Below are 117,660 nucleotides of genomic sequence, written 5' to 3'. Positions count from 1 at the left end.
CATTTTGTCAAGAAAGACAGAAGACATAGTTGAAGTAAACTGGTGTCATTTATGTGGAGTTCAAACCTTCCTTATAGTTTGATTTCATTTGTATTAAAAAAGTAAACACTGACCCACTTTCTCTTCTGCTCAGAGTTTGTGGAATCAGTTACGGGGCAGCCTTTGTGCACTTCTCTGGGGATTCTCCTTGCTGAAATGCATGAAGAGAAAGATGGATGCCTGCACCCTTTTTAAGCTATTAAGAGAGCGAGCAAACATCCCTTGAAACCCTTTAAAATGTCAAGGCAACGCCTCCCCGCCCCCCACCTCCACGAAAAATAAGCAAATAATCTCTCCTGTTCTTCCTTACTTTCCTCATTTCTCTTGCTCTGTCATCCCTTCTTTTAATTACAGTCAGAACATTTGGAGGGAAGACAGTACATCAGCATCCATCAGATGACCCCTGAACTTCAGTTGCCGTTGAAGTGGTTTCATCAGCGGGAACAAATCGCGATGACATTTCACGGCGGACACAGGAAGCTTTGAGGAGATCATTACTGCTTTAATGGAAGAAATACACGGACACTCGAGAATGTGCTTGTGCGGCAGCATTTAAACTGTTGAGTTAATTTGATCACTGTGATTGGTGGCAGCAGGACCTCACTTAGATCTTAAAAGGGACCATAGTATATAAGCTTATTGTGAAGAAGTGAGTTCCTCAGGGAGGGGAATTTATAGCGATCTTGTAAGCATTTAGTAACCTGGGGGGCTCATTGTCACACAAATAGCCACTTTCTGAGCCTCTCTGTTTAAGAGAGGAGCTGAAAAATACATGGAAATAAGAGATCGGCAAAGGGAAATTTGACTCTGCCTGTCAGAGATCTGTTACTGTCAAAACTATGGCTCCCGCGCGCGTGTGTGTGTGTGTGTGTGTGTGTGTGTGTGTGTGTTTCTCTCTGGGACGAATTTACGGATAAGTTTATTCATGACCCTCATAGTGAGGTGTGAGTGAGTGGTGTTTGGCAGGTTGGGATACCCTTATCCTGAAGTGAGCTTTGCAGGTCAAAAGTGAATGCCTTAGCTCTGTTATTTGCAGATATCACACTCCATTCTCCCCTCCATGATTCTCAGATCAAGTTTGCATGGTTGGAACGCTGCGCCGCGACGCTGACGTTCTTTGATAGAACACAGCACATGCGGCATTGTAAAATGGAGGAATTGTATCACTGCGGGATTTTCGTGGTTTCCTTTTTCGGTGCTTGGGCATTGGGCATATATCTTTACGGCTGCATGAGTGACTGGCGGTGGGCAGGTGGCCAGCCAAAACACACTGAGGAAATCAATTAGATGGACGTCACAATGTGAATCCGCCAGTTGTCCTGATAATACAGTGTGTATGCAAGGTCACATATAAAAGGGCCAAAAGCATTAAATCAAAACATGTAGTTTATAACACATATTGACATTTTGCATCCTCTCGACCCCGACCCAAGACATCACGATGCCCGGTCACCTAAAGTGAAATCTAATCGTCTATCTGAGCTGAGCTCATAAGTCTCGTCTTGACCCCCCCCCAAAAAATGCATTCTGAATAAGGGAAAGTGTCTGGTAAAAATTCAAGGTCCACAAATCAAACGCACACAAAATCTACAAATCATTAAGAGTAAAGACACATGCGTACACACACACGCGCGCACACACACACACTCACTTACACAGATGCATTTCAGATTGCAGATCAGAAGACATAATGTCCTTATATGGTTGTAGTGTGAATCACTCTCTCAGGTCTGCTGGCTTCGCTCTCTTGGAGAGGTCTTTGACAAAAGTCTGAAAACACGGTTTAGCTCAGAAGCTGGAAAGGCAGAACAAGCAAAAACAAAGTAGAATAGCTACTTCTGGAGATTGTTTTTAATCTTTTTGGTAACAATCGCGGAAGTCAAGTGTCAGCACTTTGATTTGTTTTTGTGTTTTTTGTCTTTTTTTTTTAACCGGAGGAGCACACAAAAGTGCAAACACTCACAGACGGCAAACTAGGGCGGGGTGATGTTTTTTCCGAATGTCCGCCGTCCGTTAAACATTGCCGGAATATTTGAGCAGGTGCCGATCTGGGGAGTAGACATCTGGTCCAGAACCACTTTTTATAAAGATGCATAACTGACAACAAAAATATACGAACAGACTTGCAACAGGAGAGGCTATTGATATCAAACAAATAGGATTACTCCCCTTTTGCACTTGTAAGCCGCAGGGTCTTATGAGTTTGCTCCTTCTTTGATTTATTACAATTTCCTCACCAATTATGAATGATTGTATTATCTTATATTTCGAATATAAAAAGAAAATCAAGACGAAGGGGGGCAAGGATTACCGTGGAGTTTGTCGAGAGGAGTGTTTGAAGCAAGTTGAAGTGATCGGGGTCATTTCTGGCAAAGCGTCCGTCTCTTGCTGTGTCTTCAAGTAAAGCCTGTTAAACCAACATCGCTGCCTGTGGATTATTTATCACGTTTTAATTGTCAAAGCAGGTTCACAATTAAAGAAGCAATTAAAAAAAAATCTTAATCACAGCACAGTATGTTACAATTGAGCAGATGAATTTTATGAGTCATTTTCAGCGAGTTCGGATTTTCTCTCCGCTCTCCCCGGTATCTTCTAAAACCCTTCAAGGACAGGATGTTCAGCGGTTCAACTCTGGAGATTAAACCAATCCAAACTAGCTATAAAGCCCAAATGATCCCCGCATTCTCCGTCGAATCCTGATCCGGACAAAAAAAAAAAAAAAAAAGTTGAAGAAAACTTTTTTTTTTTCTGCCTAAGTACAGCTTATAATAGTTCTCCTCATGGCGTCTCACAGTCGTCCTGTGAAAGCCCCTCATCTTATCCCTACAATTGCCATTGACGGTGTTGAGACATCTGTCCCTCACACTGGCAGAATATATTCAGGAGAATGTATTTTTGCGTCCAAAAGTGGGCACATGAATATGTACATCGGGGTGAAGCAGAGACGGGTCTTAATATCGTGTCTCCGTCTGTGGATGCTTAGGAATCAGTTAAATACCTTCGCCTGGAGCTCAGCATGCACTGGACGGCCATTACTGAGCCATTGCAAAGAGGTATGTTATCCTGAATTATAACCAAGATGCACTAAGTAAACTTTAATGTCTGCTTTTAAAGCCCTTACTATAAACCCACTCTCTTTTTCTATTACTGTGGTTCTCAGAAATGAGTTCAATGGCCAAAAAGAAAAAAAAAAAAGAAAAAAAAATGCAATTGGTTCTGTGCGTCCAACGACCATCCTCTATGGAAAAGATTCAGTCATTGTCGAATTTGCTGTCTGTGAATGCAGTCACGTTTTTTGAAAGATGAAATAATGTATTCTTTGACGTAATCTTATTTTGTGTCATCATCTTCCTTCTTTCCTGTCTTCTCTTCCTGTTTTGGAGTTCCATCAGTGTAGCATGGGAAATGCAGGCCATGACAAAAAGTGACACGTTGCTAGTTACAGAGATTTGTGATGTGCAAACTTCAGCCAATTTAAGTTTTGCTTCCTCAACTGGCTGAATATTGCAAATGTTGAGGTTCAGGGAAAACAGGCTGAGCATTTGAGACCAACTCTCCGAAGAGATCCGACCGAAAATAGATGAACACATGTTGTCTCAGACTCTTTGGCATTAATATATATCAGAAAACGCAGATTTGTGACCAGCTTACCATTGTTTTAAACAAATGCACGCATATGCCTAACCCACAAATCAGAAACTGGTCATGTTTTTGTGTAACTCTGATTTACCACCACCTGCATAAGTTATTGCATTTTCCCTGTGTCTTCTTGCCAAGTGCGTATTTCTTGCTTGCCCTGTTTTGATTTTATTTTACTTTTTTTCCTCCAATGATTGTTGTTCTTTGAACAATGCGTTACGGCTGACAATTGCGATTCACAGAGCACATAAAATCACATGCCTGGAGGAAATCGCTTTTGGAGGAACGCGGAGGATAAAATGTATGAATTAGATACATTATGTGACAGTTTATCATTTAATGTGAGAACGTCACGTTCTCTCAAACTAGCTCAGAGGCTGGAGGAATTACTGGAGTCCTTGAACGTTGAAACGTTGCTTTGCATCTGGATTCTCGAAGTAATAAGCATCTGTTTCATGTTGCCGATGCCGCGGGGCTTCGTGATTTCACAGGTACATCGCGGTCAACCCGCCAATGCTCATTGAACAAATTATGTTCTGATTTTCTCAAGTAGTGGGAAACGTATAGTATGTGATTTACAACAGAAGTCAACTGTTTGAAGCTAATTGCGGCATATTTCATAAAAAGAACCCTGGTAACATTATGAAATGTGGATCGTGTGGACTATTTTTTGCTGACTTTTTTACTTAAATAAGTTTGGTGTTTTAGGTGGCTTTCGTTTTTCCCAAAGTCCATCATCCCTGCATCCCCCTTAAACATTTTGTTTTGTGACCCTCAAACTCTAATCCCAAATGACGCGTCTCTCTGTACCCAGGAGGTTAGCCAAGACCCGGACTCAAATATCAAACAAAGACCATACCCAATGTAGCTACTCGAAAGAAACAAATAAAAACCATCGCCGTTTGACTCTCTTTCCTTCCCTTTTGATTGGAATGATTCATTTGCAGTAATTTGTCACGTCATTGTAAATGGCTCGCAGAGCTCTGACTTATAAATTGGATCTACCTCACTTGGCCTCGGCTGGGTTCATGGTAGCCAACTGAGAACCCCGCAGAGAAATCATCCACACTCACATATGGCCAACATGCAAACAAGTAAATCAATGAAGGAAAAGATTGTCCTCTTCACCACAAGAAGGCCCACAGGAAAACTAAAGATGAGAAGAAGACAGCGTGCATCTTTGAAAAGGAAAGTGGGCCTGTGCAAAGAAGAGCCACAGCTTAGTTTCACTCTAATAACATCCCTGACTTAAATAATTTAGAAGTAGGGAGAATGAGGGCAATAACAAAGAGAGAGATCAGTGTTGCCTCATGACTTATTCATAATCATGGCGTTGAGGGTTCGAGTCCCAAGGGACGAATTGATCGCACAGTATAAACAAGAGGCCAAGTGCAACGCCCTTTAACATGTCCGGCGCCGTGTGAAACCTTCCGAAGGTCCATGTGGACCGCGATCTGACCTCCAGTGACCTGCAACAACAAACCCAAGTTAGACTGCACAGGATGCTTCTCCAAATCTGCGAGGACTTAGGAAGAGTTTCGCATGTTCTCCGAATTACTTGTGTGGATGAAGCAATCTTTGTTCAACTTCTATTCATTGGTGTCATTTCTGGGAAAATCAAACAAAGCCAACATCAAAAGTGGGCATTGCTTGTTTAGAAAACAAAACCATGTCCCATCATTGGCTGCAGGTTGCGGCACAATTGCCTGGACATCAGCCCTGTGATCGCAATGAGATGTAGACTGTGACAATCCAAACCATATCCTGCAGAGAAAGGCAGGAGAAGGGAGCTCGCTCGAATGACATTAGCAGATGGATATAATTCATATTGTGGCAGCTCCCATGGCCGACACTGAACGCTTAAATATGGATTCAAACAGCTCTTGGTCCGACTCCAGCGGCACTGAGGCTTCGGCGCTTTCTGACCCAATGAGAATTATAATGGGGGAATTGTGGTGTTGGTGTGGTGTCAGATTGTCTCACTTTAGTGTGGTAACAATTCATTATTTTGGGGACTACTCCGCTCGCTCAGGTGATGCTGCTCTGCTGATTGTTTAACTACTGGCGAGGAGGAAATACAAACACAACTACCGACAAGAGTTGCCGGTATTCCTCACAGTTAGTTTGCGTATCAGTTTGGGTTTGACTTTTCTATGCGGCGGCACTGTGGTTAGCCAGGCCGCTAACACAAGCGAGAATTTAACCAGAAACCAAGAAATGTAAATGAACAGGCACATTTTTTGTTGTCAGCTTTTGATCGATGGATCGCACACTTTGGTAGAAAGGATATTCAAACTGCTGATGGCTGAAACTCCCCGGGAAAAGTGGATTATCCAAAGACCTATGTGTTATAAATCAACATAGGAAATCTGAATATGAACAGCCAATCAGAAACTTTTCTTCAGAGTTTTGTCATCAATTAATAAGTAATTCATTAGTACCTTCAAATCTTAACTTAAAGTTATCACAGGCACATCCTTTGAGATCAACAGGTTTGCCCCTAGTGGCGGACAGGAGATACTTCTAGTCCTGCTCTCCAGACCCAGTTCTTTCCGAAAAACTTGCCCTCATCGTGTCAACGGGGATGTTTTCTGTTGCTGTAGTCGTTGTCACAACAAAGATGGCCAACTTCAGCACAATCAGCCGGCGCTCGCCGTGCCAAGGCTTTCAGCGGCAATCTTATCGGAATGGAAAACAGAACAGAACACTATTAGCTGGTTTAGGGAGAATGCAGCGTATTGAAATTACTGTAAAAATTGAAAAAGGTCCGGCGAAAACGAATGAAAGGATGAATTGTGGCAAAACGATCTAATTGTGTTTTGTCCGTCCTGTGCGATTACAGGTGCAGCACGACGGGTTTTTGGAATGAGCTCCAAATCTCTATCGAGATGTAAACTGATCATTCAAAGCATTGGCTAATTCTAAGTTTCCAGTTATTATACACACATGAGAACATAGTTAGGATTATTATATTCAATCTTTTGTCAGTAGACCATCTCTGTGTCCCGTGACTGTAACGCAGACATATTGAATTGTTTTGAATCCTCCCTTTTTGCCGACTGATGAGAGCGCAAGTGGCTGACGATGCGGTTCACATAAACAAAAGCACATCGACGCCGACTGTATAAACACTGGGAAATATCTAACTCTGTTTCTCATGGAAGAGTTACATTCTGTTTCTCCGATTGTTCACACTTAAAAGGCTGATGAGGTCAGCTTGCGATGCATTTAATTGAGTTCTAAGAAAAAGAGGAGAGCGATACCATTATATTAGATGATGTTGGCGCGACAGAAGAAGATGTGGAGGATAGGACAAGATGGAAACAGATGACCCGCTGGGGCAAATGAAGAAGAAGGAGAGTAGACTGTTATTAGACGGTATTTGGGACACACATCACACCGTACTCTCCGGTCACCAGGGGTTACAGACTTTCCCTCTCGATACACCATCCTCTGACGCTGCAGGATGAGCAGATCAGGATTTGGGTTTCCAATCCAGCGGGTGGCCTCCCTTCAATCGGGCTCTATACTGCTTGTTATTTCCCAGCTGGGCTCTCTGATAAAGTCTTAACTTTGATGTCTTCTTCTTTTGTGTGGGTTTTACAGCAGCTGTGAGAAAGTACTCTACCAAGTAACGGTAAGGTCACACAGGCAAAGCGACGTGACATTTTCGCAGCCTCTGGGACACTGTAGCGTTACGCAGGTAAAGTGATAATATATGGTCATCTTAAAGCTATGATATGATAAAACAGCCTGTAAATGTAAGCACCACGCCGGGTCCATTTTTCTGAAGTGCCATTTTTAAAGCGCAGCATGGTAAGCTACAATTAAGTTACTTGTAATTCCATAAAGAAAATATATGAGGCCATGAAAACAAGGTAAAAATACATTTCATGGCATACCTGTTAAAAACAAACCCAAATGTAACATGTGAGAGGGCTTGTTTTTGGCCTTTACAAGGGACATTTTAAGCCGTAACACCACAGGACACTTTTATTCGCAACCAGAGAGAGTGAACTAGGGGAGTAAATTGTAGCCCACTCAGAGCTGAGCGGACCCTCTGAAGCTCACACAAAGTAACAATAAAAGGAATCTGCAAAGGACAGGAGATACAGCAGAAAAGTGGAATAAGAAAGAAGGATGGATAAAAAGAAAGACAATAAAAGAGTTCAGGAGTGATCTTTATTTAGTTTAGGACTCAGACTCTAAAGTGAAAGCAGATGGGACTTTAGTCAGGAATAGTTTCCACTTGAAGTCTTGGACTCATGTTTGCTCTGCTCTCTGTTTCTGAGCCCGATCCAGCTTTCTTTAACCTGTGTTCTAGGCCTCAGACAAAAGGTACTGAACCACAGATAGCGGCGCGCACACACACAAATCACACTTCAAATCCAATACATCTGAGCATTTCCTGGAATATGTGCACCGATGTGTAGTCATAATGCCTCATAGCAAAACCAGACGAGGCGATGAGAAGTTATCCGGGCAACTCCAGGACGCTGATCGTGACACCAAACCTCCAAGTTGAAAAAAAAAAAAAAATGAAAAAAAATAAGATCGCTGCCTCGGCAATCACGCCAAACAATGTTGCGTGACATTCTGAGGAAGTCAAGACAGAGTTGCTGAGCTGGCAAACAATAATTTACAATAACAGCTTGCTCTGTTTACGCCGTTATTATGTTTTAGATGGCAAAAGACCCGAGAAGGTTGTTTGCATCATACACATCTGTAATGTGACTCAGACAAGCCAGGTTTGGCAAATAAATGATCGTGCTGTTTATCTTTTTTGCAAATTCACAATGCTGTTTGGCATCGATCGACAAAACTGCAAACTGCATGCGTGCTCAGAATTAATACCCAGAGCAAGTGAGTTTAGTTTCCACGCAGTCAAATGTGAAGATTTGCTGCAGGGCCCGTGTAGTATATACATGTGCACTCAACAGGTGTGGTACAAATGATCTGCTTTGTTGTGTTGGGTGTTTGCAGAAAAAGCAGTCTATTGTCCATTTTATTGCTAATGTTGTTAGCGCTATTCAGTGAAGACTTTAAAAAAGCTATACGCTAACGTAGTATCTTCGTGGCAACACAGCCATGAGGGAAGATGTCACACACATGCAAAGAGAATATTAGGTTGATATGACAACCTATCGGGGGAACTTTGCAAGTCAGAGCTCTGAGGCTTTCTTTTAATTTTCCTCAGTAAAGTATTGCTGCTACCCAACCTGCCTTTGCAGATCCTTCTATGATTTTACTTATTCACTGTTTTTTCTGCTCATCCTGCACTTGGGGTCTCAGTGGGGCCCCGGAGCCGAGCCCAGCTGATGTTGTGTGGGAGGCAGGGTTCACCCCGGGCCGGTCGCCAGTTGATCAAATAAAATCATTCGCACATCTGGGCAATTTGCATCATTTTGCTGCATGCTTGATTGAGTGAGGAATCATGCAGACCAGGGGGGGAAACATGCAAACTCCGCACAGAAAGACCCCTGCCGGAACAGCGCCAAGAACATTCTTGATGTGGGTTGGGAATTTTTCACCACCGCATCACCGCCAATCACTTGATCATTCAGAGAAAACATGACAGCGGGACATTGGTAGTGCAAAATGGCCACCGTGTAATAGTAGCAGACTATTTGAGAACATTAAAGGGGCATCTGGGGGAGCAGAAATGTTTTAAATAATTTATAATCTGGAAATAGACGAGCGCATCGACACAAGCATGCTGTCTGACGGCCAAGTGAGTAATGCGTGCTTCAGTGTTGACAGGATCTATTATGGGCCTCATAGGGCTTGAGTGACAGGCTCAAATAACATCAATTAACGCACTCAAATTTTATAATCCACAAAAATAAAACAATACTTGCAAACCATGGGGCGCATTTATTGAAACTCTACACCACATGTGTCAAACTCAAGGCCCGCGGGCCAAAAGTGGGCCCCACTCATTTTATGTGGCCCTCCAGAACATCTTATAAGGTCTGATTGTATCGAAGTAAATAAATCAAAAGCGTGCATTGAACACAAAATAAATTTCCCGCAATTCATCCCGATGATGTTATACACGAGTGACGGCATCCTGCCATTAGATTGCAGTGTATCCTCAAGTGGAATTGAGAAATACAAACGATCCCTGATGTCCAGGAAGAGAAAAGTTGATACAGATAGAAGGTTGTTACAAGAAAGATGGGAAGGCGAATATATGTTCGTGCTTCAAGGAGAAAAAAAAAAGCATTTCTTTTGTGTTATGAGGCAGTGTCAGTTGTCAAAGAGTACAATCTATGTCAGCGTTTTGACACCAAACACAGAGCTAAGTATGCCAAAGTTATCCTTCCACAAAAACTGAAAATTGATATTAATATAAAATGATATTTTTCTTTATTCACTTGGCTAGTCTGATCATTGATTGATGGAGTAATGTCGGTTCCTTAACCTGACAATATTGAAGCCAGTCACGAATGTTGGGGTTTATGTTTATGCTCATTTTCTGTGTGATTTTGGTGTTGCTGGGACTTTTGTGTGTGTGGTTTGGGGTGCGAGGAATTCTGTTTTTTTTTTTACCTGGAATTGAGCGGGAACAGTTAGTTGTATCGCAGACTTGTGTGGCGTGGCTGTGGCCAACAACAGTTATTACTTATTAAACGGACGTTTTACCGTCAACCAGGTGTTTTCCCTGACTAAAAAGCTACAATGTAAAAGGACTTATGTTGTAACAGCAACTAGTAAACATGTTTTTTATGTTTTTTTGTCTATGCAAATGCATATGTAGCATTTTGGATTTGAATAAGTCACAATTTCAGTTATTTAACAATAAGGAGTAGTTACATTTATTTTACATTAAATGCATGATGTCAGTTTTTTTCATTTGTCACGTTGCTAAATGCTGCTGGAACCGGCACAAAAGTGGAAGGGAAAAAACATGGGTTTTATCCACGGTGATGATGAGCAGGTGGGTCGGGTGATGCGGCAGGAGAGGGAAGGGAAGCTAAACAAACTCAATAAAGAGAGGGGATCTTGGGAGATAAAATCCATGGTAAAAAAAAGGGAAAGGGGGAAACATAAGAACACAAGAGGAATTATAATGATGCTAAACTCGCAGGAGAGCAAACTCAGCTCCAAGAACAGTTCTGTGAAGCAGAACCTACGATGGCAGCATTGTAGCCGCATCGTCATCACGCACGCCATCCGTTGTATATCTCCAGATATGCATCATACCAACTGTGGTTAATTATAATATTGAAATCCTCTGAAGATTGAAAAAACCTGCAACTTTCAACATCACATCATAGAAAGTAAAAAGTTGTTTACTCTGAAAGAATAGGGGGAAAAAAAAATACATTTGTTCACTTTGACAAGCCTCTGTAGAGAAATGGAATTCTCACCTCATCCATTTTATTCCAGCATGCAATCTCTGGGGCCTTTTTTTCCTTATGCTTTCTGTCCTTTATTCCTCTCTCGCTTGCCTTGACATCTCACTGTTCCTCCAAGTGACATGCGAAGCTGCCAGGAATCCTGATGATCTGAACTATGCACACAACCACAAACTATCCTTTGCACCCTGGAAAGTCACACAGTGGGGGGGCCAAGAGAAGCACTAGAAAAAAAAGAGGTTTGAAATTGTTGAATCGGCCTATTGTTCCAGTTGCTCTGTGTAGTTCTCCATCTTGTGTTTTTATTTATGTCCCCGTCATGAGAAAACCAAGTATGTCAACCGACAGAAACTGTTTGTGCGGAACAGAACCACCCAGACTGGTGTCTCACAACATAGACGTGGCCAGAATTATATTCAACATCACGTGTGTTTTTTATTTATCCGTGCAATATTGCGTGGTCGTCATGAAGACAAAAAAAAAAAATAAAATGTGGCTGTTGTTTTAAAAGCATGTGGTTCTCAAAGTTAGGGGCCGCAATTCTTTTGTTTTGTTTTTCTTTTCCCCCTTCCTGGATTGATCTGAGCGCCAATCAATTCTGAATTGAATTGATAAAAGGATTGTTTGTGTTGGGTTTCCCTCATTCAAATTTACCTCAAATTGAAAAAAAGAAAAATCAGCAAAACAAAATCTATTCAAGTGCTCTCTAATTTCAGTTTAATTGCAGAAGTGTTTTTTCAATAAAAAGGGTACAGGTTGAAGCCCGCAAAGCCCATATGCTTATGTTATGGTTTGCAAGAAACATATGTTCTCATATGACGACTCATGTAGAATGAAAGGTCAGAGCTTGGCGGGTCTTCAGTGATGAAGATGCCAATCAGTGGTGTCTTGATCAGCCCCGATCCCAAACTTACAGAGCAGAGCTGGGTTTCCTTGTCTTGAAGTAACATACCACCAGATTGGGTGGCATCATTGACAATGGCAAGGCACGCTTGGCAGTAAGTGTACAAGTCATCTTTGGAATAGTATTCCAAAGCCTTTCCTATCCATCCTGCACTTATGTACCTTCATCAGTGCCTGACAGTAACCTCACATCTTCTCCAGAGTCCATTGGCTCCTTCTATTTTCAGGTAACCAGTGTCTAGAGGTAGTGGTAGAGTTGACTAGATTACTCAACAGTTTCTTAGAGAGTGAGAGGATGCCTGAGGAATGGAGACAAAGTGTGATGGTGCCCATTTTTAAGAATCAGAGGGATGTGCAGAATTTCAGCAACTTTAGAGGGATAAAGTTGATGAGCCATTCATTGAAGTTATGGGAAAGAGTAGTGGAAACTAGACTGAGAGCAAAAGTCAGCATTTGTGAACAGCAGTATGGCTTCATGCCTAGATAGGGCACTACAGATGCAATATTTGCATGGAGAATGCTAATAGAGAAGTACAGAGAAGGCCAGAGGGAGCTGCGTTGTGTTTTTGTAGACCTAGAAAATATGTTAGGTTGCCAAGAGAGGAACTCTGGTATTGTATGAGGAACTCTGGAGTGGCCGAGACGTATGTTAGACTGGTGCAGGACATGTATGCTAGCTGTGAGACAGTGGTGTGGTGTGCCGCAGGAGTAATGGAGAAATTCAAGGTGGAGGCAGGACTCCATCAAGGATCAGCTTTGAGCCCCTTCTTGTTTGCAGTGGTGATGGACAGGCTGACAGATGAGATTAGACAGGAATCTCCATGGACCATGATGTTTGCAGATGACAGTGTGATCGAGCAGAGAACAGGTTGAGGAAATCTAGAGAGGTGGAGGTATGCTCTGGAAAGGAGAGGAATGAAAGTTAATTGCAGCAAGACAGGCTATATGTGTGTGAATGAGAGGACCTCGGCTGGAACGGTGAAACTACAGGGAGTGGAGATCAAGAAGCTGGAGGATTTCAGGTACTTGGGGTCAACAGTCCAGAGCAGCGGAGAGTGTGGAAAAGAGGTGAAGAGACGGGTCCAAGAAGGTTGGAATGGGTGGAGAAAAGTGTCAGGGGTACTATGTGATAGAAGACTATCAGCCAGAATGAAAGGAAAGGTGTACAAGACAGTGGTGAGACCAGCGATGCTGTATGGACTAGAAACAGTTACAATGACGAAAAGACAGACGGCAGAGCTAGAGGTTGCAGAGATGAAGATGTTGAGGTTCTCTTTTGGAGTGACCAGGATGGATAGGATCAGGAATGAGTCTATCAGAGGAACGGCACATGTTAGATGTTTTGGAGAGAAGCTCAGAGAAGCCAGACTGAGATGGTTGGGTCATGTACAGAGGAGGAATAGTGAATATATTGGTAGATGGATTCTGGAATTGGAGCTGCCAGGCAGGAGGTCTCGATGAAGACCAAAGAGAAGATTTACAGACGTAGCGAGAAAGGATATGAAGGTAGAGGAGGATACAGAGAATAGGGTTAGATGGAGAAGGTTGATTCGCTTTGAAAAGCCGAAAGGAGAAGAAGAAGAAGAAGAAGAAGGGGGGCATGGCTTGGGCCCTCCACCATTGTTATTTCTTTATGAATATCGAAGGTAATGATGTATTATTTCAGCTATCGGCAGGCTGTTGTTATTGCTAGTTCCTGCCTCTCAACCCTCATACCCCCTTCTGTCTTGGTCACACTTTTGCTTTCTATCTCTCTCTCGCTCTCTCTCTTTCCACCCCGGCCGGTCGAGGCAGAAGGCCGCCCACATGGAGCTGGGGATCTGTCCAAAAAGTTTCCACATCGGTATGATGCCGTTGTTTCCTCGCCCCTGTTGCCAAGCGCTTCCCAACAGAGGGAACGTGTGGTTTCTGTTCATTTTAAAGAGTGCGGTCCAGACGTGCTCGACGTGGAAAGCGTCATCAGACAACCGTGTTGTACGGTGAAACTTTATCAATAAAACCTGATTCGAGTGATTTCGAAACCGGTGCCCCTTTTAAAAACTGCCTCGCTTGGCCCTATTTGAACACAGCAACCACACTCAGATGAGGGGAAAAAAAAATAAGCAAAGTGAAGTTGCCTAGAAACATTAGTCTTGGCTCAACTCCTGGTGATAAACAATACAAGTGAACCTTAGAGGCTGAAATGATTGATGAGATACTGGTTTTTCTTGAAAATAGTTTACTACATCAACTAACAATGTTATGTCGCACAATCCCTGTACTATGGAATGATGTTTTTCATCTTTGCCGTACATAAAACATCTCTTCAATGCGGCGGACGAGGAATTCCTCTTCTGACACTCTTTCAGAGGAGTTTTCCTTTTTTCACGCGAGCGTTTCAAGAATGTCATATCTGGTGCAGAGACCGGAGTCCCACGAGGCAAATTAATGATTTGTGATTGCGAAAGAGGCTTGACAAGACACGTGTACTATTTATGCTTTACTATTAAATCCCTAAATTGTTCTCATTTTTCCTGTGGAAAAACTCACCGTGCAGCCATTAGTCACAGCGACTTTGAAATGTACACCTTGAAGCATCGTCCCCTTTCGTGTGCAAGTACTTGAATAAATAAATGAATAAATAGATAAATGAATAATAACAGACATGGAAAAGTGAGGAGAAACGACTGTCAAGCTTCTCCGGTCCATTAAAAGATACCTATGATGAAAAATCGTGGTTTCAGCAAACACCCTTAATATTTTCTAGGATTCCTTGCTTGTTCTTCAACACCCATTAACATTTTTCTGTCACACAATGGAAGATCTAAAATGACAGTTGGGAGTTAAGTGTGATAGAAAGGGGTTTTGGAAAAAACAGCAACAACCCCAATACATGAATCTACATTTTCTTTGACCTCAAGTTTAGGCGGTGGGTGGGGGGTGGGGGGGTTGAGGGCGCGAAGGTCATCAGCAGTAGCGAATGCGGCGGAGGAGGTGCCGGCGATGAGACTGAACTCTGGTGTCGAGGTCACGGAGAGGCTCTTGTTTATAGACGTGGCAGGAAACATGGGAGCCACGGGAGACACCTCCCAAATATCTATAGGGCCCTAACTCATCTTAATCACTCACAGCTCACTTTGCATGATATCTGTATTATGTTGTCTTTGGCTGTCACCTGCTAAAAAGCCCCCAAACCGCTTCTTTCCAGTCGGACCATTCGCCATAACAGTACAGCTCCAAAAAAATAAAATGAAATAAAACAAAAGTGTCGTTTTAATGAAGCTCATTGTCTCAACATTTACACCGGCTAATAAAGAGGGTACGAGCTGTACGGAGCCCTCCGACGTCTCGGGCTTGAAAAACGGCTGCAGAATAAGCATCACGCAAAGTTTAACGCCGCTATAAATCAATGAACGTTAACCAGGGTTTTATCAGCCAGAGAACAACATTTTTTGGAAGCGGCAAATCCGAACCTTGTTAATTTATATCATTTCACGTCCCCCCCCGGAGTACCTCCATCCCTCTCTCATTCTCTCCTTTCCGTGCAAGCGAGAAGAAATGTGGTTTCATTATTCAAACGGGCCAAAAGAGCTTGTTTTTTTTTTGTTTTTTTTCCTCCTTCTCCTTATTTTCTCCACAGAAACAGCCCGCGAGAGACACCCTGAGAGACATGTGGAGTCCCGAGACACGGGGTTATAATCAAACACAGAAGCCGCAGGATCCTGACTCGGCTACTACTACTACTACTGGCAGCTGCAGTGACTCAGACTTTTCAAATAAATACTTTGCTGTCATTTACTGTAATGATTTATTATACAGTCAGAGCACCGGGCCACTTGGTTTTCCTGCTGATTTTCTTAAAAGGTAGTTCAAAATAACACTCTGCATCAACAGTCTCATGACATACTACATTAAAAACAACGTGTTGAACAAGTGTGTGTTTTAATTGCGCTCGCCGAGCTCGGCCCGAGCTCACTGGAATCTTAAAAACACCGAAAGCAGACTGGAATTCCACAAAATATATCACATGCCACTTTTGTCCAATGATTCCCATTTCAGCGTCAAATTCTACCTCAGTTCACATGTCTGTCAAAGAAACCTATAATAAAAATTAAAAAAAAAATTGAGGTTAATATATAAACCGTGCTGCTTAGCAATACTTTTCACTTCAACTTAGTCAAAACAAAGTGTTCAGCACATTTCAGCCGCACCTAAAAAAGTGTTTAAGCAGCCCGAGGCTTAAAAATTGAGAGACAAGCAGTTGGCTGGGCTCGGTGATAAGCCTGATCCATGCCTCCTCCTGGCCTGCATTATATAACCAATCTTCCTCTTATTGTAAATACTGCCTAATTCCCCTGTTTTACTTCCACACTCAAAACTGACTTGTTTGACTTGAAGAGCCATCTGCATTCGAGACAGGAAGATGGAGAGGTGGACGAGGCAGGTTTGTTGATCTTTTCAGTGTAAAAAAAAAAAATTAAAAAATTAATGATCAAATGAATGAATTAACAAATAAACAGATAAATAGGTTTGAAAGCAAAAAAAGCTGTTTTATCCCCAACTTAAAAATAGCCGTTTGACCAGGAAGGAGAGCTTTGTCTATTCAGGAGACACAAAACATCTAGTTCCATTCAGTCCTTCTTAAACGCATTGTGGAAAATGGATTTTAGCTCAAGCACAATTTTCCGGGTATCTGTGTGGGCTGCAGCCCGTCCAATATATCTAAATATATTTTTTTAGCAAATTTAAAAATATCTGACCGCACTCTGGCGTCCAGTTCAACCCTGTAACTCCTGGTGGACGCCGATGACATGCACTTTCCATGAAAAGGAGGGAAATGAATTCCCTGTTGCTAAAGGCCAAGGGATTAAAAAACAGAGGGAAGCTTTTATTGAGCTTTCCATTATTGGGTCCTTTCAGGGAACGGACGATAAGATGCTAAAAATACCTCACCTGGGGAAAAAATAACACCAGCGAGAAGTGATTCTCTGAAGATCTGAATGGAAAACATGGAATGTTTAACTTTCTTTTAACGTACACTTCAATCCATAATGGTGCTAGTAAATGGTAAAAAACTTGAAGTAGAATGAATCCCTGATCTTAATAAAAGGTTCAAACGCACCTCGCGGGCCCCCCTACTCGAGCAAACAACAATCCACCCCCTGCACCCTTGCATTAAACCTTATATCAAATGCAGAAGTAAATGTTGCCAGTGAGCATAAATTGCATCTGTTGAATTGAACTTGACTTCAAGAGACGTGGATTTGGAGAGACAAGGAAAAAAAAAAAAAAAATGCTCAGAAAAAGAAGAGAGTGAATGAAAACATCTGCTTCAGGGGGAAGTGACTAATTTTGAAGCGTTAAGTGTTACAAGTAAATTTGAATGCAAGTCATTGAAAACATCAGCCTGATGCCGGACCTTTTACCCTCTTCCTCGCTGGCAGAGAACGGGCTCTGTGCAAGTCTGCAGTTTATATTTGAAACATTCAGAGCATGAAGTACAAAAGGTGGTTCAGAACATGAGCCAAACACTTTTTTTTTTGTTTGCCATGGCAACACCAAGGGTTTATTTATTTTGAACTGGATCAGGAAGTAGAGAAATAAACATTGGAGAAACTGGACAAAAAGAATATGCGGCGGTCTATTCTTTGGTTGCAATTGGTGATTAACACGTAACGCAACAACAGCGGCCTGCGCTTCGCACGTGCATCCGGCGGTTTCCACGATGAAACGGCGAGAACACGGGCGTTTAACTCCGATTGTTTCGAACCCAAAGCCGTTGAGCGGAACACAAACGTGCCACGAAGCGAACCAATTTCAAATCATGATTATGAGAATGCACTGATCTGCCAACTGGATCTATTAATGTGCGTTTGGCAAGAGATGCAGCTGAATAGTTGCGCTGTGATTCCAGCAATAAAACCGCTCCGGTCTTAAGAGTCTCCTGGAGATACTCTCGCGTCAAGCCGACAGGCATATGAAGGCCGGGGTTGTAAATTTACATGTTCAGAGAGATTGAAAGAGAGATACTCTAATGCTTGAATAAATCAAAAGTATCTGGAAACGAGTCATAAGAGGACATAAAAGCAGTTGCCATCCAAACCGCTGTGAGCTTCTCCCTCGGAGCTCAGCATCCAAAGGCCTGAGCCTCGCTCAGGAAATTCTCATTGGTTAACAGTCATGGAGATTAAAACGAACTGGGATTTTGGATAAAAACTGTCCTTGCAAAGACTACGGTAACATTGAAAAGCACTCCTTTCTCGCTCCTTTAACCGCTGATACCAATGGATGCTCTGAATGAATCCGCCATGAAAGGTCTACGTGCACGTGATGCTCTGGTAGCAGCAGATGCATAATCTTGCTGGAATGCCGGTTGTATCCGGACGAGCAAAGCTCATTCTTATTTATTTATGTTTTTTTTTACCTGAGAAATCTGCAGAGGATAACGCCTGACGTTCCCTTGGCAGCGAGAGGTCAGAGATCCGCTCTGGGCTCTGCTCGCCGCACACACGAAAAACATCAGGTGTGCACGTGACGTCCAGAGCCGTGGGGAAAAACACGAGGGCAACAGAGGTCTCCAAAAATACTTTAAATACCTGTTTCATTCTTAACTCCAGACAGCATTCAAAGCAATGAAACTATTGATCGTAAATCGCGATCGTGGCTCGCGATGTGAAATTTTAATCGCCGCTGCGGTCGCAATTCCTCTCTGCTCAAAGATCCACGCAACCCAAGTTCCTTCATCCTGTTCCTTTTCTTTTATTGTTGATTTAACCTTCGTGGTTGACGGCACAAAAAAAAAAAAATTCTCAGAGGATGATCTCGGGGTTTCCAAAACCTGCGCTGTCTTTACCCTATTTTGAGATAGAAATGATTACAAGGGACAGAAAAATACTGGAATCATTTGAGCAACTGTGGAAGGATCCCCCGGGTATTTGCCCACCGGAAGGAGTTGTTTTTATGACTTAGTGTGTGACAGCTGTACTTATAGGCTCTGCACATCGACTTTTTCCTTTTTTTGGACTCCAACCAGACCGCAAGAGAAAACTATGAAATGGCAACACGGCCGTGACATAGCTCATGAAAATATTGCAACATTAGACATACACTACATCCACAGCGAACCTGAGCCGTTAGCCGCAAACTTCTTTATTTTGGTTCCGATAGCTTTATTTTATTAATCAGTTTCAAAAAAGAAAGTCAGCTGCCACGGTATCAGTGGTCAGTTTATTCGCAGTAATGTGACCACTACATTTGCTATTGTCAATGTGCAATGAAGTGTTGCTTTACCATATTCTCAGTAAAAATCTGTATCGATGCATAAATAGTAGCGCGTTCATCGCTTTTCTATTACGAAATGTTATACGATGCTGTGAGCCTGTCAGACATTGCAGCCGTTATTTGGGTACCGATCCCAAAACATCATGGTATTTCAGAGATACTGGAATCAATCTAACATTTGGATGTCTCCATCAAACATTTGGCTCACATGTTGATGATTTGTGGAGAAGGAAAGGATACGATAGCAGGATGGTTATTGTCAAACCTGCCTGGATTGCGAAGAACCCGACGAATGGACATTGAAAGGAAACATAAAAACTGTTTTAAATTAAAAAAGATGGGTCTGTTACAACCCCGACCCTTTATTTGAACAAAGAAGGAGCTGCAGTTGACGTTCCGACATACCTCACCGGCTAACAGGCCGAGGGTTCGGAGGATGGAGTTCATAAGCGGTTTGAGCGCTGGCCCCTTTCCTCCAGTCTGTCCATCTGGGTGCCATCCATTCAACCCAGTCTTTGCCATATTTCTTAATTCATGCAAATCAAAGAATTACACAAGAAAGGCAACTCAACGTAAGCCATGTTTTGGCCGGCGGAAACACAACCTGCGCAGGTTCAGCCTCAAAGCATGAGATCATGTGTAAATGGTTTACCTCGCTTTCCTCTTGGAAATCAGGAGAGGCAGCGGACGCTTACTCTACAGGATTGTAATGTCGGATATTGAATCTCTTCGGCCCAAGAAACCTCACGTATCTCTGCAAAACTCCGATCATTTATTTCTGCGCTGAACATTGACTTTCTATCCCGTGTGGGGATAGATCGCTCGCTGACTGTGCACATATAGCGCAGCCTCAAACAAGGAAATAAAGCATTTGGACTATCTCATGCTACGCAGGACCGGTGTATCAATGGCACCCTCGCTTTAATCCATTGGCGTTACATTTGCTGAGAAAATCGAAATATATTTCTCCAAAATCTTGTTTTGTTTTTTTATACTTTGGTCATCCCAATGACCAGAGTCGGAAGATGTGAATCTTGAAATCAGTCCGCCTTTATGGATCATAAGAAACATTTGGTGGACAGGCCAATCAAAGAAACTCCATTACCGAAATGCATCTTGATCCCGTTGCCCGGTGACGGCAGATCATCCTTTATCGGACATGCGGTCCGTCTCACAACCATAATTGCAGATAATGTTAACCTAATTGTCTTCTTTGTAATATTGCACAATTTTGTGGGTGGGAAAGGCTAGCTCAGTCCTCTGCATGTGTGAAACATAAGGCAGCTAATTGACAACTAAATTGACTTTATCTACATAACTGCCTCTTGTGCATGCGGGGGCGCTCGAGCCATTCTCAGCAATCATTGGGCGATAAGCTGGGTCCCCCCTCCACCGGTCACCAATCAATCACGGGCCCACATTTAGAGAGAAACAAACAAAAGTCTCGACAAATTAGGGTCTCCAGTGAACCTCCTCCATGTTTCTGGACTATTGGAGGAAACCCACAGCAGACACGGGGAGAACATGGAAACTCCACAGGAGGAAACCTGCTGGATTTGGCCTTCTTGCACCGAGGAAGCAGTGCTAACCACCGTGCCGCTAAGAGCTCAGGCTGGTCGACACACCGACCCAAACTCTTAGTTCAAGCAAATTCCGATTAGCATGGGTGCGTGTTAATTGATAATGTATATGTTTTATTATTTTAGAATGTTACAACCAATTTCTTATGCGTATGTTTGTGTTGGAGGACTTGGAGAGCTATAGGGAGACACTGATTGAATGACCGTGAACTGGCATGTATGGTCTCTCAGCAAGTATTATGATGCCTGCAGTCTCACATGGAAACCATTCTGTGTTTTTTTTTTTTTCCCCCCTCTGTGCAGAAATCCAGAGTGAGATTTATTTTTCTAACATTTAAAAAGTTGATTAATGTTGCTATTTCCAAACAACGTACAAACAACATCCATGAAACATGGCAATTAGCGGAGGCCGAAATGGCACCGGCGTCCCCGTGGATTTGTTTCCCGCATTTTCTGCAGTTTCTCAACTAATGAACAAAGTCACAGAGTTCAAGAACTAACCTGATATTTTGGCGCCGCATCACAAAATATGATTCTCCAGAAACACAATGCGGTAAACTTGCCATACTCTCCTCCGCGTCGCTCTCCATCCCCACTTCAATGCAAAAATGAGTTTCACTCCGGTGCGGGAGCCCTATAACGCAGGGTCAGATGAAATGAGAAGCAGGCCCTTTTCTAAACTCAGCTGGCTGCGCTCTCCTGTCAAGTGAAAACCTTAGACAGCGCCAGAAACCGTTCTCCCTCTGCGTATCCTGTTCGTCACGCAAGTGGCAAGACATAAAAAGGAGGGGAGAAATTAACTGTATTGATTTAGGTTGCAATGTATCGGGAAAAAAAAAAATTCAACACCCAGCGCAAAACGGTAAATTAGGTGGTCTCTATATCAAAACCGAGACCACAGGCAGCAGCAGAATGTAAATCAAAGATGACATTGTAATGTGGGTTTTTTTTTTTCACATCACAAAATGGGAAACAATTTTAAAATCTACATGCAGGACTGGATCTTTGTTAAAAAAAAAAAAAAAAGAGAGATCTGGTATCACAGAGTCCAAATGACCATGAATGCATACATCCCTGCAGAGACATTGAAAGGCTACATATCGGTCAATATGGACGTTTTTCTACCCCTCTGTAGATTAACTTGACTAACTTCAAGCTGCATTACCCACAAATGAATTGCATCTAAACAATGAGTCTTTCATAACAATGTTTCACGGAGAGGCTTCTTCAGCGTGCATCTGAATACACACCAATATCATCGGGTTGTGGGGGAAAAAAATAGAATAAACCCCAACCATTAAAATCTGATTGCTATTGGCTAAAATTTATGCAGAAAGATCAGATAAGGGGACAAATATCACAACATTAGAAAGCTGTGAAGTTTCCTCCAAAAGTCTAATTTTTCAAAATTTGCATATTGGAACAAAACAGTCATTTTAATGATGCAACACATTTGAAAATGTATTTCATCTTCCAAGGTCACCAGAACTATTCAACTGCTAGATTTACATTGCACAAATTTCAATGTATTACTTGGTTTCTGTAAGCCCAGCCAGGATCATACTCCCCTTACAGCACATACCAGTGACGTGCAGTCAGTAGAGGCAGGGGAGGCCGGGCCTCCCCTGTCATCATGGGAAGAAAAAAAGGCAAAATGAAAAAATAAATGGTTATATTTATTCAGTGAATTGTACTATAAAAATATTTTCCAGGTAGCTTCACCATTTTTAGTTTTTTTTTTCCAAAATTGCTTGAAAAAAAATTCAGATTTCCGTTCAAATATGAAGAGACGTGCGGTGACACGGCAACCAGCTGAGCCCACTATGGATTGTGCAATGATTCTGCTAGCTGTGCTAGCATGCTATGCACTGAGACCGTATTGCTGTCTCTGTGGAGGTTACTATTAAAAAAAACACTTAATATATGAATTAGATTTCCATAGTTTAGCTGATGTGTCTAATGTTTTTCATCAACAACTGTAATGTGTTTCTCATAATCATACGAGTGCGAAGGGACCTTAATTGAGGCCCGCAGTGACAGTGCCTCATGGTAGGGGGCGCTGCTGATCCCAGGGATCCTTCAGAATAATAGAATTAGCAATTGCAAGCTACACTTAACAGTTAGCAAGTCAAGTGCAGCCATCCAGCTACTCTTTGCCGATCTCATCGGGCTGTATAGCTCACAAACAGTGAGGGATGAATGTAAATCTCCTGGTCAGCTTCTCAACTTTTTGGCCCAGAAGGATCCCATTCAAACTGTTCCTGAGGTGACAAAGTTGCTCCAGCAGGTTACTGTTCCGGCTACGACAGCAGCGGCGTAGCGCTCATTCTCAGCACTGAAAAGACTCAAAACATACAGTTGGAACAGGACCGATCAAGGACGACTGTCTTCACTGGCAGTGATTTCCATTGAGACAGAGAGACTTTAAAAATTGAAGAAAGAAAACAGAAGACAAGTAAGTTATCGATACTTCAGAAGGACGCCGCGGCGCATGGACTTCATTTATAAATAAAGGCAAGAGATACCCCCTTTTTTTTTTTACATGCGCTTTTTTTTAATGGTACAGTTTGTATATGTAAAGAATATGCGGATGTGATATTTTAAACAAAACACGTCAACTGCTGCCAATAAAATGGTGAATAAGTTCCTCTGTAGGGTTCATATGTTTGTAAATCGGACTGTGATGACGTCAGTGCCTCACCAGCCATAAACCTCACGTCACTGGCACACACACACAGGCTGTTTACCATTAACTGCATTTTGATAAAGTCTATTTTCTTACATAACACGACCGCATGTCCGCGTCAATATAAGGCAGCGCAGCTTCAGACCGCCGCACACGTATCGCATTGTCCCAAAACACACATTGGTAACAGCCTCGCACACATTGTCCTTACATAGTCGGTGGAAAACGGTCCGAGGCCTTTCCTCTTGCCAGCAGAGATAACAACTGATAAACAGCGTGAAACCAGATCTTGGCACGGAGGCACGGCTGAGAGCCTTTAAATGTCACTCTGCGGGGATGTATGCATTCATGGTAATTTGGACTGGGTGATACCAGAGAGGCGGGGGGCGGCTCCCCGTGGGCCCCACCTGACCTCGGAGCAGAAGCCGCTCCAGCCAACTTCCAGAGGGCCCGTCAGGTTCGGGGACTTCAAAGAAATTCCAGGGCGAACCAGACATGAATCAAACCTTAAGTCAGATATCCAACCTTTCACGGAACTCGCTCACTGTTGACTTAAATCAAGGGCCAAAGTAATTGTTTTAAGTCATTCTGAAAATGTATTTGTAATGTTTTACTTTGAATTTTATGGCTATATCAAGTGAAATATTTATTGTGCAGAGAACTTTGTGCAGGTGAATTATTTGCAGATCCAGACTTGATAAACTTAATCGCAGAAGAATGGCCAAAAGCTAGGGAGAAGAGGCTGCAACATTCCAGACTGTTAATCCCGATTGCCAGCTGCAACCTCCCTCCGCTTCCTCTGACTTCAACATTTGTCAATACGAGCTTCCCACTGAAGGCTGGGACGTTCTAACACAGAAAACCTCAAGCATTAGGAAATTATTTTCAACTACACAGATTCAAATGTGCCCTTAATAGGACTAAAGTCAAAACACAGGGAAGCAACTGGCGACATACTGGTGACAAATGAAAAGATGTTTTTGGATAGAAATTGAACACAGAGCTTTGATCAGCAGATCAACAACAACCAGTCATCCATGGCGGTAACAAAAAAAAAGAAAAAATTAAATAAAGCAAACAAGATTTGATAAGCAAGTACAATCAGTGTGATGATTTTATCTGCAAGCGTCGGTACAACCTGGGCAAAACATTACAGGAGAAGCTTAAGATTTCAACAATAACATTACTTACGTGTAAAAGTTATTAACCCCAGGTCTTACATACCGCAAACATGGGTTGATTTTCTAAGAGGAGGCTGCTGCACTTTTCACGGCTTTCATTTTTATGAAATATTTCCTCTACAGCAGACCTGGGCATGTTACGGCCTGTGGGCCACATCCGGCCCCTCACACAATTTTTGGGGAATATTTTAAGAAGTATTTTCAATCAATAATGAATTTAAAAACTCCTTTAGTATATATGATTACATTTAAAATAATATCATTATGTTTATATGATCATTAATGATTTTAAAGTTGAAATAAAATTTCAAAATAATGTAAATGTTTTAAATTGCAATTTTCATTTTGTTCAATTCACATGATGCCTAGTTGGCCAGTGCATAAAAATTAAATAAGAAATGTGGCCCACCAGCCAAAATAATTGCCCACCCCTGCTCCACAGGATACACAGTACCTTATCGCTGCAGCTGCAGAGCCGATGTTGTAGCAGCAGTACATTCAGATGCAAGTACGCAGTCACTATTTAATGAAGCCAAACTAATTAAAGTCCAAATGAAAAGCACCTGATGCTCATTGTCGCAGAACCAAGTTTGACATGTTTGCAGACCCCATTCCCAGAGAGTGCAGCTGCAGGTTACTCCAGACAGCGGGAGAGCAAACGCTGTCTCTGCGCTCATCAGAGACTTTCTGAGGACGAAAGCTTGCAGGGCCGCTTCGTCAACGCGCTTAATCGTGTTTCCCTCGAAGCCTCCACCTCTGCGCCGCTCTCTAGGGGTGACTTGTGCAATTAAATTAAATTCCAGATGCTGTCAAACAAACCGATCTTCCCTTGAACTATTGGATTTACATTATAATAATGGCATCCTACTTTAATTAGTGATAAAATGTTACTCACATAATGTGATACTGTGGAGAGCATTTTTTTTGTTGAGCAATTAAATCTGCATGAGTTCCAGCTGAAACAAAAACATCTTGTTTTTCTCCTTGTTAAAACATTTGAATGTCCATGGAGCAGGAGTCACAGCTTAATGAAGATTTTGCATTCATTCGAAGTGTGCAATCGCAAGCCACATGAGAAGGTCTTCAACAGGCAACATCACGCATAGTCAGTCATTTTCAAATATTCATTCATTACCTACGCTACTTATCCTGCACTTGGTGTCTAAACTGTACAAAAACAAACAAAAAAACAAAAAACAAATCTCTGCTGTCAAATGTCACTGTACCTTTTAGTTTACATTACATTACATTACATTGCATTTGGCAGACGCTTTTATCCAAAGCGACTTACAATAGAATAGAATAGTTTAATGTTTACTGTTTGATGTAACAGTACAATTGACTGTTAGTTTGCACTCTATTATTATTATTATTATTATTTTGTTAATTTCATGTCACCTTGGGTTGATTCCTCTCTATGACCAGTCCATGCTAATTGCTAATAAACAATTACTAATAATGCTAACTTTGGCTTTATCACAGCTGTCATTGGATGAGAGGTGGGGCTCAAGCTGGAAGGATCTGGACAATTTAAGTTCTCCAATGAACCTCCTCAGGAGGAAACCCACATAGATGCAGGGAACCTGGAGACTTCATAAGGAAAGCCTCCAACCAGGGATCTTCTTCCTGTGAGGCGGAAGCTACTTCGCCGCAGTGGCGACCCATCGTCCAATGTTCGAGTGGAAAACTGGAACCTTAATTGATAAACTGGTAATTTTTTAAAGTAAGCTTGCATGAAGTAATTTCAAATGAGCAACAAGGAAAAAGGAGTTTTGAGATTCTCAACCTTACAAAAAAAAACAAGGATACTACTGGTTTTAAGTATCTTAAAATAGGCTTGTTTGGAATTATTGATTAATAAATCCCAGACCCCATAACCACTTCAGCTGTTGACCAATGTTATATTAGCGCCTTGTGTGTGCGATGCACAAACGTATCTTGCCCTTCCAATTCACATTATTCACATTTGGGTCGAAACACCCATGCGCGCGCAAATATTTTCATGTGGTTTCATGTTTGGCTTACAATGTCTCCAACTGAATGGAAGTTTTCTCCAGACAGATTTCTCCCAGATTTTTCAGCTCAAAATCTTGCCAAGTATGCGCCTAAAGGAGCTGGAGCCCGGCCAATGTCAGCTGGGGAGATGGTTGCGGGCCGTGCGTGTCGTCGCTGCGCAGGCTCCATGTATGTGCATGTGAGTGAGGGTGCGAGTGATTATGTGGAGGTTGTGTGAAGCAGTGTGGGAGCAGCGTCGGTCCAGCAGGGCTGTAAACACAGCTGTGTGTTGAGGTGGACCTATAAATGCAGGCAGTAGCTTTTTTCTTTTTTTTTTTCTCAGCGGTAGCTATCATTTAGTACCAAGGCCTGTTAATGAACCGGCTGTTTGTGAAACATAGAATCTGAGAAAATGCAGGAGTGTTTGGAATATGAAACTACGCCGCTGCCTTGGTTTCTTGCAGCTCATTGCAATTTATCTCTGATTTTCTTTGTACAAAACACAGCAAAACTACACAGATTTCTGTGTCGAACAAATGAAGCAGAAATCCCCAGCAGCTATGCAAACATACCTGTGTTCCATCTGCAAGTACGATCATTTTATTCGGATATATCAGCGCATATAGGCTGCAAATACCGATTCCGGCCAACAACGAACTGGATCGAACTGGATTTTATTTCCACGCCCCGAGTCAGTTGGACTGCAATTAAGAGAAGAGAAAGAGTTTACAATTCCAAAGCAGTAATCATATCACAGCTAATAACCCCAAATAATAAAACCCGAATTACTTCATCTCCAGGACCCTTTCTTTTCCTGGCCTGCGTCGTCTGTCCACCGGTGACGAGCGTGCAAACGAACGAGATCCTGCTGCTTTACAGCCCAGCGAAGAGAATGAACAAAGGGCTGAGGCTCAGGAAGACATACAGTGGATGCAGTTTGTGTCGCTGTTAGTCCAGTAGGGGTGAAATTAAAAATATATAGTTCACGGTTTACTGCGACCCGCTATGATTGGCCGAGTTCCCCTTTCTTCCGTTGATATTATTGTATCAAAACACTGCGTACAAGTTAGATGGGTGGTCTGTCTGCATTTGCGTTTGAATATCATTATTACTTCATGTCGTATCTATGATTTTGTGCATTGTAGAAATGATACGTCTCTCTTCTGATGTCTCAATGTTGTGATTTAGAGGTTGAAATGAGTTGATTAATTGAAAACACGAGTAGATATTGTGCATTGCTGGGTTATTATCGGCTTATCTTGAAAGTCAGATGACGAACATAACAGATGTACGCCTCTGTCCCCGGGCTCCATGAGCCAATCCGCTGAAAGTCTGCCAAGATCGCTCTTCCCTTTAGCGAAAAATCTTCTCATAAATGACTTAAAATAAATGAATCTGACTGTCGACGTTCAATTCACAACGTTTTTGACGGCTTCACTTTAAACTTTCATCACTCTTCAACAAGATGCTTCAAAGTTTCGGTCAAAAAAAAAAAAGGAAGGCTTGGTCTCATTTGTCAAAAGAGAGCAATAGGAATTTATTATTTGCTTTAAATATATGTACAGCTCTTTGCTTTTTTTTTTTTTTGTCATTGCTCCACTGGTCGGTCACGGACAGTCACTTCAGACTGTTTCTCAAAAGGAGGTCCTCTCACACCAAAATGCTAAAACGAAAAATTAGTCATAATAAAGAACGCGTTGTGCTGGAGTCAGGTTCGTTTCTTCGCAGCGTCAAGCTGGGTCGAGGCCGTTCTCGCATGAAGACTGACTGCGGGCAAAGTCGAAGCCGTCACTCGGAAAAGCACATCCAGTATTGTTAATTACCCCGATAAATTGCATAATAGACAAATATGACAGACAAAACGATCTAGCCTCATTATCCGTATCTAAATAATGATTACAAATAGAGCGCGAGTGCGGACGATGAGTAAAACACAAGAGAACCTGAAATCCACTTCATGTTAGTGATGATTTGTAAATCAAAGGAATAACGCGCCGAACAGGGATGCACCACGTCAATACTGGACTAGTCGCTACATCCTTCTACATTCATCTGGACTTCTGCATTCAGGCTTTTGCTTCCGTTCTGTCTGGCTCACGTGCACCAGTTCACCGGGCGATGGTGAACTGTCTTATGAGTATCCTGTCCTGTTCGTTGCATTATTCCCTTCTTCGGTTGAGATGAAAGAGTTCACAGTTAAATACAGTTCAGTTCAGGAAAAGTTGATACAGATGACTTTTAGGAAGCACTTATCTTTCAAAGACACAGAGGTGATCAGCAAATTGAATTGTCCCTGAATCACAAAGGGAGTATGCTGTTGTGTGTAACGGCTCACCACGACAGAGTGCTCGACTACCGGAGAAGCAGGCATTAATAGCAAACTAGGGTTTTCATCAGTTCCTGTTTTGAAACCGGGGTGACGGACCAAAAAAAAAAAAAAAAAAAAAGGTTTTAATGTGACAGCACATCATTGCGTTACCTGTGCTTGGCGCCCCTCTGTCGTCACCGGGCAACAAGTCCTCATTTTATATAAATAATGCTAAAAACACAAGTATCTCTTACTCACTCACTCCAGAACTGTCACAGTCTCTAAAAATCTAGGAGACACATACGTACAGTAGCATAGCCTACATACATACAAATATACATATATGGAAATGCACAAAACATGGGTTCAAATAATAATCTTATATAAAAATATATAAAAAATAAATGAAAAAGACGTGTCATTTCCGTCGGCGGGAATACAATAATTTTCATTGCTGCTCAACTGCGTGATGCATTGATGTTCTACGAAACGCTGTCCATGGGATCGACACACAAGTCCAGAGATCATTTTCAAAGCAGCCATTAGATGAGTTTAATACTGGAGTGTAAAAAATATCCACAGACACAAAGAGAGGCACAAGGTCCCAGGCTCTCTGGCCAGCCAGTGAGGTAACAAGAAAACTACACTTTGTCTATGTACACACTAAGGGATCTCTGACTGAGGGGCATGCTTAGTGCACATTTCCACGAAGAGGTTGGTTTATCTCAAAGCCCTGATCAGTTCATAGAGACCTGCGTCACTGTGGACATGAGGGAGTGGCATAGTCCTATCATCATGTCCTGCTTTAGGGAAATGGTGTAATACTATTGGTCCATGGAGGTACAACTACCAGGTGATAATTACAAATGTTGTAGTGTCTCTTCATTGTCCAAACAAATGTTTGTATGCAGACATCCATTTTATGATCAAACCACGGCCACGACGTTCACTTTAACTTGCTTTTCGACATTTCACAGAAAGGAATACGTAAAATCCTCTACCGTGCCTTCACGTGTAACCGTCTGAAGGTTCAATTGTACATTACTGTCTAACTTTGCGGTCATATCCTCATCTCGTGATCAGGACTCTGCTCCAGCGAGGGCTCCCTTGTGCTGATCATGGACGTCGAGGGTCCTTGGTTTACTCCGAAGGGAGAAACAGCCGGAGATCGCGCTGCCAGCGGGGATAGGGAAGGCGAGAAGCTGGGGGACATTGCCGCGGAGGAAATTGACCCCTCGTGACTTATGGGCGACCTGCGGAGTGAGGCCAAATGGGGAAATGTCCGACCGATCACCGGGACTTTTGGGGGAACTGACATTGCGCCTGGGTGGGCCACGGACGTGATGAGCGGGGGAGGATCGATCCTGGGTTTGGGATCCATTTTGGGTTTGGGCTGGAAGGGTTGGCGAGGGTTCTGGCTCTGCTGAGCTGTTTCGTCTTTCAGCCTTGCGATCTCCGTGAAGACGTTAGCCAGGGGTTGGAACTGGGGACACCAGTTAAGCAAGTAATCCCAATTATAGCTTCCGCGAAGCTCTTCGTCACTGGCGACAATTGCTGTGAGGGAACCGTCAACTGAAGGTTTACCGTCTTCAGGAAAGGCGTAATCTTTGGGGAGCGAAATGTTCAGTCCACGGCCCACTCCCAGGTACCCGCCTCCTTCATCCCTGTAGACTGGGAGCTGGCCTGAGAGCAAAGTTCCACTAAGACTGCTTCCCAGTTTCTTTCCTTTGAACCAAGTGCTGCCCTCCAAAGCTGCAGGCTCACAGGAGATATCGGAGAGCTGGTCAGCATCTTGTTGAATTCCAGAGTCTGGTCCCCTGGCTGAGATGTGCTCCTGCATGGACGAGGTGATGGAGGCAACACGGGGATACTCGTTGATCATCCTTATTTCATCATCTTCCGCTGCCTCTGCAGATCCCCTTCCACTGGAGTGGGAAGGATCCAGAGAGCCACCTCTAGTGTAGGGTCCCCCACCGGCTCCACCTTGATCGCCAACGTAGCCTGGCAAGGCCTGATGATAAATCCTCTCGCCCCCTTGTCCCGAGTTGCATTCATCTAGTTTCTGCAGAGCAGTTCCCGAGGCGACGTCTCTGTTCCCGTTGTCCTGGCTTTTCTTCCTCCTGCGTGACTTGACCAAGAAGACCACTATGGCCATCACCACAAGCAACACAATGACACCCAGGGACACGGCGATGATGCTAATCAGTAAAATGTTGACGTCTGGGGCCAGACCAAAGTTGGTGCTCGTGACATCGATGGAGATTTGGGCCGTCGTGGTCCGAGATGTTTCCAGAGGGCTGTGTGCTCTCACCTCCAGCGTCATAAGCCTGGTTTCTCTTTTGCCACGGCCTGACCCACCGGTGCCGGTGCTGCCCGAATTGTCCACCTTGAGGAAAATCACCCCGGAGGTTTTGTTTACGTCAAAGTATGGCGAAGTGGTTGGGAGTGAGTAGAGAATAATACCATCCACCCCTCCGTCTTCATCATCGGCCTGGACCTGGCCGATGCTCTGGCCTTTCTTCGCCTCTTCGGGGACCTCGAAGGAGAAATCCGAGGATGTGAAGAGTGGGTCGTATTCATCTTCGCCTGTGACAAATATCTGCACTGTGACCGTGGCGGAGTGGTTTCCCGAGTCTAGCGCCAAAGCTACAAAGTTGAAGGAATTGACCTTCTCAAAGTCAAAGGGAATTCTGCTTCTTATTTCTCCAGAGTTTTGGTCCACAGAAAAGCTGCTCGTTCCAGGCCCAGACTGCTCCAGCACAGAGTACTTCAGTTGGCCGAAAACCCCAGTGTCGTGGTCAATGGCATGAAGAACAGTCACAGCAGAATTCGCCGGTTGGTTTTCTCTAATGCTGGCGGTCAGAACCTCGACGGGGAAGAAGGGATGATTGTCATTTATATCCTTTACCTCAATAATGACTGGCGCGAGCGCAAAGTGACCGTGTCCATCTGTGGCTTGGATGATGACAACATGAGTGGACTGGTGCTCACGGTCCAGTGCTTTCTGAAGGCGCAAGGCTCCCGTCCATTTGTCCACAGCTAATAAGTTCACTTCATCCCCGGAGCTGATGGTATACTGAATCTCTGCATTAGGAGTCGAGTCTGGATCTGAGAAATGACGTGAAGAAAAGACAATGTCAATAAAACAAGCAACTTGAGAGGGGAACATCGATAAACTTCACACAACAAGGACTCAAGCCGGTTTCCGCCACCTGTTGCGGTCAGCCGTATGATCTCCGTGCCAGAAGGAGCTCCTTCGCTGAGTGACACGGTGTATTCTGCCCTGCTGAACACCGGAGGGTTGTCATTCACATCACCCACTGTAATCACAGCGGCGACACTGGAGCTTCTCTGGGGCACGCCACGATCTGACACCACCACGGTGAGGTTGTAAAGGGACTTGGTTTCAAAATCGATCCCCTCGGCCAAAAGCAGGGTCCCGACAGTTTGGAAGCCCTTCCCCTCAAGGAAACGCACGCTGCTTTCGATTTGGAACGCATTCCCTTCGTTCCCGTTGGCAATAGCGAAGTCAAAGCCGGCGTTTTCTCGAGAGAGGTCACTGTCAAAGGCCTCAAAGGTCAGAACCGTTGACCCTGGGATGGTATCCTCCGGCACGGTTGCCCTGTAAGACATTGCATCTGTAAAGGAAACCGTCGAGGTTTCGATTAACATTAATCGAGAGCCCGAAACACAATTTACTGACCTGTACTCTGATTGGTGGAACGCCGGCGCGTTGTCGTTGACATCGGAAATTTGAATCTGGACAGTGGTCAGGGAGGACAGTGAAGGCGAACCCCCATCACGAGCTTCAATCACAACACTGAGTGAGGGACCTTCGGGGTCAAACTCAGCTCTGTGATCGATGAACAAAGTTCCTGGACGGCGACAATGAGTCGGATAATGTCAAGATACTTTGTAGCTAAAATGACAGGATTTAGCGAGTAACAAATTACCATTGTTGGGGTCAATGTAGAAACCCTCGGGAGTTGATGACAGCACTCTGTAGGTGATCTTTCCATTCTCCCCAAAGTCCCTGTCAGTCGCTGTTACTGTGACAACTGCACTCCCTGGTGGTGTGTGCTCAGGTAAGGTTACCTACGGCGACAGACTACATTTCAGTGGCTGATGGTGAGAGCAATGGAAGCGTTCAAAGCAACAGGGACGGAGACATGCAAGATACAACAATGTTCACACAACGTTGGTAAAAGGTCAGTCGCCAGCAGTGAAGCAAAGACATACATCTTTGTATCAAGGTTCTTGTTTTATAAAAAAATGTTTTCAAATCCTGACATTTTCTAAGATAGAGAAGTTAATAAGTTCTCCACAGCCTTCCTTTTCTATGGTCAAAACACGAGTAATTCGCTTCCATATGTTGTGCATGTTGTGCCTGTCTTTTATCCACCTACCTACCTTTTGAAACTTTGTAATGTATAAAACTTGAAAATGAAACGTGCATGGATACACAATTTATCTCTTGACGCTCATGAAAACTTGATTCGAATCTATCCTACCTGGTAGAGATCATGGGTGAACGCAGGCATGTTGTCATTAATATCCTCCACCAGTACGGTGATGTTAGCCTCGGTTTGGTGCTGGCTGTCCGTGGCTCGGACGATCAGGGTGTACCAGGTCTTCTCCTCGAAGTCCAGAGGGGCAGTGAGAGATACACCTCCGCTGTAGCGATGAATCCCAAACTTCCCCATGGCCGTCGAGTCGAGGTGCAGGGAGTAGGAAAGGGCCGGACTGGAGTCGACATCGTTGCCCGTCACAAGAGTGATCTCCGTGCCGATCAGCGTATCTAACAAACAGAGGATGACAATCCAAAAGAAAAAAGATAGTTGGCAAATTCCAGTCGCACGTACCCTGATACCATGGGTGGGCAATTATTTTGGCTGGCGGGCCACATTTCTTTTTTAATTTTTATGCCCGGGCTAACTAGGTGGCATGTAAGTTGAACAAAATGAAAAATGTGATTAAAATATTTCAATTTTTTTGGCATTTTATTTCAACATTAAATTCCTTAATGATCATATAAATATACCGACATTATTTTGGATGTAATCATCCATACAAAATTAAACAAAAGGAAAAAATAAGGAGAGTCTAAATTCAATATCGATTGAAGATACTTATTTAAATATTCAAAGAAAATAGTTTGACGGGCCGGATGAAAAAGCAAAACAGGCCATAAAAATGCCCAGGTCTTCCTTATACGCTTGAACAGTTACTGCGTATTTGCGTTTTGAATATGACAAATTTATGGGAAATTAAGACACGGAAACTCGAAATGATCACAGTGCGTAAATCCCGCAGACATAAATACTTACTCTCTGGGATTCGTATTTCCCGGGGCAAAGGAATAGTCGGGCTGTTGTCATTCTGGTCAACAATGATCACTGTTAGTGTGGCAGAACCAGCCAAGCGTGGACTTCCTCGATCGGTCGCTGTAACAATGAGCCTGTGGGTGGGCAGAAAAAGCTTTTCCTTTGTGCGCTTGTTACATTTATTACACGTGTAAAACTAAAACCTCAATTTCCCCATTAGAAATGATTTAGAAAAAAAAAAAAGAAAAGATTACAAAGCATCTACAGTATGTAGTTTTATAAATCTGACGATTTGAAAGAGGAAAACAAAACAACGCTGACAATGTTCCAACAGGCGCCGGCCGATTTATTGAGTCTGAAATTGCAGATTTGCTATGTAATACATCTGGCATGCAGATTGAATCGCACCAGTGCATTTTTCACTGAAGAAGGACCCTCCCATTTCCATTCTGTCTAAACACCAATTTGTTCAGTGAGCATGATTCACAATGTGTGAGTCCAGCCTCTTTTCTTCATCACATATTTACCACCGCGTACGTGTTCCGCCCTTTTTACTCGATAACACGGCATATCGCCTCAAAAGTACAGCGCTGCCTCCATATATCCCTATGCTCATAAGAAAAGTGAGATTTATCGATCCTTAGATCTCGCCTTACTTGGTCTGGGTAAAAATCTCACGGTCCATGATGGCCGCCGTGGTGATGCTCCCTGTCACCGGATCGATCTTGAACAGGCCGCTGTTGCCGGATGACTGGATGGAGTAGGTCACCTGACCATTCTGGCCCTGATCCACATCTTCAGCCACCACCTGAAACAGAACAGACAGGAGAAGAGTGTTATTTTGAAGCTTCTTAAAACCTCAATCCACCGACATCTGTTTTAATTTAGCATTTTTATTCTTCGCAATATCAACGACGATAGGAGGCACCTGTATAATGGGCATTTCATATCCCTGTGCTTCTTTCATGTAAGCTACGTAATTCTGCAGCCGAAAGCGAGGGAGGTTGTCGTTGACGTCCTGCAGGATCAAGTTAATGGCCATGAACGACGTGGAGGTCATAGTCTCAGCTTTCACGACTAAACGCAGTCTCGGGGTGTCTTCGAAGTCCAGGCCGTTGGAGCTATGCACAAATATTTCACCTGAGGACCGTACGGATAAAGAAAGATATAAGTGGAAATCAGATGACATCTAAAAAAGGGATTCCTCCACGGTGAAATTAACGATCGAGAAAATCGTTGAGGTCGTTTTTTGTCGAAATCTTCTTTGTGATTTTCACCTGTGGAGGAGCTGATACGAAAGGACTGCTTTCTGTTCCCGCTGAAGAGGCTGTAACTGATACCCTTCCGAGTGCCATCTGGGTGTTGAGCCTGAGCGTGAGCCACAGCTGTGCCTGAATTGGAGCAGAACGCAGAAAACACTTTCTTTTAGTGAAGTGATTTCCTCCAAGTGCACGGAGGCACACATTACCGGAGATAATGACAGTAATCCCAAATTGCAACGTATTAATGCCTGACCTTTTGCGGCGTTCTCCTGTATGCTGACATCTCTGGCGTTCCTCGAAAAGCGAATCCCGTTGTACTCCACCTCCTTCACGTAGATCACCACCACACCCTGTGCGGACTGGGCCGGGGTGCCCTGGTCCATGGCTTCCACGATCAGCGTCCTCTGAGCCTGGCTCAGTTCAGCCAACGGCTCCGTCGCCTGGATCTCCCCAGTCAGAGAGTTAATGCTGAATCCTTTCACCGCGGTCGCAAAACGATAGAACACCGAGCCGTTGGCTCCGAAGTCCTTGTCGTCGGCCTTCATTGTAGCCAGAACCCGCTGGGAGCGCCTGCTCGACACTTCGATGACCAGAGGATCTTGTATGAAGACGGGAGTGTTGTCGTTGACATCCGTGATCGTAACTTTTACCTGTATCGATGATTTGACCGATGTTAACGATAAAATCTGCCGCATGTGATCACCATTAAATATAAATTGCTGTTTCATGTCTTGGCTGCACAGTTGAGTGACAGTGTACATGCAGGAGTACAGGACTTTTAAACCAAGTAATCAGGTTTACAGATGTACTTTTCAGCAAAACTGAACATATTGTTATTCACTTCATGTACAGCTAAACTTGCACTCCGTAAAAAGAACAGCTTTTTGAGTGCATTTATTTTAAGAGTAGTGTTAATCTTTGGATTATTTTACAGTCACATCATTGCCAATTCTAAGGACGTCCATTGGGACATTGCTGAGTTGTTGGGATCACAAGAAAGAAACAGATGCTCAGAAAAATCACCATGAAAAATCAAAAAAGTACATAATGTAAAATTGCGAGTAACGTGCCGTCTACCTGAGCAGAGGCGTTTCTCGGTGCAGCCGGTGACAGGTCGACGGCAAAGACTTGGAAAGTGTATGATGCCAGTTTTTCCCGGTCCAAAGCCGCCGATGTGGTGATAGAACCGGAGCTCTCGTCTATATTGAATGCTCCCAGTGCCTCCTGGCTGAGGAAATACATGATCTTCCCATTTAGATCATCATCGGCATCCGTAGCCGACACCTGGAAACAAGCAATTACGTGTATATTATTATTGTATACCCGGTTGATGCTAAAAAAAAAAAAAAAAAAATCCAAAACTTTTTCAGTTGGGATGTAATTGGTAGCGGAAAAATGTATTAAAATAATCTTCTGATGTTTTCTCATCTCTTGCAGACCAGACCCATGGATTTCAGTCTTTGTAATGTGGCTTTGAATAATTTGAAAAGTAGCCAGAAGACTTTGCTGTTTCTTCAAAAAATCTTTCCATGCACCAAGAAAAAAGGTAAGTCTTTGGTAAAACCTATTACGTAAATGTCCAAGTTTTTTTTTTTTTCATTTGTTTCTTTATAAATATGTCTGAGTGTGTTTTGTACAGTTGTCAAGTGTCCTCAACCTCCAAAGCTTAATCCGTCCCGTCTTTGGTCCAAGGAAAAACTTTTCGTATCGAATTTCACGTGTTATTAAATCACCAGTTTGGACCAGTAGATGTCACTGCCGAGTATAATGTCACAATCTAGACTGGAACCGTTCATCACGAATTCATTTAAACAGCTAATACTGTATCAGTGCAGTCAGCTGAAGTGAGATAAGACATGTAAGACATTGCGGCACGTCTGCATCTATACCTTTGAGTTAAAGGGTTGCAAAAAGTTGCAAAGAAAGAAAGAAAACAAGAACATAAAAAATATGACAAATGCAAAGTAACATATATGGGATGGGTACTCATCGCTAGAAAAAACTGATAGTGATACCTCCAGGACTTTGGATCCTTCCGCAGCATCCTCTGACACATCAACAGAGTATGTACTACTGCCGAAAACAGGGCTGTTGTCATTGACATCTAAGACTTTGACCTCGACCGTTACGGTGGTGCTGAGAGCGGGACTGCCCCGGTCTGCCGCGACCACTTCCAGGATGTACTCGGACCTGGACTCCCTGTCTAAGCCGCGTGAGGTGGACAGGGCTCCCGTTTTGCCGTTGAGTTGGAAATCTCCATCAGGGTCCCCGGCTGGATGGAAGCGTTGGAAAAGAGAAGAAAAATCTTAAAGTATTCAAGGGGAACACCTGTGCCAACTCTGCACTTAAGTTAAGACTTCAAGAGGTAAGAGGGAGTGTACTGTTTTTGGCAGAAAGTGGGAAAAAGTCAAAAGCAGGACCCCGGTCAGTATGTGAAGATCTGTTGTTTTTTTTCATATGTGTGGGATAGCGCATCGCCAAAAGGGATATATCATTCTAAAACTTGAGAATCGCCCTCTGTCTGGTTGTCTTCGGGGTTTTTCTTCATCGGCGCTAAAGTCGAGAATCTGGCCCAAAGATTACAAAAAAATCACTAGCTTCCCAAAAATGTTGTCATTTTCACAGTATCCCCAGTCACTGTTTTGGCAAACAAAGTTCAACTCGAAATCTCGTTTTACTGGAAATACTTGGGTAAGACACACGACACAGCTCTCACCAGTGATCCGGTACTCCAGTTCTCCACCTGGACCCGAGTCCGGATCCGTGGCCTTAAGAAAGCAAAGCTCGACAGGAGCCTGGTTTTCTGGAATCTCCAGCGAATACCACGGCTTTGCGAAGACCGGAGAATTATCGTTCATATCCTGCACCTCCACCCGCACTACGGCCTTGGCAAAGTTAGGTGGCAGCCCTCCATCCTTGGCATACACTGGGAAAACATCAACATTATATATAAGTGAACACAAAATTTGATTTACTTTTATCTCTTGCGGAAAAAAGAAAACCATCTGATGTTATTAATGAGCTTAATTTGAGGTGGAATCCAGTAAAAAAAAGTGCGATGGTGTGATGAATCAATGTTACCAGTGAGTGTGTAGTGATCCTGCTCCTCTTTGTCCAGCTCCTTGCTGGTAGTGATGACCCCGGTCACCGGGTTAATGATGAAACCTTCCTCTGTTAACCCGCCAAACGTCACCTGACCATTTGAGCCTGTATTCGAACACACGGAAAAAAGAAAGAGTCAAGCAAAATAAGCAACCGGCTACATTTGACTTGATATGGAACAGATTTTGATTGGCACGGTGTAGAACCACTGTCAAGGCCCCAATGCAGGCCTAGAAGCGCTGCAGCGAGGGCTGTAACCACACATTTTTTATAGGCTTAACTTTCGTATTCTTTTTTTCAGTTATTTGATCAAAACCATTAGAGTCTCCACGTCGCTACATTCTTTGGCCATCCATGTATATTATTCTTCCCCACTTAATTCTTTTTCGGTTTTTCGCTAGCCAAATAAACAAATTTAGGTCTGGCATGACCTTATGAAAAAGACATTCCATTTATTTTGTGGAATTATGGTATCAGGCAGAGTATATGAGGGGATGCGATCCAATTCCTGGACTAAAATAGTATATTATTCAAGCAGAACGCAACAGAAAGGGCTTTCGCGCCTCGAGCAATGTGTGCCAATCCAGTACACAAACATTGAATGATTTACAGGTTGAACACTAAATAAACATATTTAAAACCCACCTTGATCTCTGTCCGTAGCAAACACCGTCAGCACTGTCGTGCCCGGTCCTTGATTTTCCATCACCTGGGACTCAAACTCAGCCCTCTGGAAAACCGGAGCTTCATCGTTGACGTCGATCACCTGCACGCACAGCACCTGAGAGGTGGACAGCGGCGGAAACCCGTGATCCTCCGCTACGATAGTCAGATTGAAGACCTCCTGCTCCTCTCGGTCGAGGGCTTTAAGAATGGAAAGAGAGCCTACGAGAAAAAGAAAGATGACATGAGCCGTGAAAAATAAAAGATACGTAACCTATTTTTGACACAAGAGTGGATGCGCGGCAAGGCCGGCCAACCGATCTATGCATATGTTTCCTTATTTTTGCCGTTTTGTATGTCAAGCTATGGTAACCTTTATATCTGCGACATGCGTGCTTTTTAAGTAGATAGAGCTTGTTTTGATAAAGATGTTCTGTGAACCCGGCTAACACTTCTCAGCCTCCGGCTCAGTCTCACCCCCTCCTTCATGTCTACACCCCGAGGTCCTGTCATCAGCTGCGCTACGCCGGGGATCGGCCAAAGTGGGAGGAAACATGAGATGTTTGTGTTCTTATTGCAAACTTTGGCGTAAAAATGTTACTTGTAAATTCCAAAGCGTGCCACAAATACACATGGCATTATTACTTTGCCGTGTGGTGAAGTGTGCAAGGATTTTTTAGGTCTCTTTAAAAGAAATGCAGACAGACGCCCCAAAAGTATGGTTTCATCCTGCTCTGGAGACCATTAATGTTTCTGGTAAAGAACCAAGTACATGTAAGTCCATGGATGCCCCTTCTCTCCATGTTTCAAATGATGAAATACTCTAATTCTGCTCCGATCCTGGCAACAATATATTTCAGAGGTGGGAAAAGCTTTTCTTAAAAACAAGCGTTTTAATGCCAGTAGTCTGACAGCATTACTAATGTAGAGAAACACTGCCATAGAATACCCTAGACGTCGCGGTCAATCTGCATTAAGGACAAAACTTGTATGTTTAAGCAGTTATTTGCAGCAACACCCCAATAATATGAAATAACAACTAAAACAGACATACCAATCCTAAATAGTAATCTGGCTAATGACTGTCCCGCATTAGCTGCAAAACTTTGTAAATGTCCGTTATACAACGCAAAATAAACTGCTATTACAGCAATTATTAGCTCGAAGCTCAGCGGCATCACACAGTCTCAGAAACAAACCAGAAGTGAAATCATGTCTCGCTAATGCATCAGTCACTTTGACAGTACAGAGGCATATATACTTTTCTTTTCCCCATCTGGAATCTCTATTAAGGATCTTATAGTTTCTAATCCCATCTCAGCCTGAGCCGAGCAAACCCGCAAGAGCCGGCTCGGACGGGTTTGAGATTACCCACTCATACGTCAGGTATATATAAACAACCGAAGGCTATCCATCTCCCGCCTAAATAAAGAATCTCATAAAACTTACAGAGAGCACAAATGAAGATCAGCTCCCTTGCAGAAAATCCATCAAGAAAATGGGAACAAAGTATAATTCGGAGTGAAATATCGCTCCGTAGGCTCAAGATCATCTAGTAAAGAAGGTTATGAGACTTATGAGTATTTCAACAGTTGAGACCCGTGAGCGGGTACTCGAGTGGGTAATTACGGCCTTCTGGAAAATTTTTCGGCCATCCTGGGCGCTTCCACGGTCGCAATGCCGATGATCTATCGATCACACTCAGCAGAATAAGGGCTGCTACTTTCACTGTTAAACCGTTCAATGCAGCACTGCGGTCCGTACAAATGATTTGGCGAACCGTACTCTAATCATTTCATGATGGACTGTAAATTGAATATTCAAGGGAAAGGCTGAATCTCTCCAGATGTTGCCTTATTAACAGAAGAATGAAGTATTTTCATACGTTTATCGTCAACAGACAATAAGCTTACCAGTGTTGGGGTTCAGGTTAAACAGGCCGGCGCTGTTGCCCGCCTGGATTCTGTAAAATACTCGGCCATTATCTCCTTCATCGTCATCTTGAGCCATCACATACAGAATCACAAAGCTGGGAAGAAACACGGATTAACAATTTCAGTCATTTGGTTGTTGTGTCCTTAATTTAATCCCTTAACAAAAAGCCCACGATTATCCTTGACTATAAAAGAAACAAAGGAGGAGTGGACAGCCTGGACAAGCTGACAGCCACCTTCACTTGCCAGCGTACGACCAGAAGATGGCCCACGATATTTTGTGTTATGACCTGTTCTGTGTTTCAGTCTGTTCATTTTAAAGTTCTTTTGCTGACATTTTTTTGTTTTTTTTGCATTTTCTTGAAGAAAATATATATGGGTTGAAAATGACCCATAACACCATAGATGTTACTATAGTTATTAAATGTAATGTGAAAAAAAATAAATCGACAAATTCATTTCAGAGATGTGTTCTATACCCCTTACCAATATTCTAGTGACACAACATCCTTTAATTTATTTATATTATTCTCTCGAGGTTCATTTTTCTGTTTTTTATTGAAATCGAGAGGTATACTAATGACAATAAAAAGGCCCAGAGAACCACAACAAAAATTTTTAAACCCAATATTTTCATGTATAAGGAAGCCTAACGAGGTAACCAAGAGATGAGAAAAAGAATTGGAGTTTAAGTTTTTAATTTTAGTGTATTTTAAAGCTGATTTAAGACACGGGTCGAAACCGACCCGTTAACACCGGGGATGCTACCAGAAAACTAACACAGGAGGAAGGTTAAATAAACATGTAGTTATGATCTAGGAACGACGGATTCTTCTTCATCACGTTCTTCCGCCGTGATCCGAAAGGCATGCGACTATCGCAAGAGACGCCACTGACCCGACCGGCTGGTCCTCCATGACACTGACGGCAGATGGAGAGCTGAAGACCGGAGCGTTATCATTCTCATCCGTTACAAACACTCGGGCGGTGACTGAACCCCAGCGGCGCTTTGACGGGTCCACCGCCTGGTCTGTGGCCCGCACCACCAGATAAAGCGACGGCGTGGATTCACGATCCAACTTCCGCCCCAGGGTCAGGACTCCGCTGATGAGGTCCAGTGTGAGGAGGTCAGGGATTTCTGGCCAGTAGTGCTCAATTGAGTAATGTAGCTCACTATTGGGTCCACTTCCATCCTGCAAAAAACATATATGAATTAGACTGAACAATTTTAATTGGACAATGACAGTTGGTCAATCTCACCAGTAGTCAACAGGAAAGGGCTGTTAGTAGTGGATTCTTTTGTGAATTACCTGATCGATTGCCTGGAAAGTGTACATCGAGGCCCCAGACTCCATATTTTCTGGGATCACAATAGTTATGGGGTCCTCTGTGAAGTGCGGGGAATGATCATTGCTATCCTGCACGTCGATAGTCAGATGCACCAGGTGGCTGCTGGGAAAGGCCCGAGAGAAGTCCGACACCTCGATGTGGAGCATGTACCTCGACCCTTTCTCGTAGTCCAGCTCTCGCACGAGGTACACGTCGCCTTTTAAACGGTCCACCATGAAAGTTCCGTCGCGATCCGTCCCCCCAACGACCAGATAGGTTACTTGACCTTCCAGGAACGCGGCTTCGGGTCGGTCGTTTGTGCGAACTGAACCGATGACGGAGCCGGGGTCGGCTCCCTCCACTGTGTTCAGGGTCATGGATAGTACGTTGGGTTTAGGGTCCGCCTTGGAGGAACTGAGAACCTGGGGTGAAAAAAAAAACCAAAACAAACAGTGCTCGATAGTTCATTCTAAAATAACTTACAACTTGACATTTAAAATGATTTCAGCCAAGCATGGAGGAAACGCGCGAGGAAGACTGATGTGTGGTCTGTACGACAGTATAAGATTTCCTTTGATATTCAAAAGACAATGCAGCAAACTGGCTCAAACCCATTTGTCTGCCAATCCCTAAACATAGCCTTGGGTTTAAATCTGTTTCTGTTTTGTTGTTATTAGGATAATAACCCTCAAGCATTCTCATTGTACATCAGGATGTTATATACAGTACAGGCTTAAAGCTGACGGCCGGACTTTGCGACCGGTGACGAAATAATGGTGGGTGCGATGGGAATAAAGAATACTTATTCGGTTTCAAAGGAGGCAGAGCAATGAGCACGGCCCGCTTCTTCTGCAGTCCATTCAGATGGGAAATAAATGCTCCCAAGGGAGCTTTAGCCCTGAAGACGGCAAACATCAGCAAATTTTAACCTGGTCTGGTTTCATCATCACAAAATCCGTTCCCCGCCAGTTGTCCTCGGTTTAAAATTAGCATCAACTTTCCGCTACCTGATTTAAGACAAACAGCAAGACTTGCTTAAACCACCGGGAGCCGGCGATACCGGCACAACATTCGGCACAAGTGTATCAAAGTACGCAGTGGAAAACAATAAGAAAGTGATTCTCATCTGAATGCATTTAATTGAAATTTTCAGATGCTTTACTGACACGGATTATTAAAATGTTTTGCCAGTGATTTTGCAAGGCCTCGGCTATCGTGAACATGATGGTGTCCACATGGTGTCGGCTACTCCGCTCCTGCCAAAATGAACAGTCCATTTTTTTAACTTTCGCCAGTTATTCCCCGGAGCTCCTTTTTTTATTTGACTCCATGTGCGCCGCTATGGCGTACCATCTCCCTCTTTCTGATGTAATCCACAGCTGTAAAATTATATCTCAAGTTAATTATGGGTAAATGTTACTTTATGAATAAATGTGCCGTTCCTGAGTGTGAATGTCTGTATGTGCATATGTATTAATTCCTGCTACTGTGTGGTGTATTCCCCCTTTTTTTTTTTTCTGTGTGATTTGAATGCAGCTGGCTCTCATCAAATCTCATCTGGGAGCATTTGATTTCAAGGTGCCTGTTTCCTCTCTGTCTAATCTTTGTGTCGCACAAGCGGGGCGAAGGGGAAATCTAAGACAAGCACTCCCTATGTAATTAGCATCCTTTTCCTTTCTGAAATCACATCATATAAAAACAATTTAAAGCGCCGGAGTCGAAGCAAACCACCACCCCTCTCGGGCTAAACGCTTCCCTGTCAGCCCATTTGCTTGCAGTTAAATTCCCAATATCGTGTGTTGATACACAGGACTGACCCCTGAGCAGAAAGTTCAGGACAATAACTCAGTCCAGACCAGCTCCCTCCTGCAACTCTGGGCTTCTCACCTTGGGTTTTGGTTACCCCACTAACCTTTGGAGCAGGAAACACACACTAGATTGGATAGATTCTCTTGTTTTTACAGGCACAGTTTCAGTTTCACTCCTTATATTTACCTACTTTCCCAATTCCTCTGACAGTTATTCTGGTCACTTTGAGCCCAGTTTGAGGAAATTACTCGCAGCAAGGAATGCAGAGGGATTGTGCTAATGTGTACCTGCGACATATTATGGCCCCGATGACCGGATTAGCTATTATTTCCAATCCCGAGATATTTTTCGGAGAAGGGATAAATGCGTTTTTTTTTTTTTTTTGTTTACTTGTATTCGTATTTGGCAGGTGGCGCTGAGGCTTGGCGTTCCGCGGTCGGTAGCGACGACACTGAAGGCGTACTCGGCTCGCTCCGCCGATTTCAGAGGGGCGGCGGATCGAAGCTCCCCGGTCTGCGGGTTCAGGGAGAATCTTTCCGCCCTCGCGCCTTCAAACAGAAAGACATTGATACAAGTTCAGATTTGAGAATGTGAAGAATCGGTTCATCCGTTGCTTTGGGGCCGATGAATGAAGGATCGTCAATCTGTACAAGCAACTGCCATGAGATTTGTTCAGCTCACCTGACAAAGAGTAGAATATTGTGCCGTTCTCTCCTTCGTCCGGGTCTTTGGCCGACACCGTCCCCAAGAGCGCCCCGGAGACCAGCCCCTCCTCCACCTTCAAGAGAGAATCGTATCCCTCGAATTTCAACCGATATTTTTTTCTTTGCAAACTTCCCGTCTATTAAAACGTCATTTTTTTCCCGTTCCTCTCGACCGGATAATTTCAGGTTTGCTTCATGATTGCGGATGAAAAAAATGAACCTTCCTTTTCAACCTTGAACATTTGTTGTCGCTTCCAACTTCAGCAAAAGTTTGTCAAGATTCTAAATTTGTTCTATAAGAAATATAAAAACTGACTTTCAGAACTTTATAATCATATTCAGTGAAAAAATCTCGGCGATAGCGCGGAGGAACCGATTTTTTCGCCTCCCTCTCGATCTGCTTTATCCTTACCTGGAGCAGCAGCTCTCTGTTTGGCCTGGAATGAACAAAACTGGGTGCGTTGTCGTTTTCATCGAGAACCGTGATATGAGCCGTGCCGGTGGCGCTACGGGGAGGCGTCCCTCCATCTTGTACCACCACAACCAGCTGGTAGCTGGACAGCTGCTCTCTATCCAGGGCCACCCGAGTGCTGATCTCACCTTTGGAGAAAAAAAAAAAAAAGAGAGGGCTTGAATGGAGATTGAATTAAAAAAAAGCAAACGGTACATTTGAATCCCCGGTGGGTTATCTTGCTTATGAGGCTGCGGCGACTACATCGGAGGCTCACCCGGTCTAACAATAACAAAAACCTTCAAGTGTGCCACGGATTGGTGGTTATTTTATCCTCACCTGTCTGGGAGTTGATCTGAAAGTGCCTGTCGGTGTGCAGCAGCTTATAGGTGAGTCGAGCATTTAGTCCGGCATCTCTGTCAGTCGCGGACACTCTGCCGAAGCCTGTCCCCGCTAGCAGGTTCTCTCGGACGGCCAGAAACACCCTGTCCTGGCTCAGTCTGGGGGAATTGTCGTTCTCATCGGTTACCGTCACCCTGACGGTGGCGCTGCCAGTTCTCCCGGCGCCTCCCGAGCCTGAGGTGGCCAGAACGGTTAACAGGTACATGTCCTTGACCTCATGGTCCAGAGAGCTGCGGACAAACAACCATCCGCTGTCCGGCATGATGCCGAATCCCGCCGCGTCACCATCGGGCCTGAGGCGGTAGGAAATGGATGAGGCGGAAGAGGACGACGAGCTCCCGCCATTTCCGGGCGGCTCCCTGTTTAGCGCTCGAACCTGGAGGAATTGTGTGTTCAGAGGAGTGTTCTCCCTGAGCTCCACACGGTAGGTCAGCGTGTCAAAATGGGGACCTTGCGCATCTTGCGCTTGGATGTGGACCACCAGGGTGAACGTGGAGCTGAGCTGAGGGGCCCCGCTGTCCTTGGCGACCACCTGAAGGTCATAGCGAGGTACGCTTTCATAGGACAGACTTCCGATCAATCGTACCTCGCCGCTGCTTCGATCAACGCCGAAAGTCCTTTGACCGCTGCTACCGGTCACCCCGGTGGAGGCCAAGTCGAAGCTGAGCTGACCGTTGTGACCAGAGTCCTTGTCGGTGGCCTGAATGCGATAGATAACCGTCCCCATCTTGGTGATCTCAGGCAAAAGGAGGGATTCTGACGAGGACGGCGAGAAGGAGGGGGCGTTGTCGTTGATATCTGAAATGGTGATGTGAACCCTGCTGGTTCCGTAGGCTGGAGGAGAGCCTGAGCGTGCCTGGATCTCTAGGTCCAGACTGGAGCGGGTCTCGTGGTCCAGCGGAAGGGCCGTGCGAATGGTACCAGATGCGCTATCTACCGTAAAGTACCCATCAGGGTCTCCGGAAGAGATGGAGTAGAAGATGTTCTTAGAAGGGCCTGGACGGGAGACAAAGAGATATGACAGGAATTAGAATGAAAATCACATATTCGAAGGGAGAAATCATGAATCTTCCCAAAGGGATCACGGATGCCGGCCAATCGGTAATTATTGATAAGAGAGCTGAGATTTAAAATGATCATTATTATTATTACATTGTCCTAGAATCTAGTGAATTTCTTGGCAGCGCAATTTCAAGTGGGGTTAGAACTAAATCTTATTGGCGCTTGGAATAATCCTGTGTGATTTCTGTTTGTATCTGAACATAGTCAGATACGGCCTTAACCGGTGACCGACGTACTAGTTTAAAATGCTACTGTCAATTGTTTTTGGTGATCCAAGAGACCGAGGATACACAAATGAAAATGCTTTATTAATATTTTTGAGTCTGAGGTGTCATTACAGGGCTTTTGCAACTATGTCTAATTCTATTTGGACAACAATATAAATCCAGATGAAAAATGTAATTAAAGGGGTCTTAGCATACCCTGAACAGACAAGTCATATTTATCTAATCAAAGGGTTGATGAAGGACTGGATGCACTGGCAGCCTTACATGGATAAACAGAAAATGTAGTGTGTCGATCCCACTCTTAAGCCACAGCTACATGCTAATTCATTCATATATTATTAATAGAGGGACAGAAAAAGTCCAGTCAGGGTGAAAATAATCATGGTTAAAGCTCTTTCAAGGTGACGGATATGATTTTTTAATGTTGTCTTTTTGTTGTTGCTGCTATGTTTTGACAACTGCTAGGGAGTCGGTATTAAAAACGTATTAAACTTCTGTCCAACTTGTCGGAAGATAAAGTCTGAGAGATAAAATCAAGCAGTAACAGATGTAACCGCGGGTCATTCACACGAGCAAAGAGAAAGTATTTCTGCTGGGCAACTGAGTTCACGTGTCCTTGCCTGTCTTGGTAGCCGCCCGGACCACTCCGACCGCCGTGCCTCGGAGAACGTCCTCCGGCACGGTGAAAAAGTACTGCCCCTGCTCGAACACCGGAGATGCCACCGATCCTCCCACCACGCTCACGTTAACCCTGGCGTTGACGGGCGCCGTGAGACCGCCGCCGTCCTCGGCTGATATCGTCATGGAGATAACCATGTTGGCTTTGCCGTGGAGGGAGCGCGATAGCGATATCACACCTGCGGGGGGGAAAAGACGTTCACTTCAAAAAAAATTCTCATTTTCCCGCAGGTAAATGTATTCACATGACTTCTTCCCGCACACAAATACCTGTGTCCTTGTTGAGAGTAAAGAAAGCAGAGCCTCCTCCAGGTACCACGCGATAGGTCACCCTGCCATTTTCCCCTGCATCTGGGTCATTGGCTGTTACCTTGACAACAGAGGTGCCGGGGGCACTGTGGGTACTGAGACTAACTGTGTAGAGGACCGGGTAGAAAGAGGGGCGGTTGTCATTGATGTCGACCACAGAGACCCTGACATTGGCTGTTGAGGTCAGACCACCCTTTAGAGACAAAAGCAAGAGAAAAATTCATTATCATCCATAGTTCAGTTGGAAGTAGTTCAGCACCGAGGATGAACTGCGTTGCAGACAAAGAGCGGCTTTTTTCGGCCCGAGTTTATCTTCTGTTTGGTTTCAATCCATTTCAGCGTTATGACCGAGACAACAGATTTATGTCACCCCTTTAAGATGAAGAAGTCTTGGAGGAAAGCAGAAAACAAAAAAAAAGGCTCCTTGGTTGGAAAAAAATAAAATAAAAAAAGCCAATACTATATGATAAAACATGGATCCAATCATGCCGGAGCATTTTTAAGAGAGGAGTCGGGTTTTTGCTCATTAGATCCTGTTTACAAGCTGAGTTTTACAAGACCATTAAAAACATGGATGGACGGGATAAAAGGAACAGACAACAGCTGGATCAAACTAGGAATGTGCTGTGGGTGGGAGAGAAGATGCCTTGCTGGAGGTTAAGAAGTGATTCATAAACCTGAATTCAATCTCTGAATCAGGGATGGACACAAATGGATGTTGAAGTTTTCTTGACTCATTTTCAAGTAACGGGATCGACATTTTAAACATTTATACAGTAGATGGGACTGTTGGGAAGCTCCTATGGTGAACCAAAGTACAAGTATTATAAGATCATCCAAAAATGTGTTTTTCTACTTCTAAATCTGTTTATTGACCACACGCCTCTTCTGATTTGTTTGCCATGCTCTTGCTGCTTCCCTTGATTTTTCTTTTCCACACAGCATTCAAGAGCCAGGATGTTGTTTTCAGCAGACACGCCAAGAATGCCTCTTTGATCCAATTCGTCCGAATGCTGCCGTACACATTGTTAATTTCTCCTCGGGGCGAAGCTTTGACCAAATTAAGCATCGAATAATCTGCTTTCAATTTGATGGACGCTCCAAACAAGAGACTCGCTTGTGTGACTTTGAGGTGCCTTCAGAAGTCTGCTATATTTTACTGGTCGGTCGGGGAAAGAGCGTTAATTTTGATTTGCTCTAAGTTGCAGGGTGCACTTACTCCATCTGTTGCGGCGACAATCAGGTCAAACTTGTCCAACCCTTCGTCTCGATCCACAGCTGCGCTGGTGCAAAGCTGGCCGGTCGTCTTGTCTAAAGTGAAGTACGTTGGTACTGGACCTCCAGAGGCAGAAGCCAGGGTGTAGGATATCGCACCAAAGGAGCCGCGATCGTCATCTGTGGCTGAAACCTAGGGGGAAACGGGAAATGAGGTAAACCACGATGCCAAATTGCGTGTGACACGCGCTGTTTCAAAAGGCATTACTGTAAAAAATACAAATGGGTCATGAGCGCCACGTGAAAGAAAATCTACATGTGTCATAAGTATTAAATATGAGCTAAGGGCCTTTCTGTTATCACAATAGTGTCCCATAATCCAGTCACCTCACAGGCCAATACATCTGCACTTGTCCAAATATCACACACCATAGCATGAGTTGTTATGATTTCCAGAGCACTATAAAAACCGAGCATCTGTGAGAGCAATTTCGCCTAACATGTCACATATAGACGGTTTGTAAAAACACTAAAAAGGTCACATCGTGGTGAGTGTGAAACACTGGCAGGGGTCGCAGAGCAACGGTGAATATTAAAAAGCGAAAAAAAAAAAAAAAAAAAAAAAAGGGGGTAACCCTTCAGAGGAAGAAGAAATTCAAGTTGAGTTTCCACAACAAGAAGATTCTGACAAGAATTCACTATAAGAACCTCCGCAGACGCCTTCAGAGGAAACCTAAACTTTGCTTCAACTCAAATCGCATCTTTGTTTGTACAGCGCACACATACCGACGTCTCAAGGTTTATTTGCAAAAATCTGATTGGCCAAAAGCGTTGTTTTCCCACTGGCTGCCCGCTCGAAACGAATATACAGTCCAGTGATCCAATATTTATCCATACATATAAAACAGAGCAGGGATGTTTTCATATCAGGCAGCATTTTAACCTATATTGATATAGAAATATGAAAAGATGATAACAGTTAAAGTAACTGGTTGCTTTGTATGCTGGATCCACACACACACACACACACACACACACACACAAAACACAAAGGTCCCCTGCTCTTCTCAGATGTCCTGCTTCTGACTCGAGCTTTACACTGTTCCATATCATTGCTTCCTGGCATTTATAGTTCAGAGCAACATTCTCCCTCGGATCTCGGAGCCTTGAAGTGCAGCCAGGACGGAGGAGGTGGAGGGACATCCATCTTCCCTCAAACAATCACGTTACATGGAGCAAACTTCTAGAGTGACACTTCAAGGCTTTTGTGATTTTTTTTTTTTTTTTAATTTTAGGCGCGTACACACACACACAAAAAAAAAAAAAAACAACAAAAGATCAGGATTAAATCCTCATTCAAATGAATGGAATGATCTCATTTGCTTCAGTAGCAGGAAGCAGATATATGATAAAAAAACATTTGTTGAATAACATCTAGACGAGCAATGCTGTTTGAACTTGTCAGATGTCAACAACAGCTTTCTTTCCCACTGACGTCCTTCTTCACATTGTTGTGTTTTAGTCAGCGAAAACACCTGGTTGACAGTAAATCATCAGTTTAATAAGCAATAGCTGTTATTGGCCTCAGCCACGCCACACAAAACTCAATACAACTAGTTGTTCTCGCTCAATTCCAGGTAAAAAGAATCCAGAATCCCTTGCAGCCCAAACCACACTCACAAGATTCCCATCAACCCCCAAATCACCCAGAAAACAAGCATCAACCTTTAACCCCGACATTCGTGACTCGCTACACTGTCAACCATATCGTATTAGTGAGCAAACAAATTTAAAGACGACCACAAATGCATGGATTCTGCGTCTCCTTTATACAACTCAACGGATCCTGAACTGGATTTTCACGCCGGCGTTACCGTGGCCTGACAGCTGTGTTGACGAGGGGTCAAACTGAACTTCTAATATTGTTCTTTATTTACAACCAGGGACTTTAGGTCATTGCTGGGACTTCCTTTGGACTACAGTGTTGAGACTAACACTATCATTGGCATCTGGACTCACGCCTGGGTGTTCCTGATATCTCTCTGGCTGTCTGCTGCGGATTAGCCACCTGTGCTGATGAGATCTGGACGAACGTGCTCATGTTCACGGACTCAGACGCTCGCATAGAGAGGATGACCCCGTCCTCTTGGCTAAATCTAATTAAGGGGGTTTAAAAACCGTGACCGCCCGCCTCGTCCGTGGATGACTTCACTGTCATTTTCCTATTTACCTCTAAAAAGTCTGCAGATCACTTGTAGTTTAAGTGCATTTGGGGATGAAAATGCCGTGAAGTTATCTCTGGCGCATTTTAAACACTTTTAATACTCGGCAGTGTCTTGATTTTTAATGCTGGACGTCATACGAGGCCAGCTCGAGATTTTTCAAGATCACAGCTTACTAGAAAGCTTGTAAACTAAGAAATGACCAATTTGAGGTTTTATGTTGCAAAATACTGGATGCAGTGCAATTGGGGGTGTTGCATTTGAAATGTGGAAAGGGGAAAACTTGATTAATAGCGCAGGGACTTTCTACAAAGGGACAAACTGGAGACCGAGGCACAACTCTCCCCAAAGCACAGAAACCTGTTCGGTCCAGCTGTTTCACTTTGCTTTTGGCCCATTAATCCTTTCCAACGCCGCGGCCGCAGTGGTGAAATTGTAAAATTCCCCAGTAATGTACTGTATTTACAGCCCTTATCTCAAGTGAACAAACCTTTCGACTCGAAAAAGTTAATCTCGCTGAAATGCATATACCGCATGATACCCCGAGATAGGTTTGACCAAATGGAGGCGTCGCCTCGGACAAATTTGTCCCGTGCCAGAACCTGTTCTGGGAACCTTATCCTGTCATTAAGCCGTGCCTCTCTAAATTTTGTATTCCCATTTTTCTTATTTCTTGCCCTGCAAGCCACACAACCTGAGTAAACCCCTCACATGTAAATCGGGGTTTTCCCAAGAGGTCAATCATTTGCTTATCCTGATTTCTTAAAGAAACCACTTACAGCATGAGTTTAAGGATGGCATTTAACAGTTTTTCCAGACCAATATTCATAGAAAATATTAAGTAATCACCAGAGTGGCTCTTTTCTGTGATATTATCTCTCGCAATGTGAAATCCAGATGACTGGTGTAAATATTAATTTAATAGAGCGGGAAACACAGACAACTGTATGTAATATCATATTCCCCCCAGCATAATCCAATTTAGTTAGGTGTCTGATCCTGTGAAAAGGTAATAACTTTTACATGCATGTCATTTACAGGATACAGCGTGACAAAACGCATGCACAAATGACACGGAGCGTGGCTGAAACGGTATAATTACTAACAGGGAATTAACTGATGACAGCTAATAATATGTACACACTCACATCTGCACTTATGTTTTTTTTGTTTTCTACTTCGGAGCCTCATACTTGCATTTTACAGCCTCTGTCATTGGAAAAATCGTCACGAGCTGAATATAAAAAAAAAAAAAAAATCAATCCCAGGTGAAAATTCTCCGCTTTGCAGGCGCACGAGGCAACCTTTTGAACTTGCGATGCATGAAAACTAAATTTATCCAACAAGAACTCTCCTTTTCATGCTGCACCTTGATTTACACCGCGTGTAAGTCCGTTGACCAACTGCTATACATCTGTTAAAAGACATAGCCAAAGTTTAACGCAGCACATGTCAGCCTGGTGAGGACTGTGTGAAAAACAACCAGGAAGAGTGCGCGGAGTATCAGATTCGACCAGGACCCGGGCCTCGAGTTTTCGGTCCGCAGAGAGCCATTCATCCCGGGCTGGGACAGTAAAGGCGCGATCACTCACTGGAGCATTAGCAAGGACCCAAACCTCATCATTCATTTGTCTCACACTCCCCTCACAGCCTCTCTCTCTCAACGTTTCTTTGTCTCTCTACCTTTCCATTTAGGCCTTTTCTTCATAAACTCCCGCTGTCACTCTTTCACGAGTGGATGTTTCTCCAAGGGTCCACTTAAACCTCAGTCACACATCTCGCTCTCCGTCCTCGCTGGAAGTTAACACTCGCACATATCATCCAGACTCATCTGTCACCGGTGTCTAATGTTGGGGGAAAAAAGGGTCCGGTCTTCTGTCTGGGATGAGGTAAGGATAAGCAGGTAGTTCCTGATACGGCCAAGCGGTAAGGAAAACCTGAATGTGGCAATATTAAGAAGCCAGATGACGATCCGGTAGGAAAAGTCATAAGTCAAAGCGCAGAGCATTGAGTGTTGCTCATTATTTGAATAAACACCAACACTCATGACATTTATCTGTTGCTTTTTTTTTTCCCCTTTGCATTTCAGGAGCATCATGCAAATAAATAAACTATGTATTGTGCTTTATTGCCACCTCATGACGTCATTTAGAAGATATACCGCCCTAAAACTGCGGTTCAAAGGAAATCATACGCCGTCTTCTGCCTCACAACTACAGGAAACCACGCCATTGTTCTCCAGCTGGATATTTTAGGAGAACTTCCAACAATTACCAACAAAAGTTACAGAGGGTTCATGAGTGACTTTTTTTTTTTTATCAGCTTTGAAAATCATTACCGATGAAAGCAAGGATCCAATGGCGGACTTTCCCAAAATACAATTTCATTGAATGTTTTGTCAAAAAAAATATATACTGTATATATAACTTCACCTCGTTTATATTTCCGACTGCCAAAAGCCACAATTCAAGCAAGATTTGTGCTTTATCTGTTTGAAGAAAGACCACATATGTCCTGAGGGTAAAATAAACAATAGTAATAATGATAATTCCAAAAAAAGAAAGAAAGACCTTCCTCTTCTATGGTTTATCATAAGAATAAATGTTATTATTCCATTATATCAGATAAATCCTCAAAACGTCTGGGACCAAGACGCCGGGGATAGGATCTGCCCGCGATCTGAAGCCAAGTTTGTCCTTTGTCATTTTAAAGTAAAGAGGGGTTAGAGAATATAAAACAGTGAATAAACTGCGGTAATATAAAGTAACTAGACAAATCGAATGAGTGTAAATATTGCTTGTTCAGAGCAAAACACAACAGAACACGGCGCATGACATAATCAAAATGTTTTTTTAATGGCGTTGTTTCGAAGATTACCTGCAGCTGGCCGAGAGCGAGACTGCAATGATCCTATCGTGCTTATGTTTGCACCGGGCTTTGCTGCTAGGAGCCAGTATCTGTCCATCACCCAGGCTATAAATATCTCCCCTAGTAGTGCAGAACTGGTACTGTGGTACCAGTTCTGTAACAGTACCAGATCCAGACCTCCAGGACACAAGCAAGAGTTTCATGTTTCACAGGAAGCAGGCATTTCTTTTTTTTGGGGGGGGGGGGAAATACCATAATAATCATATATATATGATATATGCATCTAGATAGATAGATAGATAGATAGATAGATAGATAGATAGATAGATAGATAGATAGATAGATAGATAGATAGATAGATAGATAGATAGATAGATAGATAATTTTTTTTTAATTACTAATTTTGGCATTTGCAAAAATTAAAAAAAACTCAAAAGTGCAATTTTGCAAGTAATTCAGTGATATAATTATGGCAATTAGTCTTTTTAATTATGGCAAGTAGTACAGTTACTCATGAAGTCAATAGGCTAACCCCATGTTCTTCAGTCTCAAAATAGGCCATATTATAGCTTTTATTTGGTTAACATCTATACTTGGCAAGGTTTTTCTACTTTGTCCTTGGTTACTTCTAGTCTTGACCTTATCTCTTCTTATCTTTGTCGCTGTGCTCAGGCCTTTATCCTTTTCATTACACCGCATCTCCCATCTCCCTTTGTCTCCGCTGTACTTATACACTCCAGATGTGAGTGGTGGTCCAATGCGAGTCCTGTTTGTCCTCCGCAGTTTGTCTCTGTAAAACATTTGTTAGTGTCAGCGAGAGATGGCCTGTTGCTTCCCGGACGCAGCTGCACTCTTGCTGATGCTGACTTTTATGGCTGGAGATGGCTTTGAGAGGAAAAGTCATAAATCACAGTTGTCCTGATCTCGTCTGGTCGTTCTCTGGCTCGAATGTCTGTGAGACGCCCTCGTTTATCGTTTGTATCGTGTCAAAAACAAAGTTTGGATATGGATAAATATTTGCGAGCATTAAGTACAAATATTTCAACCCAGGTCCTTTTACTGTGGTGCTAAATTGTTCTTGTTTTTCATTCTTTCATCAGCACCGTCCTTCCTTTTATCATGTTATCTTGTAACCATTGTTTTCTTGGGTTTGGTCTATCTTTGAGTCTTTTTCACCTTATTTCAAGATCCCAGATAAGAAACTGCTCCGAATATTACTGACATAAATGATAGCAGAAACTATGAAAATTGCACCCTTGCTGGAATACACAAGAATAACTTTGAGAAGCAGTATTGACCATAAAAGAGCAAGAGAGAAGGGGAGTTTCTGGGGGAAAAAATGCATGGTTGTTGGATAATTGCAGACAGGCTCAAGTTATTTAGAACAAGCAAGTCTGGATAAAGCGGCAACAACTGTGTTGGGGTGTTGGACAGAGCTAAAACATTAATTTAACTTCTTTTTTTTTTTTTTTCTCCCACTGACACATTCCTTCACTCTCCAGTGAGCTGCATTCCTCATATTAGGCATTCTCAAGTCTCAAAATCAATTTCTTCCTCTCTGTTGAAGATGAGTTGAAGCATTGAGGGTACAATTAAGAGCAAGGATGGAGCGAGGGGAGGAGAAGGTGGGAGTGAATGGGAGAAATACTTTGGCAGGGGAACAAAAGGCAGCGCTAATGATAACATGAGACCTTGAAATCGGAAAGGAGGAGGACCCGGGCTTCATCTCAATTCTCATTCAATCTCCATTCTTCCCTTGACCTCCCCTTTCTCTTTTCGCATCTCCCTCTTTTCTGTCCGCTCCCTTGCTCGTTCTTTCAGCACCCTATTACGGCAAGTGCTTGTTGTCTTTCATGTGGAGCTCACAGCTGGAAATTATTAAGAACGTCAAACCACTGAAAGGAAGAAGGCAGAGAGGTGAAAGAGGGGGAAGAGGAGAGATTGACTATATTTGGAAGAAAGAATGCCAATATTCTTAATGAGCATAATGCGGGATGATAGCCCCAGTTTATCTCTCTCTTGAGAAATGTGAACGCGCATACATGGAAACAAAACCAGACCATTTCTCAAGATGTTTAAGACGAACAGTGCCATACAGTTATGGTTTTAGCCCGGGAACTTTGACGTAGACATGTGTTTCGGGTTAAGACGTTTATCTTAAAAGGGACAACCCGTGTTTCGGGACGCAAGGCACCGTTAACCCCCTGTTTGGTCAACAACATGCTGTCAGTCTCATTGCCTCCTGGTGCAGCACTTGGATAGGGATGAATAGGACGGATGCCCATGAAAATCTGAAAAGAAGAAATCCAAGGGGTGTCCCTGATGCATTAATATGTGCGCGCAAAATATGTTTATATGCATGCAGAAATATGACAATGACTGTGGGAGGCGTGGCAGCACAGTATTGCCAAGACGCATAAATGAAAGCGCAAACGGTCGTTTGGCCGCATATGTGGTCCCGTGATCGACCGGCGGCCGGTCCGGGATGAACCCCGCCTCTCGCCCAGTGACAGCTGAGATAGTGCAGGATAAACGGTTTAGATAATGAATAAATGAATGACTATTACTTCCAGTATTGACTGACTTATCAGTGTTTCGCAAAGCCCGGGGTAACAAGTGTCCACAGCACAAATATTCAGCTGACGGCAAAGAAATTAGAAAAAAAATCCTCATAATTGTTAATTTATATCAAAATCAGTCGTTGATGAAATGGAACTCGCAGCTGTAAAATGTAGATGTGGTATTTACTTGAAAACATTAATTATGTAAATGTATGTAAATGTTCAGTGTAAACATCAGTGGGTTATATGACTTAGCTGTGTTCTACTACAAACGGTAAGTTAATTGCTTTTCTCATTCTTTATGATCGGGGATATTAGTCAAAGCTGTTTGCATGAATTCTTTAATAATAAGGACCATCAATAATTAAATCAGTCTTTGTCCTCATTGTGACAGAAAGTCTTTAGTGCTACAAGCCGGCGATTAGCTGAGGTTACATGTGACTCTGCACGCTATAAATCCCGAAAACGCAGCCGTCTCTCTGCTCGGAACAGGTAGTGGAGGAAAAGAAGCAGAGCCAGCTGTGAGCAAAGGTTGAAAATGAGGTCGGGCGGGAGATGGATCGCCAGTTGCGGAGACAGACGACGGGATTGAAGGGCACCTCTAGACCGAGGTGATGAGATATGATGGGGATTTTGATGGCGGTGATTCTAACTTTTGCAAAAAAAAAAATAAATAAATCCTCAGCACAGCGACTCTAAACATGGATGTGCATTTGTTTTCGTCTGTCTATCCACTATAAACAGGTTTTAAAAATCCAGACTGACGGATAAGCACAGGGGAAATCGCCCTTTTTTGTCGGCTACCGTCAAATATTTTGTGCCTTTTTGAACCCCGGCTCCTTCTGTTAGTCCGAGGCGTCAACGGTTCTCGCTCCGGCCAGCATCGCTTTGGGATATTTTATCCTGAAATGTGAAATCATTATTTACTTCCAGGTAGAGGGATGTTTAGTCAACAAAGCGCTCTTGGAGTTTCTCAGGAAAACACTGTTGATATCTCTTCCTAAACAACAGGCCGATTGTGCAAACATGAAAAAAAATAAAGCGTCTCCACGCAGCATGTCTGCTATGACTCTTTGATTATTCTGTTACATATAAAACCACTCGGCGTTCGTTGCCAAGAAATCTGCGGCGCCTTCATCCCGTGGAACCCCAAGGATGTACGAAACCTCCTCTACCCGTCCACATTCGTAGTGCGCTGTACTGCATAACTGCAAATATAGCGAAAGTTACTACTATGGAAACAAAATGGTCGGTTTCATCTCGACCTTCATCTTTGATTTACACACTGAAGCCTGTAATATGAAGTGAGTGACGATTCCGAAATCTTGTCCCCCCCCGGTTGTAATTTTGCTCTGAAGAGGAGGAACAAGCTGTAATTAAGAAGGGAGAGGGAAAACCAACATGGGGCCGGAGGTGGACCTCAACTGAGTTTGTGGATGGATGAGAGGACGGGCGATTGCGAGTGAAGTGGCCTTTGGTTGACTCAGGGACACGGTTCTGCGTCATTTCGAATCCTCTAACTAGCTGAGATTGCAGTGTGTGTCTTAGGCGGAGCATCTGCTGCAGAGTCTGGAATGGATACAGACACGAGTTAAGTTTGGGCGCGATGGCGGTTTATCCAATAAAAACACAACAAGGAGCCAAAGACGGGCGAGGAATCTTTATTCTCCACTGGAATGCCACGAGGCATTTATTTCGTCTTTGTCGGGTGGGTGGGTCACTCGGTAAGAGTATATCGTTGCTTCGCCGCGTGGGTTTGTAGTCTTCTGATGGTTATTGTTTCCAAATTTTGATCAATTTAATCCATAGACCAGATGGGCCGACACTAAAACTGGCCAGCGTGCCGACGCAAATGTTTTCCCTATTAGTCTTTTTGTAGGCTTTTTGTAAATTAGTAAACATGATACTAAATTAACTTGTGGCGTCCAACATGCTTTGTGCAGTCAAAATACTGAAGAATTGGAACCACCGTGCAAACCAGCGTACAATTCCACTCACAAACAAAAAGTTCTGCACACAGTTCTGTTCCAACTGGGCTTTTTTTTTCTTATTTTTCCATTGCAAGGGAAACATTGTAATGTCTGAGCAGTTTCCCCAGCAAACGCTACAGCAGAACAAGTCTTTTCTGCGATAGGTGGCACTGAACATAGAAAAAAATGATGACAAAAAGAATGTGGGAGATGTGTTAAAAATAAACCACCCTTACCATACAACACTGGGAGAGAAAAAAAAAAAAGATTTTTTTATTTATTTTTTTCCCCCCGCATGTGCTGTTGCTTGTGGTAAGGCCTCATCTTTTGGTTGTTTCAAACTCTTTTTTTTTTCTTTTTTTTTCCTGAATGTGGATCACTTTGGTGAGCATGTATGCATACCTACATGCAGCCGTACATGCATGTTTAAATGGATCTAAAGCCTGGATAATTGTGATTATATATTACATACGTTGTGCACATAGGGGTCTTGCAAGACAAAGTAAAGTATAATTAGTTTGTATGGGATTTGCAATGCCGTAACCATAGCGATTGATGACTGAAATGGCTAGAGTGTAATGTTCATCATGTCCACCTAGGAATTTCCCTGTCTTGTTTGCAGCAATTATTAACATATGCAAGTGTGTAAAACAGGAAATAAATTTTAATACACTAATAATCCAAAAATATTGTGCCATTTGATTTTGATATTGGTGTTAAGAGAGATAATGAAAAGTCTTGGCCTAAGAGGTTAAGTGACAAAACATCAAGAAGCTATCTGTGTTGTCCCTTCTTTTATGTGTGTGTGTGTGTGTGTGTGTGTGTGTGTGTGTGTGTATTCAGAGAGAGGACGAGAGGTGAAGGTAATTATGCTCCTTATTAGTCTTTACTATGCCAACACATACACGTGATTAGGTTGGGCTTTCAAGACTTCGGGGTCATGCATGAGACCATAGATTAAACTTTTGTACATTAAATTTGCTAACCGTGTTTAGTACGATCTCGCCATTGACCCTGATGCTAATGAGCATTCACAGAAGGTCCTCTATTGGCAGCCACGGAGTCGGTGACCTATCAGGAACTGCGCTTTTGGTTCATGTCCGGGTCAACGAGAGGCTAATCCATTTATCATCACTCCTTGTTACTCCTAACTGCACAATCAACTTAACCCTCTTGTCAGTCGGAGGTCCAATATTAGCAGCTATATTAGCTGCTTGTTGCCTGACCCTTATCACACACATGACTGCAGAAAGTGAAGGTCAAGTCGAGTCCGATACAATACTGTAGCCTGAACCAGAACCATCTGATTCATATCAATGGCCGCGATACAATATTACCGCTAGCCGGCAAAGATCTCGCATTATTCGTAACAGATGTTAGCGTTCGTTCGGCATACAAACATCTGCCAGGAAGCAGCAATTCTGAGGTATAATAAGCGTGCCGACTTCAGATTGAAAGGCCAGATAACGCATAAACGTATATGCAGATTCCCCGGACATAAATCGGCAATATCCCAGAGCATCTTGTCAAACGATTCTTCTTGACAGTTTACAAAACCACCTTTATATCATAAGAGTGAAGAATAATAGTGCTCTATGGAAGAACATCTCAGTGGCTTGTGTTTTTTGTGTCACACACACCAACCGCATTGATGCACCGTGTGGTTGGTATCACAGATAGCATTTTTTCCGGTGGTCTGATTTTCTTTCCCTATATTTATGTCACTGAATTCTGTGCATTTTTTTTCCACCAAATTGTTGCATAAAGAGCACAATCAACGGGGAAAATCACCTGCATCAGATCTGCATCAGATTAAGTGACAGTAAATCTCCCTCCTCCGTGAACTATCAGACTTGCGGAGCACCTAAACCTAAACATAGAGTACTGGATACGGTTCGGTTTTCAACCGCGAGACCGCAACATTTTTCTCCACATTTTATTAGCTTAACTTCTCCTCTTTTATATTCTGATTTATGATACATGATAGAAGCTGAAGTTAAAAGCGCTGCCAGATATTCCTAATGAGATCAGGGGTAGATGGTGTGCCGTGCCGACGTATCGGGCTGATTCACTAGGGTTCCTACAGAGTCAAATACTTCATGACGACGTAGCAATTGGGATATTAAGTCGAGATGATTTGTGAGAACGATTTGCACGGCCTTGTGATCAAAGCGGTGGTGCTTTTCCAAATGTTATCAGCTCCAAAAAAGGTCTAGAACTGTCCGACCCCCATGAACCCCGGGCAGAAATGGAAGTGACATGGAGAAGGTGCAGACATACACACACACATACATAGAAACACACACACACACACACACGACAAACAGCAGGTGAAATCTATTCTCTGGGCTGGTCTGGGATTTTTCAAGAGCATGAAGGTCAACTTTCGGTGTCACATCCCCGAGGGTTATGAAGAAAATCAAAAGAAATCAGAACTGCCAGTTGTTTTTTGTTTTTTTTTCCTTAAGTGATATGTGCACCTTTCCCAACATTCTGGCAATCTCACATCATGTCTGAGAGGTTAACAGCTTCATAAATTAATTCTTCTTTTTATATTGCCTTTCGCTGACGGCGTATTCCCTCATTCATCCTTTTTCCCGACAATCACAAGTGAACGCCTTGCCGTCCCTGACCCGCAACCAGCCATCCGAAGTTGCGGGGGTCCCGTATCACGGTCCTCAAAGAAAAACAAAAGCACAGCTGGAGCGCCAAGGTCACCTTTGACCCCTGAGACTTACATTAATTCAATCACACACACACACACACACACACACACATGCAGACACAGAGTTCAAAAAGTGGTTTTAGCCAATGTAAAGTTGTGGTTACTCATAATGATAAACATATTCAGACTCAGAGTGAACCTCCCACATTGCCGTGTTTTGGTTTACAAATTGAGAAATAAAATGACACTGGAACGTAAATGTTTATATGAGGAAAATCAGGCTTCAGCGAGACTGGTATATTGAATACATCTAAAAAATAAAACAAAATAAAACATGTCTTTTGCGCCACAGAGGGGGACTCAGTGTCAATTAGATTTACTTTATGCACCAGTAATTTCATTTGAATTGGAAACATGTCAGTGTAGAATCCTTTAAGTCACATTTGGCCAGATCTATTGTATTCTTAACACCGGGCAGCGGCACCGACAGGAAAGTCATGCAATCAGTTTTGTGTGAGTAGAAATGGTTTAGTCACTGTCGTGATGCAAGCGCAGTCTACAAGGAATCACTGCGATCGTGACAAATCATCTCAAGTATTGTTCTGTATGAGGTTAGATATTATTAGATAATAGATATTATTGTCATTTCCCATTTTCTCTGCCTTTTGTTGTACACACGTGACACTTTTGACATTCGATGCAATGTTCCTCTAAAATAAGTTGGCACCCAAAACCTCCCAGGACTTGTCCGGTGGTCACAGTGAACCGTTTTTATCGGCGAGTTCCATTTTCAAATTAAATTATATGGCTGGGTAACATGGTCGAAAGCCGCATAACACACAATATTACCATTATCCAAATAAATATATGCCAAGTCAAAAGTACTCAGCAAACAAAACTACAAATATATCAATATAATTGAGTTCCGAGCATCTTGTTCTTGTATCCTTTGATTGTATTTTGCTTGGAATGATTTAAGAGGGGAGCAGATGGCGGACACGACCACAGTAAAACAGAACGGTCATGTCAGCACCAGTGTGTTTTTCTGTGACTCAACCACATGTCAGAAAGACTGAAATACTGCACCGTCCCAAAAAACATGTCTGAGTACTGATGCGCTGCTGTGATGTTGCACACATACACAACACAAAAGGTGTCATCGAGTGTATTTTCATTTGGTTTGATTTTACTAATTCTTATTGTTTCATGAAGTTTTATTATATATTCTGTATATTCTCCACATTATGTACTTATATAGAGAATGTTAGTCCGTCGGTTAATGTTATTTGTAGCTTTATCTTCTAAAGGATCTGACCGTGACATCCACACACATCTCGCATTTCCAATGACGATCAAAGCGCCAATAATTTCGAACAAATTTTATTTCCAACCGTTTGACCGAGTCTTAATGAAGTTGTTGACGTTAAATCAGTGGGATTCACGACAAATAAGTACACGTATAAAGGGCAAATATAGATATAGACTTATACATTCATAACTATATAGAATAAGACACAAAAGTCATGGGAAAGAAAAAAGATCTAAATATAATGGGCATCCAAATAATGTTACGGGGAGCAGATGTATCGATTTTGTGTCAGATATGTTCTGATGTCTAAAGTCTCCTGAATACTTAATGATCCACTCGTAGGCAATAAGAGTTCACCATTTGCAAAATCCATTTCCCCAAACTGCTGAATAGGAAGTAAAAAATGCAATGCTATAATAAGTTAACACATTTTCAATTGATTGTCCTGCAGCCCTTTTCTGCCAAACAAACATAACTTCAGTATAAACCATCTCTGTCTGATGGTTGCATAGCGAAACTAAGTGCCTCCACATGTATTTATAGGAAGGCCCATCGATAAAAGCTAAAAGGAATTCTTACTCTGCAATGCAAAAGCAATTTCGATCGTTTTTCTGATCCGGCGCATACCAGGTGAAAATACACTTGGAAAAAAAAAAAAAATCATAGAATTCTTCCTTCTTTACGCTGTTGTTTTTCTTTCATTTGTTCCTCGCAGTCGAGCGGGTGTCCGAGCGAGAGGATAAAGGTAAATCGATCCCTCGGCCTGGCCACCGTCCCTCTCCCTCTGGTTTCAGCACAAACAAAGGTGCGGACGGTGACGACTCGGCCGACCGGCGAGAAACCTGCGGCGGGATTGACGAGCGCCGCTTTCATAAAAACCAAATAACATTCGGTGAGGTGGGCAATCCATCGAGGACGCATAAATGTACAAACACACATATGTAACACCCCCAACCACACACCACCGCCACCTCCAAGGCGAGCTCAGCCAACTGGAATGTCCAAGAAAAACAGGTTGGCGAAGCATGATGCAGCCCTGGGGTCAGAGACAAAGCCAACTCCCGCAGGGAGAAAAGGGGAGAAGAGAGGGGAGAGGGAAAAAAAAAAAAAAAAAAAAAGGAGGGAAGGGGGAGTTTGCGTTGCACACCTCCAGACGTGTGGAAAGAAGTCTTAAATCAGCCGCATGTCCGCACCTCATCAGTCAGCACACCGGGAAACGACTTCTCAACATCGAGACCCGCTGCAAGCACTGTACAGCACAGTAGTAGCTGCAAACACAAACACTCCAGACGTGAGCTGGGCAGACGGAGCCCGAGCCAAAGATGACTCCATTGTCTCCAATAAAATAAAATCAAAACAACAAAAGAACAACGCAGATGTTAAGAGGAATGTTGGGAGATTAGACGGTTCCTTTATCAGTATAACAGAAAAGTGAAAACCGTAATTGGTTGCACGGAGTCAGACAACCGGGGATAAAGTCGAATAAAGATTAATTTAGAGCTGAATAGTCTCTGCCTGGAGCTACTTTTGCTTCAAAGAAAAGAAATAATGAGATTCTATTGACTCTTTTGATTAAATGAGGGGCATTTCAGAATCTTCTCCCCTCCATCTTTCAGTCAAATCTTTAATTTGGCTGATTTCTCATCCCTGTGCTGAGTCATTACCTTAGCATATCTTGACATTCATTGTGGAAAGGGTGAAAAAAGGAAATGACTTTCTAATGATGAAAGTTTCAAAGGGTAAATGTAGACGGGAGCAGGGAACAGAGTGTAAAAAGTGAAGTTACGTTCGTGTTCCTTTTCCCCCGTGTGACGAATGTACAGCGCTGACCAGTGGAGGTTTCATCTTATTTTCCACAATGAAGGTATCGCGATCCTTGTGCTTACAAAGGGTTGGTCTTTTCTCTGGAAACAGCGATGAAATTGAGATGAAACCCCCTAACATTCTACAGCAGAGCGGCAAGAAGAACCCAACCTTTGTAACACTTTATTTGCACAGAACCGCACAACCCCAGCATGATGTAGTCCCAGGGTGTGAATTAAAAAAGCATTCTGGGACTTTGCAATTGCAACAATGCCTGGTAAACACAAAAGCCCCGGTCTTTTGTCGATTTGGCGCCGTGTCAACCCATGACCTCCATTATACGGACATGGTTCGGATTTAAAGTCTGACAGCGAGCAGAAAACTGTCATCTCCGAGTTATTTGAGATGACAGCGGTCTCAAAGAGCAGCAACACGAGAAAAGTTTTCCATCACCTCAAACAAACGGTTACCGGAATATCAGGGAAGGAAAACAATGTGTTCTCTTCGAATGTTCGTCGAATTGTCGAGCACCGCAAACATCTCTGTAAGTCACTCGTCTCATTCTCCGGCGTTTTTCGAAGAGCGTGCACGTGATTGAACATTGATGGCGAAAAAAACGCCTTTTTTTGTTTTGCAATTTCTTTTGTGCCTCTATCTTTTCAATAGATTACGCTATGATTTTGTTGCGATGTAGTTACTTGAGATAACCTAAGGGTTCGTACACTGAAGTTAAGAAAAGGTGACTCGCTGACGAAATTTCTTGCAAGATTGTTTTTTTTCGAGACGTCGGTTAGGCCAAATAATCGTCAAATTATCAAAATGCAAGACAGGCGAGGATAGAAAGTGAGGTTTGGACTAAATAAGGAATGAAAAACAGATTACTGAGATGGAGACATACAGGAGACGTGAAATGACAGACAATGAACATGTCAAGTAAAGTGGGTTTCTGGGAAACGGGAGCTCGTGGAGGTGTGTGTGAAAGCCTGATAGACTCTAGCTATGATATGGATCCATTGGTTTCTAAATAAGAAAGAAAAAAGGAACGCCAATTTCTCGGATTTCATGGCAACCCCTCATTTTACTCCAATTGACCGTGGATTGAAATAGGTCGACCATCATACAACCAGTCGGCAGGATGTCGGTAATGCTCATGCAAGTTGGTCGCCAGCCGTCAACGATAATCAAAACAAGACCGCATTGACACATCATCGAGAGTTTCCTGTTGCACGGAGATCCACTTCGGCTGCGGTTTTTCCCTCAGCGATGGCCGATAGGCATCTTTTTACAGCCTTTGGGAAAATCCTCCGGTCCGGAGGGTCAAATGCCCGCCGCACTTTGTCTTTTCCCTCCGTGTCAAAATCAATTGTTGCAGCTTTAGTCCTTCACGAGATGATTCCCGAGGAAGGCGTATGCCAAGTCACCGTGCCGTGATGAGATTGACAGGACCAAGATTTGTTAGATAGACTCTACATTTGTAAATCCATCTGAGCCCAACAGCTCTCTCATGAGGATCTATTTGTTTCCCAGTTTGGTGGGGGAAAAGTCTTTTTCCACTCAAGCAGGAGGGAGGACAGATGGTTTTGCCCATTTTGTGATTCGTAATTTTGGGTTACAAAAATAAAATCGGACGTGGCAGAGTTTATCGAACGATCGAAAAAGGCCAGGATGAAATCAGCGGTGTCCGATGCTAGAATCACGCCACATTCCATGATTTCGATTTGAAAACCGTACAATGTAAAGCAAGAAACACTGGATTTCAGGATATTTTCCTGATTCTCCAAGTGTTTCCCGCTCTGCGTCAGTTTAACCATTTAAAGTTGGTAGGAAAACCTGATGGAGGTTGAGAAGTTTAGTGAGGAGTTAGTGGGGAGATTAGCTCCGAGTCACGGGGTAAACAGACCTCCAGCACGGTAATCCACGGGGCTCAAAGTCGGAGGTGCTGAATAAGATGCACTAAGCTACACGGCAAATGGGAAACGATGGGGTCTCGGCTATCACATGGCCGGTCACGCCAAAGCCGCCTGGGAGAAGGCTGAAAGGGGGTGGCGGACTGGGGTGGCGTAGATTATTATCCAGATCAAAGCTGCACTTGAGTGGATTTGGGTTCCAGAAATTGGAGGAGAACAGCGGTGGAGCAAAACAATAAGGCAGAGCGAAGATCTGAAGATACAAAAATCCCCGTATCTTAATTTCATGTGTTTAAGTTGCAACTCCCCTGCTAGAAATTGTTTTACAACTCCACGTTTACATACCGCACATCTTCCTGTTAAAGTAGGCTTAAGAAGAAATGCCGTCTCTTTGTAATCGCACCCTGAATGTACAGCGTCGTCCTTTTCTTCCCAACATGCACCTGCTGTGGCAGATTTGATCTGTACCTCCTTCCCTTCCCCCGCTGGATGGCTCTGCTGCCAAAAACAGCTTCTGCCCACACTTCCTCTCTGTTTGCTTACCCTTTAATGTATTTACTTGACCTCCAAGAGGCATCCACATGATCATGTTTTTCTCTCCGTTAAAACACACCCCTTCCAGCTCAAATAGCAGTATCGTACCTTCGCCAGCAAATCTCGCCATTACCAGGGTCACATTTAGCTAAGCGCTGCACTTAAAAAGAAGAATGATGGAGTGACAGTTGATACTGCCAGCGAGATGGGAAAAAGATAAAGCGATGGATGGATGGAGCGATGGGGTTCTTACTCTCATTGGTTTTCGCTTTAATTACAAGACGGTGTTGACTCTGCACCGTATCCCCTCGCACCGCCATCGTCCCTAAGAAAAAAATTGCAAGGGGCACCCGGGAACATAACAAAGAGATGCATGAGTTTATTATGAAAAACAATTTTGCAATAATAAAATGCCGATGTGGATCAAATCGCGTCCATAAACATTTAATATTCAGTCATTTGTCATCACATTAATCCAGGGTAAATATCCACTTCATGCCGCCGACCGGTCAAGCAGGCAAAGATCACAACTGTTTGCCATCGGAGAACCAAACATGCCCCTGTACATTTTTTTTTTTTTTTTTTTTTTTTTTTTTATATCTTGAACACATTGCTCCCAAAAGAGCTAGTCAAAACATGACTGTCAGTCCCGGTTACCAGGCCGGCGTAGACCCACAATGGTGCCTTGTGTGTGTGGAAGCCAACCGACATGTCCCCCCCGACTCCCCCATATGTGAACACACAGGGTATTTCCTTTTGAATCCCTGCTTTCGCTTTATGCCGCCATTTCCTTTTTGCTCCCATCCTGTCTTTTTTTTTTTTTCCCCCCACAATCACTGCCACCACAATTTCTCGATGCCCCCGACCCCCCGCTCTCCGTCTCCACCTCCTGAATGTCTTATTGACAATTGGTACCATTTGGCTTGAGCCGTTAAGGCAACATTTGGAAAGCCTGGTTTCTATGCGATGACCCCCACGCTGACCGCCAACCCCTCCCCTCCTCCTGTCCAACTTCTACATATCTTGCTATTTTTCCCCTTTTTTTTCCCCTGCACTTCGCTCTCATTTTGGTTTTCACAAAGATGAGAACCTAAAATTATTTCTGCTTGACATTCTATTTTTTTACTGTATTTCCTCAGCCCTACATTCACTCAGCAGTGGTATCACCGCATTTCTGAAGAAAAGCCAAACATGTAAGAAAATGTGACAGATATATGGAAACCTTCATCCTCCAGAGAACACATGGAACAGATGGGTTGTTGTTTTGTAAACTTCACTTCCATCCTAACACACATTCAAGTGTTTGTGGACGGCAACCAGCTCCGACAGTGGAAATTGGATGGCGATGTGGTTATGTAAATGGACCACAAACCAAAATTGTCTCCAACTCCTGCTGTTCCAGAAAATTGGAAAACACACATGAAGCGAATGGACACCACGCATAGACACACACACACACACACACAAAAGGTGCTTGACGACTGACACTGCGATCAGTCAATTTTCGCTTGTAATATTTCGCCTTTTTTTTTTTTTTTAACACTGGTTGAATCGCAGTCAAAAGAAGAAAAAAAAATATTATCAGACCATTTTTAATAATATTTTCACGGCGACAATGATCTTATATTACAATTTTTCTAGCATTAACAAGGTATTGAAATGCGGTTTCTTTAACATGGCGCAACACCAAAAAAAGGAGCAGAACAAAACCTTAAATTTGCATGTGATATCATCTGGCCCTGATCGGCAGCAGAACTGCCAAAGAAAGCCATTTAAAAAAAAAAGGAAAAAGCCCGTTAAGCCTCCATTCCTTCCTCACCTCGATCCATGAATCATCTATTTTCCTATTCCTTCCTCTCTTGTCTTTTTCTTTTTCTCCTCCTCCTCCTCCTCCTCTCCCGGTCTCTCCATACTTCATTTAGTGCCAACCTCAGCTCCCTTTGTTCTCCAATAGGTGTGGCCTCCAACCGAATGCTAGGGGGCAGCACACTCGGCGCTTCACCCATTTGCTTCTTTGATGGTCTCATTAATCCCCGCCACTGACTGTGGCACAGTTACACAGGCAGGTCATTACGCACACACACACACACGACAACAGATGAGGATTAAAACAGATGTATGCAAAACTGTGTCCGCGTAGACACGATCTCAAACGTATGCACAAAGCGTTCGCTAAAATGCATATTTGCGGAGCAGTTTCTGATCTCTTCACAGATTTTTCCATCGACATCATGTGTATCGAGAATATCTAGCAGAACACCAGCTGCAATGCATTTTCCACGTAAGAACCGGCTCGGCGGCAGATATAGTGTACTCGCCTTTCTGCCAGAAAAGCATACTGGTCAGTGTCAAGTTCAGAGGATGAAAGCGGAAAAAGACGGCGTTCCAATTGCTTCGTACGCACCCGCGCACTTTTAATTATCCTGCGGGAGTAAGTGCATCTTTGGCGTTTCGGACCGGGACGCCCTCCTCAACAGGTGTGGCGGACTTTGAGACAACAAGGCCTCCAGCAAGTATCAACTTTCCAGTCAGGATATTGGTGTGATATCATCACAGGGTTTTGGACATTGTGAGTAACTCCTTTGTTTTGGGTGAAAACAGAATACGTGAATGTGTTTCCTTGTAGGGCAACCGTAATGAGAAAAAGTTGCGCGATTGAATTCCGTTTCTGTCGTGGTCTCATTAAATTAAACATGTATCGCTTTTGATTTACTGATAATTAATAACGGGTTTGAATCAAGTTGAGCCATTACAAGTTCTGAATGCTGCTGGAGGTTCATGTTGACACGATGCCTGGAGAGGACTAGTTGTCCTATGATTGCTAGATTCTCCATGCTCAATCCAATTTGAGGGGCATTTTTTTGTATAAAGCCTCATCTGGCAGGATTATGCATAAAACCCTGAAAATAATGAAATAATCTCATGTCTACATATGCCAGACTTAATGATTACATATGAAGAAAGTTAAATTAGGTAATGTTACACATAGTCAATCACTGGTAAATGACGCTGGAAGGATGTTTTTAAACGATGGATTCCCCGGGGAAGATTAAATGTTTGGCTAAAGGTTCATATCCTTCCCAAAAAATAAAGTCCTGCAGGTCAGGTTTAACTAAGTCTAAGTCTCTGCGCTTCTCGCTGGCCTAGCGGCGAGGGTCGGGTTCTGTCGGCAAGTCTTTGCGCCATCTATCAAACTCCACCGCCGTTATAAACACGGCGCCGGGCCAGCGGTGTCAGGTGGGCGCGATGCAGCCCGATTTGCATGATATAATTTAAGAAAACACTACTAAAGTTTCGTCGTTACTTACTTTCGATTATCTCGACGAGTAAACCCAAAGACAGGAGAACTTGCGGAGCCTTTATATTTCCTTCCAGTTTTATTTTCAAAACTTCCTATAACTATCTTGATTACTTCCAGTGTGTGTTTCAGCTAATTTCTTGTAGAACTCCTAACCTGCACCTTATTAGTTAATCAGTGTTTCAGCCTTGTTCCTTTCAACATCTCAGCTCGCTGCTTCCCCGCTTCGCTCACCACCTGTTGTGCATTCTGTAATTAGTTTGTGTGTATTTTTGTACCAGGATTTCTCTCTCATTTCGTGTAATCCCCCTCTTCTGACTGTGTGTTGGATACCGTTTCAGTGAAGGCAGTCTGGCCTCAGGGTTGCTTGATTGCGGAAAAACTAACAATCGGGATAATTTTAATTAATATTGCAATCATCATCATTATTAGACACGATTACTCATTAATTTCAGAAGAAAGTCTGAATACATTGAACGTGACACGGAGGTTTCTCTCCAGGACAGTCTGTGTGAACCGCATTCAAAGTCAAGGTCCAACATGAAAAAGCCAAAAAGTCCTTAAATTCATGTAACACATGTTGTCTTGGAAATATACTGCTCAAAAAAAAAAAAATTAAGGGAGCACTTGGAGTTACATTGTGTTGTTTAAGTGTTATTTTTTTGCACACTGTATATTTTCAACTTGTTTTGCTACCAGTTTTCGGTAATGCTATGATAAATGATAATAATAAAGGCCCGCCTACTATACCTACTCTGTCAGTAAAGCATCTTGATAAAACTTTGGTTTTGAATGAATGAACCGGAACCCTGTTCATTGTGTCCTGGACGCTAAAACCAGTTAAAATCAGATTCTACTTTTGTTATCTCCCTGAATTTTGTGTCCGCCTGCCTTCTTTCAACCGAGAGAGAGGGCGAAGAGGCACTCGGTCTTAAAGATTCATGCTTTCCTGCGGACACGTTGGACCACCGGGCTCGGAGGCCTTTGATCCAACGAAACAAAAAAAAAAAAAATGGAGGATAAACCCTTTGGAAGTTCATGCCCCGTAATCCCTTTTACCAGCAACACACACACACACACACACACACAAACACGCAATAAATGGGAGACTCAAAGTGGAGATCTATTCTCGTGATACATTACGGTATGTTAGGGATCTTATAAAAATATCCAGGTACAAATAATCAGAATAATACCCATTTTTATCTGTGGCCGCTCATTCATTTAAATACGTCTCTGTAAGTACTTCACTGCTTCCGTTCTAATTAGTTTATTTTACAATGAGTAACGGCAAATTTAATGAAATAACGTCAGGGCTTATCTTTTCGCGCAACGTGATCCTGAAATGGTGTGAAGTGCTGTGGTAGTATCATCAGTAACCGGGCTAAACTTACATTTTTTTTTTCTTTTAAAAATAGAACGTGTAAGCTATTTGTCAGAGATAAATGACCTACATTAGTAAATTAAAATTCAATTCACCATTGCTGTACAAGTGTAACATAATAATTTCATGGGAAGCTACTGTCTTGAAGATGATCAGATAATATTTTACAGCTCAATAATTTGGAGAGGGTGTTTGGAGTTCATATCTCCCCCAGCTGCAGTGGAAATGGGACAAACACTGGCTGCCGTGTAGAACCACTTTGCTTTGTCTCAAACACATTTCCCAGTGATTCAACCTCAACCTTATCCTTGATTACTTGGTGGATTTCCAGTCTCTTGGACCGGACACAGCGGTGTGAGACCGTATTAGAACCAAGACAGGAAATGATGTAACAAACCAGGAAGAGGCGGCTATTGTTGAGCTCAAAAACGGAAATTCTGCCCAGGATGATATGCGGAGGCCTGCAGTAGCATGTTGAATCACACAAGACAGCACATGGATACAAAGTGCGCGCACACACACACACACACAGACATGGACACACCCTTTCTGAACAAAGACAAGTGGTTCCTCAGGAAAGTGACCAAGAAGTGTAAGATGCATGTAAGTACTCACACAAAATAAACCCCACAGCAACCAAACATCCATGAGGATCTCGAACGTAACAAGGGGGAAACAATGAGGTCATTTTTTTTTACGAGACTCATTAGTATGGCCAGCAAGGTAATATTTCAGGTAAAACCCAAGGAAATAAAAATGCTAAATAGCCCCCCTCCATGGCATAGTTCTGTCAAATAATGGTACTAATCTAATTTAAAAGAAGAAAGCGGTCACAAATCAAAAAAACATATCCAGTCCGTTTAAAAAACAGTAGAGGGGAAAATAGTCATATTTTCCATCTACAAGTAGAGAATGAGGGATTTTTGTTCTACCGCATAAGTTGTAATTATTCTATCATGTCAGCTAGTACTGGGCATGTTTATTTGTCAAAGGTGTCTCCAACTGCCATTAACTCCTTTTGGAACAAGCAGAGAAAAAAAAAAAAAAGACAAAATTGATATGATTGGAAAATGAGTGCAACAAGAAGATTTATTTTTCAATTTTAATTTTTTCATAGACTTCACATCTGCGCTCAGACCGCTTTTCATGATGAAGCCTCCATTCAACCTCCAAACAAATGTATTTGCTTAGAAATTTGCTCAAACTCGTTTGCTTTTCGAGCCGCGTGGAAACCATTTAAAAATGTTTTTGAACATCAGCCGCAACAGCTGCGCGATGTAAACTTTGTCTAACTATTTTCATGCAACAGCCAATCACAATAACCGTTACGCGCCAGGGGGATGATGTCAAATTACACTTGATGCAGCTTTAGAGTTAAACTCGACAACACGTATCAACAAAACTGAGAAAAAAAATAAAACAGATGGTTCGACCGATTCGACACGAGGAGATTATCATCGCAGAAGTCGAGCGAAAGTTAACAAGGCGTATCTGAACTGGATCAACAAACAAATCCGATCAAGGCAAAGTTTGCTAATATTTGTTAATAGTAAGCCGTCGCTATGATTTTAGTTTGAAGGATTTGCAACCGCTTGTTTTCTTGTGTTGTGAAGAAATATTTTGAAATCGCAGAATTCCATCCGTAAACGCTCTATTTTTATTGGACAAGCCACAGACCCGGAGATGAGGTTATTATTCTATCAAATCAGGTGACCCGCAGGGTACTTGCCGTGCTTTTGAATTGCCGAGTAACAACCACGCGGCACGGAATCGGCCGTAATTCTATGAAAGCTTCCTGATCTAAATCCTGCCCCGGATTCTTTGAAGTAATTCAATTCGCTGGCGATAAATCACAACAGAATATCTTAATTTCTCACACCGCCTCAAAGCTACGCGCAAGTTATGCGGACAAACAACGGCGCGTTTGTTTGCCTTCTCCTGCCCGGAGGTCAAGCAGGTCAAGAAACGGGCAGCGGCTATTTGCATGTGTATAATTCAGTGACACAGATTTCACACGTTCACTTTAGATTCAATTTAGCCTTTTTTTACAGTATCGCCCCCGAGGGAAACACTCCCATCCCTTCGCTCTCTTTCGAACAACAACAACCACCACCGGTCCCCGAAACCGTCCATTCTGTGACTCACCTAAAATAATCAATGACAGAAATGTTTTTCCTCTCTTTTTCTCTCAGCTTCACAGCAGTGGCACAAAAACACTGTTCGAATTCTTCATCGGGATCCGAGGATGATGAGTTTATTGCAGAAAGTTGGACCGTTAGTCATTTACCCAGTGATTTTCCACTTCTACTCATCAGGCGAATAAAGCAGACCGAAAAGGGGGGATGCTCGCTGATGAAAGAATAATGAAATGGAGTTTTTACACACGAAAGCAGCAGACGGACGAGGTAAGAGAGCCGATTTTGAACCGACCGTGAACAAAAGGAAAGCCGACGCTTTGCGGACAGAGCCTGGGAAGAAATGGATTTTTCATTGGTTCATCATGGCAGCTGGAGGACACATCTGGATCGCTCATAGAGCCTTAATCAAACAGCTGGCTGTGAGAACAACTTGGACTGGGACTTCTGCTAAGTTTAGAAGACAGTAAATTTGTATCCGCTTGCATTTCCAATACGCCTCAGTTTGACACCGCAGAGGTTGTTTAAAAATGTATGTTTGAAATAAACTGAGGGTTTCTCCTTTTTTTTTTTTTAATTAAATGAGACAACACGTTGGTCACGCACTGTCACACACTCCTACGCTCACAACAGATACAAGAAGTTACTCAAATACAAATGCTGCAAATGCTTTTGATTTCCGTCGGATGTTTATTCTAGATAAGCTGTACGCGAGCTTAGAAAAGTCGGCGTTGCACGAACGGGAGGAATTCTTTGAGGCATTTGACACTAATTAACCGACTGTGGGTTTCAATTGTTCTGTCTTTTCGTAAACACTGATACGGGCAACGTGCGATGCTGCCTTCACAGTGTGTGAAAGAATTTTTGGGTTTTTCTTCATTCCCTCTAGCTCCAAAGCAACTGCAGAGGTGAGGTGTAAAAAAAAAAAAAAAAAGTTAAAAAAATCCCGCTACTCTGAGTTTTATGCTTTTTATGCCCTCAAATTTTGGATGGCTCTTCAGAATGTGCCAGCTTCTCCCGACATGTGATCCCCTTTGATTCCTCAATCATTTATTCGCAGGAACAGCCAGGTTGATCGAGGTTATGAAAGTTTCAAAGCCGACAACCCTTCGAAGGAGGCTTAGAAGTGAAAGGATTTGATAGAACCCGAACAACCTGTTCCTTTTCATTAGATACCAAAGTCAGATGCCTTTAGATGATTTGAATTTCGTAACAAAGCCTCTCCGAGGTTTAATTCGACTAGGTTTCCTGCATATCGGTTGCACTTGCATTTACAATCAGTATTAAATCGGTAGAATTTTCACGGCTGCATCGCGGCATTGTTTTACAGACGAATAACACCTTTTTGAATGTTTCATACGTACCAATTAAGAGCTGTCAGGCTGCTGCTACGCAAACTGACAAGCAACAAGCTGAGGGGGAGATGAAGGATTCTTAATTTTCTTAAAAAAATCAAAAGGAATTTCTAATTTCAGATCAAAAGTAGCCCAAGAAAACTTTGATGAATTGGTTTTTATCCTTAACGGGTGTGCGTCTGGAATCTGAAATCTGCAGTTCCATGCGCTGATGTGCAGAGAGGTTGTACACGGAAACATGGGGAATCCTTCCGGACTTGTCACTGATAAAGCCACACACACACACACACACACACACACACACACACACACACACACACACAGCATCAAGCTCACAGACCCTACAGAAAGCGGCAACATAATATAAACATTGAAAGTTTGTGCTTTTTTTGGAGGTGGTCGTCTGCATTGCTCCTCAGGCCGGAACATGATCGATTGGCCCGTAATGTTTAACCTACTGTCATGACAAGAGGCTTGAAATATTGAAAAGGCTGCATGAAACACTAGCTTATGGGCTGTAAGAGGGGCTGAATGTGTGTGTGTGTGTGTGTGCATGTGTGTGTGTGTGTGTGTGTGTCTGTGCGCGTGCGCAGTCTGAGTGTTTCATACTGAAGAGCAAGTCAGCATTATAAACGATCCCGATCAGTCACTCTACACCTCTGTTTGTACGTAGGGAGACAGAGAGACGGGAGTCAGCGAGATTGTAAATGTTGCAGCAACTTGACCTAAAACTTGCCATTCTGGTTTATACCATTTAAATATTTATATATATATGTATATATTGATATATATTCCCATCAGTTACATTCTTCTTTTTGTAAACACTCAAGTAAATTACATATCAAAAGTAACATGTCTATAAATTACAAAGCTTCACTGTCCCGCTCAAAGTGAAAGCAAAATACAGAAATGTTCCCCTAAAGACTCAAGAAGATTATCTATAATTTGTTTACCTATACACCGTTACATATCTCAAACTCCGGCCTCTCCTTCAACAACTGTTGACATGAGAGATTACCTGCGACTACTTGTGTTCCACTCTCCTGAACGCTCACAAAACACTCCACTCAACTCGGCCTCCACATGATTTACGTGAAGATATACACACAGAATGAGGTCGAACCCAAACACTCGCTGCATGTTCGGTTACATATTTCAGGTAACTTCCATGATAATGGAAGGAGCAGAGGAAAAACTGACCTCAGGTTAGCTCTGCTAAGCACACACACAAACACACTGAGTAGATGTGTGTGTGTGTGTGTGTGTGTGTGTGTGTCTGTGTGTGTGTGTGTGTGTGTGTGTGTGTGGCGGGGTGGGGTGGGGGGACACACTTTTTTTTAGTTAGACAATTAATGAAACATTTTCAAATGAACTAATCCATTATTTATCCATGACCTAAAAAACAGCAGTCCCTACCTGCAGGTGTGTCAAGACTAGCAGCGCGAGACGCCAAAACGCCAGGGTTTGTTTTGATTCTGACACGCTGCCCAGGGGCTGCCGATAGTTATATAAACATATTTTTCCTGTGGCACCGAGAAGCTGAGGTGGCAGAGACGCGGGATGTGTGAACTAAATTCGGCGAGCTGTTTCGGGGGCTAAAGGTAGTGACGAACGACTGTGTGCGAAGTGAGGGTTGCCAGGGGTATTAATTGTTTTGCATACGTTTTGCAGCAGTAGCACAGTTTTTTTTTTTTCTCTCCCAGTTTTATTGTGCTTAAAGCACTCACGCATTATCATTTTCCAATAAGTTAAGCTGCAATTCAATGTGTTCCATTTAAAATCACTGATGTGAAATGACCACTAGGATTTAACTTGAGCCAGAACGTGAGCCCATATTTACGGCAGAAATAACTCGATAGGCAATGTTTATGACGACAGGACATCATCTCCGCAGAGGGAATGGAACGGGCGGAAATGAGGAGATTATAAATTTAGCATACCAAGTAAAATCCTGATTTATAACAACTGTAAAGTCTTTTTTTTCCCCTTGTATGAACTCTGCTATTTGTTGTGAACCCCCTAAATTCACCATACCAATTGCTGTGCTTGAAGACGTCGTGGAAGCCTGACAAAGCGTGAAACACGAGTAGCTTTAGAGACAACGCGACTTAAATAACAAGCTGTTGTCAAATAAAAGCATTACGGGATGTAAAAAAAGCGATGCACAGAAGTTGCAACCAACTTCAACTTCTCTGTTACTGAGCCTGGACAGAAATTGTGGCTCCAAAATCTACCACGTGGATCCCAGCTGGGATAAAGAAAAGGTACACAAACCATGTTGAGACACAAAAATCCTGTTATGGTCTGGAAATGTAGTTTATAATTTGTAATTTTCTATTTTTCTACTGCCACGTTTTTGTGGCGCCTGTTGAAAACACAAGCACCCGAAGGCTCGAAACAGCACAAAATTCCACACACGTCAACGTGTGACGTCCTCTGCGAAATCAAGTTCACGCAGGCAATGCGGCCATGAATCCTAATCAGCGCAAAAATCATTTCCCATCCAAGAAAAACAGATATTCGGAGTAACTAGCGGCATTATGTAAGAGGGGTTGCGTATCGGGGTTTGAGTCACCCTCGATGTTCTTCTCCATCTGTGAGCGCATTATCGGAGAGTGACAGGTCTGACAGATGGTTTCGGGTCCCAACTCATCACCTCGCGTGAGTAGCGGGTCTCAAACCATGTTCCCTTCCCGGCCCGTGCCCCGGGCCCAGACCTTAACCCAATCAGAGGGATGGATAAACCAGACACACACGTGTGGATGTTTACGTACATTTGCCGAATAAATCCCTCAGGGCGGACAAAGTTTAAGGGGTCGAGACAAATTGACAAGAGGAGTCAAACAAAGACGGTCGAAGCCGAGGGAGCCTTTTTCTAATTTTCTACTATCCCATAAACTGATCAAAGTCCTGTCATCCAGGCCTGGATACAATGAAAAAACAGACATAAATACATGTTAGCCGAGTGCCTCTCCAGCAGAATGACAAGTAGTCAACTACCGGGAAGCCTCTTCCTCTCCTCGATACCCTCGCCTGTCCTGCAGTTCCCCTGTAGCAGTTACTTGCTCCAAATCAGATCAGTAATTAGAATAATTTGCTCACCGCTGACTCGCCCTGGAGGCGGTCAGGATTAAACTATATTCCAGATGGGGAATAAAGTGCTACAGATCTTAGTGTGCTGAGATCAATGTTGATAATTCACTTTTCCCACAATTCAGTACATAAGTAGTTAGACTGGGATGATGGTGCATATGGGACTCTTGGTCTGGCTGGATTCCTTCCAGCCGTGCAAAAGGCAAAATAGACTCCGTGTTCGGCTACTTATCATTATTTCTTTTATTTTTTCTCCAAAACTGAACCGCTAGTGTAGAAAAAGGTTGCTCAATGGTCACCGCCGCAGCAAGGACGTTCGAACCGATCGGCCGACAACGAATTGTCCATTCGTGAGAAAGGTTATAAGTCTCTTTTTACAGCTCTGCGATCGACTGGTAACCGGTCCAAGCCGCGCCCTGCGTCTGGCGTAATGTCTGTCTGCAGTCTGCCACAACCCTACGTGCTGGATCAGCAGTATAAATAATAAATGTTGACGATGAAAAAAATAATGAATTAAAAATGAATGTTTTGGCTGAACAGTAAAATAAAAACCACGTCAAAAAAAAAGCTAAAAACACGCTCTCCATAATACTAATAATAATTCCCAGGCGCACGGGTGGTCGTTTCTAACACGCCGAATCGTATGTTCTGCCCGCCCATCACACCTGTCCATTTTCAGACCTGCACCAAAAGAATGACAAAAATAAATGGACAATATTGAGCAAAATTGTATTTTAAAATTATCTCTTAGATGTCATTCGGTTTGAAGAAAAATTATTTTTTCATTGTGATTTTTAAAAATAAGACAAACCTCGGTGTTACAAGGATGTCTCAATACAAGGTGTATCGCAGTGTTCTGTGAAAACTCCACATCCTGACCCACATATAGTGGAGCGTGGAGCGAGCCTCTTACCAAATCTCAGCATAATAACAATCTTTAGCGTGCTTTATGGATGATATGTGACTTAATCTGTCATTTTGTGCTCTATTGCATCCTCTTGATAAAAAATGTGAACGATACAAAGAGACATTTATGGACCGACTGTGTCTGCAAGAGCGCAGAGACGTCATCAGGCTGCAGGGAAATTAGAGGGTCACACAATCACCTTTCTAAATGTAGGTTTCTCTCCCTTCTAGAAAGAAGTCAGGTGGGCGTTGGTGGTGAGCCGCCACGCAATACTTCCCTTGTCAATCCCACAGAATCCGTTTCATGACCGGATAACAAATTGTTTCAACTTCTCCGTTGCAGTTTGCGTCTGTGTAATAGTCTCATTGACCGGGCAAATTAAGTCGGACAAGTCGGTTGGCTTGATGCAAAAAGGAAAACTTAAGACAGCTCTATTTTTCTATGAATAAACTTTTTTTTCCCTACCAATTTAGAAGTTTTTTGTACACACAGTGCTGGTTCAATTTGCTGTGGTGAAGACGTGACCTTCATCCAATCATCACAAACAAAAGGATCCTCAGTAGTCGCTACTGAAAACGGCCTTCATGTTTAGATTTTTTGTCAAAGTCAAAACTTAAAATATGAAACAAAAGTCTGGGTTCGAACTTGTTCCCGTTTTCTCAGAAGACGAACCCAAATGATGTAAACTACATCTGTCCTCCTTGGATCGGGTTAAATGTTCTGTGATATTTCCAAGGTGATTCTTCTTGACTGATTTTTTTTTCCATAGAAAAAGAAACTATTTCACGGAAATGTTGTGTATTTTTTCCTTTTTTTCTCATTTCATGCAATCAGTTTTGTGATTTCTAAGAAATTGTTGCTCATTTCAATTTTTTTTTTTTTTTTACCATTTTTCATGCAATTTCAGGCATTCATTACAAATAGCATTCCAAATGTAAAAAAAAAAAAAAAAAAATGAAAAAACTCAAACCTTGCAGGATGCAAAGGCAAATATTAAAACAGGGTAGTCTGCTTCTATTTCATCCCAGTTTCACCCCAATTTGTTCATTCACTTCAAACTTTTGGCGCAGCGCTCTATGGAGAAACACTCGTCCATTTCTGGTTCCGTCCAAAGACCAAGGCAGAGAGTGAGTGGAGAGACCGTGAAGAAAATAAAGAGGAGTGACACAGAACGAGTACGGAATATTTGAAACATGTCCACAATAAATCAGATTCATAAATCTCTGTGAAAATTCCCAGAGGAGAGAACCAGCAGAGGGACACCATTGTCCATTTTAATAATGCAGATTAAATCTCTATAACAGCACTACCAATGGACATCTCACTGTTTCCACAGAATTGTAATAGCCTGCATCTCACATTACCGCTGCCCTGGCTCCGTGGGCGGTTGGCTTGCCGAACCTCAATTCTCCCCTGTCTCTCCTAGAAGTTTTTTTTTATTTTTTTTATTAATTTGCAGCAACTTGACTTGGGCGGACGTTGAGAATAGCCTTGAAATTTTGGAGACATTTTAAGTTAACTTTGGATTTATCTGATATCAGCATTTCTAACATCCTGCCTGGAAGAATGTCATGCCAAAATTAAATGCACTCTTAAAATGTTGTGTTAATGTGGCTTGACTTAAAACCTGACAGCACCGATATGTTTTTACATATATCAACATTTTTGCATACCCTAGGGTACGTTTCATGTTTGTCCAACATGAATATCATTTTGAGGATGAAGCTGTCAGCTATAATTCTGTCACAGCCGTAAGGATATAAATACACCTTTGTCTCTCACACCTGAGAAATCCAACATCTGACACGGTCATCCTGTTTTGCCCGGCTGAGCCAAACCTCTGTCTTAGAGTAAGTCACAAGCACAACCCCGCCTCTCTTCCACTGTACGTTTCCAAAAGTTGGGAGAGACTGATGGCTAAACCAGGCAGCGTGATCGTGCCCTCGATCCGGGTCTCCGATCGCCTTCCCTCCATCCTCCGCCCAATAGCGGAATCCTCTGAAGCGATCTGTCTGGGCTCAAAAGGCGATGGGCTCATTTGTAAAAGGTGTTTTTTTTTTTTTTTAAATATATGTATATATATATATATATGTATGTGCACTCCAGCCCGGGTCACCTGTGAATGAATGGGATCATACACACCATTTGTGAGCTTTCGTGCGTATGTGTGACCGTAGGAGTGTGTTTGCGCGCTTGGAAAGATCAGTGGTGCAAGGGAGAGGGTGCACAGAGAGCGCACACATGCAAAAATCAGCAAATGGCTGATTTATTAGGTGTATAATTGCTATAGTTCACTATCTTGGCTCTCGACTGCAGTTGGATGTTCGGTTTGTGCGCGCGTGTGCGCGTGCGCACGTGTGTGTTGAAGTGGGCAGCGTGCACGTAGCAGGATTAATGGAACACTCAGCGCTCTCGCTGCCTTCAGACCACCAGCACAGCATTAACCCTGTATACCAAGATGCTGAAAGAGAAAGACCATGAAATCGTGCATGGAAGTGAGAAGGAGCCTGTCGACTGTCCACCTGCGTGCCTGTCTCTCTCATTTTTGTCTTTATGGATGCTTTTCTTTCCCCCCTCGCTTCCCATTTTTCCTTTCCATGACAGAATTTTGAAAAGCTGAATGTTAGATTTTCCACTTTAATTGGGTCAGGACTCGAGCCTCTACCCAACGTCATCTCATATTGAGATTCAGGCGTGGCTTTTTTTTTTTCGGGTTGCTGCGACAGGCTCGTATTGTTTCTGAACGCCAGATGACCAGATTGAAGACATGCTGTCATTAATAAAACAGTGAAAATATGGTATCAAGTAGAATACTTGGTTGCTCAACAATCATCCCTAGGAAGGAAGTCCCAGCTGTTTGGTGCATCATACTTTCATTAAAAAAAGGAAATAGCTTGACTTTGCTCGAGAGTAAGATGATCCACGACGGCAAAAAGACAACACACTGAATGACTGAATTAGGAAATTTGATGGAACTCAGACATATTGGCATGTCTGGGTGAGCTGTGGTTTCAGTCAGTAACATGTTCAGCATCACTGCCTGAAACAACTATTAACCTCCTTCACCAAATAAATCAGCGAAATCAATCGTTTTAAGTCGAAATGTTTGACATCTTTATCAAAGGCTGGTATTAGACCCTAAAATATTCATGTTGGATAATGAACTCACAATTAGACAAATGCGGTGTTTTTATACACACACACACACAAACACTGTATATTCCAAATGTCTTTAAATTAACAAACAAGACATCTGTTGAATAGAATAGAATAGAATTTCGATTTGGACAGCAGATTGTGCTGCTTCAGTGAGTCATTTGCAACAGGTCTGCATCATCCATATTTTCCTGGGACTGAGAGAAAAACTCTAAATATGGTAAACTTTGTGAAAGAGGCAACACTAAGATATGTGCAATGTTACTGGGGGTCTGAGTGGCTCCTGCATGAAATGCTCTCTGGTGTTTGTCACGGCCAAGCGGTGGGTGTAAATCAAGAAAACGTTTCATTAAACAGCCGGTTCGATGACTCTTTTTATTCGTCAAGCCTTACCTGGTGGAAATGTGTTTTCCTAATCAAAAGCAGAAAAGAAAGGATGGGACGGGAGTCGTTTAAACGTAATAATGTTCAAACTTAGCGGATTCTTGTCCAGCACATTGACAGATTGACCAATAAAGTCTTTGCCATATTCTCTTAATATATTGGTCTTCACGACGCTCTTTGACCCCCCCGGCCTTTCACTTTCCCCGAAAAGGTCTCTCAGTGAGAACTTGCACCTGCTGCAGAGAAATGTAATGAGCCACTGATTAGATGTAAAGACAAGGTTGAAGTCTGTGCTCTTCTGAACGCTAAACCAATAAAGTTCAAACTGAATTGTGAGACGCAATTATACGTCTCTGGGACCGAGCAGCAGGAGGACATTAATTAAGCTAAATGAGCCTTCTTCTGAAAGTCTACTCGTGGCATTCATCACAAGAATCACCCCCCGCTGTGTGAAATATAGTTGAGGGTGAATGGAGCCGTGGGCAGCCGGGACAATTCCACAGGGTCCACATCCACTTCACTGTGAGAGACGGACAGCTGAAGGAGAGGCCGGGCTAATGTGCGGAACGGACGATATGCGGAGTCGAACAAAAACGTCTGAGGGGCAAATAAATAAAAAAGAAGAATTGCCTGTGAGAAAAAGGGAAAGAAAGAAAGAAAGAAAGAGCTCACTATATTCCATGTTATAGTTTTCCATTTTTTTAAGTGGAAGCCCCTCCCTCCTCCTCCTTCATATTTCACAGACAGGTTTTGGGATGGATGGGGCTTTCTAGTGGCACTTGGGGATTAGAAACACACACATAAATACATGCACATGCTTGTTCTTACATACATATATATATATATGTATGCTTGTGAGCACTATGCATGCTCACAGACACTCTCACACACACACACACACACACACACTAGGCAGAGACTGAGGCTGCCTGCGAGGTGATTGTTACCAGATGAGGAGGGGGGTCATCCATCCAGCCTCACCCTGTGACAGACAAAAGATTGCGCTGACTTTTCCCCATCCTCTCCTCATTGCATGTATGTGCACGCGTGTGTGTGTGTGTGTGTGTGTGTGTGTGTGAGAGAAGGGAGATATTTCTAGCATGTTTTAGTAGTTGTAGAGGGGGGAAGGGAGCTTGTGCCTTAAATGGCTGACACCCCCCTTTATTCCTCTATTGGTCGAGCAGGCAGCTGGCATATGTGCGCTCCATTCAAATAGACTGGCATGTTTAATTTGTCAATTACAAAAAACAAAGGACTTTAATTTAAAACCACAGTGCCTGTCAGCACTGCGTCGGTGAAGGGGAAATGAGAAAGAGAGGCACTTTGGAAGCGGAACCCAAAAAAAGTTAGCGAAAACTTAAAACTATCAGTTTAGATAATAAGGAAAATAAGCTGTTTTTAAAAGCAAGGAGGGACACGTTTCAAATTGCATTTAGTTTTCTGCTAATTCGAACCGCTCGGCCTTCCCCCCGCGCCGTGCCAGTCAATCTGACTCATTCTCGGCATATTTACAGTTATGGAAAGCAGGGTAAGCATTACCTCAGTTTACCTCAAAAGTGACAGACCACAGGGATTTAAAAGGTGATGCAAATAAAACATGCTCGCGTTGTTTCTTTTCAGCCGGTCGAGTATAATTAACATGAAGTCACACTTTCGGTGTTGGAAAAGTAAGTTGAGGAGTTGTAAATACGATACGTCTAAAAAAAAAAGTGCAAGAAAGTATACCATGTCACACAAACAAGTTTCTTCAAATGAGGAAAAACGACAAGGATTGCTTCCTATAGTTTTAAAAGGAATAATTGGGATAAAGCTATCGAATGTATACCTTTCTCTTCATCTATCTATACACACTCGCACGTACACACACAGACTTCGTGCAGCTACATTCAGGACTCTTTCAACAATTGAATACAATATGTATTACTTATCTTAACTTTAAAAATATATCATTTTAAAATCATATTTTTTCTAGATTTTGATATATTACGGTTCTCATAATTGCATTTTTATAGCTTGCTGTTGTGTTTTCTCTAACAAGATGGGATCATGTTTGGCTTTTTTTTTTTGAGTTGACTAATGACATATTCACATGATTTGAAGGGTTATTATGATATATCACTATAAAGCTGAAAATTATGATTTGACGTGTATTTATATATTTCCCAGCAGTCCTTCTCTGGTTATCAGCCCAGTAGGGCTGTTAAAAAGTCCTCACATGGAATAATAATTTGTTTGACAATCTATATAAATAACTGCAAATGAAACTGAAGTGATTGGCTTTATCATAATGTGAGTTACATGTGACCCGGTGAGCATCCTTTAAGATTTAGGGATGTAAGTGTTTTAAGACTGACTCTGCCCTATTCTTGTTTGCGATTAGTCTTCTAGAAATGTACTTAATTATCCAGGCAGTCCCGTCACTGTCTTCTCTGTTTAAAATTTTCGATTTACCTTTATGTCTAGAAATTATTTGCCAATGAGAAAAAAACAAACCGTGTTTCATTCGAGCTCTGTGAGGCCCAGATTTCAATCATTGCTTATCATAAAATACAGACGGCAACCCAACTCCCTATAATTCCCTCTGTCTCCCCTCCTTCTCCCTCCGCCTCTTGCTCTTCCTCCCTGTGGTCCTGAGAGTCCTGTTACCATAGTAACAGCTGAATGATGAGTCCAACCCTTTGTAAAGCATCGCCCCCCCCCCTCCTCACACACATGCTATCTATATGAAGTCATGGCGGTCGTCCTTCACGCGGGTGAGTGTCTGCCCGCTCCTCTCGCTGCCCGGCTAACAATAACATGACCCCGCTCTCCCACTGACGCCCTCGGACAACATCTGAACGGAGGATTCCTCTCAACATAGACACAATGACATAAATTCGCACACACCCACACACACACCCCAGCTGCAGATTTTCATCAATAAAGCCTGTTTTTAACAAATCAATAGCGTAGCTGGTGAAGCCCTCCGACACGCTCATTCAGAGGGTTCTAAAAGATAGTGCTTCAAATCCACGAAAGGCCGTGACAAGATGCTTGAAAGCAGCCAGACTGAGAGCAAACATGTGTCTGCTTTTATTTGCTCTATCACAGCTTGTCTGACTACTGCCATCGCGCTCCTCTGTTCAGTCCTCTGCTGCACTGCTCCACTTCCTTGTGCATGTGTGTTAATGCATACGTAAGCAAGAGACAAAAAAGAGCCCTTTTTTTTCAAGGGCATTTTCTGACACATTAAGGTGAAGTTAAACACACACACACACACACACACACACACAAAAACACAAGCGCACTCTTGCAAATGGTGATAAATTAGTGCAGCACAACCTCCCCTGTCCTCTTTCTACATCTTTCATTGTCATGGTAACCATCAGCACCTCCACTGCATCCTGTCGTCATGCTCTTACACCACACACACACACACACACACACACACACACACACAGTCAGTCTCTTTCACTGGTTTTATTTTTGTGCATGTGAGCACAATGTCACTTACAAGCTCTGAGCTGAGTGCTCATCATTAGCCCTTTATATCTATCCTGAGAAAATTACTGTATTACAATAGCTGCTTGGAAAATACATTTCAAATTATTTCTGGATTGTATTTTTTAACCCTGATATTATGTTAAGGGTCAATTTGACCGATTGGGTCAATGGGTGAAATAGGTCAAATTGACCCTTAACATAATATCAGGGTTAAACTATCTAGCCTTAACAGCTCTTAAGCAGGTTTGTTCCACAGAGCTCGACATAGATGGAGTCAGCTGCATCTCCTCCTGACCTGCTAGTGAACCTCGGATAGTTTGTGATACTACTGAAAAGAGATTGGTTAACTTTTATGAAAAAAACTTTGACTGCCAATATATTGAGTCGTTCCCCCAAAAACCGAACCGCCCCCGACGTTATGTGGAAACTGTCAATATTGAAAGCCCAGGAATGAGTTTTTTCCTATTACGGCTCGGCCCAAAATGACATCAATCGAGAAAAATTAGGTTTTATGATCTATCAGTCACGTTCAAGTACCGGTCAGGTTCGGACATTAAAAAAAAAAGGAAAAAGAAAGAGGGATTTGAAAATATTCAAACCTGACTTTCCATCTCAAAGTCTGTTGTTTGTCCACCTGGTGTTTGATGAGACTGCATTGTGTTGAATAGTTGAATGGATCATTTTAAATCCCACTGAACGGTAAACAAGGAAGAATTTGATTGGTTTAGACCAAAGATGCTGCACATTGTATCGTACCAGCTTCTGACGAAAGAATTCCATTTAGTCTTAATTTGCTCACAAGACGTCCCGTCACAATTTGGCATTTCATAAAAATGATGCCGAGTCAATTTTTTTTTTTTTTTTTTTTTTTTTTTGGTACAGAAAAACTTCATCTGTCTTTTGCAGAGACTTTTGTTTGAGATGTAATGCGTCGTAAGTAAAGGACACGGACGATTCCGGCGGGATCCGATCTAATTCATTACAGCGATCGCATTCTTCATGAAAACCCAGTTGGGCTCCACAGAATAAGCGGTATCATCTGCTCTGCCCTTCCTGTGATCTCACTTTTGCCATTTGCCCAACTTGAGAGAGCAAATCTTTAGATAAGAAACAAAGACTACGAACGGGAGGGAATACCCTTCGACGGATTAACATTAGCCCGCGTATCCGGCTCCGGCGGTCCGAGACTCTTGCAATCAAGCTCCTCTATAATTGTCCCCCCGAGCAGGAAAAAAAATAAAAAGTGCTCTCGACATACTGCCAGTGAAGGTGGTGTTTAAAAAAATTGCACGTGTCCGTATACGAGGAGGGAAATATGCATGAATGTGTGTTTGGGTGAACAACACTTCGAAACATCAGAAAGCATTTCCAGCTTTCTAAGTTGATATTCCTCAACATGGAGTCGAGCGCCAACATACAAATGTTTCCTTCCCCTGGAAACCGAGAAGCGGAGATAATCTTACAGGTCGGCCACGTTAATAATTTAGGAGGACACATTTTTTGGTGAGAAATGGTTTGTACAATCATGAACAGCCCCAGTCTGTAATTAGACTGTCTTCCAAAAACCACACAGAATAAATGTGGAAAGGTCTTTTCCAGACACATAAATAATAATCTATTGCATTTAATATGTTTAAATTCTATTTAAACGTGGTTCTCCCACATAAAAGCGAAATGATAGTTTGGAAGGGGCGTGGAATCACATTAGCTCTCTTCTCTGTGCTCGGACATGTTGGCTGTCGGCTCTGTTAGCTTGATAACTCCGTGACCCGAACACGGCCGAGGGTTTCGTAGACCCCGGAGGGAGCGTACCGCTGCGGCAGCTTCCGGAACAATGTCTCCATCCCGGAGAGGGTGTATTCACCTCTGGACCCACCGATAAACAGTTGGAGAGTTTTTCCTTTTGGGCACGGGAACTCGAACTACAGCCTACCGGCAGTGTGGGCGTTGCTACCCCGATTCCGGGTTAACCCGCTCGAGACTTTGAGTCTGCTGAATACCGGGTAAAATACCGTCGCAACAAATGTAGTTTACCCATGATACGTCTGAATCCAGATTTTTTTGGAATCCTCATTCGGTGGAGTAATATGAAACAGATCGCAAGTGACCTGACATACGTCGGTTCAGTCCAGGTCAGATATTATGAGGTACGTTAACGTTAGAAGGGGGAACTTTAACCCTTGTGTTGTCTTGCAGGTCAAAAGTGACCCACGACCATGTTTAGCTATAGAAAAAACACCTTATCCTATTTTTTTCTTCAACTTGAAATTTTATGACTTTTCTTAAAGAGGCCCCATAATTAGAAAAAGTGATACTTCTTTTTTGTTTATGTTTCAATGTGGACTGTACACTACTAGGGTACAAAGATTGTCTTATGGGTCATTTTTGACCCATCGGACAAGGAGAGTAAACACAATGTTAAGATCGCACGAGGGTTAAGCACCTGTTTACTGTACCGTTCGCCGTCCCCGGACCCTTTCGATGCCAAAGGGAATGCTTTCGTCCCCCGGCGGCTGAACCAAAAATTCCAGAGGGGATTAGTGAAAGGATCTGTCCTCCGAGGAGAATACAGTTGGACTCAGGGAACCATTAAAACAAATCTCCTTGCATTGTCCTTCATCTTTTCGTGTAAATGAAGGAGTGGGGGATGTCAGATTCAGTGCAAAGTCTTTTTTTTTTTTTTTCCATTTTCTAACCCACGGCTCCAGCTTTCCACATCAGCCCAAAACACAGACACACACACAGACACACACCCCGAACCATCATCTGAAAGCATTAAGCCGTGATGAGTGACAGCTGTTAGGAAACCAGATGTTGACTTTTAATGAGGTCTGTTACGACTCCCCGCTACTTTTTGTTGTCAAATCTCTTAATCACTAAGTCTAGGGACGAAATCGCCGAGCGATGATAACCGGTTAGGAAGTTTCAAATTCGCCTTTTTTTAAACAACATGCACATCTATGTTCCTCGCAACTGTGCAATTTGGCTCGAGCGTATCATCTAAAAGCCGTTTACTGCAATTTTTTTCCAAATGGACATGTTATTTCAAAACCAAGAGATTTATTCCAAGCAGTATAAAGAACTTCCTAAACTGCACTCTGCACACCAGGGTGTGTTAGACCGCAGTAAATCTGGCTCAAAACCACAGCGCTCATTTTGGCCCACATGAGCCAGAAAGGTTGGTTCTCCTAAATTGACATTAAATCTGACACATCTTTATTTTAAAAGGTAAATTACTTACAACAGCAAGACGGGGCGCTGGCCAAATGAAATGATTTAGCTCACCTCATCCAGCGCCTATCGCCCAGGCCAAATGCCTGTAAATGTTCTCAGCGTGAGGTTAAAACAACACCTTGCAACTACTGTTTCATGTGATCTTCAAGTTCTGAAGTCCAAAACAAACAACTTACGGGCGATCTGATTGCAAGGACTTGCTCCCATAAAAAACCTCCTGTCATAGTCCTTAAATGATCTTTGTCAAAATTGCAGGGTAGTTATAGCAAAGGGCACGGTGACAGGCGAAAATAAGAATCCCTTCCCCTCGATAATGACTCACAGCGCGGCCGGTCGGGAGCGGCGACCACCCCGAAGAGAGCGGCAATAGTCCGAATCCTGCGTGCCTTGTCCAGAACGTTTAGTCTCCGCGGTCCAGAGAAATGATCAAAGTTATTATTGGTCGATGGCAAACCGTACAGCGAAAACCGCAGCCGAGCCGGGGGAACTTGGCCACTCTTAATAAGACATGACCTCCCTTAAAAACACAATTCATGAAATGGAATACTGATAATGTGTTATTTTGACTGTGCATTACTATTCTTCTGTATATCATCATCAGGGATCATGTAGAACATGGACAGCTATTGAAGTGTGATTCATAGAGGTAGAAAACCCCAAAGTCAAAAAAAGGGACTCAAACCATAGGGATGCAAAAAAAAAAAAAAAAGAAACAAAACCGCACAAACCACAATTTTATTTTGGATTTAAAATGCCCGAGTACTGCTTTTCCTTTGCATAGAATATTTGTTGATTTCATATCGTATCAAGTCTCTGAATGAAACCAAAGTATGTGTTGCACATGAAGCAAAATACAGACGTTCGAAACTGGAGTTTTACTGGCGTGTAAACACAACACGCCAAAAATCACAATAAAAGCCGACTCACATGCAAATGGAACTGCTGCGCTCAGTGATTCATCGAAATCTTTATCCACGCAGTTTATCAGCTTTTTTACATTTAGAATTGATACTCTTCTTCAAATTAACCTCAATAAATCACATCCATGTATTTGCCGTTTCAATCCGGTAAAAAAGTATATTGTTAGTGTTAATGTCGGAAAATGTCATAGCGATCACATTAAAAAGATTCATGGTTTCTCGTCCCGAAGGCCGAACGGTGGTAACTAAACGTCCTGCCCATATTTGCTGCTTGTCAAGTTAAAAAGAAAAAACACACCTCGTCCGAAAGCCACTCCTTACATTCACATTCTGTTTCTCGTTGCTGTACGGTGTGGATCAAAGTCCAGAGTGTCAGAAAGTGGGAGAATAAAAGTACATGAATGAGAAAGGCGGAAAAAAAAAAGTTAATAATCACGCTCTATAAATTAGACTTGTCGGCGTCTGAATTTTTTACGCCTCCGTTTTTTTTAATCCGCTCCGTCGCCTCTCTTTTTTTTTTCGCCATGGCTCTTTCATTCATTCCTGTCCGGTTGCCCTCGCGGTTCAGCAATGGTACAGTTCACTGAAACAAATCACAGCCGCTGCCCAGCCAAACAGTAAAGTTATTTCCACTCCCGCTCGTCCTTCCAAACCTGTCCGCCGGACCGCAGTCAGCGACCACAAACATATTCACACACTCACATGCACGGAGGCCCTCGGTGGAAAGAAGTCTCCGATTTACTGCGGTTTTCCTCCCCGAAGCTCAGGATTTCATCCAGCAATTCTCGGTGCATGTTTTTGTCTAAATTTAAACACTGGACGCAAACTGTACACAACACTTTATGAGCAATTTGTCTTTTTTTTGAACAGCTGCTCTCTTATGAAAAAGAATGAAAATGTAATAAAATTACATACACTAACTCCGGTTTATTTCGATGGTAAATAATCGCCACTTTCATCCCGTTTTCAACACCTTGTGGTTTCGAAGGGCTTCGTACTGGATTATATTCACCCGCCGATGGCGGCGGAGCTGCCACGCGAGGCGCTAACCAGGACATCGGGAGTAAATCGGGGGTCTTGCTGGAGGGACGAGCCGGGCGTCCATTCGCCCAAATACTGCTCTACCCACTGAGCTATAGCCGCCCCCTTATGAGAAGCCTTTTTTATTTTCATTTCATCCATTCATTCCTTTTTTTCACTATGTGTCGGTGCATATTTTGTATGAAAAAAAAAAAAAAAAAAATGACCGTTAAATGTTAAACCGAGGCAGCGTTCGTAAACTGACTGCCGTGCCCATTGAGAAGAATTTGATTGCACAGTAAAACTTTTGTTGCATGCAGAAAATGTGGGATGTCTAATTCTGTCTGCTTTTTTTTTACACTTTGGTTTTGAATCCTGCGGTTCGTTTTTGCTTTATTTTTACATTCATAAGTTCTTGAATTTCTTCTGTTTTTGTAAATTGACTTTTATTCCAGGAAAATGCCCCCGATCACACGTGTCTGCACCTCGGCCAACCAGACACAAGCCAGAAAAAGGGGAAGATATAAAAAGGTAAGTACGGGCAGGTGGGAAGTAGTAAAGGGGTCTCATATAAAAGATTCCATTGTGGAGGAATGGAAACTTTCTTCAACTCTGTCTGATGTTTCTCTAACCTTTAATAGACATCTCATGGCGAGAACTACTCTTATAAAAGCTGCAGTCCAGAAGAAAAGACAATATGGGGTGAACGCATGGCAGAAATGCATCTGGGAGATGTGGAGTGAGTGAGAGACGTGATGCAGACCACATTGAAAATAAAATGCTTTTTGTTAGTCGTAGCCATCTCTCTGATCTCACGCGGACCAGGAAAGATCTGTTTAATACTATGTCTTTTGGCACTGCAAAGGTAACAATAGATCTGGGATACTGATGTTTCTCTCTGTCTTAGCATCTCTACATGTTTCAGATCCTGAGGAAAAAAAAAAAAAAAAAAGGGAACACGAAGAGGACAATTCACATGATGAAATCAGTGATTCGATTATGAAAATAAATATCAGTGGATAGACTTTCGCTGACCCCCGAGAGGAAAATAAATACCGCACAGAGAGTTGGGACGAAGCCGCAACACCGGAGTCGGCCAGATAAGAGCTCTGAGGCGGCTGATTCTGCCGCTGCCGCAGCTACTGCGACGCAGACCCAAAACTGGCACCGTCTTGGAACGCCACAAAAAAAAAACAACGTATTTGTAATTGTATCGCTCCCTGCGATATAATTACAAATACTTGCCACGCACTACCGGTACCAAACACCTCACACTCTCTGAAGCTGAAATGACAGAATACGATACACTGGGAAACACTTGTACATCCTTCTCCCCAGACGTGACCTCCTGCTGTCCAGACCAAGTAAATGGAGTCAGAAGGCAATTTTTTTTTTTTTTTCCCCCAACAACTTTGCTCAATGCGTCAATAAATGAGATGAGACTCAAGCTCACCCGCTGCGTGTTTCCCATGTACGCAACTTCTGACTTCATTAATAGTTAGTTTAAATTTACGACCTGTTCCCCTCCTTCCCCTTCTTCTCACAATCTCCGGTGAGAGTGAGAAGGTGCGTTCTGGACAAGAAAAGGCTAGACGGTGACAAAATAGAGTTGCAGACACAGATAGGTAGAGGACATCTGCATGGATGATAAGTTTCACGGGAGACACAATGAGAAGAGCCCAGGAGAGCTGGAATAGTGAGATAGGCAAGCGGGAACAGACAGATAGAGAAAATGTGTGTGTGTGTGTGTGTGTGTGTGTGTGTGTGTTTTGTATTGGGGATCCTGTGACTGAGCGGTTTGATATCTGCGTAGCACTAGCCAGACAAGCTATCATCTTGACTGTTTTCACAGTAAATGTACATGAACAACTTGGCAGCGTTCATCTGTGAGAGTGAACAAGTGCACTCGGGATGAACTTCACAGTTCAGCGATCTCGACTCCTCTTGCCATTATTATGTATTTTCATCTGTAATCTGTCAGAAAACCCGATTCCGATGAGCCCGGTTTCTCGGTCTGATCCGGCGTGAGCGAAATATTACTGGCTCTTGATTTTACTGTTTCATAACCTTCACTATAGGCACTGGGCTTTTGGCTCCTCTCATCTTCCCGTCTAGAGGATTACACAAAAACTCACCAGCAAACTTGCATATAAATTGGTGTCAGAGAGCAACGTTGTGTAATTAGGGATTACAGTGAAAATGTTCCAGGGTTTTTGAGAAAATATACAACCTTGAAGAGAGAAATTGAAAAAAGTTCAGATCCAGAGGAACAGTATATGTTATTTTCTTCATAATGCAGGAAGGCCGGTTCACCCTGGACAAAGTTGCACGAATCCCAATTGAAAACATTCGCTTCATTTATTTCCACTGGGGAAAACAAGCAACACAAAGACCCCGGGCCTTACCGGTGATGGATGTACTCCCTAATCACAACATTTTGCACAAATTTTAAAGTTCAAAGGAAACATGACTACTGTAAGAGTATATTTGGGTTTTCATCTTCAGTAAAGGATATCACCCGCAGAAAAAAAGCGCAGCCTGAAACACCTAACAAGTTCCCGTGAGGATTGAAGTCTCAAGATGAGTAAAGCTCATCCTTTGGTTTTGGTGGAAAACTGACCTGCCTTCCACGGACTCTGTGCGGGCTTTTGAGGCGCACGTCTCGATCTGCGCACGTCTCAGCGAGCTAGGAGTATACATCGAACATACCGGTGTTAGGATACGGATTTTATGCACGCATCTGGTCTGTTACACAATTCTGGACCGGGATGGTAAATTTAGCCCATGTTTCAGGATTTGTCTTTATATCTTTGACAATTTTTGGTTCCTTCAAGAATAAGATGAAACAAATGTGTGTGTTTGGTTACTCGGTGTCCTGCAGGACAAAGACAAGTATTGTTTTCCATTTCACGATAGTCTCGACGATGTGATATTGATTAGACGAATAGATGTGCGTGTGTGCGCTCAGAGAAATGGGGTAAAAACGTCGGAAATGAGCGAAGGGAACGGAAATCAAGAGACTCACGGGGTAAAACAGGGAAACAGAAACCACCTAGATTGGAAAGAGAGACAAAGAAAGAGAGAAGAAAACCCCCTTACTGCCATATGGTACAGAGTATTGGGTTAAATGAGGCGTGAGGCCATCCTCTCCACAAAGGCTTCAGCCAGTCAGAGCACACATGAATGAGCACTGATAGTTTTAAAACTCAGCATATGCCAACAGCTTGTGATATGGAACGAAAAAACGGCTACTGAGGGAAAAGAAAGACAAGGCCAAGGCCAGATCCCACCAAAGAGCACGGGAGGAATTTCCTTTCATGTCCTTATAGATTTGGCACCTGTGTTTTTCTGGAGGACACAGCAAGTGCATTTAAGTCACAGCGGCCAAGAACCAACTGAACTGACACATAAACGACACCCATTTATCAACCGCTCCGGGCGATGACTTAGAAATACTGGGAAAAATTGGGGCGATGCATGCGCGGCTTTACACCCGCGGCGAAAAAAAAACAAAAAAAAAGCACTACACACACTAACTTTAATTTTCTGCATTACCTCCAGAGCGCCTGTTCTCGGATCACTTGTGCCCAGGTATGCTTTTCCAATCATTCCCAGGGGGAAGCTTCAGCGGTGAGAGTGAAAATACCAAGAAGCAGTTAAACAGCTTCTGGTCAGAAAATTCCATCAATGAGAAGTCTGGAATGGTATGTGGTGACAAATAAGAAATATACAAGGGGTTACTTTGCCGCCATATGGACAGCGGTAGGGACAGGTGCACCTTAAGTGCCACATGAATCTCTGCAAAAAAAAGAGGAAGACAACATGGATAAAGCGGCGAGCGAAGCTGCCGCTTCGTGTTCTGGATGGCAGGAACAATAACCATGGAGCATAAATGGGGAAACTTTCTGTTTTTTTTATTTCTCCCCTCACTGCAGACCCACGGTAGTTGCGGTTAGCTAACTTGGACTTGTCCAAAATCATGCTCTGCCGTCCGCTAGAGGTATCTGGTAACGGCTGTGGAGTACGAGTTCCGGTATTCCCCAAGCACCTACGTCATATGGGTTCCTATAGAACTGCAAAAAGAACCCAGGAGATAAGAGGGCTCGAGGAACCGAGGTCTGCGCTTCCTGGTTCCTATGCTGTGCGATTGCATGAAAAAACAGCCCGGTCCCTGGAAAGGTCCTTGGAACTGCCAGAAGGTCCAACAGTGTGAAAGCGGCTGTTGCCAGCATAGTTCCTTGCTATGTCCGGTCTTTCTCCTGCCTGATCTCCTGGTTCTGACCCTCATCAGTTCCTGCGCTTGTACTTTTGAGTTCTCTCGGTAACTCGATCCAGGCTTATTTGGACAAACCGGTTGTCCGCTCCTGCCTGCTTGTACCGTCAAACAATCGGACAACGCGATGAAAGAAGCGCCCTGATATTGCACATCGTTGCACTGATTTTACTGAACTGTGATCAATATTTACTTTCTTTCAGTAATAATTGGTTTCTTTTAAACTGGGATGGTTGACTGGTGAGCAGTTTAATGTCCTGGATATACATCTCTTAAGAAGTTCATCTTCAGGTCAGCTTCTACCTCACTCTGATCCTTCTACGCTCATAAAAATGAATTATGCCAAATTCACCTTGAGTTTTTTTTTTTTTTTAATACACATATAACAGAATGGTTTTATGTAAAATAGCTTTACAATATCATTAGTATTACCACATGTCAAGCAGGTAATACCATTTGCCCGCGGTAGCAAACAGGAGATGCATTTAACCGTGAACGTTAATGGATTTTACGAGAACAGGCCCACGCGACTTGTTGAAATTTCTGGCAGCCGAGAGATGAGTGGGTGAGATAGACCAGAAGAAAAGGGCCAAAATACAGAATGAGAGTGAGAGAGCATGAAATAACGGGCGCCAGCGGCTCATAGGATGGTGTGTGTTCATGTGACAACTGATTGTCACCTGATGGGTCAAAGCTTCAAACCTTCACCGATCAGCTCTCGATCCAGAGGCAGGCGGACAAACACCAAACCTCGTGTTTCCACTCTTAAAGACTGAGGCTGTAAACATATAACGAAACCATATATTTAATCATTGCCAACATTTTCAAGCTTCACTGAACCTCAAGCGTGCACATTGTGGGTCTGAAGCGGGAGACGGCGAGCCGGGTCCAAATGGAAACTACAGTGTTGCTCACAGTTTTGTTTTCCAATGGCTTCGTTTTCCGCACGACACCGTGAAACCGACGCAGAAGAATCTAAGCCGAACAGCTTCCTCCTTAAATGCATCATCATATTTCTCTTGCTCCATGAGTTCATTCGGTGTGATTAGTCTCAGTAAGCTTGTGTGTGTGTGTGTTTAAAATACGATAAGTCTGTCCTTAAAGAGCTGCTAAGTCTTTGGCCACGCAGTCCTGACTTCTGACTTCACACCAAAAGGCCTGATTGCTCTGACAGACAGATGTGATATGTTTTTTCAAGGGGTTTTGTGGGAAGTTATGGCAGACCAAATCCACCTGTAAAAAGAAACCTGTCTCCTTTTCTAAATGTTTTTGCTCTCTATCAGCCACCCTCACGATCCATCAGTGTCGCGTACACATTGCGAGCGCCTGCAAGATTGCCAAGCTGGTGTGACGGTCAAAAATAAAGGACTTGAATAAGGAAAGGAGAAAATGAAAACATCACCACTTCTTCCCTGTGTTTTACCAGCTCAAGGGGAAACAACACAGTTTCAGAGAGCATCATCGGTTTTCGAAAAATGCCCAATGTTACCAGGGAATGTCATGAGCGCTATCGCCAACATCGGCTCGAGCGTCGAGGTCCCTGGTTTAAGCTCTAATACTCAGAACCTGCAATTTAGATATCGCCGGATTTGTGCGGCGCGTTGAGCCGAAAAAGTCTGGAAGAGCTTAAGACTCTTACTCGTGGCCTTTTAACTTCCCCGTAAACTCAAAGGTAAATGTTTACAAGGCGTTCTACCAAATTACATTTGTTTCTCCGAGAAAAATAAACTCTATATTTGACTAATATTAATTGATGTCTGATGTTAATATAACTGTCAGGATTAAGAAATGAATGATTTTTTTTTTTTTTTTTTGTTTCCTTTTCATGTCCAGCAACCTGTTTCGGAGCGGAGTGTTTATTTCTCTTCCAACGTGTCTGCGCTCACATTTCCTAAACCCGGCTAATCCCTTCCATATTTCTTTTTCTCAAAAGTCCTCATTTGTCAAGAAACCGTGCACTCCCAATATTGCAAACCTCATGTAGGTACTTCTCCGTCTCCTCGTACTCCTCCCGTCTGCACACATCTGTGTGTCTGTCATCGTGATTGAGGGCTTAACAGGCTTGACCAGGAAACCACATGCTGAACGTCACAGGGGAGATACATCACCTGCTGAAAATAAGTTCTTGCCTGTGACAGTATACACAAGTACACATGCGCAGATGTACGACATGCAGGCTCGCAGATGTTTCCGCACTGCACACGCCGCTTCTTCTCCGTTGATTGCCGTGTCGTCCACCGTCCAATTTGTTCTCAGTCCGACTCACTTTGTGTATGAGTCAATTTCTTACACCTTATTTTTCTTTATTGATTTTTGCTGGCGCTACATTATAGTGTTGTTCCTCGAGCGGGAGAGCTTGTGAGATCAGCGGTGGCTTTCCAAGGTTTCCGTCATGATAAAGGCGAGCGTATCATCGGATTCGACAGAAAAAGATTCTCGAGCTCTCGAATAAAGAAATTACTTTCCATAGGAAAAGACTCAGACAACATGTGGAGATATATAAACTCGCTGGCTCCGGTGCTAGCTGAAATATTTAACATGAAGATCCTACTATTTCAACATATAATGTGTTTTCAGCAGTGACGCTGTTTAAATATATGTTTTTTGGGCCCTGCTTCCATTGATGTCATTCTTGTGACTCCCATTTACCCAGGATATGGACCTGCATCTGAATACTGCATATGCACTCCTACATGCACACACACACACACACACACACACACACACACACACAGACACACACACACACACACACACAGACACACACACACACACACACACACACAGAGGCACCATAACTTCTCAAGCCTGGGAAATGCTTTAAGGAACCAGAGGAAGAGGAAAGCGGGGAAACCAAGAAATAAATAACTCCTTTGTGTTGTGGCTACATAAACAGTACAGCACATTACAGATCGCTATGGCGGTCAAACTGATAGGAAACTTCCTACGCGCTATCGGTGCACGGGTATGTATGTAATAATGATGAGTGAGAGAAAGCAAATGAATTTGAGGAAGACGGTAAAAACAGAATAATAGAAAAGTGATGGAGAAACCAGCAACGCAGCGCTTGGCAAAGATAAATGACAAATCTACCTCCTACATTTGTGTAAATGACTTTATCTTGTGATTACATATTTGCTCGTTCAGAACAGAGAACATGTTTATCTTACACTCGAGCCAGTTTTCTCCCTTTTGATCGCGCAAACGTCCGCATCAGTCAGTCTGACCGGCACGATCATCCCAAATGCCAAGTATTAATTGTTCGGACCGGGACAAAATGTCACCACTTAATCACTATTGCAGGAGCCTTGCAAAATTGCAAAGCGGGCCTACTGAATCAGCTGACCCAATACCTCACTTTGTCATTATCTTGACAAGGTAAACTACTAAATACTCCACAATCTGGACATGTTTTTGGCAGGCCGATGGAGAAATAACAGAACAAATCAGTAAGAACATCCATTACGTCGCAATGTCAGTCCCAGCATCATTTGTATTTGCATCCTGACCAAGTGGCCAAATAATCCACCGGGCCAGAAAGTTTTTTTTCTTTGTTTTTTTTTTTCAAGCTTCCATTATCGTGCAAATCAGAGCCCCCCTGTGGGAAGACTTTCGCCCGGAGAATCTTGGCTCCGTCTGAGCGAGCCTTGAGGAACGTGTCGGAATGAGCAAATCAAGCCTAATTCACTCACTCCGGCATACTGGAAAACCACCCGTGATGTCTGGCATTGGATTATGCCTGCGCATAATGCCAGAGTAACTGCCGGCAAGGATTAAAAAAAAAACAGTTGATTACAACTGATGCAACAACTGGAATCAACGTCCAGGGGGTTTTATGTAGTTGGTTGAAAAACAAAGTAATTTTACAGAGCGGCCTAATTAGGAGCAAATTACACGGTTCAATAATTCAGCCTCAGAAAGGCTAGGCTCTTATTAATCTAAAGGAAAACACAAAAACCAAAAAAAAAAAAAAAAAAAGAGAAATCTTCTCATATTCCATTTAATGCAGTTTCATATCAATCTTTTAATTTTTTTATTACGTCCATTCATTTGCTCTCGCCCGTTGGGACCCGACGGCCCATACGGCGGTGTGTGGAGATGACAGATCAGTGGTGTTATCCAAAAACGTGTTAAATGAAACATCAAAAACGTGAATTTCCACTATTTATCAATTTCCAGCTGAGCTGATGTGTCCTGCCAAGGCCCTTTATTTGGGGCTTTTGGCATTTTCACCATTTTTTTTTTTTCCTCTGTTGCAATCAAACTAACCTCTTCGGTTTCAAACGTTGGAACCCGGGAGACGAGGAATTCGCCGTAATATTGCGTTCACATTGTGCAAAATACTATGTAAAAGTGTTGCTTTGGGATGGCAGGGTGTTCCCGTCAAGTGCAACGATTATCAAGGGTTTTACGGCGGAGTTGGTCCATCTGTCTGCACGGCAGACTTTTTCATTTCCTAGCCATAAAAGAGCACGAGGAGGGAAAAATTGAGAACTTCATCTTTTAAGACGTATTTGGGACAAATATTGCAGCTGAGTAAAGTTATAAATTGCAAAACCTATAAAAATCACCGTAATACTGCAATATTCACTTCAGTATCATAAAAATATCGTAGGTTACCTTAACCGTGCTAAGGGGCAAAAACAATAAACGGCAAAGTATGCTCTGACCCGATGCGTATTTCTCCTGTTGTATTTATCCTTGTGCTTTCTTGCCCGACAAGAGAGAGTTTGTGTGGTTGGATGGAATTACGATGCAAAATATACAGTACCAGGCTGGGAGCGTGCACAAACTTTTCATTTGCATCGACTCCTCAAACTATCGGTTCAGGAGCTGGTTTACTACCAACCAGCATCACGCCGTCTCAGAGATCTGGGATCCGTCTTTGGACGCTGATCTAAACGCGCTTGTCGATTTCACGCTGGACAAAACGAGCCACGCTGATGACCGAAACAGCCTTCGGTTCACACGGGAATCCATCTTCCGGCAGGAATCTTAAACACCGAACACTATTATCTACCAACAGATGGTGTAAACGGTGTTTGATAGCAGCGACTTGCTTCAGGACGAGTAGGAATCACTCATCCTTTTACCACGTCTCGGGAGGTTCTCGGCCATTAGGAGCAGCTAGAAACGAGATAAAAGCGAGACGTCTGGGCCGCAATGACATAGTGCTGATACCAAGGCCCCTCCTCATGAGACTGGATTGGTAACCATGCCAACATATTGAGGTGAGAGAGAGGACATACCACTACGAAGTAAATCTTTTCAGAGTAACTTCAGGAATGCAGGTGAAGTCTCCCTTCCAGCTTTTCTCTATTACTTTTTCTCTTTACTGTAGCATTCTTTTGCCCCCCTTTGCCTGCATACATGCATTCAACCGCTCCGGTATTTTATTCGTCGACCGTTTATTCAAGAATCACATCATGTCAAGGTCCATTATCCACCTCTGAAATCCAACTTGGAGACCGCTTGTCAGTTTATACATGATTTTGATTTCCTGACTCATTTATATCAATGTCTAAATAAAGCTTTTGCCAGACAAGTAATCATTGAGAGCTTAAGGGGAGGGTTTGAGTGTACACATGATGATTACTGACAGGAGAAGACAAGGGAGACAGTGAAGACTGGGTTTTGGCTGCAAAAATAGGACAATAGTGTTGCAGCCAACAAGCTTTAGGATCACGGGGAATCAAAAACAGCAGCTCCTCTTGAAAGTCAAGAAGAAAAGAGATGGCGAGGAATGAAGGATTCTCCTTACATAAAGAAAAGGTTTGTCTTACCTCTAAGAAGCAGGTCCCCACAGGTGTGTTTTCCTTGATGGAAGCATTGTAGGAATGGCTGGAGAACACTGGCGTGTTGTCATTGGCGTCCTGTAGAACAATGTCCACTTCAGCTGTGGAAGAAAGCGGTGGACGACCGCTGTCCGTCGCCACAACAGTCACACTCGGCGCGGGTTCGGATTCGAAATCCAGAGCGGTCGCTGTGGTTATTATCCCTGTGACCGGGTCAATGGAAAACCAATCAGAGTGAGCGTTTTTGCCCTTGAGGAGATGATATCGGACTTCCCCGTTGGGGCCCTGGTCCTTGTCCCTGGCGGTAACCTGGAGAACGAAGGAACCCGGGTAGACCACCTCGGGGATCGTCTGTCTGTAGGCTTGCTGGTCAAACAGAGGGGGGTTGTCATTGACATCCATCACCTGGATGGTGAAAGATGACTCTGCCCGAAGGGGAGGCGTACCAGAGTCCGTGGCCATCACCCTGAGGTCATACGAGTCCCGCTCCTCTCTGTCCAACTCCTGGTCCACATATATAAGGTAGATGATACTGTCTTTTGTCGTAAGGGCAAACTTCCCATCGCCCCCCTCGAGGGACACATTTACATTCGCGTACTCTCCATAGTCGGGATCAGTGACCGATATCCGAGCAACGTACTGGCCGGGTTGGGCCCCTTCCGAGATCCTCGGGGAGCCGTCCTCGCTCAGGAAGATAATAGTCATGGTGGGCTGGTTGTCATTGTAGTCACGGACATGAATAGTCACAAAGGCGTTGGTCACCTGGGGAAAAAAAAGATAACATGTGATTTATGTTGCTTTCTTTTCGATGAACTTGAGGAAATTGAGAAGAACTAATCAGTGGTTGTCTTCTTTTCGGCCTTCGGGCTAATATAAAGTACAATCGGATTTGAAAAAACATCATCTTCACTTCACACAGTAATAAATATCTTATCTCTTCTCTCTGCAGCTGAGGTTTCGACCGAGCTGCAAATGCTAAATTATACATCAGTGACTTCTTTTAACTTTTTTCAGTAATAACGACGACATCACATTTCATTAAATTCATCAATGGTCAAACCTTAATCATAAAAGGCTCATTTCTTTTTCCCCTCAATCACCTTCTACCCCACATACGCCATCTTCTACAATGCAGCTTCCTTAATACTTCCATTCACAGTGTTGTGATGTGATGTCAACTCTTCCACCAGCAAGTGTTGACATTACACAACGTGAAATTTCAGTTTGACGGGTTAGAATCAGGTTCTAATCATGCATTTTCTCTTGTTTTGGCCCCGGTATAGTATTCAAAGTCTTTGTTGGCCTCGCCCTTCTTGCCAGAGCAATCGTTGAAACTGCAATTTACGTCAACGACGTGCTGGCTTCGGTGCAACAACGTGATTTACGAGATTATTGCCCCAGTTAAGCGGACAAATTGACTGTTGTGGGGGCAAGGGGGGGCTGGATATATGTCATATAATCGCCAAATTTCTTGCTACATAAGGGTTGCTATTTTTCTGCGCTGTAGCTCATTTGCAAGGATTTTTTTCCAACATCTTCCAAAGTTGTACGAATGTGGAAGAGCCACCCGAAATATGAACTCGAACCAAGCATTCGCTGAAATGTAAGATTATTTACCTCAGGGTGGCTGGCATTATCCCTGGCCTGAACCACCAGCTCGTGGACTCTTTTATGCTCAAAGTCGAGGGGTCTGTTCAGAGTGATGACCCCTGATTTGACGTCCATGACAAAGTACTGATCGGGGTCGCTCTGACGGCGGTTGATTTCATAAAGAACCAATCCGTTATCACCCTCATCTTCATCCGTCGCAAACACCTGAGAGGCATGGAGAAATAAATGGAGGAAATGAAGGAATGACGGGTATCTTGATTTTCAGAAACCGGTCACATACTACATGACTCACAGTACACAAGTGACATTTCAGCTTACCTGTAGGATGTTACTTCCTTGTGGGAGGCTTTCTGAAATAATTGCGTGATATCTGCTCTGATTGAAGACGGGCGCGTGGTCATTGATGTCGGTCACGGTCACGTCCAGTGTCATGGATCCCATCCTTCTCGGGGAACCCCCGTCAAAGGCTTCCAGGACCAGGGTGTATGATGGACGTTTCTCCCTGTCCAGCGCGCCGTTGACAACCAGGTCCAGATAAAGAACCTTGTTGGCGGCTCTTTTGGTCTCCAGTTTGAACGCCTGGCCCACGTTTCCTTCTCGAATTGTATAGCCTTGCGTGGTGAGCTGGTCCTTGTCCGCATCCGTCGCGGGTTCCAGGGAAAACCTGGTCCCCACCGCCGTGTGCTCGGGGATCTTCAGTACAGATCTCTTTTTAGGGAACACCGGCGCATGGTCGTTGATGTCGTTGACGGTGATCGACACTTCAATAGTGATTCCTTGCATTGTCACAGCTATGAAGTTGTAGTGGTCCCTCCGCTCACGATCCAGCCGGCGCGCGGTGGTGATGATGCCCGTGGTCTCGTCGATGTCGAGATCGCTCCCGACACCGGTGCCCTCATGATCTGAGATGAAGTAAAGACTCGCGCTTTCGCCAGGTGGCAACCCAGCACTGATGTCACCGACTATCGTCCCCTTTGGCTGCTCTTCATCCAGCTGGAGCTCCAGCACCGCCAAGACAGCCGAAGACCGAACAAGGACAAGAAGGATGCAGAAATAATTGAGTAATTTCCACTGCCGCAGACTTGAGGATCCGGTAACCCAAGTCCTCGGTCTTGACCCTTGACTGGTAGACATGGTTGGGTTCCGCTATACCTAGAAGTGAAGAGAGATCAAAAGTAAGACAACCGTGAATGAGAGAAGCAGAGAAACTGAGAAATTGAAAATCATTTTACGTTATATTCTTTAAAACATCTTGAAATTCACTTGCTCTCTCAGCGCAAAAAAAAAGGTTGAGTGTCCATCTTAAATCCCTGCATGACAATGTGCTAACACGTTTACAATCACAAACCTACATAAAAAGACACCACCTGAATGAGACTCAGCCTTTTCCCCATAAAATGGATATATAACATGTTGGAAAGAACACTTCGGATGGATCAAGGGGATTTGAAAGAGCATGAAAATTGAAGTCTGAACGTGTCCAGGATCCCTGCTGTGTTGAACTACACCAAGGGCAGAATCATAAAGGATATTTATCTCAAGGATAACATTCACAATTCACAGTCTGAAAGTGTCCAAAAGGAAAAAAAACAATAGGGCATGAGATTGAATACACAAAGATGGGCATTAATACCCTTTGAAAGTGTGTAATAGCCAAAACATTATGGTAGAATATGCTTTCATGAGCACACAAAAACCACATAAAGGGACGCCTTTATTGGGAAATACCAATACGACATACTTCCGTAAGCGTATGCTCCTGCCGAATGCTTAAAGGTATTCGACTCACAATGAAATAAATCTAAAACTAAGTTGCAGAGCGAGACTTGAGTGTAGGACCGATGGACACATGTTTTAAGCGTTAACAAAGTCACGCTTTGAGATGGTCGATCTCTTCTCCGCCAAAAAAGTGTTGACGTTTGGTGTGACCCGCTTGCGGTGCGTCGGGGGTGCGTACGCGTCGCCACCTAGTGCTTCGCTCAGGTCGAGCCAAGAAACTATACGCATTGGCAAAATGTTTAGCACTGATACTTTTGCTTAGAACCATTAAATTTGGAAATACTAGACCCCTCTATCCCCCAAGGGTTAGCTGTTCAATGCACGCCTTGATGGGCTCCCTGAGTATTAAGATTACGCTCGGTACGAAAGCAACAAACTATACATTGACTTTTCAACTCTTCAAAAAATCCTGCAATGCGGAGGCCTGGCATTACCCACTCCTCATAACGCTCCGTCAGAAAGATAGCGTCACCAAGCTGTTTCTACATTTATCATAACATTAATAACCTGACCCCATAAGATGGTGACCAGAACGAGTCCTGCCTCTGGTAGCTATTACTCCGTCGAGAACTCACATCTGACGCAGGTGAAGCGCAAACAGCAGATACAAGGTTAGATGTCTAATAGAGGGTGTTGGCCCTTGCTGGCCAGTTACGTTCACCCAGACAATCACTCCCACAGTGCATGTATAATTTGGACAGTTAACTTTAGGAATGTCTTCCACACGAAGACAGAAAAGCAGCCAGCTGCTGGCTGCAGTGTTTGTGCACGGATTGCACTGGAGCATATTTATCCATACAAAAAGCCCGTTTTATTGCAGCCTGATGGCTTAGCTGAATGTTATCCCTCTCACAGCAAAAGGATAACACGCTATTTCTCCAACGCTGGCTTTCTAAGGCTGTAAAACATTATCGCGACTTCACTCGCTTCAAACTTGTTTGGGATGATGTTCGCTGATAGCCCACATCCAGCAAGGCCTCTCCAAAATCCACTTTGCAACAACTTTGAAACTAAGCCACAACAGTTGCAAACATTTAGGCTCGGTGGGGGAAACACGAAAACATTAATCTGCGACTAATGAATCCTCCTGCCATCATCCAACCGAGCAGACTTCCTACTGACCCAAACCTCATGCGATGGTTTATGAGGCCTCTGAGGAGGATAGATTAATAAAGTCTATAGTTCCACTGGGACAAGAAAGGGACACCGATACAGCCCGCGCCGGTACGGTTGCTGACCTCTACATCTGGTCCGGACGGCTGTTCTGAGTAGTTGCTGCACTCCTACGCATAGAGGGGGAGACGACTAAGGTAGCAGAGACTACTTATGCACACTTCTGTTTTGTTTGTCTTGGCGTGTTTGTTTCAGCGAGAGTGTCGGTCATGAACGACAGCGGACCGTCAGGGAGACGGATGAGGGCGCGATGATGAAAGCGACTCCTTTCTGCAGCTCAGAGGGAAACTCGGAGTCAGAGCTCGGGCCTTCGGAGACCCCCATTTGATGAAATGAGCTTCGCTATCGTGATGCGAGTGCTGAGAACGCTGTGGGAAAAGGAAAAAGGGCGACGCGGAGATGGAAAGACTGGATTCGGGACGCACGACCAAAAAAGAAATTAAAAAAAAAAAAAAGTGAAGAGTAAACTCTCAGGGAACAATGATCTGAGTAAAAGAGAACCTTGAAATAAAGAGCGCAGCCGTCCAAAATCGCATGAATGCGTGCTTTTCACGTCCCCTCTCCCTCATTGCCTCGCTTCGGCATCGGTGAAAGGTTTTATTGATGAACGGATCGTACAGCTGCAATCCGTCACTGTCAATGAGCAGACGGCCCGTGACATCATCTTTTCTTTGAGCTACGTTTCTGTTTACCCTGGAAAACACCATCTGACAGCGGACGGGGAGAGTCGAAAGCTAAAATACGACCCGCGCTGAAAGGATACTGGCAATGACAGATGGCAGACAACCACCTGATTCACTCCCTCTAGTGGCTACATAGTAAAAGAAGTCACAGATTATCTTTCAAGCGCTTCATGACCGAATTCACGTGTCTTTTCTTACGCCCGCAGAACATCGCACGCATGGAGCCGTGACATCATTGCTGTGCGACAACATCGCCGAGCGCCGCTGGCCCGGAGGGCTCCGTTCAGTCTCACCCACATTATATCTGGCATCGCACCCCCATAATCTTTCCTCGCCGTGCACAAGCCTCAAAAGCCTCAAATACATGGGGCTCCACTCTTAAGTGCTGATACCGTATAATAGAAAAAGGCTTTCAATAGGATGCGAATGTTTAAAGCCACATATTATGAGTCTGAGGAGGAGTGTGAGTGTGTTTATCTTAGTCGTTAAGGAAAGCTTTTCCTCATGCAACGCCGGCTCCAGAATCACCTCGTCTATCTCCTTCTCCCTCCCATGTCTGCCCCTCCTCCATCCCTCAGTCCTTCCCCTTTAATGGATTTAGCAGATCTTGTTGGGCACACCATAGCTACCCTTGTCCAAGCTAAACAAGAGCAAAAGTCACATAGTTCCAGTGTAGAAAAATGGTCACTCCGTGCAGCCTCTGGCACAGGCATGGTACTTGGGCTTTGAAAGAGAAAGAAAGACAAAAAAAAAATGTTCCTAGGTGGGCGAGAGATCTGGCATGTCTGAATAGCCGCGTCAATTCCATCACAAAGGCGACTGCTTTGCTCATACCTAGAAACAAACATTGGAACGTGAGCTGCGTCAGACACTCGACCAGCCCGAGAATGGATTCAAAGTGCACAAAATTGATTTTCTTTTTTTCTTTTCTTTTCTTTTCTTTCCTTTTCTTTTTTTTTTTTTTTTTTTTGCTCAGTTACAGTCTGGCTGGGGGAAAATCTTAAAACGACTGAGAATTAATGGTTTGCCCAGGTTGTGGTGAAACAGGCTGGGGGTGGAGGGAGCTTGGGGAAAAGACGGAAAGGAGGCTGAGTGTCTGGCATGGCGGAGGAGCACGGGGTGGAACACTTTACATCTTACTTTTCATATCATTTAGGTTGTGTGTGTTTAGGAGGAACGACAACCAGGAATTCCCTTTCCCTGGATCTTTAAAAAACAGACACCCTGCATCCAGCCCCAGCTGTCATTCCCAGGCATGTGTGTGGGTGTGTGCATGTGGGGGTGGGTGCGTGACTTGTCTTTGTGTATTTTTGAGTCTCCATTCATGCACATATGTATTTCGTCAAATCCTCATTTTTATGTCTTTGTCAATTTTTGAGGTTTGATGAAAGAGGATACTGGTTTTAATGTATTACTTTAAGTGGCTTAATAGACGGCTGGACTGAATCTAATGTATCATAACAACGGCCTCTCAGGAAGCAACATGAGGACTCCGCTGTGCACACACACAAACACACGCGCGCGCGCACACACACTCAATGAAGTATACACAATCAATATTAATTTTAGTATCCACAGAGAGAGTTCATGACTGTGTCATATAACCAGGTTAACTCACCCGAGGGACACGTGCAGCCATAAAATCTCTCACAGTAGAACTCAAGCGTGCTGGTTTTAAGAAGACCAGTTGAATTAATTAGAAGAAGTGAGATCTATTTTCCTGCGGCTCAGTTAGCCTTCCCGAAGCAGAAGTGTCAACAAATTCAGCATAAGATGGTAAAAAAAGAGAAGGTCAAAGACGCCTCTATAAATCTGTCATTTATATAGTTTTAAAAATAGATTACCTATTTTTCTTCAAATAATGTTATCATTATACCTCCAAGCTCACCTCACCTCCATCGATGTGTACAAACAGTGAAGGTGAATTTGAAATAGGAACCAAGCTGTAACATTTTTCCCGGTTTACCTCAACTCTGAGAAAAAAAATGTGTTTTTTTTTTTCTTTCTTTTTTTTTTTTTTTTTCTCTTGCTGTGAAATGTTGCTCCTGAGTTTTATTTTTATGACTTAGTTCCCACATAAATGTCCAGGTCAGTGACATCAGTGAGGTTGAGATCCGTATTTTGTGTGTGTGTGTGTGTGTGTATATGTGTGTGTGTATATGTGTGTGTGTGTGTGTGTGTGTGTGTGTGTGTGTGTGTGTGTGTGTGTGTGTGTGTGTGTGTGTGTGTGCGCAGAGTCACTGTTGAGCCAAGCCCGTGTGCCAGGAGCAATAATAAGTCACACTTTATCTCCATTTTAAATTTTATGCCCTTATCTACAAATGATATGAGCAAAGACCAAACGTTGAATTTTTTGATCGAGACGATCTTGTTGAAATCTAAAGGTCCTCGAAGTGCAAAGCTGTTTTTCAGGGTTTTTTGCCTCAAACTCTCATTTGAATGTGAAATGATGCGGTTAAAATAAAATGTGCTGACTTGTCGTTTGCCGTGTCCTAGATGAGTGATAGTACACATAACATTTTGTAAGTCACTTTGGATAAAAGCGTCTGCTAAATGACTGTAATACAATGTAATGTAACATCGGCTTTCCTAAGCTGGATTTTCAGTCTCTCTAAATTGTGTCAAATAATCCACTGGTCAATATTAAAGATCTGTGGCTGCACAATGTCAGGATATCACGAGGCATGTAGGCAAGGTTAAGTAGAAAGTAGCTTTTAATATGTCAATTGACCAAGCAGCTAACCGAAAGAAGGAGGACGTGCACGTTTTCCAAGCATCTACAACATTTCCTCTCAACTCCATGGGTATAAAAGCGGACGGAAACCAACTAAATGTGATACCGAATCCCTGTTTCAGCAGCTCGACAAGTAAAAGGGGATGCGATGACTCATGTTTGGGGTTTTTCTTTACCAGCGTGGCAAACCGGAATACAGTCACGCACGCTGACTGGTTGCACCGGGGTCTCCTGTTACAGGAACACTACAGGTTTTACTGTTTGACCAGCCGGTGAGGGAAGGGAAAGACTCTCCCAGAGAGATGGAAGGAGTGATGGAGGAGGACGCACAATGAAATAAAGAAAAAAAAAAACGGCCAAATTAAGAAAAGCAGCAGGAGATGTAAAACAGTCTGGGTTCACACACGTGCACACACACACATGTGTGCATGTACATGCACAAACACATAAATAATGCGCCCTATGAGTGTAACAAAAGCCAGAGTGACTAGAAACAGCAAAAGTTGATTTCCTATAGCATGTGTGTGTATGTGTGTGTGTGTGTGTGTGTGTATGTGTGTGTGTGTGTGTGTCTGTGTGTGTGTGTGTGTGTGTGTGTGTGTGTGTTCATATGTGTGCACTCTTTCCATAGCAGTTTGAGAGTTTGGAGTTCGCTCTTGGTTTCTAATCAGGTTTTGGGCCAGGTTAAGGTGACGGCCAGGCTTCAGCGACGTCAATGAATAAGATAGTGTGACAAATCTGTGCCGCTGTCATGGAACATGTGCATATGGGTATAAAATTCTCGGTGGGAAGGAGTGATACAATTAAAGCAGAAAAAAAAGGTAAAAGAAACACTGAAACAAAGAACAAAAAAGGGATGGTGAGGGGAGAAATCCCAGAAGGTGGAGCTGCAGCTGCCATCTACCATCACTCATCCCCCCACCCACCCACCCACCCACCAAAATGTTCTTAGTGTCTGAAATCAACCACAGACTAATCCACAATGTTACATATAATTTTGTATGAAAAAAATATGAGTTTTTGCTTTTTGAAACAAACATGGCTGGAGGAAAAAAAAAATCTTTATAAACAGCAGAACACTGACTGGAAGCAATTAAACATGAGGGAATCTTATCGCTGTTGACTGGAAGGCAGGGAGACCAGTGTGTAATAATGGCTCCGTTTGGCTGCACTTTGTGCCACATGTGATCTGAATCACAAAAACCTGTGGTTATGGTTATATATTGGTTTTGGAATCTGTCATTAGTACGAATTATCAGAGCGTTGCTGACCAACGTGAGTGTGTGTGTGTGTGTGTGGTGGTGTGAAGCTGTACGCTTACCATGGCTTCATGAACATTTGCATGTTAACGTGACATAAACGCGGTGACGGAATTAAACCCCCGAGACTTTTTAATTATACAGCAATTAAAATTTCACTTGCAATAACGGTGATGATTGTGTTGTACGACACACCGCGCGCACTTGTGAGAACGACGTATCGGCCTGGAACCGTCCCCTGGAGATTCACCATCACCTTAACAGTCATTACTCTTAACCTTAAACCTGAAAATCAGTGTTTGTTCAGCAGATTTTTGACAATGACAAGCACATGCATGCAAACTTTCAGAATAATTAATCATTGAACCAAACAAACTGCTGAGTTGATGGTAGCCCAAACTGGCAACTACTAGTCCAAGCTCATTTCATTGTTATCCGGAATTGCTCCTCTGTCACTCCAAATATGCAACAGTGACTTAACTTCATTAATAAATGTTCATTCTATTCCCTTGTTAGTGTCGCGCCGGCAGCTGTTCAGCATGAGAATGCCTTTTGTATCACGTTACCCGATAATATTTCTTACGGTAAGCCGGGGATTTAACTCCGTCTGTTAATCATGATCAAAAAGGGACAACCTGATAAAAAGCCAGAAATGTGCGAGATAAGTATAAATTAATCAATGACACCTGCACTCATCGGAAGAATACCCTAAAAATAAAGTTATGGTTTGCGAAATTAAAAAAATGATTATTTTCTCTTCTCATCCGTCCTTCCGTGAGTGCGGAGCATCAAATTAGTTATATTGCAGTTTTCCGATGACTTGTTTTACGTGTGACGATAAAGATTACATGATAAAGAACATTTCGTGAATGAATTAGAATAAACATAGATAAATAATACAATGTCAAAAGCATAAGAAAGGATGTTTATAACAGCCTGATCTGGGTCTTGATAGCCATTGTTAAAAGGTAATCTCAATTTTCCATTCAGGAAAATCTGTAATGGGATATAACAGTTGGACAAAAATATCAATGCTCAACTCTACACTTGCGATTTGTTGGGATTCAACGTTGTAAAAGAAACAATGTATTGCCAGCCAACTTTTAGCTTACACACACACACACAAACACACAAAGGTCCCTTCACTTAGATGACACTACCTGCACTGCAAGGCCCAGCATGGGGATTTCAGTTGACTGTGGTGACTGAAGCTCGGACCGTCGCTCCGACTTCATTAAAAACACATGAAAACACTACAAAGACTCTCTGCCTTCCGATCTCAGCTGGTCCTCAGTGCTTAGACACTTCACATCCTTCAAGCACCCAGATGGGAGTCATTCATCTATGCTCTGACCCATTCCCACATTTATTTCTGGCGAAATTAATATATCACTGCATTGAGAATCGTGCACATATATACATATGCAAGCCCACACCAGTCGCGGCGTCGGCGTTGAAGCATCAATAAAAATGTCTCTGCGGCTGGGTACGCCAAAGTGACTCCGATCATTTCAACTCATGGAATATGATCATATTTTTTTAGATTTTCAAGTCTGACTATTGTCAGTGTACAATCTGCTGACTGAGTAACCGTCAATGTACTTGGGACATTTAAAAAAATTCGGTTTGTGTATTCACTTGATTTACTTGGGGGGAAATTCAATTACCTTTTAACCAAAACAAATAATTCGTTTTCAAAACAATTAAAAATCATGTCAAAAAATAAAAAATATACAACCGATGAAATTGTAATTGTCGTAATACACAGACTCAACCAGACCAACTTCCATCCATGTCGTCATCCACCGCATTCGTCATTAGAGACGTCATCTGGTTTTGTTCATCTGTGAACACCCGTGTTCGAATAGAAACACAACGACAATCCCTGCATCCGTGATCTTCGTCTGTAACGTCACGGCCATAATTACCAGCCACGCTTTGGCCCTAAGACGCCAGTGTCACAAGTCCAACCCAAGGCAGGGAGGCAAAGTCTGGAGAAACTTGAGAAAACATCAGGCTTTACTGAGCTTCCATCTGCAGTTTCCTCGGGGGAAAATAACAACAAATTTCCATCGGTCATTATCCTAATTACGAGCCAGCTGGTCCGACTACACCGGCCAACGGCTCAACGTCCATCGACGAATTTGAAAATTGTACTGTCGAACACGGTGACGTTCAAAAACTTGCATGTGCAAAAAGCCGGCTCAACTTGCCTTCCCGTAACCGAGCAGATGGCAGCAACGTCCGTGCAATGAAACTATGCCTTTTTTTCTAATATCTATAATTTGGCCCGGTAACTATAATCTTTCCGTTTTGGCTGACCCAATCATCGCTCTGACAGGAGTCCCGCTGCCTGGACAAGGACCATGAATAATGATGCAGTCAGTTACCTCAGAACTGGGCCTTAGAACAAACAAAAGCGGACTGTCTTGAAACCTCAGCTAGTCAATCACTCCACATCTGACATAGAGTTTAGACATTTCCTTTGATTAGGTGAGGCAGTCAAGAAGTAATATGTTCTCCAGAGCAGCAGAGAGAGATGGGTCTTCGTAATGCATGGAGGGAGGATCTGCATCTTCTCAAGAAGAAAAGGATATATATCTAATGTTTCCGATTCAGTGGGAGCTGCAGATGTTGACGCTGTTTTACCTCGCGGTGACGACAAAAACAGCAGACGAACGGCAAAGATCCTTGGAAAGATTCCAGTCCATGTTGACAGAGACTTGTTGCGCCGACGCAGTCGGAGCTCTGCTCTTCTGGCCGTTTGAATCAACCCAATGGATAAAACCGGTAGCATTGCATCAGAATGCCGCTGTCTTCCCGATTTAGGAGCTCAAACTGTACACGCGCACGGTTGAATTTCATTATCATAAGTGTGCAAGATGGCAGACTTAGTGACGGTGGCTGCTATGGCAACAAGCCGGCCCCGGGGATAGAGTTAATGAAATGCGGAGCGATCGGCTGTGGGGAGTCCTTATCAATGGGAATCTTATTTTTTTTTGTCCTGAATTTGCTACTTAAAGCTACTTGTAACTCCTGGGGGCTTCCTGTGGAAGGATGATGCAAGTCAAAAAGCGGCTTTCCAGGAAATCCAAGCCCCGTCCTCACACGATACTCCAACTGCTTTTATATCAAATGCTACCAATTAAAGTTAAATTGCATGAAATCCTCTTAATATTACGTTTTTGGTTTATATTATGTCTAGCAAAGTGAGCCAAAAAGTAAATAAAGACCAGTGCAGTCCCGGGCCATCCTCGCTGTGCACTGACTGGGGAGGAAGGATAGATATTCCTCCTCAGCGTTTGTGGAGTCATGGAAGAGAAAAAACAAATTCATCAATGTCTGTGTGTGTTTAAGTTGTATTTCAATACATGCCTCTGTTTATGAGTTACCTGTTTTGGTGCTCTGTGTTAGCAATGAGTACAATGTATGAGTCATCTTACATACTGTGTGTGAGGGTTGGACTCGTGGAGGGCGCACCACAAAGGTATGAATAGGTGTGCAGCCAAACAACAGCGGAGAGAGGGAGTTGCTGAGTCACTTTCCCATATTTATAACCACCGGTTTCCCACACACAGACAGAAAATCCCAGGAAAAAACAGCTCTGGGATAAAATTAGATACACACTAGATACACACAGACAATCACACAGATCCACACAAAAAAAAGAGTCAGCGTCCAATGTTTTACATGCGATGCCTTTTTACTCCTTTCGATTTGTTGAAAACTGGCTGGAGAATCAACGAGTATCTTCTTTAACAGACTTAAAGAGGCTCACAAGGACGACAGTGTGCGTAAGACAGGCTGGCGCTCAGTGACAATATCAAGATCTAATGTTAAATATGTTTACACTGCTTTCACTTAACCCTCCTGATTGGCAAAGCAGCCTCAAGGCCCGAGGCCTACATTCTCATAAAGTAAACCCATTATGGTAAACTGAAAAATAAGCATAAGGAATGTGGTGGGATTATGTTTCATCTTGAAAAAGGACCTACTTGAATGTACTTTTAAGTAGGGATTTAAGATCGTTGCCTGCAGTCCGGCACCGACTCGGACTCTCACGTGACGTCGCAAGGTTCAAACAAGCACACCTCAATTGTCAGGAACACGCTGACGGTAGTTAGAGGGTAACGGTTACTGCAACAATCACACCGCCACAAAATTATACTTTAAACCATTTTAGCAGATGTCGTCGTCTAAGGTGCAATTTTGAGAACAGACCCATTGAGAACGGAGCCCCCGGACCTGTCAGAGTCACTATAATCCTCCCCGCGTTCAACTGCACAGGCCCGCATGAAGTGCAAGACAAACACGGGACTGTTTACTTTGTTGATAAGCTCTACGAGAAGACGTGACACGGACTTGAGTTAATAGACCTCACTGGCAGGGCGTGCTTTTTCTTTAATAGACTGTTGATGAAGCGGAAACACTAACATTAATGATCGGTAACTCTTTTTAATTAAAAGAATAAAAACATCGCTTACAATTAGGTGACAGGCAAAGCCGAGCCGAGCATCCATGGCGAGACAAGAGAGAGAGAGAGAGAGACCGGTGAAATATGGAGTGACTGAACTTGTACTGAAACGCGAGTATTTATAAGTTGTTTGAACAAACATTGGCTGCACTGGTTGCAGCCACACCAGCAGATATCCATATGGTTCCTGTTAGAAAAATCTCTTGCTGCACGCTTCATCACTCCACAAGAAACCAAACCCTTATTGGTTGTGTGCGGACTAAAGGCTGCCGAGGCCAGTGCGCTGCAGAGTCGGGGCACATGGGACCGTGTAAGTGGATAGTGTAATAGTGCACAGATCTGCACCCCCCTTTTCAGCACAAAACCAGGAGCTGTGGACGCCAGGAGACGCCAGATATGACCAGAATAAGTATCGTGCTTAAATACACCCCTGGTTCCCCCCTGGTCGTGTAAACACATAGACAGCATCTGAGTGCTATGAATACACTTCACGTTGGAGAGGGGGACAAAAAAATGGCATTTAACTGTTTGCTGCATCGCAGAAATATCTAGATTTTAGGACATTTAAGATATTACGCTGTCTTTTTCCACTTAGACGCTCTTCTCCTTTAAGCACACAGGATAAAGAGACCACCGTCAATAAAGCAGAGCCCATTGAGGCTGTTGGTGTAAGTACCCTACTCCACTGTTCATCACAATACCCTCACTGCTCCTCAGCTTTGTGGTGAAACATCAATAGATCCCCATCAAGAATGAGCTTCCCAGCTTGCAGCTCCTAATTGGCAGCCCAGAGGAATAACCCACAGACCCACTGTCATTAAACTCTACCATTAAATATTCAAAATAATAATATTCAAATCATGTGCTGTGCCCCACACATGATCACATTCAGGCGTTTAGCTCTACCAGTAAAAAGGTGATCGGTTCATCCCATTGATCAATCACCGGTGGGTTTTTTGCAGCTCCTCGCCTCTCACACAGGGGCGAGGATGCAGCTGCGGGGGAGCATCCACGGCTCTCCCCGCAAGACCGAGGCACTTTTTATTCCTTGCAGATGAAAATAGTGGAGGAAGAGAAGAAAAAGAAGAAGAAGAGGGGGGGGAAGGAGCGATCACTTACATTCATCGGAGCCCCTCCGCAGCTTCTGGATGTGCGCACTGGTTATCCCTCTCCAACACCCCCCTCCAAAACCCGATTAGTATGCAAACGGGTCTCCAATTCCCCCGGCGACAGGCAATTCACCAGGGGGGGAGAAGAAAAAAAAAAAAGAAATGAATGAAGCCTTATTTGCTGGACAGCTGGACTGAGGTTTTTTTTTTTTTTTTTTTTGGATTGTTTGTTTTAAATTCACATGCACAAGAAAAAAAAAATGCCAGCTGAGCCAGTAATCCGGTGCACGATTCCTATTTCCAATGCGTGTCCGTTCCCCGGTCAGGTGTGCAGGTTGTGCCGGTTCCTCCGCCTCCTGCAGCGGGAGACGCAGCCGTTTGCAGCCCCGCGGTCCCGAGCGCCGTCTACCGATTGTGTTGCACGCTTCTTCCCCTCTCAGCCTCCTTCCAGCATCCAGCCACTCAGACACAGAACGTTAGTGTGTGTGTGTGTGTGTATGTGTGTGTGTGTGTGTGCAGAGACGGAGCCGCTTCAGGGCAGCGTGCACTTCACCGACTGAAAGCCGACTCCTACGCCACAAGGCCCGGCCCCCCCTTACGCGTCTCACCGCCCTCCTCCTCCTCTTCCTCCTCCTCCTCCTCCTCCCTTCACCCCGGCTGCTAATTTATTCGGGTAGCTGCACAAAAAGAGGGGACGGCAGAGACGGAGGCGGTGAGATACAGTAGGGGGGATAAAAAGACTGGAGAGAAGACTTTGGTGCCCCCAAGCTCCGCGCGGTGGAAGTAGATGGAGAGACAAAGGAGCGCACCAGGAGGAGCTCAGACCACCAGCGTCCTCTCACTTCTCCCAAGTTTTATTTTCAAAAAATATTAAAAGATATATTTTTTTGACTAATGTTTGCATGCAGTGGTTGTGTGTTCATATATTTGTGTTGCAAAAAAAAAATGCATGCATTATTCGCAGGTATTGGCCTCCCTAGTTGTCTAGACTTTCTTAACACAAGACCAGCAGAACAAAAACCATGCCTTAATTTTAGCAAACAATTCACAGCAACCGCAGTAAAATCATTTAGAATGACAACCAGCTCAAAATACTATTAAATTTTAAGTTATTGCTCTTTCACTGGAGGTTGGAATAT

At 43.3% G+C, this 117,660-nt stretch overlaps 1 protein-coding gene across 1 annotated transcript; it reads right to left on the bottom strand.

The window, feature by feature from the left end:
* Nucleotides 1-28,156: 28,156 nt before the first annotated feature.
* dchs1b (dachsous cadherin-related 1b) lies at nt 28,157-117,031 on the bottom strand. The gene is made up of 29 exons (XM_086176613.1): nt 116,532-117,031; nt 103,629-104,462; nt 103,317-103,514; nt 101,688-102,461; nt 49,428-49,616; nt 48,170-48,401; nt 47,842-48,078; nt 45,870-46,928; nt 45,396-45,679; nt 45,057-45,153; nt 44,766-44,923; nt 42,548-42,988; nt 42,135-42,430; nt 41,217-41,332; nt 39,286-39,525; nt 38,620-38,745; nt 38,255-38,464; nt 37,554-37,810; nt 36,616-36,822; nt 35,792-36,188; nt 35,554-35,667; nt 35,205-35,416; nt 34,933-35,084; nt 34,280-34,410; nt 33,464-33,750; nt 32,906-33,047; nt 32,656-32,827; nt 32,165-32,574; nt 28,157-32,060 (listed from the first exon to the last, which is right to left on the bottom strand). The coding sequence occupies exons 2-29, from the start codon at nt 104,442-104,444 to the stop codon at nt 30,013-30,015; spliced, it is 10,002 nt and encodes a 3,333-aa protein (XP_086032739.1). The 5' UTR covers nt 104,445-104,462; nt 116,532-117,031; the 3' UTR covers nt 28,157-30,012.
* Nucleotides 117,032-117,660: the final 629 nt, after the last annotated feature.

Source organism: Fistularia commersonii, chromosome 29, assembly GCF_037954325.1.
Source record: "Fistularia commersonii isolate RoL2024-O1a breed Wild chromosome 29, RoL_Fcom_v1.0, whole genome shotgun sequence".
Taxonomy (NCBI): Eukaryota; Metazoa; Chordata; class Actinopteri; order Syngnathiformes; family Fistulariidae; genus Fistularia; species Fistularia commersonii.
The sequence above is the reverse complement of the archived record's forward strand: the minus strand, read 5'-3'. Positions and strand labels throughout refer to the sequence as shown.

Excerpts from the sequence above, each read along its gene's own strand:
- dchs1b (XM_086176613.1), bottom strand. The coding sequence starts at position 104,444 with ATGTCTACCAGTCAAGGGTCAAGACCGAGGACTTGGGTTACCGGATCC. Across the intron at positions 49,617-101,687 it reads TGGGGACCTGCTTCTTAGAG|GTTTCAGCCACAGATGACGA; the intron begins GTAAGACAAACC and ends GTTTCCCCCTAG. Across the intron at positions 41,333-42,134 it reads ATGGAGGACCAGCCGGTCGG|CTTTGTGATTCTGTATGTGA; the intron begins GTCAGTGGCGTC and ends GTTTCTTCCCAG.